The sequence below is a fragment of the Xiphophorus maculatus genome, chromosome 14 (genome assembly GCF_002775205.1).
Source record: "Xiphophorus maculatus strain JP 163 A chromosome 14, X_maculatus-5.0-male, whole genome shotgun sequence".
Lineage (NCBI taxonomy): Eukaryota > Metazoa > Chordata > Actinopteri > Cyprinodontiformes > Poeciliidae > Xiphophorus > Xiphophorus maculatus.
In genome coordinates this window covers 1,361,077-1,491,345 of record NC_036456.1, presented here as the reverse complement: position 1 = coordinate 1,491,345, position 130,269 = coordinate 1,361,077, and the positions used below count along the sequence as shown (strand labels likewise).

General features: G+C 39.8%; 9 protein-coding genes and 1 long non-coding RNA gene across 15 annotated transcripts; 7 read left to right on the top strand and 3 right to left on the bottom strand.

Moving 5' to 3' along the window:
* Positions 1–6,361: 6,361 nt before the first annotated feature.
* On the top strand, positions 6,362–8,984 carry LOC111611143. The gene is made up of 7 exons (XM_023346826.1): positions 6,362–6,478; positions 7,209–7,574; positions 7,647–7,724; positions 7,824–7,892; positions 8,011–8,067; positions 8,175–8,291; positions 8,387–8,984. Exons 1-7 carry the CDS (start codon positions 6,424–6,426, stop codon positions 8,527–8,529), a joined length of 885 nt encoding a protein of 294 aa, XP_023202594.1. The 5' UTR covers positions 6,362–6,423; the 3' UTR covers positions 8,530–8,984.
* Positions 8,985–28,889: 19,905 nt separating this feature from the next.
* LOC111610819 lies at positions 28,890–34,681 on the top strand. Its single transcript, XM_023345777.1, has 5 exons — positions 28,890–29,078; positions 29,612–29,965; positions 30,164–30,274; positions 33,897–33,997; positions 34,250–34,681. Exons 1-5 carry the CDS (start codon positions 29,003–29,005, stop codon positions 34,313–34,315), a joined length of 708 nt encoding a protein of 235 aa, XP_023201545.1. The 5' UTR covers positions 28,890–29,002; the 3' UTR covers positions 34,316–34,681.
* Positions 34,682–39,011: 4,330 nt separating this feature from the next.
* On the top strand, positions 39,012–40,215 carry s100p (S100 calcium binding protein P). The gene is made up of 2 exons (XM_005800028.2): positions 39,012–39,275; positions 39,969–40,215. Exons 1-2 carry the CDS (start codon positions 39,138–39,140, stop codon positions 40,107–40,109), a joined length of 279 nt encoding a protein of 92 aa, XP_005800085.1. The 5' UTR covers positions 39,012–39,137; the 3' UTR covers positions 40,110–40,215.
* Positions 40,216–55,095: 14,880 nt separating this feature from the next.
* Positions 55,096–70,628, top strand: kiaa0232 (KIAA0232 ortholog). Its single transcript, XM_014469130.2, has 9 exons — positions 55,096–55,392; positions 57,865–57,976; positions 58,067–58,439; positions 58,549–58,689; positions 61,868–61,937; positions 62,059–62,143; positions 62,729–66,104; positions 66,185–66,293; positions 67,583–70,628. Exons 3-9 carry the CDS (start codon positions 58,215–58,217, stop codon positions 67,597–67,599), a joined length of 4,023 nt encoding a protein of 1,340 aa, XP_014324616.1. The 5' UTR covers positions 55,096–55,392; positions 57,865–57,976; positions 58,067–58,214; the 3' UTR covers positions 67,600–70,628.
* Positions 70,629–71,843: 1,215 nt separating this feature from the next.
* On the top strand, positions 71,844–110,266 carry tbc1d14 (TBC1 domain family member 14). Of its 5 annotated transcripts, none has more exons than XM_023346222.1 (15): positions 71,844–72,005; positions 72,298–72,500; positions 75,348–76,065; positions 83,329–83,449; positions 96,399–96,523; positions 96,845–96,927; positions 97,020–97,137; positions 97,994–98,100; positions 99,344–99,418; positions 99,498–99,589; positions 99,746–99,817; positions 102,903–103,031; positions 103,882–103,991; positions 105,473–105,731; positions 106,803–110,266. In XM_023346222.1, exons 2-15 carry the CDS (start codon positions 72,452–72,454, stop codon positions 106,869–106,871), a joined length of 2,127 nt encoding a protein of 708 aa, XP_023201990.1. In that variant the 5' UTR covers positions 71,844–72,005; positions 72,298–72,451; the 3' UTR covers positions 106,872–110,266. The 5 variants fall into 5 exon arrangements, with proteins under 5 accessions (XP_023201990.1, XP_023201989.1, XP_023201988.1 ...); XM_023346221.1 differs by having other exon boundaries at positions 71,844–72,191; XM_023346220.1 differs by having other exon boundaries at positions 71,966–72,005; positions 72,169–72,500.
* A 1,630-nt stretch (positions 110,267–111,896) lies between these two features.
* On the top strand, positions 111,897–113,615 carry LOC102218864 (eotaxin-like). 2 transcript variants are annotated; one of them, XM_023346633.1, is made up of 4 exons: positions 111,897–111,968; positions 112,694–112,814; positions 112,891–113,002; positions 113,224–113,615. In XM_023346633.1, exons 1-4 carry the CDS (start codon positions 111,912–111,914, stop codon positions 113,321–113,323), a joined length of 390 nt encoding a protein of 129 aa, XP_023202401.1. In that variant the 5' UTR covers positions 111,897–111,911; the 3' UTR covers positions 113,324–113,615. The 2 variants fall into 2 exon arrangements, with proteins under 2 accessions (XP_023202401.1, XP_005800084.2); XM_005800027.2 differs by lacking the exon at positions 111,897–111,968 and having other exon boundaries at positions 112,560–112,814.
* Positions 113,616–115,790: 2,175 nt separating this feature from the next.
* On the top strand, positions 115,791–128,040 carry LOC111610851. The gene is made up of 6 exons (XR_002753793.1): positions 115,791–115,875; positions 117,542–117,628; positions 119,384–119,842; positions 121,573–121,723; positions 121,945–122,067; positions 127,854–128,040. It is a non-coding gene; the product is annotated as an uncharacterized LOC111610851 (long non-coding RNA).
* On the bottom strand, positions 115,891–116,945 carry LOC102218604 (C-C motif chemokine 3-like). Its single transcript, XM_005800026.2, has 3 exons — positions 116,785–116,945; positions 116,447–116,558; positions 115,891–116,299 (listed from the first exon to the last, which is right to left on the bottom strand). Exons 1-3 carry the CDS (start codon positions 116,852–116,854, stop codon positions 116,206–116,208), a joined length of 276 nt encoding a protein of 91 aa, XP_005800083.1. The 5' UTR covers positions 116,855–116,945; the 3' UTR covers positions 115,891–116,205.
* LOC102218355 (C-C motif chemokine 4-like) lies at positions 117,775–118,789 on the bottom strand. The gene is made up of 3 exons (XM_005800025.2): positions 118,651–118,789; positions 118,299–118,410; positions 117,775–118,159 (listed from the first exon to the last, which is right to left on the bottom strand). Exons 1-3 carry the CDS (start codon positions 118,718–118,720, stop codon positions 118,066–118,068), a joined length of 276 nt encoding a protein of 91 aa, XP_005800082.1. The 5' UTR covers positions 118,721–118,789; the 3' UTR covers positions 117,775–118,065.
* LOC111610850 (eotaxin-like) lies at positions 122,460–123,291 on the bottom strand. Its single transcript, XM_023345850.1, has 3 exons — positions 123,169–123,291; positions 122,988–123,099; positions 122,460–122,854 (listed from the first exon to the last, which is right to left on the bottom strand). The coding sequence occupies exons 1-3, from the start codon at positions 123,236–123,238 to the stop codon at positions 122,761–122,763; spliced, it is 276 nt and encodes a 91-aa protein (XP_023201618.1). The 5' UTR covers positions 123,239–123,291; the 3' UTR covers positions 122,460–122,760.
* Positions 128,041–130,269: the final 2,229 nt, after the last annotated feature.

The following is a 130,269-nucleotide window of genomic DNA, read 5'->3' as shown; positions in this document are numbered from 1 at the left end:
ACGTATACATTCATGTTCTCAAAGCATTGCTGAAATGAATGTTTTAAGAAAGGAAAAGATGAAGGTTGTGAACTGATTAAATGTGCGTGGTGAAGGTTACTTTGAAGAAAGGACAGTCTTTGTGTCAATCTTTGGATGTTTGGGTTTTGATTTCTGAACTCTTTAATATTGTTAGAAGGGTAGCTTGCCTGTTTATTTTAGGAACTTTATTATTAAGATTAATTACACACAGATGCATATTTGAAAGCCTTTATTTATGAAAATTTTCTGCTTGCAGCTAGTAAAAACATGGCATTTACAACTAGAATATTACATCAGACTAAAAAAAACAAAACTACGTTTAAAACAGAAATGGGGCCTTAACGAAAAGTACATTTAAAACTTGTTTAAAGGTTATTTGCAAAAGCTTCTTTTGACTCATCGGGACGAATATGTTCCAATTTATTATATAAGACTGTCTATAGCAGCAGCTGTGAGCAGGAGGAAAATGTCTGTCTGTGGTGATCACAGCGACATATTAAGGGCAGGATGCTGGAAAAGTTTAAGACAAAAAGATTTGTGTTCAATTAATGAAGTGAGAACAGTCAGCAATTTTATCAACGTGTCTATGAAAATATATAATTACAACTGAAATAATCCATTTGGTGGAATCTGTTGCATGGGCACATGGATTGTATATAAACACAATACCAGATTGTGTAGCTTTGGCTGGTATGATCTTTGTAATTAGTGAAAACTACTAATCTAATTTTTTTTTTTTTTTTACCCCTCCAGGGGGTCTTTTTGTGGGCTCTAGTGTCCCTTATATGACAGTAGACTGACAGGAAACGGGGAAGGAGAGGAGGGAAGACATGAGGCAAATGTCGTCGGGTCCGGGAGTCGAACCCGCGACGGCCGCGTCGAGGACTGAAGGCCTCCAAATATGGGTCGCATTAACCGCTACGCCACCACGGCACGCCCAATCTAACCTAATTTGATTTTTCTCTGACTTGTTACCAGGATTATATCCTGAATGAACACCAAGCCAAGTTACATCTGGAAACTCAGTCTGAATGTCGTTCTGCCTTCAGAACCACTCCGTGTTCTAAAACCCACTTCATCTGTTACTACGAAGGAATTCCTTACATTTGCTTATTCTTCACGTTTCTGAAGTTGGGACACTAAATATATTGGATGAATAATCCACAAAAATACAATACTGTAACAAAAACACTTGCTACAGTATGTTATGTAATTGCATCTCCTCTAGACGAAGTGATCATCCTCATCTCATTGTCTCTTCATTTTCTTCTTCTTCTCTCTCCGTTCCTCCGTCGTCTCCTCGCTCTTCCTCTCTGCTCTGGGCTGAAGTGGATTTATTTTCCAGGAGCAGCTGAAACAAAACATCAGTCAGCTCTGCTGTTGTTAATGCAGTTAATGCTACTAAACCTGACAACTTCTCAGTACCTGGTGGTTGATTCTTCTGAGCTTTATGAACTAAACACCCAACACAGATGAGGGCTGCGATGAGGACGAGGATGAACCGGCACTTCAGGATGAAGACGAAGTTGTTAGGTTTGGAATGGTCTAACGGTACTTTACAGAGACAGAGGAATATAATCGTAGAAGTTAATGAAAGTCAAGCTTTTTGGTATATTTTACAAATAGTTTGAATATTTAGAAGAACATCTATCATAAATGCAGACTGCATGAAGTGAAATCTTCTGGCGCTGCCATGTTGTCTGAACTTTGCACCTATAATTCTGGTCCATTTAAGCTGCTTTGTTGGTTTTTTACTAATCTGTTGTCATCACACAACAAGATTAATGAAGACAAATACAGAAGGTTTGAACTCTTCCAGACATTTTATAGCTCCTATTAAAGAATGCATCTTGAAAGTATGTATTTTTTTATTAATATTTCTATAATGTCAAACATAAAATTGTTAGCTACTTGGATTTAGACTAAAATTTCCTGCTGTTCTTTGTAAGCCTTGCTGCTATTATTTCTTTTATTTACAAACAGTGGAACTGTCATTACATTTGTTTTGACTTTTAAATATTCTAGATTTTATTTTGACCTATGTTTATTATATTTATTTTATAATTATTCATAGGTGTGCTGCAGGGGAGTGAAACATGTCTGAAATAGCAAATGGTGAACCAAGATGGAAACAGTGACAGTTTCAATATTAGGGCTGTGATTTAACTTATCATCAAATTTTCAACAAAGGCAAATTTACTCCATAAAATTATTCTTGTAAAATGAAAAATTATTATTGCACAGCTTCAATATAACAGTTTGCAGCTGTGATATTGCACAGCTGCAGACAGGCAGCGATGCAATAACAAATAAGATTCACACTTGTAATTATTTTCTGATTTCTGAACTTAATATTCCACCCAGCAGTCAGATTAACAGTGTTTCAGTCACTTACCTTCACGTGTGCTTTTAGTGATGTTCTCTCTGGCTGTAACTGTGATGGTCGTTCCTTTTCCTTCAACTTCAGTTAAACGTGGTAGCTCCATAGAAACCTTGCAGATGTATTTTCCTGAATCACCTTTTGTCATGTTTTCTATTATCAGAACTGAACACTTACTTTTCTGCTCATTCTTAGAGCCTGTAGACTGATTTATGACAGTCTTATACTCTATTAATGTTTGGTTTTTCGACCATTTAATGCCAACTCTTTCTGCTGTCCCATTCCAGCAGCAGGTGATGCTTCCTGTTTCTCCTCCTTGAACGGAAACATCAGGACTCTGAGTAACAACAAGTGCATCTGAAGAAACACCTGGACAGAAACACAGCTGAGAATCAGTTGTGTGAAGCTGAAAATGTTCTGGTTTTGCACCTTGATATGAAAATGAGCCACATAGGGATATTTATATGATAAGTTAAATTAAAAAAAGAGCAGAAAATAGCTGAGGGAAAATGTCGCTCTTGCTCATTACAATTGCATTTCCTGATCGGACAGTGATGAAATAAATGTTTTTAATTGTCATTTTATAAAATATCCATATTTACATAATGCCTGACATAAATTTTTGACATCAAACATCAAGATTAGTTTTCAACAGACTTAGATCTGAGTTGCTCTTCTGCCTTGGAACAGGAAGTCATCGGTTCATTGGTGTTGCATTTATTGTATTTTGATTGTTCTATTAATCTTTTATTATCTGACTAATGACAGATCAAGTTGTGTTCTCCTCCTGTCTCTTTGTAACAATTCCCAGCCATGGTTTACTCACCTATGATAATAGTTTAATTTAGTAGTAAATTACTTCCGTCAGCTTTGAACGCGACGTCCATGTTGAGCACGAGGTTTTGTGTTTCTCAGAATAAAAGCTTTTTCATACAAACTAACCAAGCGTAATTAGCTGAAGTTAGCTGTTTAGCAAACATTCATCCTTTTGTTTTACAGCTTTCATTTCTGAGAAATAGACAGCATCCAACATGAACAAACGGTAAATAAATGAATATATTAAAAAAAAGTTACTCACTCCAAGATGAACCTGCACAGAGGAGCAGCAGACTGGTGAGTAGAAGTGCCATCATTTGACCAACGAACACTTCGAAATAACGATAACTGTCTCTCCTCTAGCACAGATCACTCTGCCTCCTCTTTCTCTTCATTATAAATAATCTCAAGTGTTTTTGCGAAACAATGTGACAAACCACAGACCAGGTTCCTTCCTCTCTAAAGCGTCACTTCATTTCTCAAGCAGACAGAGATCAGTTGGCAAAGTCCATCCATCTGTATTTGTTCTAAAAATTAAATACACGAGTTTTGCAGTTCGTATTTTTTAAAATGCATGTTTTATATTTTTAAGGATTTCCACTGGGGTTCAATGTCCAACCTTAAGAGAACTACAAAGAAAAGAGACACACAGAAGCAGCACACGCTATCTGGGAATGGGAGCTGAGGTCCAGTCTGACGATTGTTATAGAAATCATGTCTTTACAAAATGTGAAACGACTTTTAATTCATTCGCAACTTGCTCTGTAGGGTTCAGTGATCCAGGACCCTGCAAATAAAAATGAAGATTAGAATACATCTGGGGAGGCGTGCTGTGGTGGCGTAGTGGATAGCGTGACCCACATTTGGAGGCCTTGAGTCCTCGACGTGGCTGTTGCGGGTTTGATTCCCGGACCCGGCGACATTTGCTGCTTGATTTCCCTGCTTTCCTGTCAGCCTACTTTCCTATAAGGGACACTAGAGCCCACAAAAGACCCCTGGAGGAAAAAAAAAAAGAATACATCAGAGATCTTTGTTTTCTTATTCTCATATCTGCAAAATACGTCAGTGTAATAACTGAGCCTCATTTAGAGACTCAGTTATTTACAGTCCATCTGAGGTCATGCTAATGAAACATGACCTCTGTTAGTGTGAAAGCAGCGCTAAACAGGAAAAAGCTCAACCGCAAACTTTATAAACGTACAGGTGGCGCTACTTTTACTGTCTGTTTGCTTCTGACCCAAACAGACAGAAGCAAACAACCAGAGAGATTTTCTCCTGTCAGAGTTTTACATCCACTGAGCCGACTGTGGCTTTTAAACCATTTGAGAAAACCCAAGGGATGATGCCGCCTGTGACTTCTGGCTTCACAAGCTGTGAATGCATGTTAGCGTAACAACACTTCCACCATGTTGCTTCCTTTCGCAGCATCCAGATGCCTGAAAGTGCCACTTGTATAAACAGCATGAACACATCTGGCCTTTATACGGTCCAGGAACAAACAGGCTTGAAGATGAATTGTGTGTTGTGGAATTTTCTGATAGAGAAGTGATTAGGACTGAACTCGTTGTCTTTAAGAGTTTTATTAAAGCTTGTTATAACAACTATGCCACAAGCCAATCCTCCACAGAAGTTCTGTCTGAAACCTGTTAGAGTGATTCATTCTCCACAACAGAACTAGTCCTGTTCCCACATGGGCTGAAAGGCTGCAGAGAGAGGATGAAGCCATTTCTCCAAAAGCAACACAGAGAGCTAGATTATGATTTGAAGATGCCCTCTGGGACAAAGATTTTAATTTTTGGAGCCATGTTTTCATCTTCCCGTGAGAGGATGGTGGTAATAAACCCAACATGTTGTCGAAATCAGAATATTCTTGAGTATAAATGCCACCAACTCAATTATCCTGTTCTTTAATTTGGCATTTAGGAAAGATAGGCTAAAACAATCCTGTCATGAACGGTGCGGTGAGGGGTGGTGAGGCAGACGCTGTAGACCCAGGTAAGATGAATAAATGATTTTAATAAAGCAAAACACAGTCCAAAATAACGGGCAGCACGGCCGAGCGGAAACCAGGGCTCGACGCCGGTAGCAACCTTAAAAATGAATGGACAACGGAACAACACGAACGCACATTAGACAAGGACCCGACAGAGAACAGACACACAGGAGACACTAAATACACTGGAGGTAATCAGGGAACAAGAAACACCTGGGAACTAATCAAAGGGAGAACAGGACAACACGGAGACACAGGAAACTCAAAATAAACACACAGCAAAACACAGATCACGACAAATCCATATTTTTCCACATACAACATGACTATTTGTTTAAGGAGTTGTCATTGTATTTCTCCAAATTGCTTCTGTTCTATGTGTGTTTCTTGTTTTCATGTCAGTCTCGCATTTATCTGCTGCAGATCGATGTTGTGAGTCTGTAGGTTTGTGGTTGAGCGTCTTCCTGTTCAGCCGTCCGAGACAGAGAGTGAAGCCATTTCCGATAAACAGACCTCATGATGGTTCAGAGCTCGATGCGAGCGGGAGTCTCTGAACGCCGTGCTGCTGTCGTATTACTGACATGGTGTGGAGGAAAAGGAATTGATTGAGAGGCAACAAAGAAAATCTCAAAAGCAGGTTCTGGTTCTGCTGGGAAATCAGTTTTAGACCTAGAGAAAGAAGAAGAGCAGTTCTACGAAAACACAATTTTTCCCTTCCTCCAGATCAACCAAATCAAAAATGTCCATAGGGCAAAAATTAAAAGTACTGACAGCTAAGCTAAAAACAATACTTTAAATGGTATATTAGAACAGGATCAGCAGAAAAGAAAGAAATACTTTTATATCTAATGTGACTGAATTATGTACAAAGAGCCATAGGACTTCAAATTATGCTGTGGCTCATATGCTATTTATATTATAGCATTTAATGAAGCACTTGGATTATGTTGCATCAGCTGATTCATGACGTTTGAAGAGCTATGACGTTCACAGCTTTTAAATACATTTATGAAATATTAGCTTGTCCCTCAGATATTCTATGTTTAGAAAAAAAAACTAGAGAAACGGGCTGTGAGAGAAAGGTGTGACTCTAGCGCGCACGGAGGAAATAACCTGTGGTTTCCTACGTTCCTCTTTGTGAAGACTTTCAGATGAAAGTCTTCATCTTTCAGCATCATCACTCCGTTCAGGCTGCAGACAGTCGGGTGACAGGATGAACCTCCTCAAGTGTTTTCTGCTCCTGTGTGTCGGTTTAGATCCATCCTGGGGTAAGTAAGAACAGAAAAGTCTTTGTTTTTGCTTCAATTATCACAAATTCATAACATATAACTGTGTCAGCTACACAACAGTTAGTCGCAATCGGTTGAGCTCGGACATATTGGAATAAAAATGTTTGAATGAATCCTGCAAAGCTTAAAGACAGAACGATATTACGATACAATATCGTTATATCGACATTCGAATCGATATAACGATTTCACTTAATAGTTCTAATTGATGGTCCTACAAAATAAAATTGCAAAACTAAGTGAAGACAGTTGTGTTTCTATCGTGCACATCGACAGTCATGTTCGATAAATTAGAATATCCTTGAAAGTTCATTTATTTTAGTAAATAAAATTCAGTTTAGTTCACTCTGTAAAACATTTTATATAGATAAATTACACACAGCTTGGTGACTTCAAGCCTTTATTTCTGTTAATAACGACGATCTTCCGCTTGCGGCTGATGAAAACACAAAATCGTTATTAGAATATTACATCAGACCAAAAGGAAGCACATCTATAACACAGAAATAATAAGAAATGTGTTTAATACCTGCTTGAAGGTTGTTGTTTTCAAAAGGTACTTGTAATCTGACGAATGAGCCTCATCAGAACGCATGTTCACTTTTCCAGAAAAACGAATAAATACTACAGAAAACAGAACTGCTCTGCTTCCTCTCCACACATTTTTGGGAATATTTTTCCCGATGCTTGTGACTGTGTCCCTCCGCAGGTGTTTTGTCCCACGCGCTTGCTGTGAGTCAGAGTGCAGACGTTTCTGTCCTGGAGGGAAAGACGGTGAACGTCACTTGCTGCTGGACTGACACTGGCAGCAGAGTCGGCCTGAAATGGCTGAAAAACCAAACTTTAATTGAGAATAAGACCGTCATGAGTCAGTCCGAAGGCTCTTGGAGGGAGCACCAAAACAAATGTGAGAATCTGACGTTGGGAAATATTAAGGGAACTGACTCAGGAACGTACATCTGCAAGGTTAGCGTGGAAATACCCGTTTTAATTGAAAGTGAAGGAGCTGGTACGACCATCAGAGTTACACCCAGAGAGAACCCAGCTGACAGAGCAGACCACCAGACGAGAAACGGTAACCAATAAAACTCTTTTGACCAAGATTCACCAAGAATCCTGTAAAATAACAGATTTGTTTAATTTGAAGGGAAGAAGAGGATAGAAGAAGTAGGTGAAGACAAAGGAAAACCAGTAAAGGACAACAGTAAAACCCACATTGCAGACAGTAGGTGACAAAACACCAGAGACCTGAGGCTCATAGAAATACAGCAACGGAGAATGGGAGAATGTCTGTTCTAGAAACTCTGTCTTTATCTTTATTTAGAAGATAAAGAGAAGGCAGTCATACACAAAGAGAAAACAACTGACAGACCAATGAATCGCATGGCTAAAGGTAAGTGACATATCTGATATTTGCAGTTTTAGTAACTAATAGTGTCATTTGTTGTCGCGATACCATATGGAGCTACCAACAATCCGTACAGGAAGTTTTAGCTGATTGTTTTTTACAGATAAGGAGAAAACCAGAGAGAAATGGGGAGAGAGAGAAAACCAACGACCGGCTGACGGTAAATCAGATGTTACGTTTAATATGTTGAGCCGTCAAGACTTTGCACAACCCGCATAACATAAAAGCTGAACTGACAACAATAACCTGTGTGGATATTGTATTTAGACGGTTCCCAGGAGCTGCTGTTCACCTTCATCCTGAGGTCCCTGCCCGTCGTCGCCCTCATCACTGCTTTCTTTTGGCTCTACTACGTAGGGACTAAAGCCCAGAGAAAAAAAGCAGGTATTGGATTACATCCTCTCAAAGTATCCTGTATGGATACTTAGCTGTGGAGTTGACTGATGTTATGTTTGTTTTTTGTTTTTTTTTATTTCCAGCTGCTTCTGGAAATAAAGCGTCTTCGCAACAAAGCACAGAGGACAACCGAGAAGAGACTGTGACTAAAGAAGCAAAAGGGAAACGAACGAAGACCAGGATGTCTAGTGATCATCATGTTCATCCAGTAGAGGGCGTGGACTGAACTGCCTATATTTCCATTTATTTTTACATTCAGTCTGCCGACCTGTAGGTCTCAGGGATGTTGGAGCCCATCTCTAATAGTCGACGGGTGAGAGGCAGGATTTCTCCCTGAACTGACCCGGCTACCAGCCCAACAAAGGTCAACACAGACGCAAACTAGACGAAAACATTCAAACACAACTAAGTGTAAGTTAAAGTATCCAGTCAACCAAACATGTATGGTTGTGGAGGAAGGAAAGAAGCAAGAAAGTAAAAAGTCATTTATAAAGTGTCTTTCAAGTGCTTCAACAAACAAAATAGTAACTACAAACTTACAACAAATTTGTGTATGTGCGGGTGAAGGGCTCAGGGCAAAGTGCAATGTTACTTTTCAACCTCAAATTGTCATAATTTGAGTTTTTCTCTGTGTTCATTTTGTGTTCTCTGTGTCTCCGTGTTGTCCTGTCTCCCCTTGATTGCTCCCAGGTGTGTCTCGTTCTCCGTGATTACCCTCTGTGTATTTATTCCCACTTGTGTTCTTTGTTCCTCGTCGGGTCCTCGTCTCGTTTGGCGTCTTATCTGATGTTGTGCTCAGTCCATTCGTTTCTCCTTGTCGCTACCTGTGAAGAGCTGGTTTCTGCTCTGCAGTGCTGCCTTGGTTGTTGGACTACATTTCTGGATCAGTTCTGTCATTAAATATTCTTCATTTCACTTACCTGGATCTCCTGGCGTCTACCTCACCACCTACACATCATGACACAAATTGTATTTTGTATGGAAGCCAGAAAAATAGAATATCATTAAAACAGTTCAACCGTTTAGCTGGATTGGCTAAGACATGTTTTAATGAAGGTATCGTAATATTAAATATATTATAATATAAGGTGTGGAATGTAATACTGGTACGCACACAAATTTCATGTTCTTGTCATGTAAAAAATTGAAGACATTTTGCTGACTTTTTTTATTATTATTAATCTGGTGCAATGAATCACAGAGATCTTGCTTAGCCAGGATATTTCAAGCTGTGCTAGTTTGTGACCTTATCGGTGGAACATATGTGCAAATTCACTATCCAATATCAGTGCAAGACTGAAAGACTGAACTATATAGTGTTCAGTCACAGGCTTGGGTGAAAAACCAGAAAATGAACATTTGGACATTTATTTTTGTTTGAAACAGAGAGCTTGTGATAGTAACACTTAACTGTTGCTGACACTTTATAAGGGATTAATACAGTCTTCTTGGACGCTTTCTGCTTGTTCACTGTTTTCTATTGGATCTGAGGCCTTCACAGAACAGAGGCTTTTATTCATATTTTTAATCTGTTAACATTTTTAGAAACCACATGATTTTTTTCACCCCACTTCAAGATCACACACTCCGTCGTGTTTCTAGTTGCAAAACTGCAAAACGTGGAAAAAGCATAGAGGGTATAAACCATGAATGTGACTGAAAGCTAACACTTTTATCTTCATTACGAAGCATTGTTGTGTAGTTTTTAAGATTAATTTAAGAATGAAGAGCTTTTCTCCTGACCGGTTCTACAGAAACGAAGGTCGTCTCCAGGAAAGCGTGACAGTGTTTCTGCGTCATCTGCTCTGCGTGGTCAACCGCACCAAGGTTTACCACCACCTTCACACACAGCTATAAAAACTTTAAAATGCTCCTTTTATGTCTAGATTTATTAAACCCAACAAAGACTTTCTGACACAGAATCACAACATTACTATTGATCTGATATTGTATTGGTGTCAGATTAAGAAAAATATATTTTTTTAAGCTAGAAATAAAAACGCAGAGGGCTGCACTCAGAATACTGGTGTCTTGCGCCCCCTGCTGGTGAAACAGATGCCTCACCGGTCTGGATGTGTGCTAGCTTTTTGTCGCTGGTCACTTGGATCAGATGTTTTCTCTTTTATGCAGCGATGACAATGTTAAAGCAAGTTCTTTTTCAGACATCAGGAACACAGAGCTTGCTCCCACTTTTGCTTTCATTTTCAATTAATCCATTTCAATTAAAAAAAATACTCTTATTATTCCAAAAGGGAAATTAAATGTTGCTGAACTCAAACTACTCAAGTTTCTGTAAAGAGTTGTTGTAGATGCCGAAGGTTGTGGTTAGGAAGCTGAATTAGCTTCCTGTAGGGGTCAGTATTACAGTTTTTGAATTCCTGGTTGCGATGCTGCTGTAGTCTAATGGATGATAGCAGAAGAGGTCTCACTCTCCACAATACATTCATAGAAGATATACATCTTGCCACAATTCCTGAATGGACAAACCTCCCTCTGTCTCTTTTTGTAGACCGGTAAACACTGAGACATTTATGTCTCTGCTTCTTCATTTTCCCGTTTCTCCTGAAAGCTACAATCAGCTGATTTGTTTTAACTCAAAGATTATTGTTCCCACACTGGGCAATAAATACTCCACCACATGTTTTTAATGTTGTTTTGATGCTCCTGATAACTACACTGTCAACTGGGCGTTTGTGCTGTTAATAGGACTCTGTCTTGTGCTGGAAGTATGAACTGTTCAAAGTGAAAATGAACAGCGAGAGTACAGCTCCCTGTGGTGCTCCTGCACTGATGACCATCTGGTTTGACCCACAACACCACAGTCTTACACACTATGCTTTTATCTGTCTGATATTTGTTGATCCAGTTAATCTAAATCAAAATTACACATTTTTAGCCTTCACAACATCACTAAGTCATGTGTTTTCATCCAGTTATTTTTCCTCATAAAAATGTACTGCTGCAAACACACTTGATCATTTTTCAACTTGTGATTTATCGCCAGGGAATGGTGAGTACATTTAATTCTTCCCTGCATTCAGCTTGTGGGTGGGATTCTGTTCCTTTTGGGGTTCATCGTTTGACAGTTTGGTTGGCCTTTTTTTGTTTTTGTTTGATGTAACCATTTCCTGCTAAGTTGGAAAAAAACGCCTCAGCGGTTTGTTTACGTGTAGAGATCACGGAAAATACAAGCCGAAGCCGCAACAAGCATTGGTATCAGGTGAAGCTGTTTGCGCTAAACCACAGCCAGGGGCGACGGTAGCAGTAGCACACGCTGCAGTCATAACCAGCGGTTAGAGAGCCGCTGCCAGTAGGGCTAGAAACTGCTGGGAGGCCTTAGCAGGAAGTTACAATCTTCAGCCACCAGATGGCAGCAGAGGTGGACGTAAGACTAACGTCTCGCTCCACTTCTGACATTAAGTTTAACATCGTCACCTTCCTAAAATAATGGCCTTGGTGATTTCTTTTTTTTTTTTTTTTTTTTACCAAAATGATTGTATTGCCTAAATCGTTTTTAGGTAAAAAAAAAAAAAAACAACAACAACAATATAACAAAAAAACAACAAAACAAAACAAAAAATAACACAGGTCATTGTTTTATCAAGGTGGCCAAATGTGTGTGTGTGTGTGTTTTTAAACTAATTCAAAAATGTCTGTAGTTCATATTGAGTTTAAAAGAAAGGTTCAGCTTTACGTAGGTGGCCATTCTGTTGAGAGATTGTGAGGTGTCGGCGTCTACAGAGGCGGATTTTCACTGGTCCATTCAAACATGTGAAATGTTTAAACGGCTGTAACGTTCCCATTTGATTTTAAAAAGCAAAAGTACGATTTGGAAAAGCAGGGTTGTTTTCCAAACAGAGGATTGTCATTTTTAATCCGGAGGTTCCAGAATATCGACAAGTTATGAAAAATGCTTTGTATGAAAGGATAGGAAAAAAAAGACTTTGATCTTCTCACACCGAATTCTCACGCAGTGAGAGGCTCACAGGGAAGTGGTAGGTGGCATGGCATGGTGTTAACATTTATCCTGACCTCTGAGTCACTGGAGTAACGGATCATCTCTTATGAGAGATTTCCACAACTAATATCTGCTGAGAGAGGCAGCGGTAAAGGTCACGTATGCACCTCTCTGTTCAGCAAAGTCAGTCACTCCCTTCGGCTAACGATTCATAATTCCCATTGACGCTCTCAAATAATTACAGAAGTTAAAGCAAACAAACAAAAAAAAAAAACAAACATGTACTGGTATGCTTAGCATCGCTACTGTTCCTGCAAATGCAGCAGTGGCCATTAAGACCAAACGGCTCCTGTTAAGTTTCATCAAATGTTTCTACAGAAATAAAGATCTTTACTCCTGTGTGCAAACTGCAATCTGGCTTTTTTTTTTTTTTTACAGTCGTTTTGAAGTGATGTCTTTCTCCCTGCTCTATCATCATGTTTCTTGTTTTCCTCTTTCATTGTGTTAGGTATTTTCATGTAAAACACTTTGAACTGTCTGAGCTGAAAGGTGCAAAGCAAACAAACAAACTTGACTTGTCTTGACGTGGAAAACCTGAGCTGAGAAGCTTTGTTCTTGCCGCCATTTCCTCCCTTAAGAAGCTCAACACACATCGAACCTAACTTGAAGACAAAGTCGTTTAAGTGGGCGTCCGGTGACATCGTAGTTGTGACACAGGGAAACAGGAAGTCATGGAATCATACTAATTGAGTACTTTGATCAATATACCAAAAAAGAGCATACATTGATTCTCCAGAGTAATATTTTTGCTACTGCAAAAAAAGATTAAAATATATATTTTTAATATTTTAAGTCTTTGACTGCTGTGGCATTACCCTAAATCAAATCAAATCAAATTTTATTTGTATATCACATTTCAGCAGCAAGGCATTTCAAAGTGCTTTACATCATTACAAACACAGAAACACAATGCAACATAGAATCACCAGAGAATTGAGATGTTATTTGTGATATTTGATCACTTCTTGGATGTCTGAGTGGTTTAGATCAGTCAAACATAAATGCTCATTTAGAACCAAACCATCAAATGTTTAAATCAAACTTTGCTAGAAAGCACAGTGGCAAGTGGCAGTCGCACCTTTTTCAGAGGTGACACTTTGGTGTAAAAGAAGTGTGAACAGCACCGAGTCAGAGAGATAATAATGACCGAATACAGAGGTCCCACTTTCACATCACCACACAGTCACATTAACTTAAGCGGTTAAATGTCAGTAATGCCACATAAACAAGAAATAAAATGACATAATCTACATGTAATAATTGTAAACTGTAAAATTTCTCAACTGCACAAACTGGCAGATAAACCTCACGAGTTTATAGAACTAATCTAATATTTTTCTTCCAGTTTGTACAATCTCATAGGTGTCAAACAGCAACATATTCCCCAGAAATACATGTGAAGTGAAGCATAACCATTCATATAAATATGGAGACAAAACACAAGTGCCCTAGTTAGAACTAGGGTGAGAATACGTGACGAACTACAACGTGACGTGTAGGAACAAGACCGGCCGGTCCATTAGGAGGTGACTAGTTGCCATGTTTGTTTGTTTGTGAATTTACAGGCCGTCATTTATTGTACTGCAGAGTCTTGATGTGAAGGCTGATGCGCGGCAGTGGCAGCTGTGAGGTTTGTGGTTCGTCTTCCTGTTTGTGTCGAAGCAGAGCATGTGGCCATTTTCTTTAAGCAGACCAACATGAGAAGTAGAACAAGAGGGGCCAGGTGGCCTGAACAGACCCTGTAAACAACCGGGTCACTAACATAATCTGCTTTTCACATCTGAGAACGGAAAACAGATGTTTTCCTTCTATGAAATCGGACCGGAATGTCGCTCTTTTGATTCCGATGATGGTGACTGGTGCAGCAGACGTCTTTTCTTTTATTTATTAAGAATTACAAAGTTCTCAGTGAAAAAGCCAGAAATTGGCTTAGTGATGAAACAGCAAACGGTGGATTGACCGTGGTGGTCTCTTATTGTTAAAGGGGCAGCGTTATGTGTTCTCCAGGCACTTAGTGCTATTTTATAGCAAAATCAAGTGACTATGTTAACTTTAGTTGTTATAAAATGCTGTAAATATCAAACATGACTAGAGATAAATTTGACTCCACAGGTTTGAAATTAAGCCTCTGTCTCTTTAAGAAGCTCCTGTTCTTTCCGAAAGTCCGCCTTCAGGAAGTCATTGCAACATGGCTCCTCTATTAACCCTTTAACGCTTTTACCAGCGTTGCTCTGAGAAGTAGCTCATATAACGAGTTTGCTAATTGCTGGCGGCTAGTCTGAAGGATCTGATTTGCGAAGTTGCGACTTTGCGAGGCGGACAAACTTACACAACACTGCCCCTTTAAGAATGCAATCCGTGTGGAAAAGTGGAAGCATTAAAACATATTAATATTTACAGATTCCATCCATCCATATTGAAAAATGTGAATGGGCTTCAACGTCATGTGTTCTTTGGTGTTCAGTGTCTCATTCTCTCTGTCTGAGGTTCTAGCTGTGTTGAATATAATGAATCATTTGAATACGAGTAGTTATTTCCCAGAACACCTGGCAGGTACTAGAACGTTTCACTTTCTCCTCCTGGGACATTTCCTTTCCGTCCGCCTCTCTCTCCTTTCTGTCCTCTTCTCGCCGGTCTTCCTCTTTGCGTCGCAGCGACGCGTTATCATTCTCTGCCGCAGCTGAAGCTGAAAACACAGCCGGTCAGCTCCGACGCAGCGAACGACCAGTGGCGGACATGCTGGTATACTGCACGGCGGAGGAGCTGGTCGGGTACCTGAGACTCTCCTCTGAGCTTCCCGGCTGAACGGTGAACACAGAAGACGGCCAAGAGAACGGAGAGGGAGAGGATGAGCAGGCCCTTCAGGAGAAACCTGATGTGGATGTTGGGGAGCGCGTGGGTTTTCTGGAAAGATCAGAATCATTACCAACAGAGATGGCTAGTAACTATGGTAACATTTATCACATTTTGTTTTTTTACTTTTACTTGAGTAACATTACTTTCTAAGCAACAGTAGTACCATTTCTACTACTTTACGCACTCTGAGTTACAGTAGATCACATGTTTAACCAGAAATACACTAGACACAAACCTACATATTTATATATATTAAGGTTTTATAACTGTGCTTTTTTTCCCCCAATAACACGTCCTCTCTGAGAGTGTGTTGTCGAGGTGAAGCCAAACACATACACTGTAGTTTATATGTTAAAATGAAGTTTCTTGATTGTACTAGTAGATGAAGAATGCTGTGCCATTTGGAGGTCAAATGAACACACAACATGTCACAGATTATTATATTTTTTCATTTTAATTTCTAAAATATCAAAATTAGCACATAACTTGAGGACAGGACATTGCAAGATCTTGCATCTTCTCCTCCTTTTCGAACAGATAATATAAAGTTGCGTGTCACTTGGGCATGGTGGCTTGTTTTCATTTTCTTTTTCTTCTTTCTTGCTTTTACTCTTGTCTGGTGGAAATAAAAAACTTTTTTTTTTGTTTACAATGACAATCATTTTCTAAATATTGAACCAAGTATTATGATTATGATATTATGAATGCTACTCGCTCCTCAAGTAGCATTTTGTATCAATGCCACTCGAGGAGCGAGCAAGAAGTAGTAATTTTGACTTAATTACTACTTACTAAAATATAATATCAACTAAAGTATAACTTTTCAAAAGTAAATTTTACTGCCGTACATTCAGTTTATAAAGTAACTGAATATTATAAGAAGAAACTTACTGGCCTGCTGCTTTGGCCTTATCATGGTGATACAATACATCCAGTTTACTGTAATATCTGGTGAAATGTGGAGCCGTGCTCCTTATTAATGAAAGACAGAGGTCGTGTGATAACATGAAAGAAATGAATCACCTATTGAGGAAGATGGACAATCTAAAAAGTAACAAAGGAGTTTACTGTAAACAGGATTATTGGAAACATATTTTTAAACAAAGCACAAACCCTCACGTCCCCCAACAACAACGGGGGAATGCAAAATCAAATGTCAGTAAAAGTTATTCTATTTGGGGCGTGCCGTGGTGGCGGAGGGGTTAGCGCGACCCACATTCAGGCAAAACGTGGCCTCGACGCGGCTGTCGCGGGTTCGACTCCCGGACCCGACGACGTTTACCGCATGTCTTCCCCCCTTTCCTGTCAGCCTACTTTGAAAAAGGGACACTAGAGCCCACAGAAAGACCCCTTGCGGGGCGATAAAAAAAAAAGAAAAAAGTTATTCTATTCACTGATGTAAAAAATACACAATTTAATTCAGCATTACTTGATAAAAGGGTTTTTATCACAAACTGTTCAGTTCTATCTGTTGAACCAACAGAGTTTACTCACCAGTGCCTACATCCTGCTGGGTCAGTGGGGTTCTCTCTGGCTCTAACTGTGACAGTCGTTCCTTGTCCTTCAAAGTCATTTAAAACTGGTATCTCCACAGTAACCTGGCAGATGTGTTTTTCCTGAATGAGTTTCTGTCATGTTTTCTATTGTCAGATTATTGTTCTGCTCATTCTTAGACCCCGTATTAGACTGATTTATGACAGCCTTATTCCCTATTAATGTTTGGCTTTTCAGCCATTTAACGCCAACTCTTTCAGCCGCCCCGTCCCAGCAGCAGGAGACGTTTCCCGTCTCTCCTCCTTGGAAACAAACATCCGGACTCCGAGTAACAACAAGTGACTGGAGAAACACCTGGAGCATAACATCAGATAATACAAAATAGGGTCACATCGCATGGTAAGACAAATAAAACAATTCAGATCCTGTTTTTGGACATGTTCTGATTGAATTTGTGACTTTACATGAAATGAAAAATGCAGTAATGCAGTAAGCAAAACACGGCTTTATTTGATGTTTACACGTCATCAGCATGAATGTCATTTTAATTTCGAACTATTCATCATTTATTTGAACAATGGCACAAGAAAGAACTAGTTGCCTGAATCGGCTGTGGAGATTTTTTTTCAAATGATTACTGGAACATTTTTAAACGTGCATAGAAAAGCACTGATAATTGAGTAAGTATTCGCTCAGCAGGTTACGCCTGGACTACCCACTTTCTATAATTATTAACAAGTTTCTGGTATAACCTACAGTTGAGCTCTTTTAATTTGGTTGGTTTCCTGTGAGTTCTGCACAAGCAGATGAAAGGATACTTTAAGGTTCTCACTTACGCCCAGATGAATGGACACAGAGGAGCAGTAGGGTGTTCGGAGGAAGCTTCATCGCCGTTATCGCTTCAGAAACTTTACGTCCAGATCAGAACAAGCGTTCCAGCTTTTGCTCGCAGAGTTTCCGTGAAACACAAACTGTCTCCTGCAGATCAGCAGAAGGCAGTCAACTCCTCCTTTCTTACGCCGATTCGCATCGTCAACTGGGCGTCTTTCCCTCAGTGGGTGACGATGAGACACGGGGTTTGTTTCAGCTGCTTGCCGCCACATTTGTATTCAGTCGCATTTTAAACTGTGCTTATACATGTGAAAGGACAAGTGAGATGCAGGCTTTTACTTCCTGAACTTTTAATTGCTTTTCTTTACAGAGTATTAGTCAGTTCACCATGTTCAAGAAAGACATGGAAATATCCAGAGCATCTGTCAGATATTTCACATCTGACGTCAAAACAACAAAAAATGTTCATGTTACAACATCATCCAGTGAGCACAGTGTTGCAGAAACCATAGGTTATCTGTATAGACCTGGTTCTCAGGGTAACCTGAGTGAAAGTGAGTCTAATCTGCCAACATCCCTTTGGCTAGCTGGAAGTAAGGGCCCTTTATCACTAAACGTCGGCATCTTTTCCTCATGAATGTCTGGTGACAAAACTATATCTAGCTGCTCTGAAAACTTGGGTGTTGTGGTGTGAGGTTATTTTGTGTTGTGACTCCTAAGAAGAACCACACCGGTTGTGGTTTCAGCATCTCTGGGGGAACATGGACCCTGTGGAATAACTAGAGGAGCCCATGTCAATGAAAAACCAACAGTAAAGGAATTACAGGCTTTTCCAGAAATATCACAATGTTCTTTCAGTGTTTAATGAACGAGGCTGGAAGCAGAGTGTCAAAAATGGAACAAAAGTGGTGAAGATCGTCTCAAACCGACATCAGTACCAATGTTCCGGTTGGGGATTGGTTTAGATCAGAGGTGGTAAATTTGATTCGGTTGAGTGACTTGAGTCAGTGTTGTATGCGGACAGACCCCTGATTCTGTCCGCAGAATGAAGGTCTGAGTCATTAATCCAGGCGATCAAAGAATGTCCTGGTGTGAACATGTCCCAGCACGCAGTCGTTCTTCCAATAGGTTAGCCTCTAGGTCCGAGTTGCGTTTACAGTCAATGAACTTAGAAACATGGTAAAGTGTTTTAAACATTTTACCAAGATAATCTTCCCAAAACTCAACACAGAACCAAAAACCAATCCGGCATTTAAACTGAATACAAACTGGATCTATCTTCAAATACAACAAAATACAAAAAGACGCCACAAAAGCAAGGGCCTATTTGAATCTAGGAATTTTCATATTCTGGGTATTTTGTCCTTTGTCAGTTGCCATTGAATTATATTGTGTATTCTCACCAAATATTTTAGGAAATAACGTAACTAGTATTGTAGGAGCAACACTTTGCTTTGCACTGATTTGTCATAATCCCATTGTCTCTTCATCATTCTTCTGCCTTTACCTCATGTCCTTCTATCATTCCCTCATGTCCTTCTGTCATTTCCTCATGTCCTTCATGTCCTTCTGCCATTTTCTGATGTCCTTCAATCATTCCCTCATGTCCTTCTGTAATTTCCTCATGTCCTTCTGCAATTCCCTCATGTCCTCCATGTCCTTCTGCCATTTTCTGATGTCCTTCTATCATTCCCTCATGTCCCTCATGTCCTTCTGTCATTCCTTCTTGTCTTTCTGCCATTTCCTCATGTCCTTCTGTCATTCCCTCATGTCCTTCATGTCTTTCTGCCATCTCCTCATGTCCTTCTGTCATTCCCTCATGTCCTTCTGCCATTTCCTCATGTCCTTCTGCCATTCCCTCATGTCCCTCATGTCCTTTTGTAATCCCTTCTTGTCTTTCTGCCATTCCCTCATGTCCTTCTGCCATTTCCTCAAGTCCCTCATGTCCTTCTGCCATTTTCTGATGTCCTTCTGCCACTCCCTCATGTCCTTCTGCCATTTCCTCATGTCCTTCTGCCATTCCCTCATGTCCCTCATGTCCTTTTGTAATTCTCTCATGTCCTTCTGTCATTCCTTCATGTCCTTCTGTCATTCCCTCATGTCCTTCTGTAATTCTCTCATGTCCTTCTGTCATTCCCTCATGTCCCTCATGTCCTTCAGTCAGTCTCTCATGTCCTTCACTGGCTTCCTGGTCTTCTTCTTTGCTTTGCAGTGGAGTAGCTGAAACTAAAACATAACACCAGTCAGATTCACCACAGCTAACCTCCTACCACTATGAGTTGAGCTACTTTTTGAATACCTCTTGTGTCCCTCTGAGCTTTGGACCCCTGGTGGTAGAGCCAGAAGGAGGCAGTGATGAGGGCCAGGATGGGCAGGCATCTCAGAACAAATGTGACAGTATCTTCTTGGGGAACATCTGAAATCCCTCCACAGATATAGGAGATCAGATAAGCAGAAGTTAGATCTATCAATCAGGTTATTGTAGCAAAACGTCTCATTATTTGTCATGTCGTTTTAGAGAAAAAATTTTCACGCCCACTTGTGGATTATTTAAATCACTTTCTATAATATCATCATGGTATCTATTGAAATGTGGTTATATGTAAAATATAAATAATGCATCTCAGCAGCAGGCTGCTATATTATTCTGCTTTAATTAGGTGTCATGCATCTGTACAATTTTATTGTCAACGTGTCTAAATGGGGATTTGGACCACAGTCAATGAAAGCAGAGAATAACAAAGTTTTTAGAAGCCAGATTGTAATTAAAATTAATTTCATGTAAGATTTGAGCATCTTTATTATCCACCTACATACCTCATTGAAAACAGCCATCCATAAACAGAAATAATTTGAAAAGTTAGTAAGCACAAAAGTACTAAAAAGTTTACAAAACAAGACAGAATGATCTCCAGAACCTGCACAAGAAATACTACTTCTACTATGTTTAACTGACAACTCTGTAAATTAGACAGATTTAAAAAAAATGTAAAAAAATGTAGAGGAAAATTCACTGAGTGATCTTTTGTCAGAAGGTTTTGTCCAAAATCGCATGCAAACACTTTATGAGGGATTAACATTTCTTTTTGTCCCAAAATTAGTAAATGAATAAAGAATAAAAAGTCTCTCTGCTGGTTGTCAGTTAGAATATTAGCCCATTAAAGTGTGTACCGGATGAGAATCACACAGAGTGGTGAAAGCCTGTGCTGGTTCGCCTCCCTTCCTGCTCTTTATAGCTACAGAAGGTGAGAATGTGCCGCATTCTTTCAGCGACTTGAGGTAACGGCATTTAGCGCAACACCTTAACTTCACTCAACGGCTACATCGAGTTTCAGTCGTTCTAAACTGTCATTTTCTTCCACTCCACAGTTAAATAAAAACGTCTCATGTGGTACAAAGAAGGAGTTGTGATGTTTTACTTTACTTTGTTTAAAGAAGAGCAACGCTCTGGCTCGGTATGCTAATGCTAACGGCCACGGCTAACTGTTGGGATTTTTCAAAACACTGCTGCACCAACAATGCAACAGTTCTTTCAGTATGTTAGCGTCAAAGTGTCTGGCCTCATTTTGTTTTGGCTGCAGAATTCAACAGATTTATGGACAATTGAATCTGAAGAGTTGATATTTTCCAGTGGTAGATGGCTCCCTCCAGCTCCCTCCAGTTCCCTCCTGCTCCCTCCTGCTCCCTCCTGCTCCCTCCAGTTCCCTCCAGTTCCCTCCTGCTCCCTCCTGCTCCCTCCAGCCCCCTCCAGTTCCCTCCAGTTCCCTCCAGTTCCCTCCTGCTCCCTCCTGCTCCCTCCAGCTCCCTCCAGTTCCCTCCTGCTCCCTCCAGTTCCCTCCTGCTCCCTCCTGCTCCCTCCTGCTCCCTCCTGCTCCCTCCAGCTCAGTTCACCTCTTCATCCTATTTGGACCATTATATTCACATCAAAAACAAACCCTTCCATACCCATGTTCTCCACCTCTGTATATTATTTTGCTCCTCGTGCAGTTAACTTTTTGGAGATAATTGTAAAAATTAATACAATGCCATATATAACTTTACTGTATTCATTTCTTAAGACTTCATATTACTATGACCAAAATAACCAAATAAGTTTGAATGACATCCCGCTGATGTTTAAATGCTTCACAAAATGGCTTACTTTATTTTTTTAGTAGAATTTAATAATGCTGATTTTCATGTACGGTAATTCAACAACAATCAAAAGACATACATTTGAAATCAGCCATTTTCTGTTACATGGAGACTTTAATGTTCCATCTCAAGACATGAGAAAGGATGTTTGAAGTTTGGGTAACAACTCCACCTCATTCCAACCACTGTTAGAGGATACAGGATATACTAAACTCAACCCAACCAGCTTAGAAGGCAGTTCTACCAAATAGTAGGGTAAATGTTTTTTTTTTTACAAACTTTTGAATTTACAGGAAATCTTTAAAAAAATTTCTTTTTAATTCTCATATTGAACAAACAGTTGCAAATCCTAAATGACATAAACACACAAGGTCAAGTGTAATTTAACATAAAGCTGGGAAAAAACTAGGTTGTAGGTCGTTTTTTACAGTGTAGAAAATTAAGACATGAGTATCTTACATACATTTTGAACTGTGCTGGTCTGCGCTGTCAGGTTGGTGGTCTGCGCTGTTCTCTCTGGCTATAACTGTGATGGTTGTTCCTTTTCCTTCAACTTTAGCTAAACGTGGTATCTCCACCATAACCTTGCAGATGTATTTTCCTGAATCACCTGTTGTCATGTTTTCTATTATCAGAACTGAACACTTATTTTTCTGCTCATTCTTAGAGCCTGTAGTCTGATTTATGACAGTCTTATTCTCTATTAATGTTTGGTTTTTCAACCATTTAATGCCAACTCTTTCTGCTGTCCCATTCCAGCAGCAGGTGATGCTTCCTGTCTCTCCTTCTTGGACAGAAACATCAGGACTCTGAGTAACAACAAGTGCATCTGAAGAAACACCTGGAAAGAGACATGATGGACACGTTAGTTTTCATCATTAATCTGTCTCAGGATCATTTTTCACACATACGTTTCAAACCAAATTAAAAGACAATGTTGAAACATTTTAAGAGGCTGATTTTAGGGAGCAAATAATCAAACAAAGACAGTATAAGGATGTAGAAAGTATTCACTCTCTTGGATATTTTACCCCTTTTATTTCTTTTACAAATCAATCATAATTAATAAAATCAGTTTCGGGTTTTTTTTTTTTTTTTACAAAAAAATTACAGCAAAAGTCCTTTAATGTCAAATGAAAAAAAAAGACTTTTATAAAACAATGCCAGTTAAATGAAATGAAAAATATTTTAAATAAAAGAAATGATTTCTCCCTTCAACTCAGGATTTTGTTGCTACTTTTAAAAAAAAATGTAAGCAATGCGTCAGGTGAACAAAGCAGACAAACAAATAAGCTTGATCAAAGTCAAAATCACATTTTACTGTTCCTTTGATATTAATTGAAATGTCAATATTTATTGGATTGGTAACTTTGTCCACTGGAAATATGTATTTCTTTATTCGTGTTGCCGTGTACGTCTACAAAAATCAAAAATAATCCAACACCAGTGAACAATGACAAATCCATGAAATGTTGCACTTTTGATTGCTTTTGTTTTTAGCACATTGTTACTTACTTAGTTACTTTTTAATTTTATTTTTTATTTTCTCCCAACGAAGGTTTTTTTAAAAAAAAAAAAATTGTCTGTTTTCTGCATGTAAGTTACATATTAACAAATATCCGAGTTAATCTAAAAACACTCATAAAGTCAAGCACTTTAAGTTGCACTCTGTGAAATTAGTGTAAAATATAAATTTGTTGTTACTTACTCCATGAGATAATCAGCAGAAAGCTCAGTAGAAACATCATGGTTCCAGTCTGGTTTACCGCTGAGTACTGGTACCTGCCTCTTCACGGTCTGTGACTTTTAACACAGTTCGTACTGCAGGCGCTCTCTCTATTTGCCAGGTTTTTATATTTTAAACCAAAGGTGTAAAGCCACACATTGGTCCCTCCTCTAGTTGAGTTGGGGTCACACAAACTTACTGTTCTTTCATATTTAACCAGTAAGCCATGTTCTTCTTACTCTTATTTTAATGGTTAATATGGAATTTCTTCTAACCACTGCATCCATTGTTACATGTAACTTGCAGTTGTATTGTGCTTATCAACTTAATGGAGACTGAACATGGTAAAAAAAAGAAAAAAAGGAGTAAACAACATAGACAGTAAGATATTTATAGCAGTTTAAAATTCTTTGAAAAAAAGAAATTTCACTAATGCAAATATATATATAATATCGCACATTCAATAACTGCAGATGTCAGTAATATAGCAGTATTTGACTTCATTTAATACTTTTGAGGCACTCTGTTGCTCTTTGGCAAGTACGGCCCTTGAATATGGCCGTCAATATCTGGTAGAGTTGGGGATGAGAGGCCTGATGCGTTCAAGAGCAGTCAGGACAATAAAAATGCCACTACGAGCTAATCTAGATCTCATTCTCCTTTTTATCAGTTGAGGATATAATTGAAAATTCAACTTATTGCAGTACTTTATTTCAAAAATCAATTCCAAACAGAATTGCTCTTTGGCAGCCATGTTCTCTGCATGTGGTGAAGTGTCTGCAGTGCAGTTGGGGACGAAAGGCCTGTGTTCAGGAGCAGTCATGAAAATAAAAATGCCACAACACGCTAATCTACATCTCCTCATCAGATTAGGACATCACTGACAATTAATGAATTTTACAAGTCACTGATATTTGAATAATTGATTGGATTCATTATTTTGTAGCGCCGGTAGGAAATGCTGCAGTCCACCTCTACATCATGTGTGTAAAATTCCTGCTGGAGGGCTAAAAGCTGGTCACCAACGTTGACTGCCATTGGTTTTAGTTGTGATGTTGTCAACATAATGCGCTAAATCTTACATGTACACATGACATAAGAAAGAAAAAGTTGTAAAGCTATATAGTCTAGCTGTCAACACTAAGAGAACGAGATAACAAGATCAGGAAAAGGTTCTCATTAAAAAACAAAATAGCAAGAGAAATAGGTCAGTTATGCTAGCTTGACTTTGACAACCTTAACATTTAGACATGCTGCAGAATTTGGTGTTTTGGTTCAGTAAAAAAAAAAAGGCGACCCACACACCGGCTCCCTGACAGATCATCACTATAGCAGGTGTTTAATTTGGCTAATCAAACCATTTCTGTGGTAGCTAATCTACCACAACAATCACTTAATAACCACATTATTAACTGCAAAATAAAGATCAAACCTGAAAACATAAAACGGTAAAAATGTAAAGAATGTTCTGTTATTTCTGTGTGGGAAATGTTTGCATATTTTTTGGTGTTGAATTCTGATCCGTTAGTGGCGTTGTTGTCAGTCAGTTGCTACGGCAACAAGCCTGCAGCGTAGCTGACACAGAGAGCAAGAAAAAAAACAAGAATACGAGTAATTTTGAGTTACTCTTTGGCGGTTCTTCTGCATTAGGTGGCGGACTGCGATTAATTTACAATACCTACAAATCCAGGTTTTATTTCGTGAACAAAATTGTTCTACTGCAGCAGCGCGGCTTTGGATGGCAGCTAAAAGGATAATTTTTGCTGCGCATGCACAAAATTGTAAACAGCAACATCCAAGTTGTCTTTACCTGTGCTTGTTTAAAATGCAATTAGATACTGATGAAAATCAACCCGATGACAAAACAAAGAATAAGACAAACATAAATGGGAATAGGTTAAAAGTTGATAGGCAGCATTGAAGTAAAGATCTAAACATTCTAGACGTGACTCCAGCTGAGCTCTAGAACGCTAAGAGTTTAAAAGTGAGGATTATTGAGGGTTAAGAGAAACACCGGTCACAACATCTTTTAATAAACTCGTGTCAGAAGGACTTGTAGAACAGCAGAGAGAGTAATGAGAACGAGGAGGGGAACATGAACACTCGGCCCCTCGGATGGAGGCAGCAAACTGAGGATGTGGTTAACACCAACACGTCCCACCAGCTGCAAGTGGAGGCTTATTTAAAAGACAAAACAGACTCTGATCACGACACGACCTACAGTCACTGTCTAGATTAATAATGTTCTTCCCTATTTCATTAATAAATGTATTTAATAAGAAGAGTGGAGGCTCATTGTTACCATTATGGAGATGTGAGTTTCAAACGAATATTAGGAAGGGTAATGCTGTGGGAGAAGACTGTGGCCTTGTACAAATCTCCATCACATCATTTAAAAGTATAATATTTGTAGACACGGGTTCGTTTTCTGGAAAGTTTTCATCCACTTGAATCGCCACAAATAATCCGCCCCTGAACATTGCTTTGAACACGCCACACCCACAGGGGGCAGTGGAGTGCAAAGCTAAAACCCGTGTCAGCCAATCAGATTGTTTCAAAACCACCATGACTTCCTATTAGGGATTAAACGTAGCACTACGAGGTTAATTTGTGTGGACAGGTATATGAATTGAGATACTTTTAAAATAGTGCATTGAAATATACATTTAATAAACACAAGACAATGTCGACTAGGAGTCATGCCAAAAAAAGCATGTGGACATATTGGTGCGTTATTCATCACAACAATCATAGAAATCCTTTGTTTTTCCACTGCTTTCATCTTTAATGAAAGCAGTGGAAAAACTTCAGAAACTTTTGTCTTCAAGATTTTTAAGCAATAAAAAAAAACTACACTTGACAATGTACAGTAGTTTGGTTGCTTTGGTTACTCAGATATAACCAAAGCAACCAAACAGAAGGGTGAAAAATAGGCACAAAGTTCATTGCCACTAACCGTCTAGCACAAAATTTTACTAAACTGCACAGGTGTTAATTCCTATTTGCTACTTTGATCGGGCAGCCAGTGACTTCCTTCCTCTGTGCATCTCTAGAAAATGTGATTCAGAACATAGGATGGTACAGACGATAAGCAACACAAAGGTCAAAACGAGAGGAGTGGAAGAAAAAATGTACACATTCAACGATGAACTTGTAGTTAAATTCACCATCACCTCCACTGTCAGTCTTGTTTTATTTAAATCTAGGGTGACCATATTTTACTTTGGGAAAACCCGGACAACCTGCAGGGGGGGGAACCAGAACACCTTGGAGCGGGGGTTGGGGGGTGGGGTGCTGGACAGAAAGTCTAAAAGTGGGAAAACTACATACATTTGCGCTTTCGCATGTTGTTGGCGTACTGACAGCCATCTTCTGATTAAGAACAGGGCTGCCCGCACTGACGCGGCTCAGGGATTACGTGACACGCAGCGCCATGCGCAGTGCCCTACAATGCACTGTAAGCTATGTAATGTGTTTTGAGGCAGTTGACCAAAATCCCGGACGATTTTTAAATTCCCCCCGGACATCTTTTTAGGTCTGAAAAGTTGGACATGTCCGGGAAAAAGAGGACGTCTGGTCACCCTATTTAAATCGCTTCTCCTAGCAACCTGCTGTTAGTCTTGTTTACATCTGCTGAAGTGTTAACCACCAGGAAGCAGGGCCTGGGCAAAACGGAAGTTGCGTCTTCTTCAGATAACCACAGAGGAGCATCAGCAAGGAAATACACCAACAGACCTTGGATGTGAATAGTACAATAAAGCAGGAAATAAAGCAAATATTTAATGAATGCAGTTTCATGCATTGTATTATTAAAGAAGACAGTCCAAAGACATTAGAACTAAATGTGCATTAAAATGATAAACACTTCATAAGGCATGCAGAACCCAAAAACTAGGCATTGGGCATTATGAGATTGTCGTGATATGACAACACTGATGAAAAATATCATGGTGTCAAGTTATTCACACAACAATTTTCAACTAAATATATATAATATGTGTGCAGTGGAGCAGATGGTAGCACTGTAATTTTGCAGCAAGAAGGGCCTAGGCTGTTTCTGACAGCGCGTTCCGGTTGTCACTGTTTGGTTTCTCTCTGGGTACTTCCTCACACACACAGTCCAGAACCATGACCGTTCGGGTGACTGGTCAAACTCTGATGGGGACCAGAAACGACGACCTCTGCCGCATGTCCTCCTTCAAAAAATGGCGCCGGCTCAGCTGGCTGCCTGCAGACACAGCTCCTGTCGTGTGCTGTAACTGCGAAATAATTTCCCTGCTGGGATGAATAAAGTAAAAAAAAAAAACAAAAAAAAAACTCCGGCCCGCCTACAAACTCCGTCTTGGTTCGGTTGAAGTGAATTCTGATGCGATTCCAATGCATGTGTGAACGCCGTGCAAACCGTAGACCACTCCAAAAGCAGGAAGCGGACTATAGCACAGGGCATTCTGGGTAAATGTAACCAAAACACACCTGCTAGCGCTAGCCTGAGAAATGGCTCGTGTTTTTTTTTAATCAACCACAAAAGAGAAATCCTGCAAACGCCAAAATCTGACGTCACTCCACTTTTGTTTACATTTGGTGGAGATGGGAGTTGCTTTAAGTGTCTTCTTCAGAGGTTTTTGTGTCATTTCCACCACTGATTCTTGGTGCAGCGCCACCACAGGCGAGGAGGGGAACAGGTTCTTCAAAGTGGAGTGTGAAAGCGAACTGCAGCAGCTGAAAATGGAACAAATGTAGAAGTTGTGGTCCCCAATTGAACTGAATCTATTGGACTATCAGGAGTGGAAACGCAAAGAAAACGTTCATAATGACGCTAAAATATTCTAACATAACGATGAAGATGACAAGAAACATCCTTATCGTAGAGTACCAGCTGTAAGTTGGTTGGAGGTAAAACACAAGGAGGCAGCCAGCATTTTTTTTAAAGTTTGGGATACCTTGATGCTGACCAAACGTCCCAGAGCAAGATAACTTTATGAGGTTTAATTACGAATGTTTTAATCAATGTGAAAGTATCACTATTTGACAGTTAATGCAGCCATTCATAAAGTCAGCAAAGCCTTACTATGTTTCAGACGCCTGTAAAAGCGCAGGGCATTCTGGGACTGATATTTGAAGGAGCTGAAGTGTTTCTGTTAAAGTTAAGGTTTTGCTGATTGACACTGTGGCTGTTTTTCAGGTTAAAAATAGCTTTTAGGAAGTTATTATAGATTATTATCAGCCAGGAGTTTGTATCTGTGTACCTGGTAAACCGAGCGCACGTACTAAAGAGGAACTGATCACCAGATGTATATGCAAACACCAGCTTGTCATTATTCTGAACGTTTCTAACTTTCCTTTCTTGCTGTGTCTGCAGTGTTTCTTACAGATCTGTAGTGATCATGTTATTATAAAAGACCGAAGAGTGAATCTCAGAGGCTGTTTCTCGGAATCATCTCTCTTTCTCTCTTTTTCTCTCTGCCGTCTGTCTGAAGACGGAAGCAACAGAATTTGTGGGTTCAGGTTCTTTGAAAAAAAAAAAACAGTTATGTAATGTTTCTGTTTCTGTCGAATGTGTGTCGCTGAGTGTGTGTTGGTCTGAGAGGATGGTGGGTGGTACTTAGAGCCGCAACAGGAGATGTAGATCAGTCTTCTGTAATGAATCGAGGTGGAAAGATGAAGCTCCTACTGAGAAGTCTGCTTCTCAGCTCTCTCTGCGCGCTCTCATCATGGAGTAAGTAGAAAACAAAACTTCTCCTTTGGTTCCACTTCTTTGCATCACTGTTTTAGCTTGGGCCCAGACTGAGCTACGTTACACTGTCGCTACAGGACATTTTTATGACGGAAATATGAATGTGCGTACGATGGTCGGAGTCTTTCACCCATCCTGTACAAGTCCTTTACTTTTACTTGAAAGTTTTAAATATTTTCTATCTAATATCGCTTTACTGTATATATGATGAGACATTTATTACCTTCCATTATATATGCAGTGAGTCTTTTTATAGATGTTTCTTTGAGTGTCAATGTTTCAATGAAAGTCAAAAATGAATATGATATTCATGTTCTGAAAAGTGCTCTATAAATTTTGCTACATGCAGGTTTCCATCTTGTAAAACCTTAAGAGTTGAAGTGAAACATTAAACATCCTCACTGGCTTTACCAAAAACTTTCAAACTGAGGGAACTTTCAGTTTCTGGTTTTGGTTCTGTAACCGTGGAGTATTTGTTCTGTATAAACTAACGTGTCCATCGTGTTTCTGTCCAGGTGTTTCTTCAGATGCACTTGTTGTTACTCAGAGTCCAGATGTTTCTGTCCAAGAAGGAGAGACAGGAAGCATCACCTGCTGCTGGAATGGGACAGCAGAAAGAGTTGGCATTAAATGGTTGAAAAACCAAACATTAATAGAGAATAAGACTGTCATAAATCAGACTACAGGCTCTAAGAATGAGCAGAAAAATAAGTGTTCAGTTCTGATAATAGAAAACATGACAACAGGTGATTCAGGAAAATACATCTGCAAGGTTTCTGTGGAGATACCACGTTTAGATGTAGTTGAAGGAAAAGGAACGACCATCACAGTTACAGCCAGAGAGAACATCACTAAAAGCACACTTGAAGGTAGGTGACAACACCTGCAGCCTTTCTAATAGATTTATAAATAAACTGTGTGCATTATTTAGAATACAGAGCCTACGTCTTTGCCAAAATCTGAATTTTATCAGAGGTTTTCTCTGCTTAACAGAAAAAATATATGTAGGAAAGAATGCTTTGTGTTTGCTAATAAAAATAAACACTTATTCCTTTTCTCACATTAAGATCGAAAGGATAAAGGAACTCAGGAGTATCCCGTAATCATTGGCGTGGGTGTCATGGTCCCGCTCTTCCTCATCACTCTCATCTGTTTCTGCTCTCTGCGAAAGAAGGAAGGTACAACGAAAACTCCCTCAAAAACACAAAATATATAATCTTTTATTTTTATTTTGCAAAAGAGCATTTTTCCCTTTCAGACAGTTCCCTTCAAACAGTGTTTTTTGTTTTTTTTTTACTTAAATTTAAAAAAGATTCACAATCATTTTTTATTTGGAAATCTACAAAAAAAAGGTTTATTGTATTTCTTCGAATCATTTAGAAAAAACTTGGAAAAGTTGTTCTAAATTTCTCTAGAACACTGCCTCGGCTTCCTCTGACTGGCATTGTGAAATGTACCAAAGAGCTAAAACATACTGACAATGCAATAAGTAACCGCTAACGAAACGCTGAGCTGCAAAGAACAAACGAGGAAGGCCTTTGTAATGTTACATCAAACCTGCAGCGTTCATCTTGTGTCTTTGGACTGTTCGCTGTTATTCTCTAAATAAAGTTTTAAATGCCCAGTAGGCAACATAAACGGTTGTTTAAGGTGCATTTTAGTGATTGATGAAGCAACGAAGACCATTTAATGTCAATAAATCTGAGTCAATGTGTTGTTTGCCGTCTGTAAAGATGTAAAAAAACAAGATTAACACAGAAATGGTTTCAGAAAATAAAGAACAATCTCACAGCAGAGATGAAAAACAGAAAAAAGAAAAATTAGCAACCACAGATTTTTACTTTATAAACATGGATTTTGTTAGGCTGAAGCAAAAGAATGCAGGATATCGTCTCTTAAAAACACTTTGACATTCATAGTCTCTCTGTAAATATAGTCTTGACTGCATTATTGAACACATCGATTTTCTTTCTTATATTGACAGAACAAACATATCGGGGTTTTTATAATGGACTAATGTCTCTGAAAATCCTTCCCTGATCTGCAAAGTTCTCAAGGGATAAAAAGTCAAAACAGGTTTTAGATTAAGATTCGCTTTACTAAAACAAACATCAGTAATCGGAACTAAACCGGGTTTTGGCTTAACAAATAAAAAATTTACTTCAGTTTCACTGTCATGTTTGCGTTGGTTGCGGTCCGATTTTCATACACTCACCATCAGCTTCATATTTAGATTTTTAACTCATCTATAATTTTTTCTACAGCAAACAACCACCAATATTTCTACAAACATCAGTTTTAATCCAAAAGTTTGAATTCATTGACTTTTTCTCTGATATGTGGTTAATCATCTTAGCATGTCTATACCTCGGCCAAAACTTGTTTTGGAATTGATAAACCAGGGAATAATAATTTTCAGTGCTTTGTGACCTCAGTCATGATTAATATTTATGGGCAACGGATTCAAGTTAGATCAGTTCCAGGAAACCAGCCAATTTAAATAAACTATATTCATTTGGCCATAAAAAGTGTTTAAATATCTTGCCGAAAATAATTTAAGCTTCGATTCATTGCTAGTACGGTGTTCTTCTGAGGTGCCTTGCTCCAGGGTCATTTATACATTTGTGTATGTTTGATCCTGTATGTATAATTATGAACATGTGGCTTGAGGGAAAACTGACCACAAGTTCATATTTGGTCACTTAATCACTGTTTATAAAAGTTGTGTGTTGTACAACCATTTCAACCTGCTTACAGAATGCTGCACACAAATCATTCAAAGCCCAAAATTTACATGACGTTCAATCAAAAGGAAGGGTGTGCATGAAATCCATCCATAGAGCAAGACTGAATTCTATAGCGCTTTCAACAAAACATTTCATGAGGCCTATTCACCCGTTCTGTGTGTTTTGAGAAAAGACTAAGTCAGTTAGGAGGGTTAAAGGCAACCCATCGCTGTTACGTTCCCGACAGGTCAGACAACGTGTCACAGTTGACTTGTGTAAGTTTAAACCACATTTGCTCCTCAAGAGATGCAGCGTCACTAGCCGAAGATTTAAGTTGATGATATTCAGAGATTATCCTCGTGCGGTTTGTGTTTGACACAAAGGTTTTGCCATTAAGAAACATTGGGTTGAATTGAGGTAACTAAGTAGATCACTAAACTTCAGCCAAGCCTGGTACCGTCAGAAACAGCTACAGCTGGAACTACGACCAAACTAAAGACCAAAAAGGCGTCACAGGTCACAGACGTGCTTAGCCCTTTCGGACAGAGGTCTTCAGATTCAACAGCTTCCAATGTCCTGAAACTTTTAGCTGTGTCTCTCTTTAGCACACACAAGTCAAATAATCAGGTCGTTAGCATGACTCTGGAGAACTTGACTGGACTTGTGGAGGTAATGAGTTTGATCCAGAGACCTTTCTAAAACTTGCAGGACACCAGCCCTTGATAACCGGAGTAGAAGACCTCTGCTTCATTAGTATCCTGTACCCTGTTTAATGTCTAGTACATTGTGAACCTATTGAGTTTCACGCCACCAGTTCAAAGGTTGCATTGGGTTGCTGGCTTAAGTTTTGACGCCTCAAATGTGTGTAGCAGGTTGTTGATTTGTAAAGCACCAGTGGCAGCCCAGAGAGGCTGGTCTCTGTGGGTTTGTTGACTGAACACTTCTGCAAAAGAGGTTTCCTATGGTTCTATTCCAAGAAGAAGTACCTCTAAAATGGAACGTGTTAAATGTTTTCACACAGAGTAACTATTGTTACAAAAATACACTTTTTTTTAATTCAATACCATCTGTCATGTACACACTTGCATTTTAGTTATTCATTCAGGAACTTGAAAATTGTTTGCCAATAACAGTATTAAAGGCAATATGATCACCAGTGCCCGTTTGGCAGCCATAATTATATTTGCCACTCATGATTTACCTAATCTGATAAAGATATAGAAATATACTTGAAAGTGTCTGGAAAATCTCACAGTATTTCAAGTTTTTAGCCACCAAACTGTTTTAAGATGAGACAAACATAAACCTGATCTGATCGGTGAGCAACGTGAGTTTGAAGAAACCAGGGCGAGGCAAACTGCAGCCACTCCTTTTACTTCCTGTCCTAGTTGCTGCTGTACCAGTCAACAACTTTTGACCATCAGCCAATCTCAATGCATCGCCAATAAATCTAAATATAGCCAGTTTTCATAAAGTATAATTTATTCTTCATTATGCGTAGCGGGGAGTTGCTATTCATTTATGTTGAGAAAAGTCTCTTGAAAGCCATTCAGAACTCTTTATAAACTGCATTTTTAAATTAGATTTGGTTAAGTTAATTCAAGTGCAACATTATTTCATAGTGTTGCACTTGAACTTGATGAAATAAAAGAAAATGGGACCAAAGCATGCACCCTGTGGTACATGTCTGACAAAGATATATATTATAGATACTTAACACATCAGGATATATGTAGCTTGCAGTGTTTCGGTAGGAACGGCAAAAATAAGTTCCTGCTTCAGTTTGAAGTGTGATGTTATGCTTATAGGACCCTGAGTGTGTGACTAAACTAGAGCTTAGTGGTGATAAAGGAACTATAGGAGCATTATTTTTAAAGTAGAAGTGATATCAAGTCTCGCTTTCATAGAAACTGTTACAAAGCTTAACACTTTCATTTAATTCGTCAGGTGAAAAAACGAATGGTTGTTTGTTCCTGTAAATATGTGAAAACTCATGTGTGCGTGTGTGTGTGTGTGTGTGTGTGTGTGTGTGTGTGTGTGTGTGTGTGTGTGTGTGTGTGTGTGTGTGTTTCAGGACAAGCAGCCAGGGTGATCTATGAAGTTCCACACACTGACTCTATCCAAGCAGATATGGATAAAACCAGCACCAGTTCTTCCAGAGGCTCAACTCAGTGGGTCAGTATGAGTCTGGATATTCAGTTTTAGTGTTATGAGAAACCATAAAAGAAAAAAGCCTTAACTGTTTATTGATTATTTTTAAAACACTAAAAAATTATAACACAGAGCTACTTTGCATCTATGGATTCGAATCATTTATTATGCGCAAATTAGAAAACGTGTATAACAAATTTTTTTTTTTTTAAATCTCTTATTAAACATCCTGAACTACGTTGTAACAACTTTGTTGTTTCTCTCTGTTTTGTTTAGTGTGAAGTTTTCATGTATGACTCCTTGGATTACTTCGAGCAAGTGGAGCCCAAAAGAACTAAATAGGATCTCATCCGACACGTTCCTACTTGGAATTTTGTAAATGCTGTATATTTATATATCTGAGTAACATAAGTCATTTTATGCATGTAAATATGTCCCATTTTCATATAAACCACGTCTTATTCAGTAGAGTGGCCAATTCATTTATTCACGTTGTCATCACACATACAACTATATTCAACTTATTGAAAAGTTGATTTATTTCAGTAAGTCCGTTCACTCAGTGAAACACTACATGCACCACACACACCACACACACTGATCTATTCAAGTTTTTATTTCTATTACTATGAGGATTTTATGCTTTAGAATTGTATATCAGATAAAAACAATGTTTTTAATAAAGAAAAGTGGGATTGATAAGTATTATGACCTGCATGCAGTTATTTTGAAAAGGTACTTTTAATCTGACATAAACCTCATTGAAAGACATTCTGATCTACTGAATATGACTGTAAGTGTACAAATATGATGCATGTACTTTTTTATGGGGATAAAAGTGTCAAGTGTACCTCTACTGTGTCTTAACCACATTACTGGCAGTGGTCCACATCACAAAGACATGCTAACTCTACAGCTGGGGTGGGAGGTTTCACAATACGGACCCTGAATGGAAAGTGTGGTGTTGCTGCGCTGCAGCATAATAGGTCAAAGGCAGGAAGTGGAAAGAGCAAGCGACTACATGACGGTCAAAGTCTGTCTATGAGCCTTTAGTGTACTCTATATCAATACATCTTTGATTTACTCTGCTGTGACTGTGTCTCAGTGATGTTATCGTTCAGAATACTCATTATCGGAGAGCTTACATACAGATTATTATGTCCTCTGACTGGAACTTCCATACTAAAACACTCCCAGCACTAAATGTGTGCTGAACACACACATTTAAGATTCACAGGGGAGTTCCTACGGCTATTCACAAATAGAAGCACCGTGGCAAGGAAAACACAACTTTCTTTCAGTTTGAAACAGCAGGACTGTACTACAGGTTTATGTCAATGGACTAAGCACTTTATAAAATGTTAGCTAAATATAGGCTACATAAGGTTTCACAAATGGCTTCCCAAGGACTTAAAACATAGCAGCGTTCTTCACGCTAGTTAGCTAGCAGCCACTAGAAGGTACAGAAGCTAGATGCTAAGTCAAACTTGATGAAGAAACAGCTTAAAAATGCAACTAGAAGTCTTTTTGTGTGCTTTATTTCACAAAGTCTCGTCTAGTCATCTGTGGATGTCATCTGTATCCGTCAGACCCAGGATTTCTGGATTCCAATTCTACCCTATTATCAACCGTCCAGCGATGCTAATACTTTATCATGAAGAAGGAAGGCTCCTCTTAAAATGCTAAAACATCCTATCTCTCATCCTGGTGTGGCTGGTGAAAGTGAATAAACCACATCGGTACTGTCAGCAGTACCTAAAACTGTTAGTTTTATTTAATGGAAATTCAATACTGATAAATAAACGTGAGAATCCTGCTTTAATGGTTACATTTAAAAATACCCCAAGGTGGAAGAACAAAATGTAAAGGTGGAATGGGCTAAAGGGGCAGAACTTAATGATTTAATGTTAAATGCTGGTAAAACAGGATAAAAAGCTCCTACATATAACAGCAAGATCAAGCCACCATATAATTATTTGACTTTAACGATCATTTAATATTGCTCATTTCTTATGTTACATGAAGTCACAGCAAACAGCAAAACAAGTTTAGAGACAAAGAAGTCTAGAACATATGAAGATTACAGATGATGAATGTAAAAAGAAAAAAGTTCTTTTGTTTTACGGTTCAGTATTTGTATGTTCACATATTTTCGCAGATTTTTCTGTGGAATTTAACTCCAACTTAAACATTTGTGGAAAATGGACCTATTAACGTATTTTTTCACAGCGCGTACCCAAAACATTCGAAAGACGAGGCAGCTTGGGAATCTGAAATACGTAGCCGCAAAGCTACTCGACAGGCTACTGCTAGCATTAGCGAAGCAGCTAATCCAGGTGTGCCAATAGTTTTCCTTGGCACTGATTGTCTGTGTCCCCAAGAGCAGAGATGAGGAAGATTGTGAATGTTTGCTTCTATATGGTAATACCAAATCGCTTTCCACTGGTCATATTAATGCATATAGAATATATTTGGTATTTAAACTATTATAATATGCACATGTTTAGAGGGGATCCCTAGTATTTGGGAATTTTAGCTATTAGTGGGTGACTGTGGGCCCTAACACTTGCAAATACGGGAGTCCGTTGTATTTGAAACAACAATGTATTCAGAAGTAATAATATTAAAGTTGCTAAGTTGGTCTGAGGAAAGGCAGTGAGCCCTTTGGACAAGCATCCTGTGTGTATGTGTGCATTGTGCAAGAAAATGTCATTTCCAACACAACAAGCAAAGAGGACCAAAATAGAAGATGAGCTCAACTCAAGCTTATCTGCAGAATCTGTTGAAGAGATGCAGCAAATGCAAAGGCTGCTGAGGTATCATAGGGACATTACCCTCGGATGTACCGAGAAAGATTACAACAGGATAAGAAAGAGGTTAGAAAATCCCCAGAGAAGCATTTAGAAAAGGGTTTCAAATACAAATGATAGTGTAAAACAAATCAATCTTTGTGTTCCACCTGCCTTTACAATGATTAAATTACAGTAAAAACAAACAAACAAACAAAAAAACAAAGTCACATAAGGTCAGAAAGACTCACACTGAATCCATTTCTCGTCCATGTTGCAAAGTTTAAGTGAGCTCGTGTCGGTGTTTTGTCACGAGCTTCTTATTTGATTCTGTCAGGTGGCTCAGACTTGGAATCAACAACATGTTTAAACATGACAATAGCAAACACAGAACAAGATGTTAATTTAAGGCAGAACGCAAACTAAAGCTAATTTCTGGACAAAAAAAACCAAAACAAAAAACAGCCAAAGAGTCACCGATTCTGTCAACAAAAGTTGAATATGCTAATTCTAGCGCGCTCATCAAGAATTACCCTAGAAGCTTCCTGATGAGTACAAGAATGACTGAATTAAAGAAGTGTGTGGTCACAGTGCAACTTCCTAAAGCGCATTCACCCAAAGATTAGTGGGGGTCTATGTTTCTCTTTGAGCCCGTATGTATAATTTTGATCCTGTGTAGACGGAATAAAATCCACATTAAATTCAATCATTTGAACTGGAATTGGTTTATAAAAGAAAACACTGCTGCTCTATGTCATACAATCAGAATAATCCAGAAAAAGAAGAGTTGAAACAAACCAACTAAAGGCCAAACTTGATATGACATTCGTGGCCAAAAATGTCGATGGAAACCAATCAAAACAAGAGACCTCTTTCCTGGTTGAAAAGTTCAACAAAACTTTCCATCACCTAACTGAATCAAAATAACTGCATCATCACATGACCACACCAATTTCATATTCCTTGCAATGACCAGCAGAAGGTGTTAACCACCTACTGTGGCTTTTCTCCTATCATGACCTGGTTTATTCTGGTTGCAGTTAAACTTTTTCCTTTTCCTTTCGCCCTAGTCAAACATATTCACCACATCCGTAGGACGGTCTTGTGCTCTAAGCTCTTTTGACAAAATACACATACGGTGCTATGAAAGAGCATTTCTCCCCTTACAGATAACGTTTTAAATTCTTAAGATCTTTAAAAAAAAGTATTATACCAAAATAACCAAATTAATACAAGAAGCAGTCTTAAAACGTTTCGGAAAGCTGCCACATCTGGGTCTAAATAATGGCAGTCCCAAAGAGAGAAGAAGTCACATAAATAGTACCTGATTGACAATTTTCAATGGGGAAGAAATCTGTAAGGTGGACACTTATTATTTTACAGAACTGTAAGTCAAAGTCATCCAATCTGACATGGATCTCTGGCCATCAGTAGGGGCTTGGCTGTCAGTTTTTATTCATCCTCTATAGAGTCATGCTGTACAACAAGATCAAGATAAACTTGATTATTTCCAGGGAGCAATCTGTTTCGCAGCCAGTAGAGAATAAATGCAAAGAAAACTGAAGATACAGTTGTCAGAGGCACAAAAGTAACATTCAGGCTACAACCAGGACACAAATATAGACTAGACTTTCCTGTCTGGGCTTATCAGGTCACATTAACAATGAAGCTGACGCTAGCAATGGACATTTGTACCTTTTCTTGATTTATTATAATATATCTGCAAGCAGATCCCTGTAGATAAAAAATAAGGCGGAGAAAGCAGTTGTTGACTGCGTGAGCGAAGGTAGCTTACTTTCAGAAACCCTACGGGATTGTTTGCAGGAAATCAGGTGCACAAATGAAAACGCAAGCAAAAGCAAACACTTCTGTTCAACCAAACCTGTTTGTGTTCGCTGGTGTGCAGAAGTATAGGCAACCACTGACCACGGTGAAACGCAGTGATTGTGGATTTGAACCTGTTTCGATATCGTGATCCTTAAAAAAAAAAAAAAGAAGACAACGATCTGCAATGTTTGGATCCAAGGTTGCCCAATAAGATGATAACAACCTAAAGTATTAAAGTAATTTGGTCTCCAGCTTAAGTCGACCCATCTTGTGGTTACATTAATTATAGAGCCTCTCCTTAAATCAACAAGACAATGATAGCAGCTGGCTTTTAGTGGGTATGTACACTGGGTGGAGTATGGATGTTGTCTGTAGAGTCGGAGCCACCACCTATGCTAAACACACGGCATTGCTTAACCTTTCAAGTCTAGCCTCGTCACTGGTCCACGCAATTTAAAAACAGCCTCCACCTTGTGTGGCCCACACCCTGTGCATCCGCCGCTCCGATTCGCCTCCGAACTACGCTAAGGACCAGACCGGCTGCAACCATGAGTCAACTGGAGATGGCAATGGCCACCCTGATACAAACCTTCGACAAATACGCCGGCTCTGACGGGAAGAAGAGCACGCTGAGCAAAACGGAGGTGAAGACTTTGATGGAGAAGGAGCTGCCTGGGTTGCTCAAGGTACGTTGCTCACCTGGGGAGGCATGCCTGGGTGCATCGGGGTGGAAACAGACAAGATAGTCATGCAGAGCTCATAGCATTGACATTAACAGAGTTTCTAAATGTCTATTGAGACAATGCATCATTGCTGGGGAGCATATTTTGGGCTACGGTGCAAAAACACAAAATCTTACTAAGTACTTTTGTCTACTTTCTGGTGCAAGTATCTTAGTACATTTGAAATAAGACAAAACTAACTTACAAGTAACTTTTTAGTGAGACAGAGGAGACTGTTTTAGGTAAATAATTTCCTAATATTCATTTTAAAAAGACAGAGTTCCACTGGCAGATTATTTCACCTATAACAAAACATTTTCCCCTAAGTGATTACCTGCAAGTGGAACTAGTATTTTTTCATTCATAATTGACTTTAAACAAGCTCTTTTATCTTGCTGAAAAGTTACTTGTGAGGTAATTTTGTCTTATTTCAAGTGAACTAAGATATACTAGAAATTAGACAAAAAATAGTCAGTCGATGTACGTCAAGGCTTTTGTCTCTGCAGGGGTTATTGTACGTTTTCATTGATTTCTATCTTCAAAGACCTTGTTTTTATCTAAAATATACCTATTTAATCAGCAAAAAGTGGTTCTAAAAGGAGCTTGGTGAAAGCAAACTTGCCAGTAAAACCTTCATTTGCTTTTCCTGATGTTCAGGCAGCGAAGAACCCCGGCGAAGTGGACAAGTTCCTGAAAGGTCTGGACTTCAACGGGGATGCTGAGGTTGACTTCCAAGAGTTCGTCACGCTGGTCGTCGCCCTGACCTGTGCAGCACACAGCCGCTTCTGCAAACAGTAGAGAGCGAGGAGCCCAGGAGGCCCTGGGGCCACCACCGGCAGGAGCAGGAAAAGCCCCTTGTACTTACTGTTACTTTGAGGCAAATAAAGTGATTCACACACATGTACCTTGTGGTGTATAATGGTTTTGTTAAAAAGTTGTACTTAGTAGGTTGTTTTCAACAAATTAAAAGTACTATAAGGAGAAGTAAACAATAAAAAAAAGGGGGAAGGAAGCTCTTGTAGTGCGCTGTCCGCAGTTGTGGAGCAATTTTTTGAGAGGATGAAACTGAAAATTTTGTGCACTAGATTCTGATCCGACACAAAATCCTGCTGAAATTCCTTAAACTCCACAAGTTTTTTCAAATTTTTCCTCAACAACTGATTCACGCAGCTCGACTACCGCTAGAACAAAGAGACCATAACTGGATCTCATAAAACGTTCAGTATATTGTTGAAATGCATTTGTTGTGCTCCACTCCATCAAAAATGAAGACGGGTGAAAATCAAACTAAACATTTTGCAGAACAAAACAAAAGGAAATGTAATTTACATGTAATTTTTCACTGGAAAATATTTGGTATCATAAATACCAAAGCCATTCTCTTCTCAAGCCTGTCCCAGATCTTTTATTTTCAAAGCCAGGGACTACACACTCTGTCCAGACAACTCAAAATGAGAGTGTGCTCAGGCCCGTACATCGTGTTCTCTCTCACACATCAGATTAAACAGCGATCGCAAACTTCCTCATTGAAATACTCAGACTTCCTCATGCCGACAAAGTCGTCTTTTAGAAGTTCCATAGTCGGTCTGCTGTCCGGACATCAAAGGTTTGAGTCACAAAAAGATTTATTATTGGGGTCATCTGATCTTAAAACAATTGAAAGCTCTTAAGTGCATTTCACTTCAGAGGGGTAAAGTTTTCAACACGTTGAGATGCTTTATCTTTTAAAGCGCCACGAGTCACTTCATTTCACCAGACGCACGGCTTGGATGGAAACGGACCCTTGCAAACATCTCCAGCGAGCGGTCGAGCTGTGGCTTCTTCTCTGCAAAGTCGGCCACAAACAAACCTTTTTCCCTCCCCTCAAGCTGTTTCTCAAACAGGGCTATTTTTGAACTCGAGTGGGTGTTCAAAGTAAACACAGCAACACCTAATGGCCTTCTTCAAGTTTAAAGTTATCCTGTGGTAAAGAATTATTAAATAAAAAACCCCTGAAGATCAGAGGTGTTGGTATTTGACCACTTAGTGGTCAAACAGTAACAAAAGTACATTTACTTGAGTTCTGTGCTGAAGTACATTTTTTGGGGGGGGCTATCTTTACTTGAGTATTTATTTTTGTGGGAACTTATGACTTTCACTCCACTACATTTCAAAGACAAGCAATGTACTTTTGGCTCCACTACTTTCCTAGGAAGCCTGACGTTACTTGTTCTTTTCGGCTAGCTTTGCAGCTAGCTAAAACAAGCTGCTTCTGATTTTCTTTACTGAAGAGGGGGAACCAATCACAGTCTCCAACCACACCCTGGGGGGGAACGTGGAATTACGTCATCCTCGTTAAGCGTCTCGAGCTGAGCTCCCGCAATGGAGACGGTTGGAGAAGCATTGCATGAATTACCTGGTTCAAAGGAACAAATTAGCTGAGAATCTTAGAAACATGAAATTGAACATCTTTGATTTAGTGCAGAAACATTCGGGAATAGATTAGATAGATTAGAAGACGATGACAACGAAGACGGTTGGAGAAATTCAAGCCAAAGCTATAGTAAAAAGTAGCTGTAATTTTTTTTAAAAAAAAGGATTTTTATGCTTACATTTTTACAGGTGGTGTAGACATTTTGTAGCTGAGAGGCTCTACATGCCAATTCCTCATTGGCATCAGTTACAAGGTTGTGTAAAAGCACTCAGAAAGCAAGATGTACTTAAATTATAAAGTATGAATCAGATCATTTTGAATACATATTTTTAGTACTTTTGAATACGTAAGTATTTTCAAAAGTAAGTTCAGTACTTTAACTTGAGTAAACTTTTGACCGAGCAAATTTTTACTTTTCGTTGAGTAAGATTTGACCATGAGTGATATCACTACTTTTATTCAAGCAGCTCTGTAATGTTTTTACACCTGATTTTCTGTACCGGTCCTCTGACTGAAGGGGGTCACGGTTAGATGAGGGTCTTTGCTAATCCACCTTTGTGATACTTTCTGTTTTAGATTCAGGTCATCGCCCTCTCGGCCCACCACGGGGCAGCGGCCAAGTGACACACTTTCTCCCGCAGAGAACAGTTGTGTAATTACCAAATGTCGGTGCTGCCCTCTAGTGGCACACGGCATTTTATCCTCCTCGTTTTAAAGAAGTCAGATCAGCGTTTTGCAGTAGAGTGGAGTGTTTGCCTTGGCGGCTCTCGGCCTGAGCTACAGATATCTTGATGATGTCTTCAAGTTTCTGTCGTGATGTGCCCGTCCGGGCTGAGATGGAGGCCTCGCCGGGCCGCTTGTGAAACTCAGCTGGCCCGTAATAATCAGCTTGAGGGGTCATAAAGTTCAAACTTTCCCTTCACCGCTTCCTCTCCCCAGTCCAGGGCCATTACAGAGGCTTATGGGGATTAGGTGTCCAGAGACGGGGGAAGAGGATGTGGCCCTTGAGTCAGGAGAGAAGCAGTTTGACTGGGCCACAATAATACACACATACCAACAGATACTGATATCTCTCGGTCAGTGGTGTCCATGTTTTTTGGCAAAGCTCGCAAATTTAAGCTAATGGTGAGCCACAAACTTCATTAGATTAAAAATTTAAAAAGTTTTTGTTTTGTTTTACCTGCTCAACGGTAAATACATTTTTTATTCAATCTGTATATAATTAAAGAGCCAAAACATAAAAATGGCTTTGAACTGTTGCCTTAAAACAGGCAATTTTCAAATGTTTTGGGTCATCAATTGTTTTTTTACCCCTCCAAGGGATCTTTTTGTGGGCTCTAGTGTCCCTTATATGAATGATAGTAGGCTGACAGGAAACAGGGAAGGAGAAAGACATGTGGCAAATGTCGTCGGGTCCGGGAGTCGAACCCGCGACGGCCGCGTCGAGAACTCAAGGCCTCCAAATATGGCTCGCGCCAACCGCTACGCCACCACGGCACGCCCAATTGTTTTCTATTTCAATTTTTTACCGTTCTTGTGGTCAGGAGGCCAAACAAAATCCTTTCAGGGGGCCAGAGATGATCAAGTCTGTAATCAAACTGGAACTTTTATGGGTTAGGAGCCATTTGTATTGTGTATCTGTGGTGAAACACGGTGGTGGAAGCATTATGCTATGGGGATGATTGTTTTCACCAAGGACAGAGAAACTGGACGATATCATGTGAATGTTATTTGCATGGCACATATCAGCAACAAGGCAAAGTGCTAAAAACATAACACAACAAGCAGTTATGAAAAAAGCAACAGACATTTACACTGTGTCAATCTAATAATTTTCAAACATATCAATCAGTGTACCAGTTATTATTAATCAGTGGCAACTTGAAATATTTTTAGCCTTGATTTAAAAGAATTCAGCGTTTCTTCAGTTTTGCAGTTTTCTGGAAGTTTGTTCCAGATTTTTGGCACATAAAACCCGAGTGCTGTTTGGGAGGACGGCTGGAGTTAAGAGGAGGATAATTCTGGAAGAAAACTTCTTATGAGTTCCAACAAACCTGAGACTGCGGCGGAGCTTCATATTTCAGCAGTGCAACAACGATGAACAAAAATAAAATTTAAATCAAGTTAAAAAAGGCTAAGGATGTATAAAGTTATTTTTGCCTTCCTGTATCTCATATGATGCAGGTAGAACCCTCACCTGGACACACACACATACACACACACAAACACCCCCACACACACATGCACTTTTGTTTTAAGCCCTTTGTATTGCCTTGTCGCTGAAAATGTGGTACACAAATAAAATTACCTGTACATTTAATAGTCATCACTAATTTCTGCGCTCGGTTTGGCACCTTCACAGAGCCGACGTCGTTTAGCTCAGCATATTTCCGTCAATATAAAATAATGGAATCATTTTGTATGGCAAAGTTTTCCCCACTGGCCTCAGCCTCGACCTTGTACAGGATTTCGGTGGTCAGAACTTTTGACCACAGGGACACACAACTACAAGCGCACGGCTGCTGTACACGCTGCTGAACCCCGGTCCATGTGAGGAGACGGACGAGCGCAGTCATGAATAAGTCATTCAGTTTTAAAGCCACACATCCCGGGTCATATGATCCACCACGGTGTCCCGGCTCGTCTCGTGGCCTGACATCCGGAGCACGCCGGTGAGCACACTGCTGCTCTTTGTCTCTGCTCTGTTTATCTGTACATGGAACATCATTTGGTTTTTGTACCGACGGACCTCGGTAATTCTGAGACTTTGGACAAACGCCTCAGCAGACTGGTTTTACTTGACAGCTGTTTTGACTGTGGATTACAAAACCCTCGTCAGCGATAAAGAGCTGACAAAAATGAGAAAAGTCTGGTGTGGTATGAGTTGATGTATGGCCTGTATGAAACAACCCAAACAGGAAAAGCCAGTGTTCTACCTGTAAATGTTTGGTGCAAATCCACCGATGACTACAAAGGCACAAAAGTATAACTTACCACGATTTTTGGAAGCGTGAAACAAAACAAAAAAAACAATCTCATTTACTGATATCAGGTTGTTAGAATGAAAGAAGCTCTTTAGAGAAGTTGACATAAATCAGACAAGATGAGTAAGTGCCATTCCCTTTAAATGTCAACAGGCGAGTAAATTCCGTGTTGCTAATATTTCCGTCATGTCAGCCTGAAGGGAACCACACACCTCACCACCCTGCTGGTCCGACCTGTATTCCCTGAAAGAAGTGCGGATTGAAAGGAATGCAGTTGTAAAAGAAAAAAGGCACACCGTTTCCTGAAGACAGAACATCAGGGATACCATATGCAGCCTACTTAAAGCAGTACAGCTTAACAATATAACTCATTATACCGTCTAAAGTCCGCCGTATAAACTTTAAGGTCTACTCTTTTTTATTTTTTTTTAGCGGTCAAAATCATGAGAAACATTTCAAACCAGCAACAGGTGCTGAGTGCTGAGCGACTCGTGATCAATTTGCATCGCAAAGCAGGAGGAAATCATGCAATCTTCTATAATCAACCAGGAGATCATATTAATAAGAGCGTCGTTTTCTTTCACCCAGGAACCTGTTTGCAGAGACCGACCTGTTGGTCGTGTGCACGGCCTTTAGGTTAGGGCCTGGGCTAACAACCAGTTGCCAGGGCTCAGACGGCGTGCCGCTGAGTTCCTCCCATACCGCGCATACCTTTCAGCTGAGTGTCACAGGGGATGTTACTGTCAAACAGGCCGCTGGTATCCGCTCCGTAGACTAAACACTCTACAGAGCCTGTTTTACTGCATGCTAATTCATGGAAGCAGCCGCAGGACGCCGTCTGCCTCCGCCTACGGACGAGCCGGGTTATCTTTGTCGACATAACCAAACGGTCTGAGAATGACAGGAAGGGAACAGCACTCACTACCAGCAGTTAGTGTGTGACCTTTGACCCACTCATGTCGGGCCAGGTTGCAGCAGGTTCATTTAAGCTAGCTGAAAGGCGAGGGCAAAGAACATTCTGCTGATATCAGGTGGATGGTTTTGAAGCCTTCGTGGAACAGGAAGCGTTCAGTTCAGTTCTGACACAGAAATTTCTCACCAACATCCATTGTTTGGTTTTGGTTTTAGTTCCGAATTAAAATGCTTAAAAACAAAAGCGGGTGGCAAAGTTCGGGAAACCATGCTAAATCTTCCTTTTTGCTTGATTTCTGTTTTAGGGAATAGAGACTGAAAGGAAGCTGCAAGTTGTCTGTATTTTACCTTCAGCAAACATCATAAAACCATTATCCGTAAGGAGGCAAGAATTTGTTTCTCATACTAACTACCACTCAGTTCAGGACAAACATAAAGGCAAATTTCCGCCATATTATAAAATGCAAACCTCAAACAAAGTCACGTTAGTAATAGGAGTAAATGTTTGATCACGATTTACACTCTCCGTGTTTCCATCAATATATTTTTTTTGGAGAATTGCATTAGAAAAGATGAATGAAAATCGCAAAATTCAAAAATAACTTTAAAGTTATTTAATTAATTTTTCCCCCAAAGAATATAAAAGAAGTTTTTTATACTCACTTGAGGTGGTTTTCTGATCTCCTCTAAACATTTTTTTATTATTATTATTTACTTAAGGCGTACCAATATTTGTGCCACCAGTTTTAATTTGCTAAACTACTATTTTCTCTCTTATTCAAACTGATGACAGGACTTTTCTTTTCGTTTTTCTATGCGCAATGCAGAAGTGATTTCTAACCGCATCTTTAACAGCAGGACCAACAAATATGGCTGACGCTTAAGAAAACCTCTCAGATCAGATGAAACGTAGATGGTGAAAAATCTGAACTTAACACACTGATTTCTCCTCATTTCTCTGAACAGAAATAAGTTCAATATTGTATATTATCCACTTTAAATGAATAAAAAAAACCCATGACAAATAAATACAAGCATTTATTGAATAAAATCTTTATGAGTGGTTTTTTGAAAAACAGACATCAAAATAAAATAAAAAAAACTACACATGCATACCCCATCCGCATTTACGCAGTGATTTTGGTTTCTCGACTATTTTGTCGTTGGGCTTTTAGTCTGGCTTTAACTGCTCTGTTCAAACAAACTTCAAAGTGAAAATAAAACTATGCAAACGATGCATCGTAAACCTGTTGAGGCGACTATCTGCAGTCTGTCAGCTGCACACTGCAGACGGGCTTTACCAGGGTTGTGAGGACACGTTGTTTGCTTTGAGAGCGCAATCATGCCTGCAGAGCCCAGATAGCAGCAGACTCTCTCTGCGGACGGACTGTGACCCGGTGTCGTAATCCCCATTTTTCTGCCACCACAGCCTCTCTCGCCTGTGATGTAATGAAAAGCAGCGTGGCCGGTGGCGTGTCCCGGCTCAAACAGGCCTGCTCTCTGTCTCCGCTGTGCGCTCAGCAAACACCCACACGCACGCAAAGTCAAACAAAGCGACAGCGACGCGCTGTTCTCCTTTATCGTCACCGAGGTCTGATATAGTTCCGACGAGTTCTTCGCTTTAGCTTCACCAATGGAGGATTTTCACCCATAGAAGTCCACACGGAAAGGCGTCCGTACCCGGAAGACGCCTGGTGTTTGCCACGATGTTGGCCATCAACAAATTACGATGCAAAAAATTCATCATTCCTCAAATTTTGCCCAGACTCGCAATTTTCACTAGTCATCGCAACTTTTCCGCAAAACTGACCAGTCACTGCAACTCGACTGAATGTTGACCAATCCCCCTTTGCGTCCTTCTAATTTGCCTCACAACTTTGACTGCAACTTTTTGTAAAAAAAAATTGCTGCAAAATCGGTAATTTTAGGCTACAACAATCCCCCCAAAAAATAATAAAAATATCGCAACATCCAGGGGGGCAAATTATGTCGCGCTCCGACAACAAGCGTCAACGTACCACCGCTTTGCTGCCTTCACATTAACACCTTGTTGAGCCCGTTTCTCTGCAATTACAGGCACAAGAATTTCCGGGCATGTCTCTACCAGCTTCGGACATAAAGAGATCTGAATTCTTAATATCAGTTCTCTAACTTGTGCCCAGAATCTTAATTGGATTAAGATTTGGGCTTGGACTGGGCCCTTCTATCACATCATTGATTTTAAATCTAAAAGTTTCCAGAGTAGCACCGGCTGCACACGAACATCTGAAAAAAAAAAAAAAAAAGAATATTATGACAGTCACTCATTTCATATAGTGGAACTTTCCTTACAGGAAAAATATTGTCTCCCCCTAATAAGTGAATCGAGATGAAACACCTACGAAGGTTTCCTCGGCCTCTAAATGCTGTCTCAATCTGGGTTAGTAGGTTACACAATCATCAGGAAGACTGCTGACTGAACAAATGTCCAGAGGCATTGATTCCCTCCACAAGGACAGTGAGCTACAAAAGGTCATCGCTGAAGATAACTGATTTTTCAAAGAGTTCTGTATCCAAGCATAATAATGGAAAGTGGAGTAGAAGAAAACATTTGGTAGGTCAAGATTTTGGGGAAACGTCATAAGAAATGGACTGAGGCTGTAGTCACAGCAAGAGCCACTGCAGACGAATCCTATTCATGGGCTACAAATGTCATAATCCTCGTGTCAAATCAGTCTTGAACTAGAGACAATGTCAGAAGCGTCTTACCTAATGCTTCTTAAAAAAAAACCCATTTATTTTCTTTGTTTGGGCCAAAGGAAAAATAGTGTATTTTGCAAAACACTTTTTTTGCATCACATTATCAACAACCAGATGTTGCCACTCGCACAAACCATGAAAAAGATGACAGGAAGTAGTTGGAGGATGATAACGCTGCTTATCACATGAACAAACTTATTCACATGTGATTTTAATTGCATTTCTTATTTAGTGGAAACACCACAATTGCAAAATTGTGTTTTTTTTTTGTTTTTTTTTTTACATTAACGGAATACTAATTTTTGTGCGGATTTGTAAAGGAAACATCACTATAGACTTACCACGGATCTATGCTGGTTATCAAACAGAGACCGTCTCATGTGGATCCTGCTGAAACAAAAAAACTATTTTGAATAAAAGATCACAAGATTTCCCCCCTTTTCCTGGCTTTGTTACGCGAGCGCCGTGAGTCCAGAAAGAACGTGTCGTACCCTAAATAGCCGTGGTCCCGCTATAGAAAGAACTCGGTGACCTGTGCAAGAATTTGCAGCGAGTGAAAGAAAAAGCTTTGCTGCTGCTGGTCTGACTGACACACAATGAAAATAACTGGAACTAAGTGGGTCAAACAAATGTCACGAAAACCACCTAAGAGAAAGATAGAAGGGGCCCAAGAAAGAAGAACCAGGAAAACCGTCCAGGATAGGAGATGCATTTTAGCATTTAGTTGAGCTCTAAGAAGCTCACAGTCTGCAGCGTTTAGTGGTTCATTCTAAAGTTTAGGATACGCTCTTGTGATTTGAATAAAGAATAAAGTAATATAATGTGTCATACCTTTATATTTATGTGTCTTTTATGATTTATAACTTGTTTTTTTAATTTTTATTTTATTTTTTTAATGAAAGGCGCAGTTGGCAGCACTGTTGCCTTGTAGCAAGAAGAAAGTCTTGAGTTCAAACCCTGGGTACTCCAGCTTCCTCCCACAGTCCAGAAACATGACTGTTAAGATAATTGGCCTTTCTGAATTTCCCTAAGATCTGAATGTGTGTGTGCGTGTGTGTGTGTGTGCGTGTGTGTGTGTGTGTGTGTGTGTGTGCGTGCGTGTGTGTGTGTGTGTGTGTGTGTGTGTGTGTGTGTGTGTGTGTGTGTGTGTGCATGGTTGTTTGTGCTGTGCCTCTCTGTGTTACCCGGTGATGAATTGGCAACTTGCCCAATGACCGCTGGAGATAGGCACCAGCTCCCATGACCCTGCATGGACAAGCGGGTAAAGACAATGAATGGATGTTTAAATGAAGAGATACACAGTAGATCAAACCAATGATATGCTTTACCAGTTTTAGAAGTTGTTGTTTAAGCATCTTAACTTCAGTGGTTTGAGGAAAACAATAATCGTTTCTAAGATAGGAGTCTGTATTCTGGAATCTGCTTTAGAACACAATCTCAGTGAGATATTGCAAGTTCTATTTTTGTTCTTGGCTTGTAGCTACTAATTTCTGAGCTTCAACTGAACATGTTTCAGCCTGAACACATGAACTATACCCACTCTTCAGAAATTCAGAAATACTTTATTGATCCCAAAGGGAAATAAAAAGGTTGTCGGAACTCATATCGTCCAAGTATCTTCAGCGAGTTGATGCGGATGGTCATGCTGTGGGCTGGTAGTCATGTGACTACCATGAGGAGGCAGTCACATGAGGTAGCGAATCTGAGGAGGCCTCTGACTGATGGAGCTGTTGCTGTCTGACAGTCACATGAGTGTCATACATGACTGTCATGATGTGTTCAATATTCAGTGACAGAGATGATATTTCACCGTAGCATGTTATGACACCATCGTAGGCAAGCACTGCTAATCAACCTCATTTGCTTTTGCAGCTATTGATTAGAAAATCCAGAATTTTCAGGGTGATGCTCCGGGTTAGCTTGCCATCACCAGCAACGATTTTTGCGCGCGCACCCTCGAGTGGTTAGTTTCTCCAAAATCTCTTCATATATTTGTCTGTTGCCGGTTGCCATGTCCTGTTGATGCTGTCTGTGCTCTTCTGCCGCAATTGATAAAAAGGTTTGGACTTCAAGTTTTGCCTGTCTGACGAACTACTGGGTCTCATCGCAGATTGACAATGGTGGCTGAGATGTCGACGTAAACCCACAGGCCAATCAACATTTGCAGTCTGCTGCCGATCATATTGCCTGCTCGCAATACCTGGCTAGGTCCGGTTTGAACCAGACCTGAGGTGATTCCACAAAAAAAGGGGAAGAACCGCGTCATGTCTGCAATTGGAGACGAATCTGGTCAGGGTTGACCGGGGCAAGGAGAACAGGTGAAAGCCATACCTGTGGAGAAGAAGCTATGGAAAACTATACAAAAATTCAACAGTGGAGCTGAACTGAGTCAAGCTTGGACTACGCTCTGCCGCGCGGTGCGCATAGTTGCTAAAGACAAGCGTCTGTTTTGACTCCAAATTGCAAATTACAGACCTAAAAGCATAAAAATTCTGACTTTCATTAGTCAGGTAGTCATAGAATTACTCACTCCTCGACCGCTGACTGTCGTAACGCAATACATACAGTATTTACAGTACATTGTTAAACTGAACCTTCACTGCAAGGCAGAACTACACCAATCCCCCTTTTCTTTCTGATCTGGCTTGTAATAAAACCTCTCTGCAAGACAGAGCATGATCCCAGCAACACGTTCTAGCAAACGAGAATGAGGAGATTGCCAACAATCAGGGGAATACAGTATATGGACGTTTACAGGTTCATGGCTGAGTTTGTTTTTATTACCATACATACGACTGGCCTACAATAATGGCTGACAGAGAATAAAAGCTGGCTGCCAGCAAAAACATTGCATAACTGTGAGCAGAAGAGGGAGAAAAATATCCCGTAGTCAGACAGGCCGCAGTGAAGGTCTGTGTGAAGAACAAGCATGCAGTTGGGCAACAACACAGAGACTGAAACCAGACTGTGGTAAACAGGTCTGGAGATAATAAAGAGGAACTAAAGTCATATGGCTTTGATGAAGGCGGGGATTAGAGTGTTCCTCAACGATCCCCATTGGCCCCTTTGATTAATTCATCTGGCTGTGATTGGTCTCTGCACAGGCAACTATTTCAATTCACTAAAAGGATTAGAGTGAGAAGTGTGTCAGCTCAATAGCCAAGAATCACTTGCTGCTCTTGTGGCTTTAGTGAACGCTGGCATGTGACTGGATGCTGATGACAATATTGATGAGGAAAATGATGATGATTAACTCACTGACTGACTGGTTTCATGAGACCAGTCAGATTATCTGGATTACCTCTGATTAACTGCAATTGTCTAAGGCGAACCAAATGCAGCAACAAAAATTCCAAACCATACCTGTCAGGTCAGGTTGGTCAAACATGCAAACATGTGTCTGCTTCCTTTGCAGGCACCTTCAGTAAAACTGTGCAAAAACCTTCAAATATTTCCCTCTTTAGTGGCAGAGCCTTGCCATTGTCTTCCTACGCAGTTCTGCTCAGTTCTGATCTCACTTTAAAACTCAGTCTGGGTTTTCTCCTATTCACTTGGATTTCTCCGGTAGAATTTCTACATGGCCAGTTAGCAAGCAGACGGAGACGTTGTGAACAATGCGCTTTTCTGCGCTTTTTTAGAATTGCAATCTGCCTGTAGTTTTAGCAACGGCAGCAAAGGAAGCGAACGAAGCCGTTCAGTCATTGTTGGCCGCGCATCCAGATACTGAATTAACATCAACAGCTGCCACGTTCGGATCTGTGCTTTTCTACAGAGCAGGCAATTTCCGGTTAGCTTCACAGCGTCAACTGTTGCGTCATAGGCAAATGTTAGCGATTGGGTGACATTAAAAACTTCAACAGAGTCCATGCCTCCAGGAAGCCATATTTTCTCACCAGCCTAGGGTCCAGACCATCTGCAAAACATAGAACAAGAGGCTGGTTTTTACCAGGCTAATAGCATAATCTAATTTTGAAAAATCCCACCTTCAATTTGATTTTTTAAAAACTTTTTCAACCAGCAAAATGGGAACGAATAAGTCTTTACAAATTCCAGGTGGTTCAGTTATTGGGTTTATCCAAATACTATGGCCATATGGTCAAACAGTTCTACTGTAGTTTCATCAATGTCTCCAGAAATAACGATGTTTGTCTCTGTGTGCATTTGCAAACTGCAGTCTGTCTTTTAAATTCTCCTTTAGGAGCACCGGCTTCCTCCTTTCTGAGCGGCCTTTCAGCTCATGACTGTACAGGACATAGTAATCAGTCAGTGTGCAAACTTCTGATTTTGAAGACATTAATAAAAACATCTCTGACATATTCTTTCTCTCATTCTTGTGGCATCTAGAAAAATAGAAATAGTGTCGGTCATTCTAGCTGACCTAAACCAAGAGAAGGCTGGTCTGATTAAACAGTGAGATTATAAAAAAATGTGCGTCTTTTCATGCAGTGTGTGTAAGTTTCTGGTTTCAAATTCGGTTTCAATAGACACAACTTGAAATGCAAAAAGCATTTCCTCAAACGAGCTGCCAGTACAGACCTCGTTGTGGTCTTGTCTTTTTTTTAAGGAGTGAAAAAAAAATCTGCCCTAATGCCTTTAAACCATCTTCTTGAAAGAGGATTATAAGGAATCTTATAGCTGTGCCACATGCTCTAAATCGAGTTTCAATTAACAGTGCTGAAGGAGGAAGTTGTCAGAGTATAAAGCTCGGAGCAGAAAATGCTAAATCGCGGCCTGCAGCTCGAGGCTGAGGCGAGATCTTATCAGCTTCAGGGAAGACAGAAACGTTGACGAAGCAGAAAGATTCCAATAATGATTAGGATGACTCATACAAGGACACGCAGGATATTGACTGTGGAGGTTGACACGACTTCCACTTGGCTTTGCGTCTGTAAGGTCAGCGGGCCGTCGGGTGGCTTTGTTCCGGCTCCAGATACAAATCAAAAGCTTATCTGTTAAAAAGCCCTGAGGGATCCTCTGAACTGCTGCTAACTACACACAAACTAGCTCTGCTGTTTGCCAGCAGTGTCTCATGTACACATTTTTTGTATTTTTTAGCTGCTAGCATAACAACGAGGCAGCGTGTTTATGTCATCTGGACAGCGGTGCAGACAGCTGGGCAATGGGCTTCAACTCATGCAACCCTACAGGTGGTGACCCCTGCGGTCAGGCCTCACGTTACACACCTTTGATTTATGGAAGAGGGTCAGTCTCTGGAGAATCCCCCAATGCAGACTGACTTTCTTCATTTGTTTAGAAAAAAAATCAGTAATAGAAAAAATGTAAAGAAAAATCCACATACACATGTAATATAAGAATCAGTTGTTTTAGTTATATTATTCTTCATTGTGTCCATATGTCAAAAATAGATGTGACCGTATACATTATATCAATGTCTTAAATAGAAAACTTGTTTTTTTTATTTACTTTCTTGAGGATTGTTTTTATTATTATTATTTTAACTTTTAATGTGTGTAGGCTGTGTGTTGACGTTCTTATTAACATCAACAACTACTGACAAATTACTGACAAAACTACTATATCTCTCACTCAGCCTTATGTTTCTGACCATTATCTTTCTGAAAGATCCTATTTTCAGTTTTCGGACAAGGATTTTATTTAGAGTGTCAAACAATCCTTGGTTTCATCCACTAACCAGGTACTGGTTAAGGTATCTTAACCGGTAAGAACTGGATGTATGTACAGAAGGTTTTCATTTTTTAGTTTTTTTGTGCTGATTTTCTATCTTTTTTTATACTATATTTAACTGAATCATCTAAGAACATCCCGTATTATTTTACTGTTTCTGTATATCACTCATCTTCCATATAGCTATTTAAAAATTTTATTTTGTACCTTTAATTGAATATATTTATGCTTGTACATTTTGCTAGTTCCTTAGCAATACTGTTTCACAAAGTCACTTTACCTGTCGATATACACATGCTTCTTATTGTTGTTCTTATTTAAAAAAAAAGAAGAAAGTGTATGGATATTTAAAAAAAAGTCTACAGACCCATGCTAAGGTGTCAGTTTTTGTGATGCATTGAAACGGGTAATCTGACATATACTCTCTACTATTTAAATGAAAAGCTAAATAATTTGTTGGAGGTAAATTGTAAAAAGCTGCAGAAATCTGGTTGTGTAAAAGTGTATAGACATTCCAACTGGCACTTTAGGATATGTGTCAAACTTAATGTCAACTTTTTGTGTGGCCCTGACAGCTAGATTTATACTGACTTACTAGGTGACCTGGATGCAGTTGGTTGCATCAAATTTTATTTAGGAATTTCAGAGTAAAGGGGGCTGAAAGAAGTGAATACCATGCTTGACAGATTTGAATTTGAAAAACAAAAGACGAACAAACAATAAATTATAAAATATTATTTTTCTTCCTGTAAGGTGCTATTTTGTCTACTACAAATTAGATTACAATATATTGAGGCTGAAAAATCCTAAGGGTGTCGATACTTTTACAGGGTGCTTTAAATATTGTCAAATGTAGCTAGAATAATCCAATTGTAAATTTGTGAATATCAACATTGATCACGATGATTGAAGTATTTATTGTACAGCTCAATCTCTGCATTCAGTATTGCTCAGTGTCTTTCAATTTCACTTTGTGTGAGCGCAAACTGTGGGAGTACTAGTTGGACTTCTGATGCAATACTCCGGGCGGAGGAATCAAACCTACCGCAGCGGGGTAGTAGAGGTTTGCCTTGTTGCCTAGATACGAACGCGGAGGGTGGCGCATTCAATAGTCGTACGTGAATGAAACTGGCTCGTTGACGGTGGACATTGTGGTTCCGCGTATCCCCTGTCATCGACGAATGACCTTCCTGGACGGGAGCCCGAATGTCGCCAGTTTCGCTAGCGCTTTGGTGAAGAAGCGCTAGGTGCGAAAACAGCGCCATTTCTGTTGGCGTCCATGATACGCGCTGCTACCGCAGCAGATTCCAGAGCTCGAGCTCGGAACGGCAGCGGGAGAGAACTAGCCGCTCCCCTTTCGCTGCTTCTTTACTTCAGGCCACGGCAGGTGAGTAAACCGTCTCCGCTGGTGTTCTTTACATGTTGAGCTTCTCTTGCTCCCGCTTGGTGAATAATGTTAAGTTTGTTAACTCCTTCGCCTTATGACGATATGGCGCACATTTGTTGGGGGGGGAAAAAAAACGTCTGACAGTCCTCTGGTGCCGTGCAGCCGCTGTTCCTCCCCCTCGGTCACAACAACAAGCGTAGCTACGTGAAAGCTAACGTTAGCTTTCAAATGATTCCAGCCTCTTTGGACGCATTTACTTCTATTGTTGACATTTAGATATTTAAAGCCCGGTTCTTTTCGACTGCAAATTCAGCCCAATATTTGCCGTATTTGTGTTTTTGTCGTCACCTTAATGGAAAGCCATAAAAGCAGTGTATCGCCGCCACTGAGCGCAACCTCCCTTCACCTGCCCGTAACAAAGTGTTCTGTTCTTAATGGCAGGCAAACGGCAACAGCGTCATTAAACGCATACGCCTAAACCTATTCTGGGGCAATATACGTATGCCATATTATTAAAAGAGAGAGAAGTTTGTGACGGAATACGTGGAGGTCCAGGTAGCTAACTTGGCTAACATGAGCTAAAGGTCGGTGGTCCAGCTAACCTTGCGGTTTGACTGCAAAGCGACGTAAATATCGCCATTTAATAGCAGAAGTCACAGTGTTTGTTAAATAGCTGTGCTGCTACCTAATGTTATTCCACGCAGTTAGGGAGCTTGCCTTAAAACAGCGCAGTATTATTTTTTTGTTGCCACAAACTGCCGGTATGTAACGCCATGTACAGCTGAAACCTTTTAAAAATGATTATTTGTAGTGTTGCTTCTTTTCAGCGTCTCGTGCTTCACACGTTTGTTTGCGAACGCTTATAAATTACAAAGTGTCTTGGGAAAGATTTTATTCCAATTAAGCGCATGTCCTGTACAGAGAACGGCCGTAGGGGTAAGTTTGACCTGCTGAATGAAGTTAGTATGTTGACAGCGCAGACAGAAACTGGCAGCCGGGGCTCTTGCGCGTACAAGAGAACTGCTGGCTTCTAGACAACGGTCAGCCATATTTAGAAACCGCGGTACCGGCCGGGCTCGTTAACCTCTCAGCTGTTCTCCCTCAGTTTGCCTGTGACTCAGTGTTATTGTGCATAAGGGTGCGGATCGCTCAAGTCGTGTGGTAGCGCACAGCAAAGCTCCTTATCTTGCCCTTTTGACGTCTCCGATGGGTGACTCTGTAAATGCCACCGCTGAATGACGCCCGGATCAGCCAATCAAATCTCCACAGCCTCCATTTGCTCTTCGCGTCGTCGGTGTCCGAACCCGCAGTTTCACCATCTGAAACGCATGCTTTCTGTTTTCCCTGCCCACTTCCACCCCCCTGTCTCTCTCTCTCCTCCCCCAGCTGTCAAAAGTGGCTCACAGCGGCGTCGGTGATCCAGGACTACGCGTTTTGCCTTGCTCTTTACTGTTTTTGAGAATGGATATAAGTCGAAGTAAATGTGTTCGAGGATTATTCTTATTATTTTTTACTTTAATTTATGAATTTCAAAACAGACCTCCCCGGAATTGTGTTCATCTTCGCATAAGGACAGGCTAGTGTGGGACTTTAACATTATTTATGCACAAGTTATATTATAATCAAGAATTATTTCTAACTTTTCTAACTATTATTACTGTCATAATAATGGTCTCTGTAGCATAAATTTATTATTTTAGCTGGATAGAATTGCCCTTGTAGATTACATACATATACTGTAGTTCTGACACAGTTTTTGCTTTGCCTTCATTTACATTTCCGATTTTCTTTTAAAGTTTAATGAGCCAATTCTGATTTTATCCGAGTTCATAATTTAAAAGACTAATAAAGGAAGTTCTGGAGGAGCCTTGATAGGCATATTAGTTTTAAATCTAGTAGAAAATGAAGGAATCAACCAATTTAAGCTGTGTTCATGTCTGTAACCTCAAATATTGATTCTTAATCATCGTTATCACAGTAAATTCCAATTCATGATGTTTAAAAACCAACCCCACAACCGTCCTTATCAGTGATTGATAGTTTTACTATTTTCTCCATTATTTCCTCAATGAAAGCATCAATAAGTACCAATAAATTTGAAAATCCATTTACCGTGTGCATCTTAGTGAAACAAACCCCACTTCTTTGTGACTGGTGTCCTAAAGAAGTGCATTGCAAAGGGGAATGTTTTTCCAAAGCTCTATTTGAGGTTGTGGAGCTATATTTGCTGTGACTCACAGTCATACAGTTACATAAAAAAGAAGTAATAAATAGCTGTTATTGTCACTTTTATTGTGACCGGAAAGTATTGTAATAAAACTTTAAGTCCGTATCGCCCAGCCCTATAATCACTCGCATTTTAACCGTAAACTGTGAAGATGTATTCTCGATACCTGAATATTTTGAGATCTAAACAGGCTGCATTTTCCTTATTCTGCATAAAAACTCACACAGGGTGGTTTTGTGTTCCAGATCGTGCCGGTGCAGTAAGACCCAGGCCCACCATGGACCTCTCTGCCTGAGACAGAAACACGTCTTGTGTTTTGCTCAGCAGCCGGGAGCTTTCAGCAGCCATGCCTCGCCAGTAAAATCACCTTTCCTTTTTTATTTTCTGTTTTCTTTTTGTTTTTTTGCTTAAAGCAATAAAAAACTTCCTACATGCATCCCCATGTAGAACCCCTTAAGTACATCCTGCTGGAGTGACCCCCCCTCCCCGACCCTCACCTCATCGTCCAGATCGGCTCCTCCTCATCCCTTTTCGCCTTCGCTAGCTTCCCGCTATGAGGCTGCTCTGCCTGAAGATGGCCTACACCTGAGGTCCCATGCGTCCCGTGAGCACCGATTCAGACGGTCCTGCTCCTCCTGAGAACCTCTCTTGCCCCTTCCCCCTGCCCGCTTCAGAGATGTCCTTGCTCCAGTCGCTGGGGCCGGTGCAGAGCTGGCTTGGCCAGGAGCTCGAGAAGTGTGGGATCGACGCCATGATCTACACCCGCTACGTCCTGAGCCTTCTCCTGCACGACAGCTACGACTACGACCTGCAGGACCAGGTGGGCTCTCGTCCAACCAAAGAAGAGAAACCCTAAAAGTCATTGTTTCTGTTTTTGAATTGTCACATAAACGATTTTTATTGTTCTTTCTTTTCTTTTTTTTTTCTAGGAGAATGACATCTTCTTGGGATGGGAGAAAGGAACTGGGAAGAAGTGGGGCAAGGGCAAGAAGAAAGGAGGGACCGACCTGAGTCTGGAGGAGATAAAGAAGCAAGCCGCCGTGCAATGCCTTCGCTCTGCATCTGATGAAGTAAGCTCTGTTCCACGCAGCGGTTGAAATCCTGTGGTTATCAGCTGCTGTTAGTCAACTTGTTTGTTAAGTTTCTGAAAGGTTTGAAATAATCTCTAATCTTGGTTGAGGGAAATCCACACTGAACTCCGCCTTTAGCAATGACCTAACCTTCTAATAAAAAGTACTTTGTATGTTTTCAAGTATTCACATCCCTGTTACATTTTCATATTTTATGTTAAAAAAAATAGACCTGCAGGAAGTAATGTGTAGTTGTGCAGTGGAAGGAAGCTTTCAGTTCTTTAGTTAAAAACAACAAAAAAAATAGACTTATATGGGTGTGCTTTATTATTTTACCCTATTTACTCTGATAAATAAAATCCATTGCAACCTTCAAAAGTCAAACACGATATAAATAGTCAATCTTTTGTGTGATTTTAAGTCAGTTTGGGTACAGATGTGCTCTGTTGGAGAGTATTAATTACAGTAAAGACCAAGGAACCAACCAGGAAAAGTGTAGGGTTAGTGTAAAGCAGGGGTCCGCAACCCTTTCCCCTCCTGCTACAAAATAAAATTTGCCAAGAGCTGCAAAAATGTTCTATATATGTGCTATGTAAATGTTTTAACATTAAACTAAAATTTATTTCTGTTTTCAGATTTTAGAATAAAATTAATCAACTACAAGAGGGGAGAAAAACTATTTTGTAGAATGATGCGAGTCTTTTCGATAAATATGGATAATGAAAAAAGATAAGTAGCATAGTTTGAAGCTAGTTACTTTTAAAAGTCTGCCGTAGATATTGAAAGCAGGTTTTGCATAAGAACTTATGGAAAAGATTTTGAAATGACAGTTTCTTATTAAAAAAATGTTTGTTTGTTTTTTTGTTTGTAAGAGTTGCAGAGAAGGGGCCAAAAATGAGAAAAAATGATTAAAAAAAGTAACTAAAAATAAATAACAATAAAAAAGTTTCTAAAAACATAATAAATTAAGTTATAATAAGAAATGCTGATGAATTAAAGCTGAGTATAAATGAGAGATTTATAGATTTCTCTGTTAAATAAACATAAATAAAACCATAAATATTCCCGCCCGCTTTAGGATGGTGCAGTTTTTGTGTTGATTCCACATAAAATCCACTCTGTTCTCTGTTCACACTCTGACAAAAAACCCCCCAAAATTTGAAATGAACACGTTTACTAGGCACTGTGTGCTTTAAGAATCGACTATATTGGTCATTGTTATTTAGGTGAAGTCAGGCGGATGTTAATTGCATAAGTCACAGCAGAGAAGCAATGAACAAAGCTGGGTCAAAGAGGGAAGCCAGAGCATTGAAAAAGGGAAGATCTGGACTGAAAATGCATCGTCACTTTATTTGGCCAGGTGACTGTAGCTTTTCTCATCATCAGGTCAGCACTCCAGCTTTCACTAAGCATAAAGCCACGCTGTGTTTTATAATTAATGAGGAACAGAAGAAAACATTTAGTGCAACCCGGCAGAAAAACGCACTTCTGTTTCTGTGTTTAAAAGGAAACAGAAATATTGTTTTCATGACTAAACGGCGGTTTGCTTTAGTCGATGCAACATGAAAAGCTGGAGAGAACGGTCTGCAACACGGGAGCCGTGTCATGCTCCTCTCTGGGGCCGGACTCTGTGCTCTGTTTTCTTAAGCAGTAAGCGCTGCATGTGATTGCAGCAAAGCTGGCTGGCTGTCAGCTGACCGGCATTAGCAGCTATGCAGGAGGAAATAAAAGGGCCGGAGCGAAGCGCTACAGCAACACTTTCTATTTTGGACCAGACCGGAGCGCAGCAGGAATCGGTCGGGTTGGAAACAAGAGCAGCTGCTTTGTGGTTTTTGTTGATTACAAACCCTAAGTTTGTAAATGAAGTAATTCATGTTGTCGTTTAATTTAAGAAGGCAGTAAATTACAAGGATGTGTTTGCAGTAAACGTTAGCTGATGAAAGCAGTGCATGAAACTCACTGTTCTGCTGCTTTCTTTATCTTTGGAAGGATATGTCCGCTCCTGCTAAATGAACATGCCTATAGTGTCACAAATCAGCTGGCTGCAGTTGTAGCTGCTGGCCTTTCATTACTTTGTTAGTACAAGGCTTCTTTCCTTAGCATTAGTCATCTTATCTGATTTGACTGAAAAACAAGCTAATTGACCTTTCTGTGCTGAATGTAGAGTACTCAAATTTCAAACTCAGTGCCGATGCAAAAAAAAAAAAAAAAATCAATACTATTTTTGATATCGCTGCAACATTTTATGAAAGCACATAGTTCTTTCTAGTTAAGAGAAAAAAAATGATTTAATTACAATAAACGCTACTGTAGAGGCTGAGGTTACGTTATACATCCATTAGATGGAACTGCGATAAAGGGAATGTCAACAAAATAGTCAGATAGGTCAGTCAAACTTTATTAATAGATTACAAACCAGCGTTCTGAAAACTCCGTTCATTCCCAAAATGAATAAACAGCTGTTTTATTATTTTCCCCGAGGTAAAGTCAGTGACGTGGTATTTTCGTGACACAGTTTATCTTTTAACAACAGCAAGGAATAACATATAGTGGAGGGGAACTTTTCCTCGATTCAATAAACACGTAAAAAACAGTCTGATACTGTTACAGTAAATCAAACGTTAGTGCAATCACAATATATATCCACTTCCGCACCATTGATTCGTTCATGTTAAATTCTCTCGCTGCTTCTCTATTCCCGTGTTCTACTGCGTGACTGATCGCCTTGAGTTTAAACTCTGCGTTGTAAGCGTGTCTATTTGGGGTCTTTACACAAAACCCAGCGTGCACCGCGCGCTTCTTCTTCTAGCCGCCGACTTCATTTTGAAGTCAGCGGCTGCTTACCATAGTTGCGAGACCTGTTGTGGCTCAATATTGGTCCGTATATAAGGCGCACTCTCGGCTTTTGAGAGAATTGAAGGTTTTTAGGTGCGTCTTATAGTGCGGATAATACAGTAGTTTGCCAGATCAACTACAACTTGCAAACAGACTGCAGTCATTTTATTTTCTGGAACATCTCTTTAATAGTTGAGATGTGGCAAATTTGACCATATATATATACAGAGTGTGCAATATGTAACAGAAACATAGCATTTAGTTTCAGTAGCTACATACTGTTTGTTGATTACCTGGAAAGATGTGAATCTCAGATATTCCTCGTTTTTTGTCTTCTGTGCAGAACTCTGGAATTGAGAGTCTGGTTGAAGAGCTTTGCTCTAAACTTAAGGACATCCAAAACAAACAGAAAGGTTTGAAACTAATATTTTTCTCCTGTTCAGCTGCCTTTGCTGTTGTTTTGATAAAGAAAAAGTCATAAATGGTAACTTTAGTAAGATGTTTTGTTGTTTTTAAAAAAAAATCATTTTCCAGAAGAGAAACGCATTCAAAAGAAATCTGATGGCTGTCAGTCACCAGAACGTGCCGATTCGCCTTCTTCTAAGGACCAGGTGGAAATGTAAGTTTGAAGTCTGATTGTAATTTGTTTTTACATTTTTACATAAATTAAGTCTTCATAAACAGCAAATTTATTTAATGAATACAGTCCATGTATTTTCTCAGATTGATATTCTGAGGTTCTTGCAGATGAATGCTGAATTCTTGCACAGTTTTTTTTTTTTTTTGCCATTGTCTCATTATGAGTGAATAAAGAAATTTGGATGAATAGATTTTTGAACTTGCTTTGGATCTTCTCTACAAAATCCTTTAAAATAGATTTGGTCTTGAACTCATCTGTCAGTATGTTACACAACTGCGGAGTTGCAGCTGATCTGATTCAATGTAAATCTCATTTTAAAAAAATTCCTTTTGAAAGACAATAAAGCATGGTTAATTTGGCATAAATGTGTAGGCAAATGTCATTTTTTAACATTGCTTTTTATAAGTAGAGCATTATCTTGATAGTTGTACATTTTCTTGTAGTTTAATCTTACTTGTTCAGCTTTGTGGTCTTCTATTGTCCTTTGTATAGTTTGTCACAAGTTAATAAAAGCTACTCTGATTGCAATTGAATCTCCCTTTCCTTTTTTTGGTGTGACTGCAGGTACTATGAAGCCTTTCCTCCTTTGTCAGAGAAACCTGTTTGTCTCCAAGAGATCATGACGGTGTGGAACAAGGCCAAGGCCTGCACATACTCCAGTTCATCATCCTCTGCAGCTCCACAAACCAGCACAGACACCTCTTCCCCCAAAGACTGCAATAGTGACGGTGAGGCTGCAAAAGAGCGACACCTCGAGGCGTGTGGTACCATCCCTACTGTGACCAGCGAGAGAGGCCAGCAACGACGAAGCAAGAAAGAGAAGGAAAACCGATGCCATGGTGGCGCAGCAGCGGAGGAGAAGACCATCAGCCACTTTAAGAGACAGATCAGACACAGATCTGAGGGCAAATATCGACCCAGATCCTGGTCTTCTGGTTCTAGTGAGGCAGGGTCGAGCTCCAGCGGGAACCAGGGTGACACAAAGTCATCCAGAAGCAAAACAGTTAGAATAAGGCACAAATCCAGGGAGGCTACCAAGAACAAGAGGACACGCAACAACGGGCAGGTGAAGCTGCAGATGAAGGTGGTCGATAAGGAGGAAAGAAGAAAAGTAGGAGCGAGTGGCGGCGGCGCGACCGGCAGCGTTGCTAAACAACCACAAGTTTATAAGAAGGGGAAGAGACCTTTGAAGGAGATTCGTAAAGAGCTGGGTTGGCTGGAAGCGAGGGAGTCTGCAGTTGAAGCCAGAAACAAAAAAGAGTACAAGGAGGAGCCCCTGTGGTACACCGAGCCCATCACGGAGTACTTTGTACCATTCAGCAGCTGTCAAAGTAAGCTTGAAACGAAGTATCGCAGCAAGGTGGGCTCTCCGGATGGCTTCGGTTTTTCTGAGGAAATGGAAAGGTTGCCCGAAAAAATCCAGGGAATCTGCATTGCCAGCGAGAGCTACCAGCGGGCCTATCTACCAGCAGGCTCATTTGTGGACGGGCACTTCGTGGAAGCACCTGGCAACGCGGACAACGAACCCGCCGACCTCACTGACACTTTGCGCTGCCCTCAGCCAGAAGATAGTAGAGATTTAGATGACAAGCATCTGTCTGAATTTACCGACTTCTATGAAGTCGATATTTATCAATCCATATTGGATACTAGTGCCTCAGACACGATACAAGAGAGTCGGATCTTGAGCCTGATTCGACAGAAAAGTAAAGAGCAAAGAGACAATGAGGCAGAATGCTGTTTAGTGTTAGATGGCCTTGAGCAGCAAGGGAAAAGTGCAATACAGGCAGACTCACAGGAAGCTTCGGGAACTGTTGGATTCTTAATGGAGGATTTTGAAAACTTGGTACATGTATGGGGGTGTTATTCACCGTCTTCTTCCGAAGACATAGACGGGGAAAGCTTCCTTGGAGACTCTCCCGTCCGGCTCTCTCCGCTGCTGGATAGCGTGTCGTTGACTCTGAGCAAGCTATCCAGACCAGTAGAAGAACCGGCCGTTCCTGAAGCTCCCAGTGAAGCATCTGCTTTGGATTCATCCTGCTTCTCCCTTTTCGAGGTGCAGTGTGAGGGCGCCACTTTTCCCTTCCCCCGAGACTCGCTTTCTGTCAGTCACGAAAACAACACCAATTCTAGTAGCTGTCTCGACCCGCATTCTAATAAGCAGTCCCGCTTGCTAATATGGACCAAAAATAGTGCCTTTGACGAAACGGAACACTGTTCGAACCTATCGACGCGAACTTGCAGCCCATGGTCGCATTCAGAGGAGACTCGGTCGGACAACGAGCAGGGCAATGCTCTGGTGGAGGACGCCGCTCCGTTCGGCAGAGACGAACCGGACCGAGTCATCCCTCCTCCTCTTTCGGGTACATATCTAGAAGATGAAATATTGGAGTTTTTGCAGGAGGACTCGGGCAAAAAGTGTGAAAAAGTCAGCGTCAGCACAGCACCCAATCAGACCTTTACCAAAAAATCTAAATTAGAGTCCATTTGTGGCATAGCTCTAGAAAGGGATGAGAGCAAACCGTACAGCACAGATGTGTTTTCGGACAACGCGAACCAACAGAGTGATGATTACAGCTCAGGGATTATAAAAGACATTTGGACCGCCATAGGAGATGGGAAATTTGCTGCATCGAAGCACGGGGCAGACAAGCCAGGCAAGGGGTTCTTCTCCGATGAGTCGGGCACTTGCTGTTGCCGGTGTCTAGAGGTCCAGACTAAAGGAGTCTCGGTTCAGGGACCTCAGAAAAAGGCTGTGCAGCGATCTGAGTATCGCCTTTGGGACGGCAAGAAAGAAGAACAGGACTTGGCCAAAAACAAACTCTCTAAAGTGGACGCTGCTGGGGATTACATGACTCCGTCCAAGCCCTGGGACTTGAACTCCGACAAGGAAAGTACATCGTTCATCCTCGGAGGAGTGTATGGAGAGTTGAAAACACTAAGTGGCGATAAAAACTGGGCGGTCGTGCCGCCGAGCGATACTCAAGATAGCTTGCTACAATGCGCCGCCGCCGCTGCTTCCGCATCCAGCTCCGACATGCTGACCATCACGGGCAGAGATGTATTCACGGGCAGCCGCTTCGCCCCTGGGCACCGGCCCCTATGGAGGCCCCTCGTTTCCTTTGGGCAGAGCGACCAGGCCATTAAAGGAGGTGGAGACGGATTGAATAAGGGATTTTCTCTGATCTTCCATGAAGATTTGCTTGGATCATACGGGGGCTTGCACAAAGAGGAGCAAGGTCTAGAATACCCGTTTGCATCCTTCAACCTGAACAATCCCTTCTCTCAAGTCCTCCATGTCGAGTGTTCTTTGGAGCCTGAGGACATGGCTTCTTTCAGTCCGGGATTCAAGCCTAAATCTATTCTTTGCTCGGATTCAGAGAGCGAAGCCTTCCACACTCGAATTTATGGCATCAATCGGACGCAGTACAGAGCCATCCGCATTTCACCCAGGACTCATTTCCGACCAATATCGGCCTCAGAGCTGTCTCCTGGCGGTGTTAGCGATTCGGAGGCCGAGACCGACAAAGAGGAGATGAGTTTTCCCATCGCGGCGCCAGTGGACGTGTTCGACGATCCTCAGGCCGACCTCAAACCTCTGGAGGAGGACGCCGAATGCGAGGGACCTTATTACGGGAAGTCAGAACTGGAATCTGGTAAATTTTTACCAAGATTAAAGAAGTCTGGCATGGAGAAGAGTGCCCAGACCTCTCTGGATTCGCAGGAAGGCTCAAGTACCCTTCTGCCGATTGCCGAGCAAGAGAGCGGCTTGAGCTGCAAAATGACAGCAGCGGCTGTTCCGAGCGCAGGCGAACAGGTGGATGTGGGCAAGATTCAACAAGAAGAATCTGCAGAGGAAAAGCAGCCCCACTTATGTTCACCAGCAGGTCAGACCCCCAAGTACGGGATCGCTTATGACTATGTTGGCGACATGCAAGAGGTAATGAAGGTTCACAAATTGTTGTGCTTGTGAATTTCACAGAAACATTGATCAAATGTTTCCTGTTTTTTTGTTTCTAGTTCCCTCTGTTAAATAGAAGTGGTCAGGGAGGAATTGGCAGCCAGCAAGATGAGTTCTGGTGGCAGAACACAATTTGTTCCCCCCTTTTCCCTGGTTCTCAGTGTACAGGTAAGTCCAGATTTCAAAGTGGGCTTTTTCTATCAGATTAACTCTAAACTTCAGCCAGTTGTTCCAGAATTTTCATTGTATTTTACAGGGTAATCTGTGGTCTTTCCTTTATGTGGGTAATGCACTCAGTGGTACAACTGAACAAGAATTAGAGCTCTGTTCACATATTCATAGCAACCAATGTAGTAGTGAACAAAGTAAGAGTTGGCCTGTGAAAGTGACCTGACTAAAAACATTATTAATATTATTATTATTTTAAAGTAGTCAGTCTACAGGCTATTTGTTGAAGCCTGGTAGATTTTTTTCAGTTTAGTCTTTTCCCAAAAAACCTTGTTTCTTTTCTTACTCTGCTGTATTCTAAGCTGTAATGAAAGGCATGACGTTTAGTGCAGCACAAAGGAATTTAAATCTCTCAGGGGTTTTGCAAATAATCTCAGATATGGAGTTTCATGTGGGTAAAAATATAACAGCTGTAGAAAATATTAAGTGTCATTTTATGTTGTACTTCAAAATCGTTTTTTTAAATTATTTTTTAACCATTTAGGGGTTAAAAACTTGTTGCTTGGCTATTATGTCTGGCAAGTATTTCCTAAACTTGCTTTCACTTGACATCATATTGAAGATATTTAAGCTTTGCTGTCAGCAATATGTTTTTTTTAAGCACCAGAAAGTTGTAGAAGCTTTAAACTGATGATATCCTCCCAACATTGAAATACAATTTTAAACAAGTGTCAAAGTTTTTAATGTTAATATTAATGCACCTTTGTATTCCATTTATGATATGGACTCATATTGTAAACTACAAGTTCGAAGGCATCTGAATGATTTATGGACTTTGTCTGCTGTCTGTCAAATATCAAGCTCAAACAAGAACATTTTAATATTTAAAATTCTAGAGTCGTTTTGTTGAAGATTCTGCTCCACAGTGCCATCCGGTGGGGTTTATGTCTCACTGCATTTTGTAGTTTTACAACTAGGAAGTGAAGAATGATCTCAGTGAACCACTGTGAATTTAAAGATAATACCGTAGAATAAATACTAGAACTAGGAAACAGAGGCCCTAAATTTAGTAGTTCAATAAAACAAACTAGTGTTATGTAATATATGTTATACAATATTTACTGTACTGTTCTTAGAAACAAAATCTTCAGCTTTTTATTCATGGAAGGCACTCTTTTCAGTCCATCAAAAAAATTAAAATCTAACAACCTCATTTGCTGTATCGTTTTGATGACGGTCATTATGTTTTTAACTTTTTCTATTCTGCCTCTTTTTCTTTCCCTCCCCAGGGAGCAGCAACATTTGACTTCTCCAGTTTTGCGGAGGACACCTGTCACCAAGAGGAGAACTTTCTCTGGTCTTGGGACTGGACCTCTACCAGCAAAAGATTCAGGAAAACCTAACGTAGGCTAATTTTTCTGAGACTCCCTCTCCAAAACCTCCCCATCCCAACACATAACCCTGTTGGCTTTTCATTTACTAACGTAAAAACAACAACCTTGTGTAATCAACAATCAGATCGACAAAAAGAGTGGAAAAAAAAGCTATAAAAAAAAAAGTTCTGTCTTTGAGTGATGCAATGATTATTCTGCACACCAGTCCTTTTTCAAATCTCACAGTTAGCTTGTAGAGATGCTTCTATTTGTCTTTTTTTTTTTTTTTTGTTCTATCCTCGTCCGATTCCGTTCCCACCATTTTTCTTTACAGCGAACCAAGGTTTCTGGTGGTCGGTGCCGTCTGAATGGTTGTGCATGTTTTTGTTCGTCCAGGCAGTCTCACTCCTGTTTATTTTTTTTTTTTTCTAGTTGAAACAGATGTTGCGTGAAACAACTGCTGCCACATTCTCTACTTTCTCCACGTTAGATTCAGACAGAAAAAACAAGGATGTGAAGATTTTTCTTTTATTTGATTTCTGTATCGGATTTGAGAGTTTAATTTATCTTGATTGTGCAACTTTCTGAAAGCGAAGTAGAGAATGTGCTCAGCTTTCTTCTAAATATCCTCAACTTCCCTGTGTGTGAAAAGTTGTCTGAGTTTTTTTTTTTGTTTGTTTCGAATGGTGATAGTCTTTTAAGGAGCTAGTTGTAGATATAGTGTGGTTTGTGAGGTTAAAACATAAAAATAACCATAAATTACTGTTTTGTCGGGGGAACAATACCAATGGTCTCCTACAAATTGCAATGCTGTACACAAAATTGGTTTAAAAATAATCTACATATTAAAAAAAATATATAAAAAAAAAGGTTTTGAGCTAAAGATCCTACATAAGGTGGCCCAATTGCAGCCATCTCTCCAGACATCTGAGTTGCAGCTGAAACATTTTTCTAGTATATATATATATATTTTGTGAATTCTATGGTACAAAACATTGGTGCTATTAAAATGTTCCAAAATCTTTTGAAGTTCAATAAATCTGGCTGCGATACGTTTATGACATAGTTTGTAGCCAGACTCCAGAAATGCTTCAGTTTTTTTCCCATTATTATTTTTGCAAATATTTTTGGTGAGAATTTATGACCGAACACAGTTCTTAATTTAACGTAAGGTTTTTTTTTTTTGTTTTTTTAAGAATTATCTGACCTGTAATTTAATGATTAGTAGACATGTTTAAAAAAAAAACTCACTTTTGAACACGTCTTTTTGAGTTCAAAGCCCCCCCAAGGCAGAAAGGACAGGATGACATCACGGCAGATACAAAGGAAGCAAACCGTGTTGTAGCAAGTGGCCGGGCAACCGTCTAACCAAAAAAACAAAGAGGAAGTACTCTAAATTACAGATTTAATTTGTTTTTCCCATGTGAGGTGTGTGTGTTTTTTTTTTGTTTTGTTTTTGTTTCTTAAATCTTTCTTTTGGGTTTATCTTTTGAAATTCTGATTTGTGTCTTCTCTGTTTTGTGTGTGGTGGTGTAGAACTTGTGAAGACACTGGTTCAGACTGAGTGTAATAAAAGTTTTGACTTCCAAGAAACGGGAACGGCCGCAGAAATGCTTCTGCGCAGTAACTTGGAACCACACCTCCTCCCGCTCCGCCCTTCGAGCTGTTCTCTAGAAACCCTCTGAAGTTTTCCAGGCTTAAGAAAAAAAAAATCAAATTGAATGAAAGCGGTTTTCTTTTTCTTCATCAAAAATTATTTTCCGTGAAGATTGAGAGTAACATAAGTGAACTAATTGTCTCAAGTACCGCAGAAGTGAAGCATGGGCTACTAAAAATCCTCCTGCTGTATCTTCATGGTGTTTCTTCCACTTTCCTGAGTGTGAATGTTGTTTAAACCCAATGATAGTTTAGCCCTGTGGTACTTTAACTAAAAATAATTAAAAAAATGAAAATGAAAAAATCCCTTTGAGTAGTGAAACGAAGCAAACTTAACTTCAGGGTCTCGTCCCCTTTCCTTAACAGTCAAAGATACTCAGGAATTTTTTAATACAAGCATAATCTACACTCAGACCTGTGATAGTGCAGTGATGCATTAATGTTTTTTTTTTTTTGTTTGTTTTTTGTCGAGCAGGAATTGGTGACGGAAGTTGTTTTCAAGCATACCGTTGTAATGACTGTCATTAATGTAGAGCTATAGTTTTAATTATGAAAAAATAAATAAAAAAATAAATAAAAAAAATCGAAGCCATTGATTGCATAAACGGCGCGGGAGGGAATTTCAGGAGCCCTGAGTTCTATGCAATACGTTGGCGCATGTAAAAGAATCCTAAAGTATACGGACGCAAGTCATGCAGCTGATTTTTTTGTTGTTTTTTTGTTTTTTGCATGCGGGGCTACTTTTGAGCGAGGGACGCCTGAGAACACAGTGGAATGTCTCTGAGAAATAAAGCATGCAAACGTCACACTCCATTGCTTTAAGTTGGATGAAACACATTTTAGTTAAAGGTTTAAATTGGTGAGAGAATGTTATGTGTGCATGTGTGTGAATGCGTGCGAGAAACGGTCACAAAAAGCACTTACATTGGATGGACTGCATCACATCTTTCTCCTCAACTTTCATTTTTTTAAATGAGCAGTTTCAAAACAAGGAAAGCAAAAAAAATCCCTCTCTGGCAGGAAAATGTATTCAGTAGATTGTATGACGCGTTTTGAAAGGAGATGGACTTTTTGACGAAGTTTCACCGACACTTTGGTCTGAAGTGCCGGCCTGGAGAACGCCATACGACGCTGAAAATCAGAATTTTCCTCGTCATTTTCATTCCCACCCAGAAAGATGCTCCTCCAAACCCCTCCCTCTTCCTTTATGACCCTAACAGATGTGTTCTAATTTCATGTACGCCATGAGTAAATTATTTTGTTTCATTGTGGAGTTCCCTAACATCTAATAAATGAATAAAGCAAACCTCAGTCGGAGTTGCTCGTTTTTGTTCCAAGTACCAGCTCTACACTTCCACTATGTGACCTCAGGGTGGCAGTAGAGAGTGAGTTGATGCTTCAAGCTGTGGAACTACATTTGCAATCTTATGCTTCTGTGCTTTGCATTTTTTAAGTGAACTAATGTGGTCAGTTTAGCCTCCATTGTGAAGTATTAAACAACTTTTTTTGGTCTATCAACTTGCAGCAGTTAGCAACTTCATTAAAGACGATTCCTTCGAGGACCATGTTTTCTTTTAGAGTTGCTTTAGCTTCAAAAGGAGCTACCATTCTTTGGTGAAGATTTACATTCTTTGCAAAAAGTAGCTTAAGCTCACATATAGTGGATAAAGGTTTTTGAAGCGAGTTGTCAAGTCCTGCGTCATGTTCTCAATTGGATTTGAGTGAGGACTTTGACAGGGCCACTCTAAACCATGAATATATGTTATTAGAAACCATTAGCACATATTTTAGGGTCATTGCCCTGATGGATCACTAGTTTTTATCCCAGAGTTTTGGCTCCCTATTGAAATAAATGATCTTTCGCTACATGATGCTGCCACTGCCGTGTTTCACAGTTAGAAGGTTGTGTTCAGGGTAGTGTGAAAATAATGTTCTGCCTGTTGGGTTGGTTTCCTTCCCTTTGATAAGGGATGCTTTTTTCTAGCACCCCTAGAAAAAAATTCAGGATGCCGACCAAGTCAGTAAAAAATGTTGGGTGGCAGAAATCAGAACAAAAGTAAATAAAATGTATTATTTATTTGCTTCTGCTTGACTGCAGAAGATGATTCGCTATGCCTTTGTTCATGAGTTGAACATGATTCCCCCCCTGGAGGGGGGCAGTAGGGTGGCCATGGCCCGGCCTTGAGGGCGCCAATGTCGGGTGTACAGCCATGTCTTTTTATTGTTTTTGTTGAACATTTAAAATACAACCTTAAACTGCTTCACAACTTCACCTCCGACCTGCCTGAAGTGTTCCTAATCTCTGTTTCCTCATGTGCTGCTACAACACTCCAAAGCCTCGACAAAACAGCTGTATTTATACCGGTATTAAATCCAGGTGGACTCCTGACCTTAACAGGTGACTTCTAAGGACAAGTGTTCGTACCTAACTAAACCCCACGCGACATTTCGCTTCCGCCTCCCCCGCCCCACAAATACGTTGAGGTTTATGGTTGTAGTGGGGAAAAAATTAGTTCAAATAGCGTGAATAGTATTTTAACCGGGAGTGCAGGTGACGTAGGTCGATTATTAATGCCTTCAGGTTCAGACAGGTGAATCTATCGACCGCGGACGTTCTTGACTCGATTACACCGCACTCCACGTACAAGTTTGTTTTAAAATGGCGGCGGAAGCGACGAAACAGGTATAATTTTTTTTTCTAAGAATAAAATAAAAAAAACGTCCCCGCGTAAAAGGCTTAAATGTGCCATTTGTACACGTCATAAAGTAGCAGGAACCGCTGTCGTCTCCCGTTTTGATGCTAGCGAAGAAATTAAACTACAAAAGTTGTTCACGTTTGTTTCCAGTTGAGGAAGCGCTGTTGAGAGAAGTGAGTTGGCAGCAGCAGCAGCAAGTGCACTCTGAGGAAGAGCGGCGGCGCGACGTGGTGCCTGTGTTCACCGGCCGCTTGTTTTACCTTCCCCCTCCACCTGTAGTGACTTTATGCCACAGCGGATGACCTCCCTCCGGAGCCGTTTGTGTGGAGGAGCCATGGGGGCGACGGTGGAGCCGCAGTAGCCGCAGCGTCATCATGGATCTCCCCAAGCGGACGCTACCTGGCATCCACCTGTAGCGTCCAGCGGCTGCGGCATGGCGAACCCGAGCCTCGGCCCACAGAACCAGATGGACGGCCGCACTGGTAAGGCAGTTTGTTCCACGTTTAAATAGCAACTCTCCCTTTGACCCTGCCATTAGATGTGCCGCCCTCGAGTCTCGGTCCCTTTTTAATGTTCGCCAAACTACGTGAGAAAAGAGGTGAAACTGGAACATAAATCAGATTTACTGTAAGTAGCGAACTTATCAAGACTTAAAAGGTAAATGTTAGTGTATTAATGAAGTATGTCATTAATTCGGCTTGTATGTTTACAACGCACGACGCAAATTGGAAAGACAAAATAAACTTTTTGTTTAGTTTTAACTTAAAAAATAAAAAATAAGCATTTCAGTTCATTGTAGACCTCCTGCAAAATGACGTATATCATACGTGGTTTATTTGAGAGGAAACCAAATAACTTTGTATTGGTCAAAAAGTCTGTGAAAAAGCTGAAATTCTGAAACAGATTAACACTTTTAAAAAAAGTCGCCATCCAGCTTTTCAGAATGGCTAAATTTAACTGTTGCTATAAAATTGCTACTTTTACATATTCCCACAGAACATCCAGCACACCCTTTGGGATGCAGGACTTTTTCCTCAGTAATGAGAATAAATATCACTTGTAATAGTCACTCTATGGTCTGTTCCATCAAAAGGCCACATCCCCACCAAAACGGCGACTTCCTAGCCATACAACCAGGTAGAAATTTAAACAGGAGCTGCAAAAGCACGAGGTGGAGTACCAATGTCTGCCAACAACTGGTGATGTCTCTGCTGCCTGAAAATCAGACCGTTAGCATGTAATGAGCCTGATACAACAGTCTTCAGTCAGAGGCCTCTTCAAATTAGTTGCAAGACTGACAGCTGCTGGAGATTCTTCCAGCTCACAGCATCGTCATCCATTGAAGATACCTCAATGGTATAATGACATTTAATTTCATTTTCAGATTAATAAAAATAATTTCACCATTTAATAACAACAAATGATATTTGACAAAAGTGAATTCAGCTGATGATTGTTTTGTTTTTGTCTAAATTTTGAATTAGAAATGACATCAACTTAAATGTTAAATTATAGGAACAGCTAAAAGACTAAAAGTTTGATTTGCCTGAACACGGGACTCTATTAAATCAACCTGTGTTATTAATAGGAATAAAAAATAGGTGCAAAATAATAATTTTATTTAACCAGAATTAACAAGCTAACTCTGGTTTTAAATAGTGCAACATAATTACCAAGCAATTGTAGCAAAATTATTGTCTTAGTTGGGTTAAATAGCTTTTCTTTTTTTTTTAAAAACCTGTTTAATTAAATGCAGAACCTGAAGGCATTGCTTAATATTGTTTCCTCTTTCAGAGGCGACACCTAAATGACTTAGCCCATATTCCAGCTTTTGTCATGCTGTCAGTGTAGAGATTAAATGCCTTTGCTGGTTAATATTCATGCGATGAGTCATGGAGCAAGGTTTGTGCATCCATTCAAACAGGCGGTTCTGCGAGTCCGGCCGTTCTTAAAACGTTGAAAGCACGACAACACTTCTCCACTTTTGTGTTTGCTAAATTCTTCACTGCATTGATTCTTAAAGGAGTGGAGACTGAGCCCTAAAAACCAGCTTCTTGTAGATTGCGGTCACTGTGGCGCAGGATCAACCTGTCGCATAGTTTTGTAAAGAAAAAAGCCTGCAGGTCTCACATGGCAGCCAGCAGATCAGGCTTTAGAGCTGGGCAGGAATCTGGCCGGGGAACACGGCTGAACAGGCCGACTGGCTGCCATCTTGCTGCTAAACAAGTGTTTTTCCATGTTAATGTTTCACTTTGTTCACTCACACACGCCACAAAGCTGCAGTTAAAAGCCTGGTGTAGCCCAGCTGGGCCTCTGTTCACATTACATTCCAGGCTCCAGTTACAGCCCGGTTATTGTGGCATTAAATTTCCTTCTTTTGTATCCTGCGTCTTAGTAAATTTTAAGGAGCTTTTTAATGACTTTCTGTTTTGTCGATCCAATATTTTTCAGTATACTTTGCATCGCGAAGGGCTTTACTGACGGTTTAAAATAGATTCATGGTTTATTTACAAGGAGCTGATAACGGAATTAAGTCTCATAAAACTGATTTATGTTGCAGAATGATGCAAGTGTCACTTTAATGGCTCCTACATTCTTACACAAGTGAGAATCAGAATGATTTGGAGGGGGTGTGACCCTCCCAGTTTTTGTTCTCCACCTGTTCTGATCCTTCTTGATAAGATACCCCCCCCCCCCCCCTCCACAGCCTAAAGCAGTGGTTCTTATTTTTGAACTGAACTGAACTGAACTGAACAGAAATCAGTCAAGCTGTTTCTACATTTTAAAGCCCTTTGAAATCAGAATGCTAAGTGCTTATCTCCAGCTTTATGAATCATTAAGTAGCTTAGCAATGTATCGTTCCAAAGACGGTGTGTATTCACTGGATCGTGACGTGAATGTGCTTTGTGGAAGAATGGTATAAAAAGTATGTTTATCTTCTGTGTTTGTTTTTTTTTGTCATATATATAAATTATATCTTTACACCCACATGAGATTTGAGAACAGATTCTGGAAAATGGCCTGAATATTGAATTCAGCTCTTTGTTGCTGTGTTTGCACTTGTGCTGATAAATAAGAGACCTTGGGTGACTCATAAAAATATTGCGTTTTAATGGTGAAAGTGAACAATCATTAAAAATGACTGATCTTTAAAGATACCTGCAGTGATCTACTAGCCCTATATTCAGTCATTCTTTTCAAATTGGAAAAAAGAGGCAGTTCAAACGGGACGCCAGAGCTGGTTTCTTCTTCTTAAGTTTTATCTTTAGTTAATGCATTACAAGCTCAGTTGAAGCGATGTGTGAAGCTGTGCTCTCTGCTCTGTCTAGGGGTGTCTGCTGGAGTCGTTGTGAAGAACGGATCTCTGGGCAATGAATCGAGCGCCTCCAACTCGTACGACAAACCCAGCTGTGCTTTAGCCAGCGAGCTGGTCCTGCCCCGCTACAAGCCATCCTGCTCCTCCACTCCCATCTACTACAGCAGTCCCCAGAAAAACTGCTCCGACGTGGACCCGGACCGCCACAGCTTGACCTCTCAGGACTCGGGGATCCCCACTCTGGAGATCAACCCTCCGGACCACGGCCACCATCACCCGGGAGACGCCTCTGAAGACTGCCCCGCCACTTTACCTCTGGACCCGGCCGACAGCAATGGCATGCACAGGTCCTCCACCTTCCCCCGCAGTGGCTACGACTCTGTCCGACACTTCAGCCCCACCGCCAGGCTGACGGCCGCGTCGGGGCTGATCGTCGGGGGCGGAGCCCTGAACCGCAGCGACGACATCTCGGTGTGCAGCGTGTCGAGCATGAGCACCGAGCTGTCCGTCTCCAACGAGGACATCCTGGACTTCACCGTCACTTCGGACTCCAGCGCCATCGTGACCTTGGAAACGGATCTCAGCGGCTCGGCCCACTTCTCGGACGTGGCGCTGTCGCCGCCGCCGGGAGAATTCCGGAGAACCGGGCGGGGGCGTCCGGGCGCGGGCGGCGTGCAGCTGGACGACGGAAAGCTCAAGAAACTGGGAGCTCTTTCAAATTTGTTCAACAGGCAAGTAAACGCTCAGCTGTCACAACAACAAATTTTACTGGACAATAAATTGTCCAGGAAATTATTGCGATAAACTGTTGTTGTCATTTTGAGAAGAAGACTTATTAAAGCAAGTCTGCCCAATCAAAGAGAAAAAAAAACTTGAATTTTTAAAGAAGATTTAATACTGGAACTGGAAAACATTTTAAATATGAACAAACAAAACAACAATATGTAAAATGAATTATGAAGTCTCTGTGGGGAAACAGGCAAAAGTGTCAGGGATTGTGAACTGGTTCCTCGCAGCTCTTCTCAAAATGGTGACTTTTCAGTGATGTCAAAGGTTACCCTCTGTACAGAGACGGTTGGCTAAATGGAGATTATTGCTCTCATTTTAATTTGTCATTAATTAAGTTATTGCTTATTGTGACAGTCTTAACTGTATCCACCTCACAATGTCTGTCAAGACATATCGCTACATTGATGCTTGTGACTCCCTGTTTTGTCGTTTTATTGTGAAATTCTCAACCCTTATTAGCGCTCACACACGGCATGCACACACATTTTTTTTTTTTTTTTTTCTCCAAAGAGTTTTTGCGGCGCTAGTGGCTCGTATTTTTTCGACGGTAGGCAGACAGGAAGGAGGGTGAGGAGAGGGGGGAAGGCCGTCGGGACCGGGAGTCGAACCCTCGACGTCCGCGTCGAGGACTAAGGCCTTCAAACATGGGGCGTGCTAACCCCCTGCGCCACCACAGCACGCCCTCATTTGTTGTTTTTAAATGGTGAAATTATTTTTATTCATCTGAAAATGAAATTAAATGTCATAACTTCTTCATAACTTTGCCATGTTACGTCCACAGGCCTGGTAGAGACTTGCTTCTAAACACCTGCAGCTGGTATTGCAGTGAAACTTGGTTCTAAAAATGCTCTGACCGATTCAAAACATGTAGAAAACCATATATAAATCATACCTTCCACTTTACTGTGTTTTCTGTTGATCTGTCACAAAACATATTTATGATTGTTGTTGTAAGAGGACACAGTGTAGAAATATTAAAGAGGTACGGATATATTTTTACAACACACCGACTTGCGTAAATACAGAACTTGTTGCTCATATGTTCACACACGAACCTATTTTGCTGTTAATGACATCATCATCACGATGACTACTACTAAATTTGCATTGATGTTTGGCTCTATCTTCTGAGATACAGTCACCTTATTTTTTTCTTTCTTTTTTTAAACAGTAGTCTGTTCTATATTTGCTAAGGAGAGACATTGAAGTTGTTGCCAACTGTCTTCACACCTCATTCAGCCCCTGCTTCGAAACTTGGGCTTCAAAAAGAGAGCTACAAGTATCTATCAGTATACTGGCTAAAAGTGGGGGAAGCAAATAGCCGTCATCTTAGTGAAGCAGCAGCGTGTTCTGTGCTTGAGAGAGCTTGTTGAAGTAGACATTGCTCAAGGTTGCTGTACAAACTCGGCTTGGCCAAGACTTTCCCCTAATCCCTCAAACTACCTTATGTTGGAGTTTACCCAGTCCGTGACCCCGGTGACCCTGACCTTTTGTTCCCCACATGGTGAAACATGTGTAAGAGTTACTGAAAATGTTCTCAAAGTAGAAACATTCACAGGACACACACACCGCTTCTTAAAAAAAATACTGTAGATCTTAGTTCAGTGAGTCTAGATTTTATATATAGTTTTTCATGAATATCTAATGAGGCATTTGAATTCTTCACTCAAGTGCACAATTTTAATGCAGCGGCTCACTGGTATTCATGGGGGTTAGGAACCATAACATCCTGTGAATAGCTATCATCCACAAGTACTATGTAGCGCATTAATAGACAATGGAAATTGTCATAGCACTACTGCAGAAGCTAACATCCACGTTCTTCTATGCCTCCACTCGTCAGGGTACAGCTAATCAGTACCAAGGTAAATGAATACAGCTACTGGATTGGCTGCTTTGAAAACACCAAATCGTAGCTTGTCAAGTAGCATTGCGCCTATTTTAACTTCCCATGTATCATTGTCTTTAGTATATATTGTATATAAAATCTGTGAAAAGGTCCATTTTTCCACAAATTGAACCAAACTGGATACTTGGTTTTTTTGTTTATGCAACTTTGCCCTGGACTTTGTGCTTTGGGTAGGATTCACAGTGTGATTTCTGCCGTGATGTTCAATCAATGCTTACGTACTTCTTAAAATATTGCAGTGATTTGCAAATTCTTGCTGTTTAAGGTTTGTACCAGCTGGACTGACTCTTAGAAAGCAGAACAGCTGGTTAATAAATCTTCATATGTTCTTAGCTGTGCTTCATAGTAGCCCTGGAGCTTAACATGATTTTATCCTTGTTAAGTGTTAAAGAAACAAAACTTGTCTTTCACTTCCCCTCACTGCTTTACCACATTTCACTTTCTACTGGACCCCTGAAAGTTCCTTGAATTTACAGTGACTCACCTGCAGAACCGTTGAATCATCTGTACCAAGTCATCATTTCTCTATTTCACTTCTGAAGAGGTAAATGCTATCCAGCTCTGCAGGGTTTCTGGCATTGATACAAAGTTTTCTGTGTTCTTTTTTTAATTTAATTCTTCCTCTTCTTTTTTTTTTTTATCTTTTACGTAATAAATTTTAACTAATTTATTACTAAATAGAAGAACTTTGCCACCAGCAGCTCCAGTCTTTTTCTTAAATTTTATCTTTTGAAACTGCTTCATATGGGTTTAGCAGGTACTTTTACTACACTAAGGGGATTCACACTAGGAGCTGAAACCTGAAATCAAGGAAATGCTTTTCAGTTCATGTTCTGTTGTTTGTTAACTTTTTGACTTTTTCATTGGTACTTATTTGTTCTGCAGTGTCATTTACTGTCTTTGTGCTACAGTCCTTTCAGAATAAGTCACTTCTGGATTTCTAACGCATACAGAACAGCCAAGGGCGTTGATTTGATCCTCTTCTACTTATTGCTTGTTTCAGTCTCGCATTGAACCTGAGAAAATGTGAGCAAAGCAATCTCCAATCTTTCAAGCACACACACTCCATAAACAAATCAAATCTGTTTCTGTATAGGATAATGAGTCACATGGCCGCCACTCCCTCCTCTTTTTACGGTTCTGTTATCATTCTTACCTCCGATAGAGAAGTTACTCATTTCCTCCTCCCATTTAGACGAGGCATCTCTGTGAGGAGGCGGGGACGCTCATGAGGAGTCGGCTCCTGCTCTCATTCTTCTTAAGCAGTCTGAGTCTGTAGGACTTTGTTCAAACTGTGTGATCAGCGGACCTGAATGTTGACCTGAGGCAGAGCTCTTGAGTAGTCTTCTCTGTGAACATTTAGCCATTACATTTGTGACTCTCGGCTTTGATTTGAGGCGAGTGAGCAGGATGGCAGCTCCATCCCTTCTTCTGTACACTGACAGGTAGGTGAATGAATGCTTGCACATTTGCAACAAGCTTTGTGATGCACAAAAGTTGCCGATCATTGACTCCTGAATTTGATCAGTGGTCTAAAAAGATGAGATCACCTCCTAGTTTCTCCTGCATAAGGTGTTTTAGAGAAGACGGCCTGGATCGTTCACATCACTGCTGTCCGACGTGGGAAAAACTCGATGTTCTCTTGCCTTCTTGTTCTGGCTTGTTTGGTATTTCCGTAACAACTGAACTCGCTGCCAGCTCAAGCATTTGAGCAATCTTATTCCCAGAAGTCAGGGCTGTACACCAGCTCTGTCAACCTCTAAAGTTCTTGAAACTTGACAAATCTGAGCACAGATCCAACATACAACCATTTTTCTGTCGGTCTTTGTAGCCGTTCCACTTGAGCGCTCGAGCATAGCCGCAGCCATTCAGCTGTCATGTTGAGGCACACTTGTCCCGGACTGAATGCAAATTGTTGTTCTTGCTTTGTGGAGGTTTGGATGGAGTGAACTAAAGCTCTGCTGAAGAGCACACTCTCTGTTATGTCGTTGTAGACTACAAGTCAAGGCTCTTAGTTTATAGGTGGCCATTGCCCTTTGACCCATGTTGGGTTATGTCTTGGTTCAAAAGGTTACTCAAGTTCAATGACTGACAGTATCTGTCCTCTCCACCCTGAGGCTAAGAATAGCTCAGTTTACTGATAGTCATTATCAGCATTTAAATCAGATTGATGGTTTCATGAAGTATCTGCTTGCTTTACCTGCTGTTCTTTTTGGCTTCTTGTGTACATAGTGTTCTTGCTTCTTTGGTGCCAGTGGAACTTCTTGACTTGGCAAATTCAACATCTCACAATGCTGAATTTGTGTTGTGTCTCTTTTTAAGAGAGGAGCAACTCGATGTCATAAAAGACAAACTTCTTCGAAAGAAGTCACTTTCTGCCATTACCCGACCACAAATAGGACATGTTGATGTATCTTTTGGGTCCCTCCTCCCTCATCAAATCTTACTCAGCAACAGAATGAGGAAATGCCTTGAGCTGCTGCTATTAGCTTCATGTGCTTCAGTTTAGCTAGAGCACAGTGGAAAATAGAGCAGTCCGGTGTTGAATGTGTTGCTTTGAGGAATGTGGGGTGAAATGTCAGCATCCAACAGTACATATTCATGTAGATGCATCATACCTGACCTTTTACTACGTAGATGTGATTGAACGCAAAGTACAACTTGACACTTTGGCAGAAGATGCAATGGTTGAAGAACACAAGACAGAAGGGGTCTTGTGTTTATAGGTTGTCAAACTGAAAACTGAAAGTGTCACCTCTCCCCACTGTTTCCACTTGTGAGGTGTAGTCGATGTCTGTGTGGCTGGTTTTTAGAAAATACTAGTTGAGGTTGTCTGAGCAGCTGCACAGAGTGCTGTACTGGAAAACGCTAAATCCACTCTTCTACTTTTCAGTTAATGTTGCCATTTGCCATCAGCTCCAAAGAATAAGTTTGTAGTTTTCTCTTTTGTTTTTTATTTTTTTATTTATCTCTTCGTTATAGCTCTATTAGACCTTCTTTGACTCATAACTACTGTTTACAGCCAATTCAGATTTCCAAGAACTGTTTTATATTCTAGGCTTTACAATTATTTCAAGACAAAATGATGAGTTCTCATTTTAGCATAGCTATAGCATCCTATAGTAGTAATAGGCAAAGTTGGCATTGCCAGAACAGCCATCATAGATTCACACTGTAACTCTGTAGCTGTTTGCTATTGCAATACTGCACACAAGTAAAGGAAAGCTTCTATGTAATATTTTGTTGGTGTACAATTTTCTTTCAGGTAATAGTACATTAGCACATTTTGTACATAATGTTCTAGTGATCTTTCATGATGTCACTTCAATGGTTCTCCAGGTGGATAACCATTGTGTATTGCACTGTAATAATCAGTGTAGCATATTACATCTTCAGTGTAATATTTGTAGGGTTAATCCCATTTTAATTCTTATTACAAGAGACTACAAAAGAAAGTGCTGGAAATCCACCTCTGTACTGATGCTCCTTTAGGATTTCCAGTCACTGGCTGATAATTATTTTTTATATCCGTTTTTTTAAAATTATTATTATTGGACATCAAGTGACTGAGATATGTAATTGCATTAGGAATGCACAATATACGTGCATTAATGTTCTTGCCGGCCGTTGTTTGTCATTCTTTTAACATGCTAATATTGGTCTGATAACCACCGATGTTTAGAAGCTGTGAAAGGGTTGAAGAGTAATCGGTTATTGGCTGTATTAGCAATGTTAATATCACACATATTTGAAATGTTCATTTGAGTACATCCCTAATTTGCAGTTAAGCAATGAGAAACTCGAGTAGCCCTCAATAGAGTTGTATTATTTGTTTGGCAACTTCAAACTGCTTTTATTGTTGTACCATAACATTCTTCTAATATTCAGTCGTAAACATTTTTATCAGCTTTTCAAACATCAGACCTTGAACTGCTTGTGGCATAAACCAAACACTTCCTTATGTTTTCCTGGTTTGATCGGTTATCACCTGTTAATGGGAACCAGCTGCCATCTGAATAAGCTCTCCAAATGAGATTTGCAGCGCAAATAAACCACCATTATTAGGAGCCTCTAACATTACCAGTCATTATTTCTCTCGTCAGATTACATCAAGTCTATATTTGACCATATTTAGAATCTATTGAGGCTTTTAATTGAACTGCTCCTGCTGCAGCTGCTGCTCGTCTGCCTACAAATGATGGGATTAGTGAGCTAAATGGTGCAGTGAGCCCAGGCTGGAAACAGAACCTCTGCCTTCCAGCTCTACATGCAGTGGTTTCATACTTGCTAGTTTTGCATCGAGTGCAGTTTTTCATGAGAGAGTGCTCTCAAATGTGAACAAAATGTGTAGAGCGTTGCTGTCGAGACTACTAAATTAACCAAACTAAAATGCAATCGCTGGATAAGATGTGGGTTACGTGGGGGGGGGGGATCATATCACAACATGGACTATTTTATACACACCACAACTAACCATACTTTAAGTTGTTCCCTGAAAAATCTGCTCACTTTTTTCCAACTTTATTTTGAAAATGAAGAGACCGCTGCACTGAACCTCCCTGAAAACCTGGTGGTTATTCCATCAAATATTGATTTCTGAACTCTTCCTGAGCTTAAACATTAGTACTGTTGTTTCTAAATGCATATGAACTTGTTTTCTTTGCATTATTTGACGCCTAAAAGCACTGCACAATTTTTGTTATTTTGACCATTTCTCATTTTCTACAAACAAATACAAAATTTTTGCTTTTAAATACAAATTAATTTTACATGTCATCAGTAATTCACATGGTGAATGCTATTCTATTCGACATGAATAGAATGACATTCTATTCAGAATAAAAGAACATTAATTTTACTCAAACATATACCTCTAATAAGTAAAATTGGAGAAACTGATCATTCTAAGTGGTCTCTTAATTTTTTCCAGAGCTGTATATAAATTGATAAATGCTCCTTAAAAACATAGAGAAATGATTTGTCACTTTTTAGACTTATGGGTTCAATAAGCTTTTTACTATTACGGTCTGAAAAATATATTTCTTCTACGTTTTAGAAGAAATGTATACATATTGTCTGATCACCAAAATTGACAAAAAGTCAAGATCTATCAGTCAGCTGACCGATTACCTTCTATTCAGCTAATGCTAATGCCGCATGTTTGTCCAGAGAAGTCTAGTGGTGATGATGCTAATGATGGACATCATTAGTAAGTGTCATATATTAGTAAAGTATGTCTGACTTTTCTGATTCTTCTCCAGTCTAATTCGCTTTCTCGATCCCTGCCTTCTCTCAGGAACCTGTTTGCCAAGAAAGTGACGGACGGTCCCACGGAGCAGAACAATCCGGGTTGGAAGCTCTTTGGGAAGATCCCGCCCCGGGAAGGCCCCCTAAAGGACCCCAAGAAAATCCAAAAGGTAGAAACGAAAGCTTCAGTGGTCTCATGACTCTAAAGCACAAAGGCTTCACAACATTAGAGACGGAACACCTCCAAACCAGTTAGTGCCGCACCGGTCTGAAAGTTTTAGATGACCCAACAATCAAATGTTTCTGCCATATGAATACCTTTCATACTTTTATATTCAACTCCATATAAAAACCTTGCATCTCTGTAATATATTCTGTCATCCTTGGAGAGGAAATCTCTTCCACAACCTAACAATAGATTGTTTGCTTACTGGTTGTTTGCTCTGCTCCCTGTTTGCTTAAGCCTTTCAAAGAGAACGTGGCCTTCCTGACTTTGCCAGAGAAGAAGGGTTTTCAGTAAACTGATGGATTCTAAGGAATCTGTTTCAAGGAAGTGTAAATTAATACGTCTTCATTTTACAACAGAGTCCCGACAAGCTTTCAACAAAGCCATTGATTTATTATTATATGTCCTCTGTGTGTGTGCTATGAATTAGATTTCCCAGATTTATGGCCAGGCAGTTGTGGTTTAGACTGAGCTGAAACACTGTAATAATGTATCGATGTAAACCAGCAGCAGTGGTCCATCCTCCTATATTGACTGAATTAGCTTGATGATGTCAGTGTTTGCTTGTGGGCTGTAGCTTGAATAAAATCCCACAGCTGACTGATAAATCAGCTACATATTAACCCTTTGGACTTTAAACAGAGCCTAATAATGAAGAGGTCGCGTCTCTGAGTGAAATGAGCACGGCGTACCGAGCAGAAACACTCGCATCGGTGTCACTGAGGCTTGACTGCTAATTTTAGAAAGCCACGTGCTGGAGAGCAAACAACCACCTGTGTTTGTTTCGACAGTTCATAGAAACCTGCTGAGTGTTTCACTGTCACAGGAGGAAGCATGCAGTCAGGGGGTTATGTGAGAGTCTTCTGTTTGGTTTCTAGATCAACTTGTTGTCATGCTGACTGAAATTGTAAAGTTCAAATACCCATGAGGCACAAATATTTGATTTTTAAAGAAAATGCAAAAACTAATTTAAGAATTTTTTTTTTTGTTTAACATGCTTAACCATTAACTAGACATGGAATCCATTAATGAAAGAAGCAAAGCAGTCTGATCTTGGTCGAAAATTGTTCTGTAATTATTGTTTTTGAAATATAAAATGGGCCTCAGACAATTGAGCAATTTATCCACTGTTTGTGCCTGTATGGGAATTTTGTACCATTGTAGTCAGGAAACCGTACAAAATCACTTAAAGGGCCACAGATGGTCAGACTTCAGACTGCGTTCACACAGCAGCCTAAAGTGACCCAATTCCGATTTAAAAAAAAAAAATAAAAAAATTATTTGACTTAATGCAACCTGTATCTGATCTTTACATGACAGTCTGAACAACACAGGTCAGATTCTTTTCGAATGCGACCCAGGCCACTTGGGTATCCGATTCAAATGTCCAGGTTCATCCAACCTGAATGTCACTGATACTCGACAAATGATGAGCACAAGCGGGAAGTAAAACATCAACCATGGCAGACTGTAATGAGGGCTAAGTTGTTAAAGTCCTGGCTCCAGTCAGAAAACTACTTTAAAATCATAAGATATGCTGCATTATTAGCATCCATGTTTACGTCCGCAAACACTGAGCACTTCTTATTCATAGCGGTTGGTAAAACACTGAGTACTCTCTCTATGTGTGACGTTATTGCGCCTTCTACTGCGCATGCGGGACACTTTCAGGTCGTCTGCAGAACCGGAGAACACATACAGGTCGCGTATGTTTAGAAGTGTGAACGGGGAAAAAAATCCGATTTGACAAAAAGTTGGAATTGGCTCACTTCAGGCTGCAGTGTGAATGCAGCCTTATTCGTCGGAAGTTGGTGTTCTGTCGAGACGCTAGAGTAGAGGTGCAAATATACTACCGCAACAAACGTCTTCCACAACATTCTGAAATTATGGAAGAAGTCTGTGTGACTGGAGCTCATCACAATCCCACCACTCTTGGCTCTGACAGTCAGTGCTCCACAAAACTTACTTGTTCATTCTTTTTTTTCCTTAGCTTCCTTCGTCTTATGATCTTGTGACAATACTGTTGGCTCCCATTGCTGAACAACTTTAAAGATCAATCCATAGACGGCGGCATCCATTCTTACTTCCATAAACGGAGCACTGCTGTGTGACGTCTACGTTCTTCTTCTGCGCATGCAGGTCGCTTTGGGATTGTAAACCGTTCACACAGAAGTCTGATTGCAATCACATTTTAGTCGTATGAAAGACCAGGTAAAAAAAATAAAATCTCATTTCAGCAAAAAATTGCAATTAAGCATCAAGACTGGCTGTGAACGCAGCCAAAGACGTGTTGTTTGCAGTGCAACTTGGCCACTTTAGCTGTGTTGTCTCACGTTAGAAAAAATGTAGTTGTCAAATTAGACTGGTTAAGTTTGTCTACTTCAGAATCAGCTGGTTCCAGTGATCAGCTGAGCTGTTGTTTTATCTCTGTTTGTAATGCAGCATATACTACTAGTGCCAACACAATGTTGTATTTATGTTCGCTCCGTTCCAAGTTCCTTTGAGGTGTTGCTGAAAGCCTCTGTCTCCTGTTGGGAGGCTGAACTGCCTCTGTATAATCTCCTGCTGCTAATCACATGGGAAATGGTCTCAGGCCCGTTTAAAGCGCAGCTCTTGACAAGTAAAATGCACCAAAGAAACGGATTAGTGTGTAATTAGCAGGGTGAGGAACCACTTGTTTTGCTTTCTTTTTGTTCTCCAGCTGACACCAGAGGCGGAACAATCGCTGTGTATTTCAGTCCTGGCTGAAAAGCTCAATTACTGATTCCTGCAATGCCTTGCAAAGACATCACTTTGACTTTTTAACATGAAGTCATGTTACAGGAAGGGCAATATAACTAAAAAATAAAATCTGATTTTTTTTTCTTCTTTCATACCAAATTCAATTTTATTTTTTTTTGTCTTAAAAATAAATGACAACAAATATTTTCAGAAACTGGCTTTTAACACCTCTCATATTACTTTTCAATGGTTTACAGTGGCCCGTGTCGGTGTAAACATATGGGCATGTGCACACTGACACATGTGCTTCCTATCTTATCTCTGCTTGTAACCCTACACTCCACTGCAAGATTGGTTAACGCTGCTCAGATTTCAGGCTTGTGTCCTGCAACTCTGGCTGTTTTTAAAGATGAACTCATTGCACTCCGTTTAATGCCAAAGCTCTAATGTAATTCGACAACTGTGAACAACTCTGTTGTTTCTACTGGCCATATTTTGTCTTGCGCCAAGTGAAAATATCCGACAAGGGTTTTGTCTTTAAAGGGGCAGTATCATGTGAAATCGACTTTTGAACTTTCCATCATATTATAGTTTTATACCCTCATCAAAAACATACCTGGAGTGTTGGCTTCATTTGTTCGTGAATGTTTGAGAAATCCTTGAATCTCCATGGCAACCATTCAGCTGTGCAAAACGCCTGGATGGACCCAACCACACCTCCTCGGATGAAGCTCCTCCTCTGAGCTTCAAAGCTTCCGCCTCACAGAGCACAGAGCAGCCCATCCGGCCAATCAGCTCCTTCAGACTAGCCAGCAGCAAATGGCAAACACCTGGTGTAACACATAGTGAGCTCATTATAGGAGATACTCCTCAGTGCGATGCTGGTAAAAACATTGCTAAAGGGCAAATGGTGATGTTGTGATGACTTGCTGAAGCAGAAGTTTCAGAAAGAGTAGGAGTTTCTTAAAGAGACAGAGGCCCAATTTCAAAGCATTAAATCTGGAAGTAAAATGTCTTTTAAGTCACTTTATTGTGCTATAAAATGGCACATTAACAGATGACGTTGCCCCTTTAAAACATAAAATAACACATTTGAAGGAAATGTTCTTGTTCTTGTTCTCTGCTTGAGAACAAGAACAATGGGGACAATGTTTCTAGGATAGCAGATAAGGAGACTGCCGGTGCTCATTCAGCCTCGACCGGACTGGGAGAGCCGAGGTGAAACCGGATCCGTTACTCTGGGCTTGATTAGCTGGACTGCCAGAGATGAGACGAGCGCAGAGCCTTTCTATGCAGACACGCAGACCAGCGGCGCAAGGCAGGGCTGATTCTGCTGACACACACACAGCAGCCGAAGACCTGATGCAGAGTGGATCTGCGTAGCGTCACTGCTCAGAGAGAGAGAGAGAGAAGGAGAGAGTGGGGGGCGTTGAGTGGATCGTAGGGTGTCATGTCCCTGCTGCTGCATCCTTTGCAATGCGGGGTGTGTCCCTCCATCGGCAGCCTGCCTGTCCCTCTGCCCCGGGTGTCCTGTTACCAGGAGTGAGCCCTGCCGAGCATCCGTGATGCTACGCTAGGCTACCGGAGAACTGTCCATCTGCAAGGAACCGCAGCGTTCATGGTGAGTGAAGTAGCTGCTGAGCTTTTCTTCTTTTCTTTTTTTTTTTCTCCTGACCCCCACCGAGCGACCGTCTCCTTGTCTGGCTGAATCAGAGGACATCGGTTAGCTGCAACACAAAAGAGACTGTACAGAAGGAGGATGGCTCCGGTTTCACATAATAGCCTCGCCGCTTTGTGTGAGCGGAAGGCGACGATGATAACTTCTCCGTCTCAAGATGGATAAAGATGCGTAGTGTTGACGGAGTAACGGAGTCTCGTCCTGACGCGAAGCTTTCAGCTGCGCATCAAAAACACGTGCAGCAGGGTTCCACCGCCAGCTCTCTTCTCTTTGAAGCTCTCGTAGGATTTCCTCCTGCAGTTAAAGAGATGTGGCTCATTTAACTGTTGCTTCCATGGCTGTTTAATTCCTCTTTTCAGTCAATGTTTGGATGAAATGGACTGCATGAAATCTCCGTGTTTATGCCACTGGCTGTACAGCCGTCCATTGAGGTGCTCTGAGATTTCTTCCTTGTTTGCTAAAAATCATTGCACCCCATGGAAACGAAACCATTGTTAAATAATTGTTTAGGCTCAAACGTTTTGAAAAGAGATTGAACCTCCTCTTAAAATGACAGATTCAGAGAAAACTGCTACTTTTTTATCAACTTTATAGTTCTGAAACGCAAAAATCTCTTCAGTTAACGCACCGTATATTAAGTTCTACCAAGTCAGGCCAATTAACAACACTCTTCAGTGTGAAGGTTGTTACTGGAGACTTGGCTATTTTTCACAATTTAATAACATGTTTATAGATGAAGTGAGGGGAATCACAAAAGGTGTTTGCAGCTATTTTAAAAGGAAGATTCTTTCTGTGGAGGCATGCCTGCTGCTCAGCAGTTAGCATCCGGATTTTTCATGCTCAACGATGAGCAATCTGATACAAGACATCAATTTGTTTATGCTTTAGGGATGTTTATTCAAATTAATGGAGAAAATTGACCTCATGGCAGAAAGGCTACAAAGACATATTTTAAATACTAATGTAATTCGTACAGAAAAATCCAATTTGGCTAAAATTTGTACGAAAATGCCAAAGATTATAAAAAAAATTTCAAATCAGCTGCTAAATCATAATTGGTATCTCTGCAAATGAGGGAAAAATTGTAAATCACTAGAAAGTTGGGCAACTACAATGATTTAAGTTTACTTTAAGTAATAAGAAAATTGTTCGCGCTTCACTCTTGATGCAGATGTGTTCACCCTGACCCCAGAGCAGCTTATGAAGCAAATATTAACGGCCAGTTTTCAAGACGATGCAAACCACATTCTCCACTTGGGTGCGCATACTGGCTTGGTATCTTTAACTTTGACTTGTCCTCCATGGCAAATGTTTTTAAATGAATATTTAGCTGTCTCTTTTCTATTTGTGGCACACCTGACTGTGTGCACTCCAGAAACCCTCACACTCTCACCGCTGAGTAATCCAGGCAGAAAATCTTTACCTTGGTGATGATGATGTACGGTGCCGTGCCACCTGGTTGCTTTGTTTTGATACTCTAATTTTATTACTGTTATCCATTTCAGTGTATATTTGTTGGTATTTCAATTTATTTTAGTTACTAGACCTAATATTTATGATTATTGCTTTAGGGGTATAAAACTAAAGCGCCACACTGATACGAATTTCGTAGAAGCTAATGCTAAAGCGTTAACTTAAATTCAAATTTAATCTGCTCTTTCAGAACAATAACCCGCAAGCTCCCATTTAAATTTGACATTTCTATGTTCTATAATGCACTTGGGTATTGTGTTTGTGTTTTATGCAAAGGGAGAACGTGTGGAGAGGAAATGGGACTGCTGCGTTACTGGTCTTCACCCACTTCAAAATAAGAGCATGAATATAAATGTGCAAGACTATGTAACGGTCAATAACTAAAACGTCAACACAGATGTTGAACTTTGTTCAACTGAAAGTTTGCAAAGCAGCTGAGTAAAGTAGCTCTTCAGTATCATAAGTAGGGGAAGCTAAGTGTGCAACAAAATAAAATTAGCTTTGCCGTTAGTGAACTACTGAAATTGACCATAATGAAGACAAAGACAAGTACTTTTATGCATTTGGTTGCAAGTCCTGTGAATAAACACGAGCTAATTGTAGCGTCAGATTTGGCGTGCTGTTGAATGTTTTTCTTTCTTTTTTTTTGTTACCTGAAAGTAGTCAGAAAAAATCGATTGCAAACTCGCGATCAATTTCTGAGCCAAAGTGCTCATGTTGGAGCAATGCTGTGTCAGCACAGACTTTTAAAGGGACAGTTCACTTTCTGTCCTCAAACGGATCAATAGCTGCTGATTCCAAACTGCATGAATAACGACGGTAATGGACCACATTGTATCTCAGCACACAGTTGATCTCAGTTCAGTCTCTCTGACTACATTAGTTGTGAAAAATGTGCTGAATTAGTAACTCCCTGTGATTCAACACTCCGGTCAGCAACTAAATGCTGTTTGACATGTTTACGTTCTACATCCGAGGGTTATTGAATCCGTTTCATTATTTTGATCTTTTTTGCTTTAACTGATTTGGTAAACAGCACTGCTGCCCAGGAGGCTCAGATGTTTGGCTGAATTAGTCACTCAGTGTCTTTAGATTTCAAACAGACCTTCAGAATTTTTTATTTTAAGTATTATTTTAAAGAGTGAAGTAAAAAATATTCTACATTGTAATTGATCAGAGCACGTTCACAGCTCAGTACTTCTCACCCATCTAATAACGGTATAAATTACTACCCACAATTTAAAAACGGTTTCAAAATCACCAAAATGTTCCTTTATACATTTCTTTTAGAGTAATGTGAGTAATTCCCTCCACCTACCACTGTGCAAGAAAGAATTTTGAAATATTTAACTTTGACAAATACACGTGCTATCATGAATGTATTGTTAGCAGTAGTATAAAAATTTGGTCCTTTTGTTTTTAACTTGAAGCACTTGGTTGTTGTTTTTTTGTTTTAAATGTTTGTGTGAATACTTTTGACACTTCCTAGTTTTAATCAAGGTTCTCATGCCGTCAGAATTTCGTACCAGTTCATGCCGAGTTCCAGTTGTGAAGAGTCGTATTTCCTGTTGCGTATTTTTCAAGTAATATTCACGGGCGTCATAGGCAGATAGAAAAATAAAAAGTAAATTTCTGCCAGAATCAAATCTCTGAAATTTTCTAGAAAAAAAACTTGAAAATTTCTGAGGTTCAATACTCTGATTTTTTGTGTGTTTCAAAAGAGTCATATTTACTCAAAAAGTTCAAAAGTTTATTTTCCCTCAAATTGCTGAGATTAATCTCAAAATATGAGTTTTTTTCCAGCAAATGTTCAACTTTTCAAACGCAGAAATGTCCTTGTTTTTCTTCTAGAAAATGTCTAATTTTATACTGAATTTATATTAGCAGCTCATCATTATATATATATATATATATATATATATATAAAATCCTTGCAAGCTAACAAGCGTCCCCCCGCTCATCTATCATATAGCAGGTAGAAATATATTGCCAGTTGGCTGAATGATGTTTGTTTTTTACCACTGGTTCTGCACTGGTACCAACCCGTATAAGCCAGCAGAATCCCTCAGTCATCCCCTGTATTGTCTTTTTTTTTTTGGTCTTCAATTTAATTTGCGTTGGCATTAAAAAATCTTAAAGTTGACTTATTGAAACCTGCAGACTCCCTGAGCAAATGATCACTGTGGTTATATTTCTCCATCTATCCGAGTCTCTGCGTTTAATTTACTCTGAAAGAATGTGGTTTGGCTACTTAAACTAGGAAAACATCCTGTAGTTCCTGCCTGCTAAACCAAATGAAGCCTAGTGACCTGTTCACAGCGTGTACTGCTAGCTAGCCTCAGGCAGATTCCACTTAATGGTGTCATGAAACCAGGAGGCGTGTCACTGCTGTAGCCTTTAATCTGACAGTATACATTATTTAGTGAGGAGGTTGAGTTTCCGTGACGATTTGATGCCAAAGAAACAATATATGGCAACGCCTAAGGAAGCACAACACCAGAAATACGTTTAAGGGATGTTGCTAACTCTTGCCTGCCTTGTGTGGCAGCAGGTTATGATGACAGAAGATTAGTTATAAATATTTCTACTGTTCAGGTTAGAAATATTTAGAAAAATTTAGATGTAAAGGCTCTTAGCTGCCATCTTTAACACCAGTCAGTCAGTCGGTCGGTCGGTCGGTCAGTGGAGCCAGGCTCTCAGAAGCTCTGTCGTCACTTTCCGGAAACTGGAGACCTCAGTTGAAGGGCAGCATGACAAAGCATGTTGCCGTGGCGCCAGGTTATCACGGGATACGGTTGCTGTTCCAGAGGAGAGCTGCTGCGCACGGAGCTAAGCTGTGTGAGAAACACACCCACGCACACACACACACACACATGCACACAAACAGAGTTCTGCTTTCCAGTGTTTCATCTGAACCAAAGCCAGGTTCTCTGCTGTGAGACGAACAGCTGGCTAATAATGTAGACGAATCCTTTTTCTGAAGCACAGGAAAACACCAGTGACTTTAATTAGCCTGGTTTCTATCATAAAGCAATTCCTCTATTGATTGATGTTCCCTCTTTTACTGGAATTATAGAACTAAAGCACACAGAGCAGGCTGAGAAATCTACTGTCTTAGGAATGGGATCCGACACGAACCAGAGGATTTGGATAATTCATCGTTTTGGCTTCAATAATCATGAAATGGGTGAATCAAAAAAAAAATAGAGATCATAAATGTTGCTAATTATTGCTTTAACCTAATTTTAGATGAATGTCTTCAGATTTATACTGTAAGCAGCCATGTTTTTTACTCATTAGCAGCTAATTTGCTGTTTCGGCAGCAGAATTTGCTGTACTGTGACAGCTTTAACCTCTGATTTATATTGTGGTTTAATTTGTCAATCTGACACACAGATTTCACACATCCTTCCATCTTTCTTGCATTCCCCATGTTAACATCATGTTCTTTGCAGAACAGATACTACTAGCAGTTTCTACCCCTTCCCTCCCTTCTTCACTCCCTCTCTTTGCTGCATCCAGCCTCTTCAGTGGCGCAGAACTCTGGCTAATCTGTTTTAGTCTAGGGCTCCCAGGGTTCACACCGATTAATGAACAAAGCAAAATCCATTTTGGCTTCGTATTAAAACACACAGACTGACAGTATTTACTTAATCTGACATTAGATTTTTTTCACTGTGTGGTGTTGGTTCTGTTATTGAAACTATAAAAAAATAAGCATGAATCCAGTCTGTTTCAGGCATTACATGAGTTCACTAAAACAAGATTCAATTGTTTTTGTTAAATACTCAAAATCTTACAATTGGCCATATGTGTCCTAAATAATCTAATCTTTGTACAATAATCGGGAATGCACCGATTTGACAATTTGGCCGACATTTATACTTCCACTATGACGGATTACCATAGCATTATTATATTATATATTTAACTTTCAACGCTGTGTAAAAGCGACCACACCATCAACACAAATGGCAACAAGATGGGAATAAATATCGGCCCAGTTTTATTTATTGAACCGATTCCAGTCCGTTAAAGAAAGATTAAAGTCAGCCAATACAGATGTGGATGCTGATATATTACACATCCCTAACAATAATCTAGACCATATGTTGAAGTTTTCATGCTCATCTAAACGGAAGGCAAAATATTGAAACAAAAGTATCAAACATTTTCCTTTTTTGTTTTCAGAATTTAGATAAATATCTCAGAAATATCAAACTGCACTTTAAGGATTCTCTGTTCAGTGTAGAATGATCCAGTTCAGCCTTATTCAATATATTTTCAAAAGAGTTTGAACTAGATTGTCCACTCTCAATAAAAAGCTGTCCGTTAGCCCTGATGCTAGCTGTACACTTTCAGTGCTTTTGTAACCATGTCAACCAAACCAACATGTGGTGTTGATTAGTCCACTGTGCAAGTTCTCAGTTCAAAAACTATGTACTTTGTTACTTCAGAATAAAAGTCTTAAACATAAATATAGCTACTGGTAGAGAGCAGTTTCTGACACTAACTTTATTTCGATGAGAAATTTCATGCCGTATTTAGTACTGTGACATCAATACCATTCTACATGGGTTTACAGTCTAATTACAGTTCTGTTCAAATTCCTGGTAATATTCCTTTAAAAAAGAAATCCAGACATTAGCAATGACATACGAGTGTTATCTCCAACAACTCAGCAAACTAGCTGACGGCTATGAGGGATTTCTCTGCTTTGCATGTGTTGATAGAGGAGGAAATGGTTTGGATTTGTTATTTTTTTTATCTTTATCGCTGATTCAGACGAACCAGCTGCCTTCAGGACAGTCAGAGAAACAAGTAGCCTGTCACCGTATCGTTAATCTCAGCTCGTCTTCAATCTCAGCTCGTCTTCAGTAGGATGTTTATTCACATCCAGCAGAGCTAGAGCGGTCTTCCAGTAGCTTCGTATCTGCTTGCTGTGCTCCCGGTTATTACCCACAATGCTTCCTGTGTTCTGCATCAGCAGCTGCTCCCCTCTGATCCCCTGAACCCTTGGAAATGCTTTTGGCATTCCTGTTTTATCTTTCATCTCCATTACATCACTTTTGTTGTTTAGTTATTTTCCTGTTTCTTTTGTAACCGTTGCAGGGAGTTTCTTATTTGAATATCTTTTTGAATTGGCTTTCGATTGTTGTTGAGATTAGCTTTGTTTTTTTTAAAGCTTCACAATGTCTTGTAGTTCATGTGGTACTGCAGTCAGTGGGGAGAATGTCTTTTGGGAAACCAGTAGGTAAATAGAATATCTCCCAGACACGCATTATTGATTTTATTTTATTTTTTTTATAGGTCAGAGTCTTTTATTCTCCCAGACCTGTTTTTCTAAATAAAGAGTTTTATTTCACAGAGTATTTACCTCATGAATGCCAGAGGTAAATTTGGTAACAGCACTATTTAAAAAAATAGTGCCAAAATGTTCAATTTGTTAAACATTTTCAAATATTTATGAACAATAGTTCTTCTTTTTTTTAATACAGCCGTATTCCAAGCTGGTGCAGAGCATTATTCTTTGTAAAATGTAAATTCTCTTTTATTTGTACTTTGTCACCAAAAGTTATTTATAAGTCAATAACAGAGGCTCAATTCATGCTATGTTAAAAAAGGAAGCAGGAGAATAGAAGCTATTCTTGTGGAGTTAATTTTATATTTATTTTTCTTTGTCCATTAAGCTTAGCTATATGGACGCAAGGAAATGGCCAACCTGTCAAAGAACACAAGCATCTGAATTTTTATTATATTGATGCTGATGTTACTATCATTTACTGTTTACTGCTGTTTCACAGGCATTACAGTGTTTTTGATTTTAATCTAGGAGAATTTGTACATATTGTTTTGTGTTTTTCAGTCAAGTAAATAACATTTCTTTCTATTAAATCAAATCTTTTGCCCAGCAGTGATTTAGCCATGCTCTGAATCTTGAATTTTGGGTATTATCACCACCCACTGGTGCAACACAGACACACACATTTTTGATCAAGATTTAACAGACCATTTAGATTATTATAATTTTTTTTAAGTTGGAAGATAAATACTCCACCTTTAGTAAAAAGTCTGCATAATTCAGTCACTTGTACTAGTTCTCCACCGTCGAAGCTTTACAGGCAGCATGACAAAGACGGAAAACGCTTTTTGTTTTTCCTTATCTTTTCTCTGATGTTCAAATTATTATGTAGTGTGCTTCAAAGGATCTATGTCAGACTGTGTTCCTGCTGGACATACAGTTCTTTTTTTCCTTGACAATGTAACAAAATGTAGATAATTACAGTGCATCATAACAATGAGTAACAATAAAACAAAGACAGAAATAGCCTTGGACTGCTTTAGTCATTCTGAGTGTAGAAATGGATTTCCTGCCTGGGGTTTTCTGTGCTGATCAGTGACTAACGCTGTTCTGGCAGACCTCCGTCTCTGTTGCTAATGTATGAAAACGTCTGTGATTCAGTTTGATGTGCATCCATGTTGCGTTTGTTCTATTTTTAGCTGCTTGGTAATCAGTCAGGAAGTCTGCGCCGTGTTTCTAAAGAGGCCGTCCTCTGACCCGTGTGCTCCACAACGCTGTGCCCACACGCAGTGTGAAAGTCAGCTGATGGCTGGCCTTGAGTTAAGCTGCTCTGTGACGTCACATGACCTCCCCCGTCTCTGTCTCACCCGGCGTTTAATCAGAGCTGCAGACTCATTAGAGACAAACTGAAAATAAGTCGGTCCATAACGAAGTCTCTTGATTTGTTTATTATTTTATTTTTATAGTTTTGTCTGTCCTTCGCTAAATCCCATCAGTTTGTCCTTCCACATGACTTTCTGAGCCAGTGGAGAGACCCTTGTGGGACTTTCCTCAGTGAAATGTTTCTAATTTTATTTTTCCCCTTGATGCTACATGTCGATACCAGCACCACTCTGACACTAAAAGCTGCCGCCCAAACTAAATAATTTAACCTCTACTGCCGTCTGTCGTCACTTTGTTTTCTTATTTTTCTCCATCCTTGTCTGTGTTTATCCTCAGGAATATGAAACAAAGAGTGGCAAAGCTGGACCTGGCAACCCAACATCCCCCAGGCAGGGAGTGAGGAAGAACCTGGACTTTGAGCCCCTCTCCACCACCGCGCTCATCCTGGAGGACAGACCTGCGTACGTTTCCTCATCATTCCATCCTACCAGTGTCTTCATTAACATGATGATTGGAGCTTATGCTTTATGTTTTGTCCACTTACCTCTCACTTTGTTAAAAGGAAAAAGCTTCACCTTTCCTGTCTTTTTTTGTTGTTGTTTTTTTGGTCCTGCCGTTTTCTTCGACCTCATTCTTCTGGGCTGCTTAATTTATTTCATTGTAAAACAACTAATTCATCAAAATTTCCTCTTGGAATACCAGGAGGGTTTTTTTCCCACCTGCTTTTGTTTTGGTTACATGGAAGAAACCCAGTGTTTACATTCACTTCTGTTTTTTTGCAGTAATCTGCCCGCCAAACCTGCAGAGGAGGCCCAGAAACACCGGCAGCAGTATGAGGAGATGGTGGCCCAGGCCAAGAAGAGAGGTCAGCCAGCTCCACTCCTCACTGAACCACATCAGCTCGTCATATATTGATTTTTTTTTGTATTGTTAATTTCACTATTATGTCTTCTGTAGAGCTGAAGGAAGCTCAGAAAAGGAAGAAGCAGCTGGAGGATCGCTGTAAGCTGGAGGAGAGCATCGGCACGGCGGCCCAGATCTGGAACCAGGAGATCCTACCCAACTGGAGCACATTGTGAGTCATGTTCTTCTTCTCTTTAGTTTCAAAAAGCCACATTTATATGTGCTACAGTAAATGAAATAAATGCAAAATTATATGTTTGACTTGAGTAAAAATAATAAGAAAGAAAAGATTAGTTTACATTCCACAGCCTTCCACATAACACTTTTTTTCTTCCATCTCTATCTGGGTTTTTGTAAAAACAGAAATGAAGCATATAAAACCAAATAGAAGAATTATTATAACAGCTCTAACATTATATGGATCTATAGATCAACATCACAGTAGACTGAGTCAATGAATATTGGTTATTGTGGCATTTTTTTCTACATATTTTATTCATTCTAAACATTCTCAATTATTTCCGGCACATATTGATTGATTATTTTTTTTCCCACTTATTCATCCATCCATTTTCTTCCGCTTATCCGGGGTTCGGCTCGTGGGAGTAGCAGCTTAAGAAGGGAAACATTTCTCACTGAAACATTCCCGGGTGACATTCCCAGCATACTTGTTCTTCAGAAATGATTCATGTGCCTATAGGATACTTTCTCTACTTAGTTGGTCTGCTTTAGTTTAGACCAACTAAAATCTCTTCGTGGTCCTAAACATTGTTTTAATACCACATTAGCTGCTACAACCAAACGCACGCAGAACAGTAAAAGGAGTTGTGAAAATCTAAACAGGAAGTAGTAGCCAGATACATTGTGTTGGGGGATTACCTGCTATTTCCTGCTGTGGCAGTGGAGGCAGTAGCTGCTGCAGTTGGATATTATCGCCCCCATGTGGCACTGATCAGTAATGGGTTTTTTAAAAAGGGAGAGGAAAAAAGTTCTAAACCAGCCTGAGTTTTTGTCTTTCCTGTCTGCAGGTGTACCTCCCGGCGAGTGAGAGACCTCTGGTGGCAAGGCATCCCTCCAAGTGTCAGGGGGAAAGTGTGGAGCCTGGCTGTGGGCAACGAGCTGAACATCACACATGGTACATTATTATTATTATTATTATTATCCTTTTTATGTTGTTGTTAATTTCAGTTTTAATTTCAATTTACAGAGTTCTAGTTCAGCTCACCAACCTGCTTCCTCTCACTGGTCGAGTTCATGAGAACATGAAGCAGACAAATAAATCTGAAATCTACAGGTTAAAGGTTAAAAAAGGCAGTGGTATCATTTTTCAAACACTAATCTGTGTACTTATTGGCTGAGCAATTTATTGATATACTTAATTGAAATCTAGGTGAGAAGAGTTAAGTATATAGGAGAAGTTACATAATCCTGTTCCTATAGACCCATTGGGAGTGAGGATGTTTACAAAACAGCCAAGTGAATTAAAGTTACAGAATTTATCCTGTAAAACTAAATTAGAGGAAGCCAAGTTTGATAACTGTTTTCAAAGTTAGCTGATGCACTGTATGAAAAATGATCTGCACTATTGGTGCAAGTGCACTTACACAAATGGAAAAAATGTGCAGTTTGACGGCTCAAAATATAAAACCTCCTCTGCAGGAAACGACATGTTAGCTTCCAGGATCTCTGCTGTATAAATATGCAGGTAGTTATAAAAATCTCCATGTGTTCCTAGCACTTAAGCTTGAATATCATCACCTACCTAAAAAATACCCAAGTCATTTTAAAAAAAATTTTTTAAATCTAAATCACTTTTGGCCCAAAAAAAAAATGACTTGGGTTATTATTTTAGGAAGTTGACTGTATGGATCCACAAACATGTTTTTGAAAAGAAATTCTTTGCACATAAAATATTTGCTATTGTTTACATCAGTGCTTCTGTTTATCGCCATGTCGTTCTGAAAGAACAAGGTCAAAGGTTCCTCTGCAACTTTCGACAACATAACATTTCATCTCCAGCCCTGACCATAGCAGAGGCTCATTAGATGCATGAAAAATCCAAAATATCTTTTTCCTTTATCACAATATTCAGCTGGTAGCTTTTATTCTAAACGCCTTTGTTGGGCCGTTTATAGATGCTTTCTGTAGGAATATAAATCTGCTGATGAGAGGCGACTGTTGAACATGATGGAGGTCTCTGGTGCTCCACTCATTAAATTCAGTACTTGGATCTGAACACTAGAGGGCAGCAACAAGTAGGACGAATGTGTTCTGAAATGTAAACACTCTGTAAACACCTCTCTGTCCTCTCATCTTGTACTCTGCTCAAGGTCTTTAACCTTTGCCCTCTCCTCTCTCATATCGATTGGTCCCTGCAGAGCTGTATAACATTTGTCTGGCCCGGGCGAAGGAGAAGTGGAGGAGCACAGCAGTTCCCACCACCGACACCGAAGGTAGAGGCCAAACGTAAAATGTGGATGTCTTTGTTTTTCATTTCTGATCCAAGTAAAACTCATCGGAGATTTCTTCAAGACGTTTTAGATTCTTCGGACCGTGAGTCGAGCCTGGAGCTCATCAAGCTGGACATCTCTAGAACTTTCCCCCAACTCTGCATCTTCCAGCAGGTGAGTGACAGGAAGCTGCATGAAGGTTGTGTCCAGAGTGTAGATGCAGTCGTGTTGAACCTAAGCAAACAGCTGAGCCATGTTGAAAGCTGTTTAAGGGGAAGGGAAGCTCATTCTTGGTTCTTTTGTCTTTACTGGTTCTCTGTTGATGTTCAGGGCGGACCTTACTATGACGTGCTGCACAGCATTCTGGGAGCGTACACGTGCTACCGGCCAGACGTCGGCTATGTAAGTCCGTCCAAACACTTCCCTACTTCCTGTGGTGAGATTACATCTCATCTCTGTCATGTTGGTTGTTTTCATCCATATATATGTGGATGACGTTAAGAAAAATGACTAATGGATAGAAAAACTCTTTTATTGGCCAGGCCTTTATTCAGATAAACCTTTACATGTGATTATTTGTCATTTAGTATTTGTTTTGTATTGATATTTATACTGTTGCTACATATATTTGATTCTTTTTTGCCAGTGCTGTACTGTTTATCTGTTTGTATCTTCAGATTTTTTTTTTTGGAGTTTTTTTTGTCATATCACTGCAATGAAAATTTACCCAAGGAGACAATAATAGTCACACTAATACTTATAATCCACGTTTAAATCATCTCCATCTTTTTTATGACTAAACACACTGTTAGGGTAAATTTGATCTCGTTCTTACATAAAATGACTCACAAGTTTATTTAACTATGTATATACACTCATTAACTAGAACAATATACACAGAATATAATAATAATAATACATCATATTTTTATAGCACTTTTTTGGACACTGACGCTTTACAAGAGAAGAAAAAGAAAATATTAAAAAGAAAATCTAATATTTTGGTCCCTGATGAACTAGAAGAACAAGATTAATTTATTTCTCTTGACAAAATGATATCTGAAAAACGGCATGCTAAATTGTAACTATATATACAGGTACATACAGTATATATATATATATATATATATATATATATATATATATATATATATATATATATATATATATATATATATATATGTATATAAAATATGTTCTTTTGTTTGTATTTCTTTTTAAATCCTGTAAAGCACTTTGCATTGCCTTGTTGCTGAAAAAGTGCTATATAAATAAAATTACCTTTATATCTTTAAAAAATAATATAAAGTAATAAAAATATATATAAACTAAGTTACAGAGCAAGCAGGGAAGGAAGTTTCCTAGAATTGGCTCATGTTTTACACCATTGAGCTGCTCTGTGATTCTGTAGGTTTTCTAATTAGACAAACAGATATTTAATGCATTTCTGCCTCTCTGTGTTCGACACAGATGACAGATCAGTCGGTGTTTGAGTTTCAGCCGGTCGGACAGATTTGTGTTTCAAATTGTCCAATTCTGTTTTTACAGCATCGGCACAAAGGATGAAGCCATCCCACTAAAAGTGCTTTGAAATGAAGTTGTCATTAAAACAAAATGTGACAAAATCATAACTCCCAATTACGTCACACTACTTAGTTAAATTGAGATATTTCATTATGAGTACAGTTACTGTTTTCAACCTTCATGTCTGTAGCGGTCACAGTCGATCCGATACGGCTCTATAAGTGTCGTTTAAGGCTATTTTCCCTCCAGCCGTTTGCCCTCTTCTTTACCAGCTTTGGGGAAATACCCACTGTGTCACAGTACAGTGGAACATTCTTAGAATATCGTAGCATTAGCATAATATTTTACCCTGCAATTTAACACCAGAGAAACCCTGTAGGGAAATATTAAATGGACTTTCTGCCGTTGACCACAGGAATTCTTGTAGAGCATAAAAAGGTAAATATAGCGCAGCACAAGCCTCCCACACAACACCAACACCCACGCTTTCTATCATTAAGCTGTTTCTATCATCAAGTAGATGTCAGCTTCTCGAATCTGATTTTCACCTGAGTGGGCGCTGTGGAGAAGCTGAGTGGGTTACGAAAGGTGAGCAGCCGATATCAGCTATGACTCTGGAGTTTCAGCAGCGTACGAACAGTTCAAAACCAACAAAATACTCTGCTGGGGTGATTAATAAGAACTCTAATTGATCTGATGAGTTTAAAAAAAAAGTAATTTATCATCAGTAAAGAAATAAATTTTAATATTGAACAAAAACACAATCTAGCTCCGCAAGATGAGAAAAAATGTCTGATTTAAAAAAAACAAACATCAACACATGTCAAATCAATGAATGTTTTTTATTCCTTTATAGTAAATTATGTTACAGGATGCCTTAAAGTCTTAAATTTTTTTCTCAACAGATGTCAAATCAACTTTGATGTGTCAAGTTGTTTATTTTTATGAGTTTATATTACTGAGTGTGAATGCATCCTTAAAAGCTTTTAAATTCATGTATCTAAAATTAGGGCCTTAATATGTCTTATATTCATTAAAAAATAAGATGATCACATGTCTTAAATTTTGTCTTCACAGGGTTATTTTATCATGTATATTCTGTATATTGTTTTTCTCTTTTTGGACTTTCCTCTCAGACATATTTGAGTCGCTCTCAGATGTCTTCTTTGCACTCTGACTTCAGACGGTTGAGGCTACTGCTAACTCACTGCTAACATAGCCTTGCTACCTAGCTAGATAGGTTCTTTGTGTCAGAGTTCAAATTTGTTGCCAGTTTGCTGGACGAAGTTCGCACATTTCTGTGGAGATATAGGTCTTACATTTCATTCATAGTGGTCCTGAAAAGTCTTCATTTTGAGTTGGTGAAACCGGCAAAAACTATATAAAATATTTTACTTTAAAGCTCAAAAATAGCAAAATTACTACTGTCAAACTTCAATGTAAGCTAAAATGATGTGGGCTCAGGACAGTAAACAAAATAAAATGAGAAACTTTGACACAACTAAAGCACTTTATTGTTCAAATGAGTTTATTTTTGAGCTTTGCTTTTTAGCGAATCAGTCAGTGAAATTAAGAAGTCGCAGCATCACAGAGCGCTCTTTGAATCATGTGAGCTGTGATGTCGGCTCTGCTGCTTTTCAACCGCAGCACCACGCTGCTGTTTATACACTTTTATAGAAATGACTGTGACTTCCTGCGCTGACCCCAACCCACCTCTGCACACACATCTGTGCACTCACCACTGCACATACCGTTTATGTGCATCAGCCTCAGCTTATGTGAATCTCCTCTGTTTTCAGTCTGATTAACAATAAATGCTCCTTGTATCGACGGACTGAAATTTCAGGTGTTGAGTCACGGCCGTGCTCCGAGTCTCTGACACAAATCACTCCGACTCGCCTCTGTAGCTGTCGGTGTTGCCCGTTTTTTCAACATTTCTTCTTGCTGCCTCTGTCGTGCTCAGGTGCAGGGGATGTCGTTCATCGCCGCCGTGCTCATCCTCAACCTGGACACGGCCGACGCCTTCATAGCTTTCGCCAACCTGCTCAACAAGCCCTGTCAGATGGCCTTCTTCAGAGTCGACCACAGCCTTGTCAGTAACACACACACACACACACACACACACACACACACACACACACACACACACACACACACACACACATACACACACACGCCAACACTCAGAAACCACATCATACATACATAAAAATCACACGTGGGGAGCCTCTTTACAAGCTTCATATTTGTTCTGACCGAATGTTTGGGTAGGAAATAGAATTAAAGGGTTTCTGAAAAACTACGCCGGGGTCTTTACTCTAGAGATTTACCAATCAGATATTAATATCTGTATCTATCCTAATATTTTGGGGAAAAAATCTATGTTGAGTATTGGTGACAATGTTCCTGAAGCATAAGGTTGGATCTGAGCGACTTAATGTTTTATAATTTATTTTCCATAATATTCAGAAATCCCTATTGCTCTGTCTGAACCATTTGAAAGGTTTGCTGCAGTTTATTTTTACGTTTGTGACCAATGTAGTCGATCTATTTTTGTTTTATCAGTTTCTTTATTTTTTACAATAGGTTGTGATACTCCTAATTGCACTGACTGAATAAATGAAAGTTGCTATTTTTACATGTGATCAAGCTTTTGAAGCTGTTGATGTATTTAAGTGTGCTACTTTGGTGCTGAATTATCAGATAAATGAGTTATTCAGTACGTTTATGTCTGTGTTTAAAAAAATAAAAAGAGAGAGAGAGAGACTGTTTAAGTCAATTCAACTATTTCTCTGTATTGGATAAATTTCAGGTATCGGTTTTGGAAGTCAATAAAGTCGATTGGTGCATCAATACTCTGTCCTATGCAATGACTGTTAAATGTTGGTATCTTGGTAACAGTTTGGTTTGTTTCCATGGTTTCCCCTCTCTCCCGTTTCCAGATGTTGACGTACTTTGCAGCGTTTGAAGTGTTCTTTGAAGAAAATCTACCAAAGCTCTTTGCACATTTCAAGAAAAACAGCTTGACTCCTGATATTTATTTAATTGACTGGTGAGTTTGTCACTTTTACACATTTCTACTGCTTTTTGTAAAAACATTTTTTATAATTGACCTACTCTGAACTTGACTAGGTGCTTTAGATAGTTTTGGCCCAAGTCTTAAAGTTGCTCCGTCAGTCTGCATGTGGAGCTGCTAATGTGTTCACTTGCATGCAGAGTGAACTTTGCACTCCATGTTGCTGTAGGGGAACTTCATGCTGCCTGCGGGTCACACTCAGAACCTCAATTGGGTTTCTGAGAAAACAGGATGGGCTCAGTTTGTACATCGGTCTGTGTTAGTGGTCTGCACCTTCCACTGGAGGAAATTCTGTTCACTCTCACTTGCTGCTCAAATAACACCTCCCCTTAGAGGGCACAGTTTTAACCACGCTTAGATGTGCATCCCCTTTTTATAATAAAGTAAAATAACGTTGGCCGATAATGTCATATGCCATTTTATTCCATCTCTCTCCTAGAGAGGTGGAATAACCAGTTCTTATCACACTGTTTGTTTAATGAGGTATTTAACACAAGTATGAAACACTGAGGTGTCAAACCACAGACTCAGAATTTTCATCCGTGGCTTTGCTTGTGTTGAGCATAGAATTGCACAAATTGGAGTTACGAAAACAAATTCACTTAATGGCAACGCCGGCTTTCAAAGAACTCACATTTTTACAATAAAAAGGTTTTGAGCCAGGATGAGTTGTATTTTTATTTTTCTTTATATATATGTATTTTTTTAGCAGTGTTGAAATTTGGGCATTTTGCAAAACTGCGAAAGAACCATTTTATTCCTCCCTGTTTGTGTACAGCAACTTGTTTATGACCACGTTTATTCCCGTGTGACTTCTTTTATTACATTTTTTGTTTCATGTTTTGTTTGCTATTGCAAAATTGTTTTCTGTTTTCAACATTAACAGCGTATTGAAAGTTTTGCTCACATTTTTAATGGAAGTGCTGCTGGGCAGGTGCTTAATGAGGAAAACATGTTGCAAGTTACATGTCGACAGTTTCAGACACGACTGCTAACACCTGCTGATGACGTCGGTCGTAGATAAATGGATCTTTGCAATTTGGTAACAGGTTCAACCAGGTCAACAATCGATCAAAACAAACCTTGCACCCCAGAAAAATGGCACCTATTGTTTGTTTTCTTTAATCGGCGATGGTTAGGGGAGTCAGATGTGTTCAGACTCCCAAACTAGTGCAGGAAAATAAACGTGTCCCAAGCTGTCTTGAATGAGTTCACATCATGATTTTTAGCACCATGCAAGTTCTTTCTGATCACTCAGAACAGACGGTGATTGCTGGTCTAAAAGTTTCCAGTTATTCTGACGGTAGTGTACAGTACTGACATCATGAATGTAAATGAATTGATTACCCCTAAATAAACTATTGGCTGCCTCTGTTGTCTCTCACAGAGAGATGCAGTTTTTATTTTGACTGCCACTTACAGCCTTCCTCCACTTTTTTTTTTTCCTTTCCTCCCAGGATCTTCACACTGTATAGTAAGTCTTTGCCACTGGACCTGGCGTGCCGGGTGTGGGACGTGTTCTGCAGGGACGGCGAGGAGTTCCTGTTCCGCACGGCGCTGGGTGTGCTGCGCCTCTACCAGGACGTCCTGACCTCCATGGACTTCATCCACATGGCTCAGTTCCTCACCCGCCTGCCTGACCTCATCCCCCCTGAGCAGCTCTTCCAGCACATCGCAGCCGTTCACATGACCAGCCGCAACAGGAAGTGGGCTCAGGTACTGGTTCGTCCACCGGGTCTGTTTCACGGTGCATTGCAAAAGGATTCACTCTCCTTAGACTTTTTTTTTTTTTTTTTTTATAACATTAAACATTAATGTATGTGATACACCAACACAACGTACCACATGACTGTGAAGTGCAAGGAAAATTAAATACAAATCTGAAAAGTGTGGCTAATCTAGTAGTTCTACTACCACTTACAGGTTCATGTCTATCAGCAGTGAAGATAATGTGAATAAAGATTTTGCTCATTCTTCTGCTCAAACTAGCTCAGGCTGGATGGGGGTCATCTATGAACACCAATTTCAAGTCTTGCCACACATTCCCATTTAATTTTGATCTGGACTTTGACTGGGCCGTTTTGGCACTTGAATATGCCTTAAACTATACCATTCCACTGGAGCTCTAATTGTATGTTCAAGGTCGTTATCCTGCTGGAATGTGAAGCTTTGTTTATGCAGTGATGTGAAAATCTGGGCCGATATCAATATCCGATACTAATACTGCTGTTAGGGATTGTAACCAATATTTACCGATACATGTATTATATTTTCCCCAATGTTTCAGCATGATGAAAAATACTACCTCACTGACTACGCTTCCTCGATGCATCAGTAAACCCACAAATCTTTGCAAATACCCTCCGGCCCCCGATATACTTGTCTGACTGCTGGCCGATACCGATATTGATGCCAATGTATCGTGCATCATAAATTCTATTGTTTGCTGCACTCTCTACTTTTCACACATTTATACATTTCAGATTTTAAAGTGTTCAGTCAGAGGCTTCTTCGGAGCCGCTGTAACACAGACTGTTACAGGAGACCCTTCCTTGACACCTCAGTTTCCCTTGAGGGTTGAAGTGTTCTTGAACTGAATGCTCTCTAATTCATGCGCCTGTCTGTTTTACTCCTTTGACTATTTTTTAGCATTTTAGAGACACAGTTAGAAAAGTGTGAGGTGTGTGAACGCGTCTTGTCTTGTATTTTCTGCTTTATATTATTTTTTCTTGCCACCTGTTAGAAGTGAGAGTGTAAACCCGCCTCTGCTGCCTTCCATCCTCGCAGGTCCTGCAGACGCTGACGGAGCAGAAGAGATCTGGAGCGAGGCTGTCCGGAGCCGAGGCGCTGAGCTGAGGTCAGAGGGAAGGTCACACACTAATCCACTCAGATCCCCTCCAGCTTTCAGGGCATCCTGCACCTGAAAGCAGAGACACCCTCCCCTCTCCCGCCTCCCATCAGCTTGTGGGGGGAGTGAACTACTGTAGCTGCTGAGACGGGGCTGTCCTTCGTGTCGCCGCTCAGACCCTAAACCAGCATCCACCAGGAGGGTCTGCCGGTCAGGGAGCTCCGGGAGGTGAAAGGAATACGAGGCCTTATTTTCCTGTTTTACTCCCCAACACCCACCACGAAGCCCAGCAGTGAACTGGAAACTGTAGCTGGGAAACGGTGAAGATTGTATCGCACTCCCACTGTCATCAACACCAGGCTGACTCAGATCTCCTCAGGCGGAGGGAGGAAACCACTGAAGTTACTCCACCAGTCCCTCCACCCGGCGCCGGGTCCTCTGCTGTCGGCTACCTGAACCACGTTCCACTCGTCTCTTTCTTCCTCTGGTTACCGTGACAAGAATCACAATCCCCCCCCCCCCCCCTTTTTTTTTTTTTTCCTGGATGTGTACCAGTCAGGGAACATCACTCTCATTTTTAATTTCCACCTTTTTCTTTCAAAATGACTATGCTAGCTTAAAATGTGGCCAGTGGATTCTGTTTGCACAGTTCTCATTCCCTCATGGTGTGTTTGCGTGTGTTTTTATTTAATTAGTCAGGCTTGTTTTCTGAATCATTCCATTCTGTCGCGTTAAAATCCACAAAGCTGCAACTCCATCACATGCTTGACTCTGCAGCTTCTATCCAACATGTAAGCAATGAAAACTCTTCATTGAGGTTGAATAAGCTGCCTGGAAAATAATTTTTATTTTCCCAAGTGCATCAATGAAACTGGGTTAACTTTAAAAAAAAAAAAAAAGTGGAAAACTTGGTCTAGACACTGCAGATGTTGATTTCTTTTTCTTGCTTTTAATGTGTTTGTGGTACATTTCAGCTTTGTAGTGTCCTGGTGTGCGAAGTCTTTTTGTGGGGTTATTTAATATTTATCGAAAATGTGACAAGGCATAAAATTGAAATGAAGGATGCGGGGAAGTTCCTCCTCAGCTAGTGAGAGGTGTGTGAACATGTTGCATCAGACAAACCGACACGTGTAACTGTGTTTTACTGTCGAGTCGGGACCGGTTTACTTGATTTACTAAGAAACATTTTATCGTTTTTTGTCTTTGTTAAAATTTGTCCAGATGATAGCTGTGATAGTAAAACAAACTCCGGATTCTCAAGCAAGATCTGCAGTTTAGAATGTGCAAGTTCTGAAGTTCTGCCTCGCTGATACTGTAAATCCAAGAAGGAGCCGTCAGGGGCTGATGGTGACAGTTTAAGAGCTTTAATATAAAGTGTAATTCATGTCTGAAGCTGCAACATGTCATTGATTTTTAAACATGAATTAATGAAGTTTCCCAACAACCTATTTTTCTTATACTTTCCTTTAGCACTTTCTTCCATGAGGCAGCCATATTGGATCTTGAAGTTGCAGCTGGGGAGGCTCCTCCCACTTTTGGAACAGGCTCCAATATATTTTGAAGAACACATGTAGACATAGGCTACTGTAAGCTTCTTACAGTATGTATGTAAAAACGAGAAATGTTAAGATTCAATAATTATTCCTGCTGTAAAATAACATGACAGATTATTGCAGTCAGGGCCGGATTTAGAAGTACAGGGAGGCTTGAGCCAGGGATTCGAGCCAGGTTTGGTGCCATAGCAAAAAAAAATTGAACTCATGCAAATTACAGATCATAATAGGTCCTGTTATACGTCTGTAGATGACTCCATTTTGGTCCCAAAATTATTTATTTCAAATATTCAAGAAGTTTAAATTAATAGGAAAAAAGCACACTACATGGAAAATTAGTCCACGACTTTAATATGAGATATAATGTTTGTGAAAGATGCAAAGTACCCACAAAAAAGTGTTGTTTTTTGTTGTTGTTTGTTTTGTGCGCCCACACAACTCGGAGCCCTGGGCTAATGCCCATGTCGGCGCTTTCTAAAGTCTGGCTCGGATTGCAGTTACAATTTGTCTTTAAAAGTGAGGGAAAGTTGTAGCTAACTTCTTCCAGCTCCTAACTGGAACTTTATTAAATTAGACTCTTTTTTTTTTTTTTTTTTTTTTAAGTGTGAATTAAGAAGCTGTGAATTCTTGACTTGATACCAGAAACTTCCCCCCACCTAAACACACACTACACGACTGCTCCTGGTTTAAACTCTGCTGCTCCAAAGCGCAGCAGGTTGCATTCAAAGTACGACTGGCTGCAAATGTTGGGGATCGGATGTTTTCTCTGCTTCAGTCAGATTCTGTGGCCTTCACAGTGGATTCACACGGTGGTAAACGTGTCATCCCATCATAACCAGGCGACGCCTGCATTGACATTGCTGTCATCTGTAACGTTAAAGTAACAGCTTAAGGATCCACATAAAACAACTAAACATGTAGTTCTTGAAACTTTTCTCGATTTTTAAAGAAACAAATTTTAAGCCCCATTTTTAATCTGATCAGATTAAAAGGTTGAAAGCATAGAAATCTGATTGGATCTGAAGGTCAACTGTGGATAAAATTAGTGTGTCCTCTTGCTTGTTTTGCTGCTGATTTTTTATTATTATTATTTTTTATGAGAGGCCACTTTCGTTTTCTGTGAAAATCTCCTCTCCCTGGGACCACGCTCTCTAAGTACACCGAAGTCTTGAGATGACTTGAAACCAAAAATCGGTTCTGACTTGTCTGATTCTTCTCACACACGTTTCGACCGTCTCTAGACGGTTTTCTGTTTCTTTTCTGCTTTCACATCATCATCTTTCTGCACCTCACCACCCCTCCACCCAACATTCAACTCCTCCACTGTGTGGTTTTTTTTTTTTTTTTTCTAAAAGCCACACAGGACTGCAATAAAGCTTTTTGCACAAACATGTCAGCCTTTGCATTGAGTTGTGCCTCGCATCATCACTTCATGTCATCGGTCACGGTTAAACGGGTTTCCGTCTTTTTGTTTTCGTGTCGTTCGCACTGTCGTTGCCGACCTTTTCTCCGTAATGTGTGCTTGGTGGTGAGAAGGTAATTGCACAAAGATGTTGCTTCCCAACATGTTACATTAAAGGTGAAACCTGGTGTTATCTATCAACACTACCTGTCCTTTCTTTAATCCACAGCACTTAAAACACACACACAAAAAAAAATACTCAATCAGAAGTGTCATTTTCTTTGGCTCAGTAATCAGGTTGATTTGTTGGTTTTATTTTATATTGTCACCTTTGTTTTTTTTTCTCGAGACCCGTGTGCTGTTGAGGACTGAGGGTCGTCATGCAACTGTATCTCACTTGAAAATGTACATAAATGATGGTTTTATCATAATAAAAAGCTCTACATACCCTTCTGTTTTTTTTTTAGCCTTTGTTAAATCTACAGATGCGTGTAAAAAACATTTGGTATTTATTGTCGCTTTGGTTACAATAAAGATCAGCCTGTGGTTCTGTTGAGGTATAATGGAAGCCCAAGTTGATCATCCACATTGTTGGGTTGGTGATTCTCATCTTCCTCTTCCTCTGTAGAGAATCTTTGACGGTACGCCAAAGATTTTCTACAGGATTCAGGTCATGAGAGTTTCTGACCAATCCAAAACAGTATCGCCGCGGCCACTGAACCAGCTTTTAGAACCTTTGACAGTGTGGGCTGGGTACCAAGTCCTAGCTAGAAAATGAACTCAGCATCTCTATATAGCTTGTCAACAGAAGGAACCAAAAGTTGCTCTAAAATGTTAGATGGTAGACTGCTCCCCCAAACCTTCACCGACTGTAGAAACTTTTCTCTCAACTCCAACCAACCAGGATTCTGTGTAACCATCCTTTTTCTAAAAACTCTGGGACCTTGGTTTCCAAATGGGATCCTTTATGTTTTAATCTGGAAAGATGACTTTGGATCTCTAAGTGATCACCACGTTGGGCTCAACTTAAGCAAGTTGCTTAATAAAAATGTCCTTGTCATCAAAATTGCAAGCGTTGCCTAAAAACAAGACAAACCTGGACGATGACTAGGTTTACCAACGTTTGCCTAGTCAGTCACTTTTTCCTAAAGCAGTCACTAGAACTGGAACGAAGGATGAGTGGAATTTACCGAGAAAGAAAAACATCACGGATTGTTCCACGTTCTAGGAATGATGCATGGCAATGTGGTAATTTGCATTTAGAAATATGTCTTTGTGTGATTTGTGCCCGACTCTCATCTCATTCTTTAATTTGCTTTGAGGATGTTGCAGTTTTTTTCTTGGTATTTCACGTTGATGTTCCTACAAATTTTAGAGACGTTTCCAGAATGGTTACAAACGAAATGCACAATCTCATTTTCAAGAGCAACAAGCATCAACATTCACATCCCAACGATGGCGTATCCTACTTTCAAAGGCATCAAAGTATAAAGTAAAAAAAAATCCAGTAAAAGTCAATTGATCTGTCAATTTAGACTCTCATTGAAAGGCGTTCCACAGTGAGGGGGCGTCATATTTAAATTCTCTTACTAATATCAGTTCAGTTGTTTTTCTCTCTAATGCAGATACGACGCTTGCCCTGCATAGGATTCGTCTATACGTAGATGAATCCTACATATGATGTATAATAAGTATATATACATGTAATCCTCCGTATAAAACATCTCTTGATGCACCAACCTCGGTCCATGAAGGGATTCTGCTTGACAACCTGTTGCCGGTGCACCTTTTCTTACCACAACCCAACAGATTTACTTTTGCAAGTGAAGCAAATACAGCTTTCACTATAATGCTCCACTTGCGATATATAGAAAATATAAGTCAAGACTCAAAATCTGAACGACTGGATCACGGTTGTAAACTGAATAATTAAGGTCATTTCCCTCAGTGATGTGAAAAAAAGCTTTGTTTTCCTCATCTATGGACGTAATTCCTCCGTAGACGAACCTCTCAGAAATTTCTCTTCTGCTTGAATCCAAACTGGGTCATGTTGTCTCATTTCAAGATCAAGGCAACCACAGACAGAGACAATCATGTGTGGTGAGGACGTCCGATACAGACTGGAGGGAGATCAACCTTTGTCTTTAGAGGTTCGCCACAGCAAATGAGATCATATGCAAATGGAAGGAAATCTGCAAGCACCAATATAATCTGTGACTGTTTGGTCAAGACTTGAAATCGTCAACAATGCTGGGATGAATTATTGTTCAGCAGTGGCTTTGGTTTTGGCCATCAAGAACCTTTAATAAGTGCATTCTGGGAGTCCGAGTATTTATCGGTTTCTGTATGCAGTTCAGTCCTTGTTTTTCAGTCGTGTTGGGCCCAGCAGTAATGTAGAAATATAGTTTTTACAAGTAAAACTTTGTTGAAATTCGTTGCCTCTGTGTACAAAGTAGGACAGTGAAGTTGATTCAGATTGAGTTCATTTTTTGTTGTGAAATAGTCGTATTGGTTCTCGAAAAAAAACCTGATCAGGAATAAGTTCGAGACGTTCGGGTGGGTTTTCAAACCAGAAGCACGAGGAATAGGAAAGTCAATGGAAACGTGCAGCAAATGCAACATCTGAATCTCGATGTCGTCTTCGTATCGTTTCTCTTATTGCTTAGTGAGAACCAGTGTTGTGCTCCGTCATCGTCTCGCTCGACGGATGCAGAGTTGGTCAAACCACTGCTGCTTTCCCTCTGTACTGCACCATCGTTTCTAACTGAGTGGAAAGTTTCACATGCAGTCTCTTCATAACCACACACCCTCCCACCTTAACCCCACTGACACCTTGTCACTCCTCCCATCCATTTTGAACCTTGTTTTCCCCCAGACGTGCCGTAAGTTTTCATCATCATCACCTCCGGAGGAACATCTGGTCATCATGAAGGCCCAACACGTCTTCCTGCTCTGCGTCCTGGGAGCCGCTCTGCTGTCCACGGTCCTCTGCAGCAGTAAGGCTCCAGCCAGACCACAGCTGCTTCTTCAGGCTGTCAGACGATTCGTTTACTGTGATCTTCTTGTCCTCAGATGGAATTGGACCCGACGACTGCTGCTTCAAATTCTATCGACGGCAGATGAAAAAAACGGCCATCCGCTCGTACTACTTCACCGATTACCGCTGTCCCAAGGCTGCAGTCATGTGAGTAACTCAAACTCCAAACTGGGTTCATGTCGGTCAAGTTTTGAACGAGTCCTAAGAAGACAAATGGGTAGGGAGGGATTTTCTCTCAGGGAAACGATCAGACGAATAATGTCAATAATGCTTAAAGTAGACATGTTTCATGTCGACATTACCCTTGGCCTTGTACAAGGAAGTGTTGACGGTATCCTTATTTTCAAATCTCCTTCCTTTTTGTGTAGTTTGGTCACAGAGCAGAATCGTCGCCACATCTGCGTGGATGCAAGTCTCCTGTGGGTTGAAAACATGATGAGGCATCTGGATGAAAAGGACTTGAAGTGAACCTCTTGCTCATCCTTTCACCTTCCTCTGCTTTGTTTCGCCCCCCATAAAAGCTGGAGAATGTTTGCTGCGTTCTGACGACTCAGCATGTTATTCTGACGGACCCTTTCAAAGCTTTTTGCTTCCAAGCGGAGTCGTTCATCTGACCTTGTTTCAGTGGTTTCGTTATCTTGACGGGTTAACCTCACTGGAAACCGGTTTTGATCTGATCTTGTTTTCTGGTGTTTTCTAAACTGATCTGCTGTACCTGTTGGTTTCATCTCAAATAAAAATAAAACCATGTACTCATCTGCTCTAGCGGTGTATTTCTACATTGCTCAGGCTTATAATAACTTCTTTGGTAAGACGAGATGAAAGGATTAGAAAATCAGATAGATCAGTAGATATGACGTTTCTGCAAGTTTCAAGAAGTTACATTTAAAGACTAAAGATCTGAATTGAATAGAGGAACATTCATTTATTTAGAAACAAGTTAATTACATCTTTGTCAGAACCAGTTGGTGTTTTCCAGCTCTGACATTTATTTTTTTTATTTTTATTTATTTATTTCGAACAGACTTTAAAACAATCAAAAAGAAAATAAAATAAAATGTAATGAAACAAACTTAAGAAATAAAATATGAAACAAATTATTATGCCCATGTGACATGCAAAATTTTCTGTTCGAAATTTGACTTGACAGTTTTTACTCCTGGTCTACCAAACCACATCCCCTTTCTACTCAATGTGATAAACCTCAGGACTCTTACTGACAACCAGTTTCAGCCATTTACTGACATACCTGTTACTAAACAGACAAACGGACAGACCAATACTTTATTAATACCCACATAGGGAATTTCATGTGTCTAAGTAGCGCCTAACTCTCCCAAACCACACACACCATCAGTAGAAAAAACAGTCATATTTGTTACTAATAAATGCCCATGTCAGCAGGCTGTGTTGTGCAGCTACAGCTCTAGAAAAAATGAAGAGCCCCACTGAAAACCTCCTGGTTATTCTATCTAATGTTGATTTCTAAACTCTTCTTGAGTTAAAACATCAGTGTTTTTGTTTCTAAGTGAATATAAACTTGTTCTCTTTGAGGTCTGAAAGCACTGAGGTCTTTTTAGTTGTTTTCACCACTTCTCATTTTCTGCTAATAAATACTACATTTTTGCTCAGAATTTCGGAGACATGTCAGTAGTTCATAGTATAAAAGGAGAATGTCCATGTTACTTAAGCTTATACAGTACAGACCAAAAGTTTGGACACAGTTGTGTCCAAACTTTTGGACACAGTTGTGTCCAAACTTTTGGTCTGTACTGTACCTGTAAAGAGTAATATCAGAGGAACTGATCATTTTAAGTGGTCTCTTAACTTTTTCCAGAGCTGTGCATTCGGTTGCCATGGTGAGTGATTGAGCACTGGACAACTTTACGTCAGAGATTCAGCTTTAAGGAAACCAATTATTCTCCTAACCAAACAAAACCATTAAGACAGACGAGTCTTAATGTCTGTTGACCAACCATTGACCTCAGGTCCATTCCTCCAGAGCTGCTGTCCTTCAACAGCTTCATCATCATCATCATCAGTCACTCAGCTCTGCAAAGTGTGACTATAAGATCCTAGATGCAGATAAACTTTTGTTTTTGTCTCTCTGAATATTATTTATTTGCCTTTGAAGAGAGTCGAGGTGAACAAACTGTCCCTGGTGCATCACGTAGTCACACATTGAGCAGAACGTATCCTGTTGGGTTTGTGGTCTAAAAATGTTTAGCATGGCTGCACACCATGCAAAAGCATCACCATGGGTGTGGGGGGGGGGGCTGCCCCCCTCCCCACACACACGTTTGCGCACCCCATCTTTGCGGGGACTTTCCATTGACTTCCATTCATTTCTACAGCCTAAACCTTACCTCCTACCCTTATCCTAACCCTATCCATTACAAACCTAACTCTAACCAAAACTCAATTCACACCTTCGTCCTAAATCTGACTCCTGGCCCAAAAACAGCGTTTCCCCTTGTGGGGACCAGGCTTCGGTCCCCACAAGGAGCAGTGGGTCCCCACAACATAGTATATGTCAGGAAAATGGTCCCCCACAAGGTATTAGAAACAAACGCACCCACACACACACCCACACACACACATGAAAAGGTTCAGGTCGCTGTCGTTCTGCTAAATGTTATTGTGAACTTGCAGATCTTCTCTAATTCAGAGTCTGAACTAGTCATGGATTCTCAAATATATTTAAATATGTTACAGGAACCCACTAATATTTAGCATGTTAAAGAGACAGGTCAGTCTTCAATAAAACCATTTTTCAGTAAATTTTGAGTTAAATTTATAACAATGTTCTTGCAGCCACTGATTCAAATTGCAAGAACTCCTCATCATTTTGAAAGCTTCACCTTGACTTACTACTTGTCGTTTTTGTCAAATTGTTCAACTTTTGTCTTTTCTGACCATAATTATTTTTCTCCAGAGGTTATTTGACTTCTCTAGAGGGCTGCTGCCGCAATGATCCAGGAAATAGAACCCAGTTAAAGATTGTGGCAGAGAGATGGAAGGTAAGACAAGTTTATTTTTATAGTTTATTTTTATAGCACAGTCTTTAAATTTAGCAACAAGGCAATTTAAAGTGCTTTACATGATGAAAACGTGACAACTGACAAGCAAGAAACGTCACATTACAGTGGGATTATAATACAGACTACAATTAACATTCCAGACATTATTGATAGATCTTAAAATAAATTTTTTGAAAAACAAACTATGGTATATTCAAAGCAAAAATCTTAACTTGAAATAGAAAAGCTTTAATACCAAAATCATGACCACATTGCCAGTTCACTTTGTTCTTCACATGGTCTGATAAAGCAGAACAGCAGGCAGATGCTTTACAGGGACTGCATCTCCAGATTCTTAACTATATTCTTCACCCACTCTTCATTTGAGTCCACACAGATGTGGCGTGCCCTGAATGTTATTAAGCTGAAAGAAAGAATGAAAAAAAACATTACAGATTTCTATTTCTCACAAAAGAGGAATGGAAAAAACAAGCTTCACTTTGAGTAAAACCAAGTCAGAATTGATCATTTTATAACAGAGATGAACAGGAACCCAGTTCTCAGTACTTACACAAAAGCACTTGTGGAACAGCGAGAATCAGTCCTGTAATATGAAGAGATTTTCTTTTTGCTCAACCGGTTTCTGTAGAATTCAAAGCAGCAGTTGTCGGGACCACTTGCACCTGAAAATGACACCGTGAGTTAATGACGAATTTTGAATGAACATGAGTTACAACAACGTTTAATTTCCCTTTGGGATCAATATACAAACTTTGAATTTGAATTGAATCAGAATCAAAATTCCTTTTGTTTTTTGTTGCGCAAGAAAGCACAAAATTAAAAAGTAAAATTTAATTGAATGTAACATCAGCTGATGGGAGAAGAAGCGTCGTCTCCAGGTGAACTTACTGTTGCAGAGGACCGTGGACAGCAGAGCGGCTCCCAGCATGCAGAGCAGGAGGATGTTGGCAGCCTTCATGATGACCAGATGTTAATGATGATAGAGATGCTCTGGGTGGTTTGAACAAACAGCGGACCGGTGCTGCCTTTATCAAAGCCTAGGTGTTAGAAGAGGCAGGGTCTCTGTGGCTAAGCAGTGACTGAACGCCTCTGAGATGGTGAAACTTTCCACTTGGTTAGACAGAGTGGTAGATTTCAGAGGAAATGCTGTGGGTCGACCAGAAAAAAGCATGAAGTCAGTGAGCATCAGTGAGCTGAAGAAATAAACCCCATCACAGATCTCTACTTCAGTTGTTTGTTTTGGGATAAACTTTAAGTATGAAACAAGTAAATCCTAACATTATTTTTATAATTGCAGTAAATATGGTGTTAGGATTGGAAACAGACTAAATACACATAGAAACAGTGCTGTGCTTTTGCATTCAGCCCCTTTTCCTCTAAAACACCTAAATAAATTCAGTAAATTAAATGTGTTTATTTGTATCATGTTCAATAATGTCTTAAGTTTGAATACATTTTTAATATAGGAGCAGATTTTCTTATTGTCGCCCCCTGCTGGTAAAAGTTAGCCAAGGTCATCTGTTGCAGGACCTGGAGTTACTTCTGTTAAACAGCAAACAGGAATAAAATAATGAGTTTTATTGTTGCTGGTAAGTTGTGACTTTTAAAGTGATCGTAATAATATTACTTAAATATTATTTTTCAGGACTAAAACCTCAGGGATGCTGTGGTGGTGCAGAGGTTCAACACAAACCACTTATGGAGGCTTCAGTCCTTGATGTGGCCGTCGCAGGTTTGATTCCCGGTCTGGTGACCTTTGCTGCATGTTCCTCTCTCTCTTTACCTACTTTCATGTCTTAACACTTTGAAATAAACCACCACGAAAAACACAAAAAAGACTGAAAACTCTGAACCATTTGTTAAGAGTCAGGTTTATTTTTGAACAAAAGCAACCAAAGGAAACATTTTTGATGATTTTGTGTTTGATTAGAGAAAATTATGAAAACAGAACAAGAGAAGGAAAAATGAATTCAACAAAAATCTGATTGGTTCCAGTCACTGATGTAGGATAGTTCATGTACAAAAAGAAATGATACAAACATCAACAGTGATTACATTTAAAAGCAAAATCTTTGATTATTTGAAACAGAATAATTCTGATACTAAAAACATGATCACTTTGCCAAATGCGTTTTATTGGACTTTTAATCTGGACAGATGGTAGTAACTTTAAAAAGACTTTCTGTCCAGAGAGTTCATAACATTCTTCACCCAGGGCTGACTTGGATCAGCACAGATGTTACGTCCTTTTTTTCCTGTTAAGCTGAAAGAAAAGACATTTTTCTCAAAAGAGGCACAACAGTAATAAATGAACTTTGATATATAGAACTAAAGCAAAGTCAAAAATAAAGCAGAATAATTAACATTCAGAGAATTATAGAAACTCAGTTATCAGAACTTACACAACAGCTGTCTTGGTGCAGCGAGGATCAGTCATGGCATATGAAGCGATGAGATTTTTGTTAACCGGGAATCTGAAGAAATCAAAGCAGCAGTTGTCGGGACCACTTCCATCTGAAAACGACATCGTTAGTTAATGAAGAATTTTGAATGAACATGAGTTACAACAACGTTTAATTTCCCTTTGACATCAATAAAGTAACTTTGAATTTGAATTGAATTAAAATCAGAACTCCTTTTATTGTCATTGAGCAAGAAAGCACAAAAAAAATAATAAAAAAAAAAACAAGATTTGAAATTGATTTGAATGTAACATCAGCTGATGGGAGAAGCGTCGTCTCCAGGTGAACTTACTGTTGCAGAGGACCGTGGACAGCAGAGCGGCTCCCAGCATGCAGAGCAGGAGGATGTTGGCAGCCTTCATGATGACCAGATGTTCCTCTGATAGCGATGATCGAGATGCTCTGGGTCTTATGAACAAACAGCGGACAGATGCTGCCTTTTATAAATATTAAAATATTTTAAAAGGCGTAGAGGTGTCAAATGAAGGAGGAGGTGTTGGTGGTTTACACGATGACGGTATGCTGCTGCGACGGTGAAACTTTCCACTTCATTAGAAAGAGTAGATGGCAAAGGAAATGCTGCTGTGGTTGGACCAAAGCTGCACCTTAATAGCAAGAAGTAAAAAAAAAAACGTCAAGTGTAAAACTTCTATGACTCCAAAAGGCTGAAATGAATGTATTTAAACCTTTATTTACTGAATGATTTGAGGTTGTTTTTTTTTTTTCTAGTCTTTTTTTTGCGTTTTGGTAAGAAAACAGAATTGTGTTTGATGTTAAAGAGTTCAGCTCTGATCCTGATAAGTTCTGGGTCAGGAAAGTAACACGTATAGTCTGGAGCATCAAGGGCCTACTTCCTGTCTGATGATAAGACAATTTAGATAATCTAAAGCAAAAGAGGGACGGGGGACATATTATAACGTTTTCCATTACATTCCCTTCTTTTCATTATGATGAAATAAGTTAGTGACGGGGTTGGGCTTAAAAACCGTGGAAGAAAGTCACTGACAAATTCTTTCCATTCTCAGAAACATGTTCTCTGGAAGGTGGAGGATGTCTCTGGCAGCACCAACCACCACCCTCATGGAAGGAGGATGACGCTGATGAAGCATGTGGACAGGAGCTTCTGCAGACAATCCCTGTTGAGATTTTGCCTGAATCGAAGTCGACTGGCAGGATCTCCTCCGGCTGTCTTCTTTCTTTGGGTTCAGAGGTTTCTAGCACTTGAACGCACCGTTAGAGTGATGTTGTTACTACACTGTGATCTGTTCGCTGCGATCAGGTGGATTGACGTCTGGACGGGGTTCGACTGGCGGATCAGGAACTGGTCTGCAGTGGCTCGCGTGGACACAGCTGGTTCTTCCAGCAGTCCGAGTCGCAAACAGCCCCAGGAAGAGTCCTTGCCAAGTCGCCGGTGTTCTCCATGGAGCTTCTTCAGCACCGTCCGGTCAGCAGGCTTCAGTCGGTGCTGACGGATTTCTGCGGGGGTCAGTATGCAGCTTTCGCAGCCTGTAAGACTTTGTAAAGAACAGCGGAGAGGTTGTGCAGTAGGATGAAGGCATGTGGAAGGGCCTGGCCTGTTCCTTTACAAGGTCTCTTACCACAAACAGTGCATGATTTGCAGTATTTACTGCATAGCTGACAGAGTGGCATCGTCAGGTCTGCACTGTCTACGCCATAGACACTTCTCACCTGTGGAGGCAAAAGGCTGTAAGGCATACAAATCAGCAAGAGGGGCTGAGTGTGTAACAGCGAGTCACAGGCTCGACGAACGGCAGCGTAAGATGAAAGTTTTCTGTGACAGCAACAAATGTTGAACATTCAAATTCCTTGTTTGTTTGCCCAAACTTGGCTGATTTAGTCTAGTTTTTACACCAAAATGACTTTTTTCCAGCAGGTTTTCTGCATGTTTTTCTAGATGTTTTCTGCAGTTGGGTTGTCACTGAGCAACCTTTCTGAACCGTGACAGATTGTCGTTTCAGGTGTCTTTAACCACCAAACCGAGCCAAGCTATACATACACACACGTGTTTTTACTGATGTGTTTTATGACCCACATAAAAACACAAAATATATTTCTCCCCCTCAACTTCCTCTTTAGCTGAATGCTGCATAGGCCAGCATCTCTGCATTAACTATTAGCAAACACTGACTACAAATGTAGACATGAGACACTCGTATACGTTCAAATGAAGCATTTGAAAAAAACTTGAAGAACATGAAAGTTTCAGGATTAGTAGCTAGACGTCAATGTCAAATTTACTTGTATTACACATTTGAAAACATAAACATTTGACCAAAGTATTCCACAATGTACATCAACCATCATAACACAAAATACATCAGCAAAACAAAATGACAAACGTGAATAAAAAATATATTCAAAGCATCAGAAGAATGTGAAAGCTTCAACCGGATTTTCAAGACTACCAGAAACAGCCAATGAGCTTTTTCACCAAGATGGAACATATAGAGCATAAAAACATTGATATGGATAAATTCATACCATTAAAATTTATATTGACAAGAGTGGTGAGGTCTACCTCCTCTTATACCAGCTAAAAGTCTGACTGTATGGTCCCAATTGTACATGAACGTTTGCTCCTCTTTTCATCTCTCTGAATATAATTAATGTCCTATTAAGGAAATTTCAGGTGCAACAAACGGTCCCTGCTGCAGCACAAAGTTACACACCGAGCAGAACGTATCCTGTTGGGTTTGTGGTTCTACCTAGAAAAGTTTATCATGACTGCAGAAACACATGAAATGGGTTCAGTGTTGAATGTTGCTGACAGCTGATTGTTCAGGTCACTGTAGCTTCGCTAAACATTGTGCAGTTTGTTCCAGTTTGTGGTTTGTTCCCCTGAAGATCCTGGATGTAAAACTGAAAAATCGAAACATCGGACAAGACAAACACCTGAATAAATTTTAGATTCAAAAATGATTGAATTCAAGCTGTCTCTGTACTTCCCCTTTACATATACTATATGATAGCTTGTAATCTTTTATTTAAAATGTTCTTGTTTTATATTTTTATTTGACTCCCACCATTAATCAACCATTTTTTTTAAAATGTATTAGTAAAACTTTTAACATATTTCACTAACAATAACTTTGTGTACAAAGATTAAATCAATGTATCTGTAGTTCCATAGTATGAAGAATATTACCAAACAATAACATTAGGTATTGGCTGACTGAATTATTTCTGCTTTTAGCTCATTGCTGAAAACCAGCGGGAGTTTGAACGCGATGTCCCCGGGAGACAGACGCTCTCTCTCCGCCCGTCAGCCGGTAGAGCGGGCGAGGCGAGCCGGTGGCGGAAGCGGAAGCGGAAGCAGACATGTCCGAACACGACTGAGCATTTCGGTAAATTAAGCGATATGTTAATATATCGAGCAGATATTTCATATTTACTCTGCTAAATTGTCGCCTAATAACTAATAGGCTAAACGCAAACGATATTTAAGAGTTAAATTACTGTTGTTTATATATTATGAATGGATGGTTTTGTATTATGAATATATGTAAACTTTACACTGATAGCTTTTGGCAGCGTAATAACTTACGTACGTCTGTCACTGTCGCAGTTACGTGCTACGGCGATCCGCGCGCCTTTTGCGTCCACCAGTGAACGACGCGCGGGAAAATCAGGAGTCGGAGGAGATTCAAGGATTTCTCACACAAGCACCAAAGAATCAAAGCAACTCCAGGTATGTTTTTGATTTAAAAAATAAATAAATAGTGACATTATATTATGATGTACAACTAAATAAAGTTGATTTTATATTCTACCTTCGACATTAAAAACCTAATGTAAAAACTAACATGTACAAAGATCTTTTTATTTTGAATAGCTCTTCAATCTAAGGGCAGAATGTATTCTTTTCGCCCCCTGCTGGTAAGAGTTAACTAAGACAATCTAATCAGGGACTGGCTGTTAATTAAAACAAATCACATAAATAAAATTTAGTGACATGTGTTTTATGTACAGGTTTCCTAAATAAGTTGCAAATTGATAATAAAACAATAAATCAATGTTGCTCTTAAACCCGCCTAGCTTAAAGCTTCCTTATTAATATTTAAAAAATCAGAACCATTTGACAAAGTTCCATTTATTTTAGAATAAAATCCAGTAAAAGAAAGCATGCAACAACCAAAGGAAACATCCAGAAGACTTTGTGTTTGATTACAGAAAAATAGAATAGAAAAGCAAAAAAAGGGGAAAAAACAACAATCAAAAACTCCACTACAGTCAATTCTGTAGGACAGCAGGTGTTGTACAAATTGTAGCGTAAACAATGATTACTTGAACCAAAATGGAATGCCAAAATTAGAATCACTCTGCCACACGCCTTTTATAAACCTTCATATGATCTGATAAATATGGACAACAGGCAGATCCTTTAACGGGACTTTTTCTGCAGAAAGTCAATAATCGTCTTCACCCAGTGCTGCTGTGCGTCCACACAGATGGAGCGTCCTTTTTTTGTCGTTAAACTGAAAGGGGAAAATAGACAAGTGAAGAGAAACTCGCCAACGAGCTTCACGTTATACAGAAGGAAAACAAAGTCAAAAATAAAACAGAACAAATGAACGTATATGACACACAGAGGACAACAGGAATACTTACACGATTCCACTCGACGAGCAGCGGGGATCAGTCTTGTAATATGAAGAGAAGAGATTTTTGTCCATACGGTATTTGAAGAGATCAAAGCAGCAGTCGACCGGCATATTTCCACCTGAAAAATGAGACGGTCAGACTGACATCAGCTGATGGGAGAAGAAGCGTCGTCTCCAGGTGAACTTACTGTTGCAGAGGACCGTGGACAGCAGAGCGGCTCCCAGCATGCAGAGCAGGAGGATGTTAGCGGCCTTCATGACGACCAGATGTTCCTCTGACAGCGACGATAGAAATGCTCTGGATCGTTTGAACGAACATCAGGCTGCAGTGCTGCCTTTATCAAGACCCAAACATGAAAAAAAAAAAATCTCTCAGAAAAGTCTGGGTTTCTGTGGTTTTGCAGTGACTGAATGCTTCTGTGACAATGAAACTTTCCACTTGATTAGGTGGAGTGGAAGATTACAGAGGAAATGCAGCGGCGGTTAGACCAACATGCATCTCCACAGCATGAAGTAAAAAACATTTTACCACATGTAAAGCTTCTATGATTCTAATATAAGATAGAAACAAAATTTCACAAGACTAGAAGGACATGTATGTATTTGTGCTTTTATCTTTGTTTTTACCATTTACTGCATGATTTCATGTTGGATTTTACAATTTTTCCTAAAGCAAAACAAACAAACAAAAGAGTTATTAGGCATCATAACCAGGACAGAATTGAAGCATATCAATTTGAATTTCACTCTGTCTGTATTATGAGGTTCATTTGATTTTTATATTTCGGAATATGAATTAAATCTATTTGACATGTAAAATATCTTCCTATGACATTTGTTGTGAATTGGCTCAGTATAAATAAACTGAATGGACTGGAATTAGTTGTGAATGACGTCAAGTAATAAACCTCAGGAATCAAACTTAAAAAATTTTAGAATTATTTTTTTTTTGCAGAAATAAGGTGAAACCTCATATTTAGTGCTATATAATGAAGCATTTAGTTTCCTACTGATAAAATGTCAGCTTATACTTTAAACTTGTTAAAAATTGCAGAAGCTGTTCCACATCCACTCATCAGACTCACCTGATTCGCTTCCAACGATCAGCCTCCCAGAATCAAAACGCTCCAGTTGAATTCAAACATTGTCAGATCTCCCTGCTGTGCGACTCTATATTCAACCACCAAACCAGGTCAAACTTTACACACACACACATGTTTGTTTTTTTACTTTTATAACCTACATTTAAAAAAAGCATTAAAATATCTCTCTCCCTCAACTTCCTCTCCAGTTGCACTTTCTGAGGCCTGAATCTGCATTAACACTCAACAAGAAGAACTCACTACAAACATATACATGAGGCAAAACACTTGAGTACAGGAATGTTGTAAAAAAATAAAAAAAACAAAAGCATGAAAGTTCCATAATTAGCAGTAAAATGTAAAGGTCACATTTATGTGTATGCCTGATTTAAAACAACATAGTTGACCAAAGTGCTTCACAATTTACACCAACCTTAAAAGTTTTGAACTAAACCTTTACATCCTCCATCCATTATCTCCACACTGAGCACTGTTGAAGCCCACAGCTCAAAATCTCTCAGATTACTTTAGTAAAGTTTGAAGTAAACATGAAAAATGACTTTTTTGACCCAAAATGGCCGCCTTCCTGTACATTTGAGGAAATACTTCCAACAGAATCTTTGTATTGATTTGGAAGGATCTATTAATGTAACGAATTTCAGATCTAGGCCCCTAAACTACAAACTTTTTATTTTACTTGTTGGGTGAGTTTTCATTTATTCCCCCAAATGTCTATGTTTGGTGGTCACACTAAGAAATCCTGCAATCACAACATGCTGCAGGTCTTCAACTCCAGTTCTCAAGTTCAACTTCCTGCAACTTTTAGATCCCTGGTCCAATCAAATTCATCAAATGACTGAATCACCTCCTCAGTTCAGTTCAGTTCAGTTCAGTTCCTCAGATTCCTGCTAATGACCTCATTATTTGACTTGGTTGGGCTGAAATAGAGACACATTTCAAAGTTACAGGACTCCGGCCCTCAAAGCCTTTAGTTGTCTAGAAAGTGGACCCAGAATCGGACCCTGTGGTACCAAACAAGCAAGAGGTTCTGAAGTGGTAACATTTTTCATGTTTCATAGTTTAAAATCAAACTGGAAGATTTCAGCAACGTCATTCTCATCTAAAAAGGTTTTTATTTAAATAAAAAATCATTATCTTTACGATTTTAGAAAGAAAAGGAAGTTTATAGATTGGTCTGAAATTCAAACAAACTAAGGAGTCAGGTCCAGGTTCTTTAGTTCTGCATGTTTTAAAACATCAGCGATAACATTTGAGTTATAAACAGCTTGAGGATTGTGACAGTTTGTAGCAATAATTTCAGGGAAATATACAAAGAATAAATGGTTTTTAACTGGAAGGCTAAATGCACAAACCCAACACAAGAGTCCTGACAGAGAGAAACTGGTGGTGCTTTAACACACACAAAGGATTTGCTGTGAGTAACAGCTATTGGTAAAAACAGAGGCACAAACAGCAGCAGTGGAGGAGTTAAATACACGACAACGCTTGATTCAATGTATAAATATTGTAGTTTTCGTCTTTTTTTTTTTTTTGCAATTTTGCAGACTCGTGATTTTTTTCTGCAGTAACTGGGACAGAAGACCTCCAACAGATGGAAAGATTTTGTTCAGTTGACCAGAATAACACGTCTAATCAACCTGATCATAACACGTCTGATGATATTATTATTTCATAACCTTTGACCTTCTCTCCTCTGGTCTGTTTAACAGCTACAGTCTCAGATCAGCTCAGCCCTCCAGGACTGTCAGCAGCAGAAACAGAAACTTTATATCTGTTGGGGAAAATATGGACTAGATTTGCTTTGCATTGTCCCCACATGATGGTAATGATATAATAGGATCCAATTAGATTCCTGATTAATATGGATGGTTGCTAAGTTGTTGTACTGTGTTTTAAGATCTTGTTCAATGGGCCCTTTTTTAACTTTGAGCCCCTGACCCTCCAAAGGTCTCTGCACGGCCCTGGTGGTTTTGCATTCAGCCCCTTTTCCTCTAAAGCACCTAAATAAATTCAGTAAATTAAATGTGTTTATTTGTATCATGTTCAATAATGTCTTAAGTTTGAATACATTTTTAATATAGGAGCAGAATTTCTTATTGTCGCCCCCTGCTGGTAAAAGTTAGCCAAGGTCATCTGTTGCACATCCAGCAACCAAAGGAAACATTTTTTTGATTTTGTGTTTGATTAGAGAAAATTATGAAAACAGAACAAGAGAAGGAAAAATGAATTCAGCAGAAATCTGAATGGTTCCAGTCACTGATGTAGGATAGTTCATGTACAAAAAGAAATGATAAAAACATCAACAGTGATTACATTTAAAAGCAAAATCTTTGATTATTTGGAACAGAATAATTCTGATACTAAAAACATGATCACTTTGTAAAAATGTATTTTATTGGATTTTTAATCAGGACAGATGGCAGCAACTTTAAAAAGACTTTCTGTCCAGAAAGTTCATAACATTCTTCACCCAGGGCTGACTTGGATCAGCACAGATGTTACGTTTCCTGTGTGTTATTAAGCTGAAAGAAAAAACATTTTCTCAAAAGAGAGATAAAAAATAATAAATGAACTTTGATATTAATAGAACTAAAGCAAAGTCAAATTTAAAGCAGAATAATTAACATTCAGAAAATAACAGGAACTCAGTTATCAGAACTTACATAACTGCTGTCTTGGTGCAGCGAGGATCAGTCATGGAATATGAAGAGATGATATTTTTGTTCATTGGTAATCTGAAGAATTTATAGCAGCATTGATAACTTCCATCTGAAAACAACACCGTCAGTTAATGAAGAAATTTGAATGAACATGAGTTACAACGTTTAATTTCCTTTTGACATCAATAAAGTCATTTTGAATTTGAATTGAATTAGAATCAGAACTTATTTTATTGTCATTGAGCAAGAAAGCACAACAAAGTTAAAAAAAAAAAGATTTGAAATTGATTTGAATGTAACATCAGCTGATGGGAGAAGAGACGTCTCCAGGTGAACCAGACACATGCAGAGGGGTAGGGGAGCGAAGGGGGCTTGAGTCCCTGCCCCTCTTATCCTTAATGCCCCTAGTCCCCTTTATGAGTTTTTTTAATTTTTATTTATTTATTTATTTTTTTATCTATATCTCACAAGGCCTGCTTGTGCCCCTCAGCAATAATATTTAGCTCACTATAATAATTTAGCAAAATAAACTGACTGCCCTCAGTCTAATAATGACCCAGTTTCTCTGCCTCCATGTTGTTCATGGGTCCATGGTGAGGAGGGGGGGGGGGGGATCTGTACCTCTAACTATCAAATTATGGGCAAGAATATTTTTTATACACTGGTTTGTGAATAAAAACGTAGGTCTGATGGTGACATTAGAAAAACTGTGTCTATTTATATTTTCACAATTGTCCTCGCAATAGCGGAACAAAACCCGCCTCACCCCTAAACACAGTTTTAAGATCTTGTTCAATGGGCCCTTTTTTTAACTTTGAGCCCCTGACCCTCCAAAGGTCTCTGCACGGCCCTGCTGCACCACACCTAAATGGAATAATTAGGTCATTAAGGCTCTGGAGAATTGGAGCACTCTTAACATTATGTGATTTGTGACATTATTAAATGTTTTTGTCATGCTGTCCCTCAGCTACACATGGAGACAAAGATGAACATCAACTTCAGGTCTAATCTCTAAATTCTCCTGCAGGTTCTCTCTTCTAGATTTTAAAAATTATTTAAGCAACAACAGCAAAGAATGTTTAAATGTCATTTTCTCAATACCACTTACAGATTCTTGACTCGACTGACTGTAACCACCCGGCAGACAGCGACACCAGGCGGAAGAGAAGAAGAAGAGCGCCACCGGAGTGAATGTGGCCACAACGAATCGTCGAGACAGAGGTGGAGTGAAGTTTGCCCTGACACATTTAGGTGTCAGTCAACTCGGCTACACTGTTATTAATAAATAATTAATAAATATTCCGTCCAATTAATAAATGTTCCCATAAAATTAAATAACCCGCCTTTCTTCCATTTTTGTTTTTTGTTACATTTCATTTTAGTTTCTGCTTGGCCTGTGGGAATAAAATAATAAGTAGAAAATCTCTGACAGCTGGAAGTGTTGAACTTGGATAAAATCGCTGCAGTGTTTTTATTTAAGCATAGATTTTTTTTGTTTTTTATGCCAAAGCTATGACATTTCTGCTTGAATGAAAACCTGCTGGAGGAAAAACTCACGTGAACTGTCGATGATTCTGTGTTGATCGGGTTGGTTGACGTTGACCTTCTGATTTCTAGGAGTTGTTGGAACCTTTGCAACACGATCGGCTTCAGAGCTGAACTCTGGTGGTGGAGTCAGTCTCTGTTCATCAGTAGATGCAGTCGGTCCATACAAATCACTGAAAAATAAAACAAAATCGGCTACACCCAATCTCTTATTTAGCCTTCCTATGGTCTTAAGCATGCACTTTTACAAGATTTTTGTGTGTGTGGTTTTGGGAACTGACGATCTGACGGTACAACCCCTAACCTCCCACTGTTCAGCTGTGACAGCTGCTGAGCTTTGCACTAAGTAGAGTTGAAACATTGGAGTCGCCAATTAACCTGACATAGATCTTTAGTTTGGTTCACCTTTGTCCCTGCAGCTGGGAGTCCTCCCTGGTTTGCATTGATTAATTGTAAAGTCAACCAGCAGAACTCTGAAGTTTGCTCTTTAGTTTGCACTTTTTAACTTCTTCTACTCAAAATTCGAAATATTGCTCACATTTCATCAGGATTGGGATCAGGAGGTGCAGACATGGAAAACTTGTCACCTGAGTTGGACTCTTCATTTTGAGTTTTCTTCTCATTCACTGTAAATAATGCATGGATTGAATGTTGAACTTTTTATGTATTTATATGAAAATATATTCACATGAACATGTACAGTCAGTACCTCACATAGTGGTTTGCGCCAGTGATTTGTGTGGTGCGAAAAAAAAGTGTTTCCACTGCAGTTTTGCGAAATAAATCAATATTGATGCAGCAAAAAAGAAAAGAAAAAGAAAAAAGAAAATCTTATCCTAGCACCAATACTTTAAAAAAAAAAAACAATCAAAAAACTGTTTTTTGAGCCCATTTATTATTATTATTAAATGTATATGCTAATACATTTAGTATTAGCCTTTAAATCGGTCACTGATTTAAAGGCTAATACATTTATTAGCATAAATGTATGCTAATTTATTTTCAAGATGTCAAACTGCATAACTGTCTGGCCAATGAAAACGTGGTACAGTTCCAGCTGTACTGTAAAGTCAAATGTTGCAATGATTCCCTTTTGAAATATGAATTATTTCACAGGCTATGTTTAGGTTTTATTTTTATTTTACTGCCACACTATGTTCATGTGAATTCATAAAACAAGAATTCTAAAGGTTTCGCTCAGTTTCAGATGATTTACAGTTATAGCAAGCTGCAAACAGTCGGTCACTGATTTAAAGGGTGTTTAAAGGCAACCGTCATTTTAACTTGTATGAATTGAAAACTTGTTCACAATGAACATCAACAAAGGAAAAACAAACAGACAGAAATAGAACTTATCCTGTGTTGTGCTTCATCTATCCTATTTCCATCCATCCATCCATTTTCTAACACCCTTGTCCCTAATGGGGTCAGGAGGTGCTGGTCTCTATCTCCAGCTAACATTCCAGGTGAGAGGCGGGGTCATCCTGGACAGGTCACCAATCTGTCGCAGGGCAACACAGAAACAGACAGAACAAACAACCATTCACACCTAAGGAGAATTTAGAGAGACCAATAAACCTGACAGTCATGTTTTTGGACTGTGAGAGGAAGCCGGAGAAACTCTGTGCAGAAAGACCCCGGGCCGGGAATCGAACCCAGGACCTTCTTGCTGCAAGGCAACAGTGCTATCAACTGCACCACTGTGCAGCCCAATCCTATGTCCAAAAGGTAAAATTTTCAACTTTCAGCTAATAAATCATAATCTCTAAATCAATTCAAGTGTTAAACAAGAAGCTTTTGTTTTTAACATGAATTTCTTCCAAACTCATTCAATATTTCAAAGCAAAGCAGCAGGAAATGACTCACCTATTGGCTTCATGATCAGTTTGATTAGACGGGTTGTTCTGGTCAGCTGAGCCGAACATTTCAGTCTGTTTGAGGTCTTGTTCTTCAGTTACTGCAGAAAAACACACATTTGTAA

Excerpts from the sequence above, each read along its gene's own strand:
- s100p (XM_005800028.2), top strand. The coding sequence starts at position 39,138 with ATGAGTCAACTGGAGATGGCAATGGCCACCCTGATACAAACCTTCGAC. Across the intron at positions 39,276-39,968 it reads AGCTGCCTGGGTTGCTCAAG|GCAGCGAAGAACCCCGGCGA; the intron begins GTACGTTGCTCA and ends CCTGATGTTCAG.
- LOC111611143 (XM_023346826.1), top strand. The coding sequence starts at position 6,424 with ATGAACCTCCTCAAGTGTTTTCTGCTCCTGTGTGTCGGTTTAGATCCA. Across the intron at positions 7,725-7,823 it reads TAAAACCCACATTGCAGACA|AAGATAAAGAGAAGGCAGTC; the intron begins GTAGGTGACAAA and ends ATCTTTATTTAG. Across the intron at positions 8,068-8,174 it reads AAACCAACGACCGGCTGACG|ACGGTTCCCAGGAGCTGCTG; the intron begins GTAAATCAGATG and ends TATTGTATTTAG.
- LOC102218864 (XM_005800027.2), top strand. The coding sequence starts at position 112,601 with ATGCAGTCTCTTCATAACCACACACCCTCCCACCTTAACCCCACTGAC. Across the intron at positions 112,815-112,890 it reads GTCCACGGTCCTCTGCAGCA|ATGGAATTGGACCCGACGAC; the intron begins GTAAGGCTCCAG and ends TCTTGTCCTCAG. Across the intron at positions 113,003-113,223 it reads TGTCCCAAGGCTGCAGTCAT|TTTGGTCACAGAGCAGAATC; the intron begins GTGAGTAACTCA and ends CTTTTTGTGTAG.
- LOC102218604 (XM_005800026.2), bottom strand. The coding sequence starts at position 116,854 with ATGAAGGCTGCCAACATCCTCCTGCTCTGCATGCTGGGAGCCGCTCTG. Across the intron at positions 116,559-116,784 it reads GTCCACGGTCCTCTGCAACA|GTGCAAGTGGTCCCGACAAC; the intron begins GTAAGTTCACCT and ends TGTCATTTTCAG. Across the intron at positions 116,300-116,446 it reads TGTTCCACAAGTGCTTTTGT|CTTAATAACATTCAGGGCAC; the intron begins GTAAGTACTGAG and ends TCTTTCTTTCAG.
- tbc1d14 (XM_023346222.1), top strand. The coding sequence starts at position 72,452 with ATGGCGAACCCGAGCCTCGGCCCACAGAACCAGATGGACGGCCGCACT. Across the intron at positions 83,450-96,398 it reads ACCCCAAGAAAATCCAAAAG|GAATATGAAACAAAGAGTGG; the intron begins GTAGAAACGAAA and ends GTTTATCCTCAG. Across the intron at positions 96,524-96,844 it reads ATCCTGGAGGACAGACCTGC|TAATCTGCCCGCCAAACCTG; the intron begins GTACGTTTCCTC and ends GTTTTTTTGCAG.
- kiaa0232 (XM_014469130.2), top strand. The coding sequence starts at position 58,215 with ATGCGTCCCGTGAGCACCGATTCAGACGGTCCTGCTCCTCCTGAGAAC. Across the intron at positions 62,144-62,728 it reads TCTAAGGACCAGGTGGAAAT|GTACTATGAAGCCTTTCCTC; the intron begins GTAAGTTTGAAG and ends GTGTGACTGCAG. Across the intron at positions 66,105-66,184 it reads ATGTTGGCGACATGCAAGAG|TTCCCTCTGTTAAATAGAAG; the intron begins GTAATGAAGGTT and ends TTTTGTTTCTAG.
- LOC102218355 (XM_005800025.2), bottom strand. The coding sequence starts at position 118,720 with ATGAAGGCTGCCAACATCCTCCTGCTCTGCATGCTGGGAGCCGCTCTG. Across the intron at positions 118,411-118,650 it reads GTCCACGGTCCTCTGCAACA|ATGGAAGTGGTCCCGACAAC; the intron begins GTAAGTTCACCT and ends TGTCGTTTTCAG. Across the intron at positions 118,160-118,298 it reads TGCACCAAGACAGCTGTTGT|CTTAACAGGAAAAAAAGGAC; the intron begins GTAAGTTCTGAT and ends CTTTTCTTTCAG.
- LOC111610819 (XM_023345777.1), top strand. The coding sequence starts at position 29,003 with ATGAATCGAGGTGGAAAGATGAAGCTCCTACTGAGAAGTCTGCTTCTC. Across the intron at positions 29,079-29,611 it reads CTGCGCGCTCTCATCATGGA|GTGTTTCTTCAGATGCACTT; the intron begins GTAAGTAGAAAA and ends GTTTCTGTCCAG. Across the intron at positions 30,275-33,896 it reads CTCTCTGCGAAAGAAGGAAG|GACAAGCAGCCAGGGTGATC; the intron begins GTACAACGAAAA and ends TGTGTGTTTCAG.
- LOC111610850 (XM_023345850.1), bottom strand. The coding sequence starts at position 123,238 with ATGAAGGCCGCTAACATCCTCCTGCTCTGCATGCTGGGAGCCGCTCTG. Across the intron at positions 123,100-123,168 it reads GTCCACGGTCCTCTGCAACA|GTGGAAATATGCCGGTCGAC; the intron begins GTAAGTTCACCT and ends CTCATTTTTCAG. Across the intron at positions 122,855-122,987 it reads TGCTCGTCGAGTGGAATCGT|TTTAACGACAAAAAAAGGAC; the intron begins GTAAGTATTCCT and ends TTCCCCTTTCAG.